The following is a 144,179-nucleotide window of genomic DNA, read 5'->3' as shown; positions in this document are numbered from 1 at the left end:
AACATAACTTTTTTAAACTACAGGCATACCTCGGTTAACGTTACCTCTGATAACGAAGCTTCGATATAACGAAGTCCGCAATTTCAAGCCCCATTTAACATAAAAAAAAATATTCCAGTTTAATCACCTGAAATCTAAACAAACTGAAGAAATTACGGAAACCTTTGGGGCTTCTCGTGGTTGGTTCGAGAAATTTAAAAAACGGGCCAGGATTCATAGTGTAAAATTAACAGGAGAAACTGCAAATAAGTTTCCAGAAAAACTAAAGAAAATAACTGAACGTGAAAATTTTCCACCAAATTCGGTGTTCAGTGTTGACGAAAACGGTTTGTTCTGGAAACGGCTACCAACAAAAAGCTTTATTTCTATTGAAGAAAAATCAGCTGCTTTGTTCAAAGCAGCCAAAGACCGTTTAACGTTACTCTTTTGGATCAAATGCCTCTGGCGATTATAAATTAAAATTGTTATTAGTTTACCATTCAGAAAATCCGAGGGCGTTAAAAGGTAACATAAAAATGAATTTACCTGTAATATGGAAAGCAAATAGAAAAGCTTGGGTTACCAAGAGTTATTTACTGATTGGTTTGTTAACCACTTTTGTCCTGAAGTAAAACGGTATTGTCAAAAAAACAACTTTGAAGAAAAAGCTCTTTTGTTGTTAGACAATGCTCCGGGACATCCTACTGATCTTCACACGTTGGACACATGCATTCCTGTCAAAGTTGTGTTTCTTCCAGCAAACACAACTTCCCTGATTCAGCCATTGGATCAGGGAGTAATAGCATCATTTAAAGCTTATTATCTGCGTCGAACATTAAGCAATTTAACTGAACTAGAGGATAAAGAGGAAATGACAGTTAAAACTTTTTTGGAAAAACTACACCATTAAAAACGCAATTGAAAACATTGATAGTTATTGGAAAGAAGTCACTAAGAAATGCTTACATGGAGTTTAGCGCAAAATATGTCCAGAAGTTGTACTAGAAGAAGAAAATAACATCCAAGAAATTAGAAATGAAGTTATCCAGATGGCTCAATCAATAGGTTTCGAAAATGTCGATGAAGAGGATGTTAGAAATTTATTGAATGCAGAAGATGATGGTTTTTCAGTGGAAGATTTAGAAAATCTTGTTAGCAACGAAGACAAAGATAATGAAGACGAAGTTAAAGAAGTTCCTGCCGAAAAAGTGTTAACAACCAAAGATTTAAAAAGGTGCTTAAATGACATTGAAAACGTTTTAAATTTTTTTAGTGAAAATGATCCTGATTTAGGAAGAAGTTTTATTGTTAAGCGATCAGTGTTAAAAGCAATAACTCCGTATAGGCAATTGTTAAATGAAAAAAAAAAAAAAAAAAAAAAAGGATAAGCAATCAACTTTAGACTCATATTTTAAAATGAGATTTCACTTTGTATGTAAGTTGACTGTTTATTTAATAAAACTTTTCTTTGTTCGAAAAAAAATCTTTTCATTTTCTTTAAGTGGGAACGTATCCCTATTCTGGCCATAGTATTTTTACCTCTGAAAACGAAGTTTCGCTTAACGAAGTAATTTTGTGGAACGCATCCTATTCGTTATTCGAGGTATGCCTGTAATTCCTTAGACATGTGAACTGAGTTTAGTAGGCTAGTAGGAAGGATACTGTTATCAAAATTCCACAGGAATGAAAGGTCTTGGTTAATGCTGCCTAAGTTTGCAGCAGTTTTTGATGTCAGAGTTTGGTAGTAACAAGAGTTCAGGTTTGTAATAGATTCTTGAGTTACTGTTGATTTTGTAGTTGATAAAGTGTGTGATGGTCAGTCCTTTGTAGTTTGTTAAATTCTGTCTTTGCTTGTGAGAAGGATAAATAGTCTGTGTCAGCCAATGATTTCTTATATACGCTATACAATTTCTGTTTATTTTTAAAAGCTAAGGAAAGCTGGGGCCACCACACCTTAGAAATGGAGGAGTCAGGTGAAAGGTTAAATGCTGAAACCTTAATAGTTGATGGAAGCCATGTAGTGAAAAAAAAATATATATGTTATTTCAGTTGGACAGAAGGATGTCCCCACAAGGGCATCCTCCTGTCCAAATTTTGAGTTCTACATCTTCGGTTCAGAAATTTTATGTTAAAGAATCTACTTTTAATTTTTATTTTATCATTACTTTTGCACTGAATACAGAAAAAAAACAGAGAGAGATTTAGTAATGGGATCACGATCAGAATTAAAGGAGACAGATCCAGGTAAATCACAGACATCAATGGCATCAGTAAAAATCTGATTAATATGCAATTCTTTCTGGTCATGAAGAAATAATGGGCTTAAGATCAGCAGTTTCGAACTGGCTTTTAACATATTCATATATAAGATAGTTAGCTGTAGACTCGGGCAAGTTGAAATTGCCACATGTGGTAATTCCATTTTTTTTACATATTTTAGCAAAAGACCATGATGAAATGGAAATCTGTGATATAAATTCAGCACACACACTTCAATTGTTGGATTTGGAAGATTATTATTATTATTATTAGCCATATGGTGCATGGAAGCCTGAGACTTATGCGGCACCAGCCAAAAAAAATTTCAGCGTTAGCCTGAGAGAGAGAGAGAAGTAGAAGGGAATCACCAAGAAAGCAAGAAAGAGAAGAATGACGATATACAGCTCAGAACCCTGGATTTGCCAAGCCCATACTCACCAGATGTGAGGCCCTGGGAAAAAATATACGCATCTCTGATGCATATATTCAATATCAATGAAGTTGGGGATAAAACTTGATCCTAATGTGTAGAAGCTAAGTAAAGAACATTTATTTTCAAGAATTATTTCAAATTTCTTTTTAAAAAAATTGCACTTCCTCTGCTTTTTTTAATGAAGTCTTGAACTGGATGCAGATTTGTATTCAGCTAAAGCTGGGAACCAGGAGTTCATTCTGTTCAGCGGGTCCTTGATTCTATTAGAATCAGCACATCTAGTCTGAGAAAATGTGATGGTTTCAAGACTCTCAAGTTTGTTTCTAGTACTTCTAACATTTTGATGAAGCATGCTGACCTTAATTAGACGGTTAAGGAGGAATAGGCAAAGCCAAAATCTGGATGGATACAGTGCATCAGAATGTGTTGATAGATAACATCTTTGCTGATCTGAGGGGGGGGGGAGGTTCCATGAGCTGGAAGCTTTCAAATTCCTGTAGCTTGTGTTCCATGATATTCTTAGTGGAATCGGAAATGAAACAGCTTTGTCAGAAAATGCTGAATCAACATCATTAGTGTACTGAGGATTTCAACTTAAGCAGCAAATTTGTCTAATGAGTTACACTGTGCAATGATGTTTTCTTTTACTGGCTTTACAACCACAAAGTCACTTGAATAATTAATAGTCTAATTCAATGTGGAGCTGAATTAGACTATTAAATGTGGTGTGCTGAAGTCAGGAATTTGATTTTAGCTGCAAATGGCATTCTTTGCTGCACATAATTAGCAACATCTCTGAACAAGTGAAATCACTGCACCCGTTATAATCAGCACAGTTCAACTGGTCAAGGTAAACTTGGGGGCAAGCAATCCAAACAGTGCTAAAGTGCATGTTTAGAGCCAAGTTAGCAGACATATTCACATGAGAAGGCAAGTGACACAATAAATCAAGAGCATCCCAAGACAAAACTTTGGCATGATATACAGCAAGTTAAGATTAAATCACATACAGTTAAAATTAGGAACAAAAAGCAAAACTTAAATGAGAAAAATAATACCAACTACTTACACTGTATATGATAATAAGATCATTTATTATTCAGAAATATGTTATGCAATTATTGAATGATAAAGAATTTTATCATGATTAAGCAGTGGTTCTTAACCTCTGCAGCAGATGGCACATCCTTTTTGTTCTCAAAATACGTTCTCACATCCCTTACCAAAAATCATTCAATTAGGTAAGTTCTTTAAACCTATGACATAAACAGAAATGTTAAAGATAGATTGGGGGGGGGTTACAAACCAGGTCAGTTCTCTTTAAAGTTTAGAACAAAAAAAAAAAAAAAAACCTGGACTGATAGAGGAATTATATATTTATTTCAATTTGATGTTAAAATTAAATTACAAGCACAATAATTTCTCTGCTACTGTTTCTGTTCAATAATATTTATGAAACAAGACACCTTTTTTTGAAATGGCCATGCACATGTCATCACTCACATTTAAGCAGTTTCTAGCCTTGGTTGTGATATACAGTATATGAATGACGAAAATCCCATCTCACATAAGTAAGTTGTCGCAAAAAGAGCAAGAATCTCCAGTACTATCATAGCCAGTCATGGCAATGGTGTTAGTTGAGCACACCATAAATTTCCTGCTTTATTGTTTCAAATTCGTTCATTGGCTTGTAATTCAATGAGATCATCTTTCATTAAATCCCTATCATCAATGGAATCAATATTAAAAAGAAAGGTATCCAGTATCCAATTCAGTGCTACATCAATATCTCCTGTGCAAAGATATCCTTGGAAAGATTTACTTAAATGTTGCAAATCTCTGTAACTTCAAGTGCAATAGTGATTCCCTCATTTTCCAACACAAAAGTTTCTTCAAACCAAGGAAAGTTAGCAAAATTCCTCTTCTCAACAAGTTTTTCCAAATTGGAAGTTTTGAATAAAAGTACAACTTCTCTCTGGCCATTACCATGTTCATCCCAAATACTTGTACTGATGTATTTAATTTGTTAAGGTGTGAACATAATTGCCTTGTATGCCAAGCAAAGGATAGATATTTTTTTAGTCATCAACTAAAGAAGGCACTGCTTTTGTTTGAAAGAAACAATTATTTCTCTGCACATTTCATAAACATGTTGGCATTTGTGCACAGGAAAACCATTTCATTTCTGTGTGGAAAAGAATCACCGTATACTCAGCACCAATTCTTTCATAAAAAGAACAAAAGAGGTGACGATTTGGCACATATCCTCTGATAAAGTTTACTAGTCACACAGAAGATAAAGTTATCCTTAATTTTGCTAGTACATGTAATGTCTTTGCAGTAAGTGCATATCAGTGCAACAAACTAATGCATAATTATAACATAAGACACTTCTTTTTTTTTTACATACACAACAAAATTCCTGAATTTCTGCCTAATGTGGCAGGGGTGCCATCAGTGCAAACTGATCCTATCACATTGATCTATATCTAATGCTTCAAAAACAAGCCTTTGATATGATTAAATACATTGGTTCATTCTGTAGTTATCTGTAATACTTCACAAAATAAGAATTCTTCTAAAGGTTCATTTTCCTTTACATACCTTAAAAACATCAACAGCTGACTGCAACTATCAACATTGGTGGACTTGTCTAGCTGAATACCCACTTTAAGTGGACTAGTTTATATCTTCTATAACTTTAACTTTCTGTAAGATATCCTGGCATATCTCATGAATCCTAGAATGAACCATGTCATTTGATAGGGGAACCTGTTGAAGCTTCTTTTGTGCTTCTGAAGCCAATACTATTGTTTCCATTTCCAGTGCACAAGATTTCACTAATTATTAAGCAATTGTATGAGGCTTCTTTTTCTTGACATATAAATAAGCAACTTGATAGGATGCTTGTAACAAGGGCTTTTTAAGTGACACAAACCCAAATGTGGTCATGGTTCTGCTAGTATTGAATCATGCCCACCTAGACTATGAGTATCAAGATTATGTCCAGCAGTTTCACCATCATGCTGTTTGTTGAAATGTTCAGACAGCTTTGATGATTTGAGATTCAAATTTGAAAATAATGAGCAGCACAATACACATTGCAGTCTTTCAGTTACATCCTTCTCTGTCGTGCAGGTGAAACCATAACAAACGTAGTCATCATTACACTTGCATTTCTTTGACAGGGCAAAGGTTACTGAAATTAAGAGGTTAAATTACTCATTACCAAAATTCGTAATATTATATACTACAAAATAAATCAAAGTGTCAGACTTTAAATGCATATTAAATATTATTCAACTCAAATAATAGTGCAACAGATGTAAATGAACAAAATACACAAGTAAATACTAGTGTCAGAATTTTCTGTGGAAGAAAACTGTACTAGACACATTCACAACAACTTACATAACACTAATAACTGATTTTAAATTCAAAGATCCAAGACTTGGTGGTGCACTGCTATTACATTATTAATTACTGTAATAACACTGTACTAAATTGGTTATATTTACAGTGCCTCAACTGAAATGCCACATGGTCGCTCCTGTTCTGCAAATTTCTTTTCAAAATAAAGGTTATTTTTAGTGCATACAATATTGCCATTTATATTTTTTTTACGGTATCATTATTTATTATGATTAAAAAAAGGGAAACTGTACCCTATTTATAGTCAGTTGACTATTTTTCTGCTGAATGACCAAATAGAAAAATAAATAATTTTCTGACAATAACAATAACAATGCTTGCTTAATACAGGTCAGATTAGCTTTGGGAGACTAAGTACACTGTTTGCTGTTAACGTTAGACACAGTGCTGCTTAATAGAGGGTATTCAAAGGGGGGGCACATTTAGCAAGGGACCAATAAAAAAATCTATCACTTAACAGAGGGTGATGAAAGTTTCATAGAGGAGCATTTAATGCAGGTTGGTTCCACTGTACAGGTAGGACCGATTTATGCCAGGGTTACGTTCTACCTCCTCAGGGTCGTTAGCTGAAGCAGCATAAATCAAGGAAGAATTATAATGTATTTAAATGAGGTTGGTTCCTTCTCTACAAAAATTAAACCAGAACAGTTAATATAAGTCTCTTTATATTAAATATTTGTGGTTATTTTATAATTATGAGATATAAATAATATTTATAGATAAAATATAAAATATAAGTGTTCAAGGGGTTGTGACGTGCATTCCATAACCTCTCCTACCCAAATGTCAACCTCACCTTCTCAGGGCAAACTGGTCTGTTTCCACAGACAAGGCTCTGGCGACAGAGTCACAGCGGTATAACTGTCCCATCACATACAGAGGAAATGCTATACCTGAAGCCTGTCTAGAGGCTATAAGGTGGCAGCCCCACCACTAGACTTACCCCGCGAAAGGCTGGTAACCTATCCGGGGGACATTCTAAATACTCGAAATAAGCTCAAGGGAAAAAACTGGATGGATCTCAAGGATAACAACCTAGGCAATACATATAGGACTACTATTAAGAAACTTAAAGTAGCAACTTGGAACATTAGGGGAATAAATCACAAATTAGATGAATTGACCATGGAACTAGAAAATAGAAATATTGACATAGCAGTCATTACTGAAACAAAAAAGAAGAACAAAGGATCCAAAGAAATAGGTAACTTCATAATTATATACTCCGGCATACCAAGTGAAATGTGGGCATCATTGGGAGTTGCTGTTATAATAAAGAAAGAATGGGAAAACAAAATATTAGCCTACTCTTGGATATCACCCAGAATATTGAAATTAAGACTAAAAATTCTATTTTATACAATAACAATCATTGGCATGTACGCACCAGTAGAAAGCAACATTGATGAAACCGCAGAATTTTATGATGAATTACAATAGATCATAGACCAAACTAACAAAAACGAGTATCTCATACTAGCAGGAGATTTTAATGCAAGGGTTGATGCTCAATCAGTAGACAAATGTATAGGATCAGAAGGCGAACCCGTGGTCAACAATAATGGAAGATGCCTGATAGACTTCTGCATTTTTAATAAACTTAAAATTACAAATACTTTTTTCAGACACAAGAATATCCATAAATTCACATGGGAAGAAAGAAACACAAAGTCTATAACAGATTATATTATCATTAATGAAAATTTAAATAACAAAATTAGAGACACTAGAGTATTCGGAGGCAGTGAAATTGACAGTGATCACTACTAGTAGAAAGCACTTTTAAAATAAAAAGAAATGATCTTAATAAAAAGAAGAAAATACTAACAAAAAATACTAAGAAATTAAAAATACAGTTATTGGAAGATGAAAGCACTAAATTCCTGTATGAAAGTCAATTGAAAGATAAACTCAAATCAGATGAAAGTGATAATGTTGAGGAAATCTGGTCAAACATGAAAAAATCAATTCCTGGAGCTGCTGAAGAAAGTCTTGGATATAAACCTATAAAAAATAAAAACTGGCTAAGAACCAAAATTAAGAATGAAGAATTAAAACAAACAATCAATGAACCTATAAACTGTTCCTACAAACTAAATACCTACATCTACACATAAAATATAAAAAGCTTAGAGCAGAAGTCAGAAAACTAACCAGAAGAATCCGACGAGATGACTGGGATAAATTTGTTAAATCTTTAGAATGTGTTATCACGGGCCCACAGAGAAGAGGTTTTAAAATTTTTAAGAAATTACAACTAGACACAAATGATCAAATAAAAACCAACTCCATCTCCCAAGCAGAATGGAAGCTATTTTTGTTATTTGGTTTTTTTTAGGAGCATTAGCAACTAAGGCCATATTGCTCCGGGAGATGCGGTGGTCATTTCCTGACCTTTCCGCATCTTCCGTATTTGGTGGTGACGGGCTCGAACCCCGGTCTAATCAAGAAGCGTGTGCTACGCACCGCTGCTCCTTCCCACCTGGCTACGGAGGCGCCCGCAGAATGGAAGCACTATTCCAAACTATGATATAACCCAGGCACTAGAGAATTGGAAGATGAATCTGTGGTAACCAAAAATGAAGAAAATATAACAATGGAAGAGCTAAGTTAATATTACAAAAATCAAAAAACCCCAGGCATAGACAATTTGAATGTAGAACTATTTAAATATGGGGGCACCTTACTAAAAATTGCACTACTAAAATTATTTAATATCATATGGCATAAGCTGTTTGTTTGTTATTTGGTTTTTAGGAGCATTAGCAACTAAGGCCATATTGCTCCGGGGATATGCGGTGGTCATTCTCTGACCTTTCCGCATCCTCCACATTTGGTGGTCACGGGCTCGAACCGCGGTCTAATCAAGAAGCGTGTGCTACGCACTGCTGCTCCTGCCAACCTGGCTATGGAGGCACCATGGCATAAGCAACAGATACCCAAAGATTGGGAAACAGGAATAGTAATCAATTTACAAAAAAAAAAAAAAAAATAGACTCCAGAAATAACTCTTAACAACTATAGAGGGATAACACTGCTGTCAACCGCTACAAAACTATACTTTAATATACTAAAGAATAAACTTAATAAATACAGTGAATAATTCTTAGAAGAACAATGTGGGTTCAGAAAAGGGAGAAGCAGAATAGATGCCATTTTCTCACGACAACAAATTTTGGAGAAAAGAACAGAATTCAATCTACAAATATTTCTGCAGTTTGATTATGAAAAAGCATATGACAATGTAAACCAGGAAACACTTTGGAAGATTCTAGGTGAAGAAAATATCCCAAACCAACTCCGGAAAGTGATCCAAAGCCTATATAAAAACTCAAAAGTTTGTATAAAATATTTTAATGGCCAACTATCAGACCCAATTAACACCAATGAAAGAGTCAAACAAGGATGTGGACTATCACCAAATTTATTCAATATCCACATCAATAAAATTCTTAAAGAATGGAAATAAACAATTAACAACGGAATACAGTTGAACAACAGGAATAAAATCCAAACTATATTATATGCTGATGATCAAGTTACAATTGCAAAATCCGAAGATGAACTACAGATAGCAGCAAATGAACTTAATAAAATAGGCTTCAATATGTTAATAACAGCTCTTTGGATGGAAGATATGCATTCCCAGTCTGGGGTCATTATCTCAGAGTTTCACAGCCCATTTGTATTTGTGCCAAAGCTGATTGAAGTATCTTTGTGGTGAAGGTCCTAATTGGCACAATCACCTACTCTTCCTCCTCAGAATCCTGTTTAGCCAGTTGTGCAGCCAGTTCCTCTAAGTCCTCCTTTGAAAGAGGCTCACCATGGCTTTGCAGCAGTGGTGAGCTGTGAATATTTTAACAATGAGCTCGCAGTTTTGCTGACTTTTTGAGGTGAAACATCCTTGGGGATTCCTGCCAAATAAATCTGATCGGTCACGGAAGTGACATCATTCGCAGCTTCCACCAGAGGCGCTTCCCACGTTCACATTACTAGTCTGCCCGAGCACTTAGTAGTACTTTTTGTGAGCAGTATGATATCTTGAGTCAGCCTGGTCATCATGCTCCCCTCTAAAATGATAACTGGATTCGATAGTATCTAGAGTTCTAGCTTTTTAAAATTTTTGAATAGTATGATGTCACAATCATACTTCCCGAAGTAAGTATGATTGCAACAATACAAAATATTTGTCAACAATTTATTTATTTTTCTCGCATTTTCATAACATTCCATTGTTAGGTGCCCCTAACAGTTGCGTATGTTGTTTCAACTACAAGATCGGTACTTCAATCAATCGAGGCTATTTTCTAGAGACATTCAGATACGCTGCAGTCGCAAGTATACATCTCTTACTTTAGTTATCATAAATCCATTGTATCTTGTCTTCCAGAAATTATGAAAATTTGCAAATATTCAATAAAATATTTACAATACAAAAGCTCTTTTATTTCGTAATCAATATACAAATCAAAATACCTAAAAGAAATACAAAGAATTCACATAAAACCATCTACCGTGCATGCTCGGCACAGGTGCCACTTTTTTTATTCGTCTTTTTTTTTTTATTTTTTTTAACAACTAGTGAAATATAATGGATACATTTTTTTCTGATAAAATTTTAATATTGCGAATAAAAAATAACATGAAATACTTCCCATATCACAAATAACAAAAACAATCATCATAAAACATTCTACAATATAAACACAAATATTACATAAAAAACAAACTCTTCTAGAAAAGGTACACAAAAATCATGAAAAAATCATTATACAAATATTCAAGAAATATTTATTCTAAAAATTGCCATATTAGAATTTACTTCTTTATTAATATTTGTTGTTGATCTACTTTGCTCAATAGCTGAGCGATGACTAGCATTAGCATTAGTAGAGGCATATGATGCAAGAAAGCAAGCTTATTCAGCATCAGCCAAAAAAAAAAAAAAAACACACCACTCCCATTTCACCACTCCGTTCGCTCGAAATACCTGTCCAGTTGAGCCTTAAATTTGTTTAGACTATCAACTTCAACAACAAGTGATGGAAGTAGGTTCCACCAACCAACCACCCGCTGGCCAAAGACAAATTTCCGCACATCTATCCGACATCCGTCCTTCCTCAATTTGAATTTATGCCCTCTGAGGTGATTATTCTGAGCAAGATGAAGAATCCCATTGGCATTGAGCATGCTCAAACCATTCAAAGCCTTATACACCTCTATTAGATCACCTCGCCGGTGTCTAGTCTCCAGACTCTGTAATTTGCAAAACTTAAGCCTTTCTTCGTAAGAGCAACCCTTTGTTCCATTCACTAATCTTGTTGCCCTTCTCTGTACCCGTTCCAGCAGCTCTACATCCTTCTTGAAATGAGGCCTCCAGACCTGTATACAGTACTCAAGATGTGGCCTAACCATTGCCTTATACAAGGGAATAATCACCTCCTTATCCCTGCTAGAAAAATTCCTGTATATCATTGACAAGACACCATGAGCTACTCTTGCAGTTCGTCTGCACTGCTCAGAGAACTTCATATCTGCCTGCACAATTATCCCCAGGTCCTTTTCATTCTCCACCACTGTCAGTGTAGTACTGCAGAGTTGATACATTGCTCTGGGGTTACTGTTTCCCATATGTAGTACTTTACATTTGTCAATGTTAAACTTCATTTGCCACCTCTCAGCCCATCTATTCAACCTTTCCAGATCCTGTTGCAGCAGCATAGCGTCAGTGGCGTCCAAACTTGGACATTAAACTTTATATCCCATCATCAATATCATTCATAAACACCGAAAACAACAACGGACCCAACACTGAACCCTGAGGAACTCCACTAATAACATTAGTCCACGATGAGCAGTGTCCATTGATTACCACTCTTTGTCTTCTGCCACTCAACCATCCCCTTATCCATAGCAGCAATTTGCCTCCAATGCCACACTGCTCCAATTTGTGCAGCAGTCTTCCATGTGCAACAGTATCAAAAGCCTTTCTAAGATCCAAATATATAATATCAAAGTTATTCCCTGCATCCAGTTCTTTTGTGACTACATCATAGTATCCAATCAAATTGGTCAGGCAAGACCTGCCCTTAACAAAACCATGCTGCGTCTGAGCTATAACTGAATTCTTGTCTAGATGATCCTGCAGTGCTTCTTTAACCAGTGCCTCCATTAATTTACCTGGAATAGAAGTTAAACTAACAGATCTATAATTACTTGTGTCAGCCTTTGATCCTCCTTTGTGAATTGGGGTTACATTTGCACATCTCCAGTCTATGGTTACCTCCCCTGAGTCCAAAGAAGCTCTCATAATTATGGCTAGGGATTTGCTTACTTCCTTTGCTGCCTCCTTTAATATAACTGGATAGATCCCATCCACCCCAGGTGCCTTTTTTATGTTTATCCTCAACAATCTCTCCTCCACTTTCCTCTCAGTTATTACAAAGTCATCCAGCTCACTGCCAATGTTTACTTTACCTATATCATTCTCCTTCCTGAATAACTCCTCATGCGTGAATGTAGATGCAAAATACTCGTTTAGATTGTTAGCCACCTGAGCAGGATCCTCAACTGTTGAACCATCAATATCCAGTGGACCAATCTGATTCATCCCTTTCCTTCTTGAGTTTAAATAGGTAAAGAACTCTTTTCTGTTTTTCTTTGCATCCTTTGCCAAGGATTTTTCGCAGTCTGCCTTTGCCTGCCTAATCTCCTTTGTGACTTGGTTACAGACCAACTTATATCTATCATAGGCTTCCATGTCACCCATTAATTTGTATGTATCCCATGCATTTTTCTTCTCTGCCACATGTCTCATTAGTTCATCTGACAACCATTTAGGCCTAAACCTTGAACAATATTTCTTAGTTCCAAGGAAGTGAAGCCAGTCGACATCGATGGACAGGGCAGTGTCGAGTCAGTTTGGTGTGACATAAGCATAGGGGAATCAAAATTGCGAGTAGGAGTGTGCTATAGGCCTAATGACTCTGATGAGTATAATAAGATATTGTACAGGGAAATAGAGTGGGCCAGTAAATCAGAGAGTCTTATAATGGGGGATTTTAATTTCCCAGATATTGACTGGAATTTGTGGGTTGGTCACTCGCACACTAGCAAGGCTTTTGTGGATTTATTGGATGATTGTTTTCTACATCAGCATGTTCGTGAGGCAACAAGAGGGAGCAATACTCTTGATCTGATTATCAGTAGTGATTCTTCATGCATTAAGAATCTGCAGATAAATGAACCACTAGGTGGCAGTGATCACAGTGTGTTGAAGTGGGATTTACTCAAGGAGGTAACTACCGTCAGAGGTAAAGGGAAGGGTTTTTGTTTTCGTAAAGGCGACTATGATGGTCTGAGACAGTATTTAAATTCTATACAGTGGGACCAACTGATGATGTTACCAACAGCAAACTCAAAATGGGAAGCATTCAAGGAACTAATCTTGGAGGCTACCAGGCTTTACATACCAACTAAGAAATATTGTTCAAGGTTTAGGCCTAAATGGTTGTCAGATGAACTAATGAGACATGTGGCAGAGAAGAAAAATGCATGGGATACATACAAATTAATGGGTGACATGGAAGCCTATGATAGATATAAGTTGGTCTGTAACCAAGTCACAAAGGAGATTAGGCAGGCAAAGGCAGACTACGAAAAATCCTTGGCAAAGGATGCAAAGAAAAACAGAAAAGAGTTCTTTACATATTTAAACTCAAGAAGGAAAGGGATGAATCAGATTGGTCCACTGGATATTGATGGTTCAACAGTTGAGGATCCTGCTCAGGTGGCTAACAATCTAAACGAGTATTTTGCGTCTACATTCACGCATGAGGAGTTATTCAGGAAGGAGAATGATGTAGGTAAAGTAAACATTGGCAGTGAGCTGGATGATTTTGTAATAACTGAGAAGAAAGTGGAGGAGAGATTGTTGAGGATAAACATAAAAAAGGCACCTGGGGTGGATGGGATCTATCCAGTTATATTAAAGGAGGCAGCAAAGGAAGTAAGCAAACCCCTAGCCATAATTATGAGAGCTTCTTTGGACTCAGGGGAGGTACCCATAGACTGGAGATGTGCAAATGTAACCCCAATTCACAAAGGAGGATCAAAGGCTGACACAAGTAATTATAGACCTGTTAGTTTAACTTCTGTTCCAGGTAAATTAATGGAGGCACTGGTTAAAGAAGCACTGCAGGATCATCTAGACAAGAATTCAGTTATAGCTCAGACGCAGCATGGTTTTGTTAAGGGCAGGTCTTGCCTGACCAATTTGATTGGATACTATGATGTAGTCACAAAACAACTGGATGCAGGGAATAACTTTGATATTATATATTTGGATCTTAGAAAGGCTTTTGATACTGTTGCACATGGAAGACTGCTGCACAAATTGGAGCAGTGTGGCATTGGAGGCAAATTGCTGCTATGGATAAGGGGATGGTTGAGTGGCAGAAGACAGAGAGTGGTAATCAATGGACACTGCTCAACGTGGACTAATGTTATTAGTGGAGTTCCTCAGGGTTCAGTGTTGGGTCCGTTGTTGTTTTCGGTGTTTATGAATGATATTGATGATGGGATATCAAGTTTAATGTCCAAGTTTGCAGATGATACAAAGGTTGGCAGTTTTGTTAAGGACACTACTGACGCTATGCTGCTGCTGCAACAGGATCTGGAAAGGTTGAACAGATGGGCTGAGAGGTGGCAAATGAAGTTTAACATTGACAAATGTAAAGTACTACATATGGGAAACAGTAACCCCAGAGCAACGTATCAACTCTGCGGTACTACACTGACAGTGGTGGAGAATGAAAAGGACCTGGGGTAATTGTGCAGGCAGATATGAAGTTCTCTGAGCAGTGCAGACGAGCTGCAAGAGTAGCTCATGGTGTCTTGTCAATGATATACAGGAATTTTTCTAGCAGGGATAAGGAGGTGATTATTCCCTTGTATAAGGCAATGGTTAGGCCACATCTTGAGTACTGTATACAGGTCTGGAGGCCTCATTTCAAGAAGGATGTAGAGCTGCTGGAACGAGTACAGAGAAGGGCAACAAGATTAGTGAATGGAACAAAGGGTTGCTCTTACGAAGAAAGGCTTAAGTTTTGCAAATTACAGAGTCTGGAGACTAGGCACCGGCGAGGTGATCTGATAGAGGTGTATAAGGCTTTGAATGGTTTGAGCATGCTCAATGCCAATGGGATTCTTCATCTTGCTCAGAATAATCACCTCAGAGGGCATAAATTCAAATTGAGGAAGGACGGATGTCGGATAGATGTGCCGAAATTTGCCTTTGGCCAGCGGGTGGTTGGTTGGTGGAACCGACTTCCATCACTTGTTGTTGAAGTTGATAGCCTAAACAAATTTAAAGCTCAACTGGACAGGTATTTCGAACGAACGGAGGGGTGAAATGGGAGTGATGTGTGTTTTTTTTTTTTTTTTTTTTTTTTTTTTGTTGGCTGATGCTGAATAAGCTTGCTTTCTTGCATCATATGCCTCTACTAATGCTAATGCTAATGCTAGTTGGTATGTAAAGCCTGATATGTAAAGACTACAGAGGAATGATCTGGCATAACGATCCAGATCAAATTGAAGCAATAGTTTTCCATTTAGATGTATGCTCATCATAATCTGCAGCATGTTTAATCGTCACAATATTATTCATTATACTGAAAGCTGGCTCAGCTTCACCACTGCTAATCTCAACGGTTTAAAAGATATTTCTGACTTTCTTAATTGAAAAGGGAATTTCACTCGATTTTAAAGATAAACTGTCTTCCACAAAATCTCTAAAATCATTAATTCTTATTTCATATTTTATCAGAAAACGTAAATTTCTTATTCGTTTTTCACTGTCTTGCCACGGAGACGAAAGTTCTTTCATATTCCACGATTCTGGGTAGCATATATTTAAAATTTCTTTCAATTTCTCATCATCAAAAAACATCATTATTTTCTTTATTTAATTTAAAATTACTCTGTTGCATTAATAACTTAACCTTAATAATGTGTCACAAGGTAATTTTTTAAATGTGTTCTTACTTTCGATTCTTTCAATTTCAACATGCTCTCAATTTTAGCTTATAATTTCCTTCAGAATTTTTCAAATTAGCCATAGCACTGAATCATTGAATAATTAATATATCTGCTTTTACTATAGTGACTTTGTAAAGCTTCTGAAAGGTAAGAGAGCTCCTGCAGGATGTTGATCATTAGTGCTAACTCGTAACGGAAACTACTGTATTTTAAATGTTTCCATAGAAACCAAGGGAAATTCAAAAAATTCACTATAAAGAAGTTTGTTTAACAGAGGTCGGACTCAGAAATGAAGCAATTTTAAAATACATAATTGGTCGATTATGTCATTAAAATGCTGGGGATGGGGCCCTGCTTGCCCCACCGTAGTTCCAGCTCTGGACACTCAAAAATTAAAGGCACCTCCGTAGCCAGGTGGGAAGGAGCAGCAGTGCATAGCACACGCTTCTTGATTAGACCAGGGTTCGAGCCCGTCACCACCAAATACGGAGGATGCGGAAAAGTCAGGGAATGACCGCCACATATCCCAGAGCAATATGGCCTTAGTTGCTAATGTTCCTAAAAAAAAAAAAAAAAAAACCCAATCAATAATTAAATTCAGGATTTCATTTGTAAAATAAATAATAATTTCAACAATGGGCTTGCAAATTTTCAAAAAAAATAACAATGGGTTCTCGCAAAACCTTGCTGAAATTGGCTGAAACTCAAAAAAAAGTAAGACACTGCATCAAGCCACAATTTCTTTCAAACGCCATTCGTACATGATTGCGAAACTTCTTTCCAGGTGGCAGCAACGTTATTTATGGCTTTAAGGATGCTGTAACACCTCCAGTAGTCCCTCACAGTCACTGAATTAGATGCCTGCACTGACTCGACAATCCCTTTGAAGGTCATATGTAATAATACGCCTTGAAGGTCGCAATAACATCCTGATCCATTGGCTGCAAAAGTGAAGTGGTGTTGGGTGGCAAATAAACGACCTTCACATTCAGAACATCATTAGGAATATCTTCAAGGTTGGCTGGATGTCCTAGAGCAGTGTCAAGGACTAAAATTACATTTTTGGGCAAGTTGTTTGCTGCACAAAACAGGGCCACCTCTGGACAAAAGTAGGAAGTGTATGGGTCTGGATCAGCTATGCCTTCTTATTAGAGTGCGAGAAAACAGGAAGGTTGGTTAGTTAGTTAGTTATTTGGTTTTTAGGAGCATTAGCAACTAAGGCCATATTGCTCCGGGATATGCGGTGGTCATTCCCTGACCTTTCCGCATCCTCCTTATTTAGTGGTGACGGGCTCGAACCCCGGTCTAATCAAGAAGCGTGTGCTACGCACTGCTGCTCCTTCCCACCTGGCTATGGAGGCACCTAAAAAAAAACAAAAAAAAACAGGAAGGCGAGTCTTCACAATGCCTTTCATAAAACGTGGATTCTCTGAATGGTACATTGGCTTTAACTTAAAAGTGCCTGATGCATTACCACTCATAAGTAATGTAAGCTGATTTTTTCCAGCCTTATAACCAAGAGCAGACTTCTCTTTACAGGCTATGTATGTTCTACCAGGCATCTTCTTCCAGTACAGCCCCGTTTCATTAACATTAAAGACCAAGTCTGGGGTGCAGCAGCCTTCATCCATTAACTTTTGGGATATGGGAGGATATTCCTCAGCACCTGCAGTGTCGGCACTAGCCGCCTCACCAGTAATTTTTACATTGCTAGCTAAAAATGATTCAGTCCCTCCAAATTCCTAATCAATTTCATCCAAATAATGTCCATTTTCACTTCAATCGTTAAAGATCTGCGGCTTTTTTTAACATGTGCAAGCACAGATTCACCACTATGCTTAGAAGACAGGGTTGCACAATTTATTTAAAATAATAAGGCACTAATGGACACAGGAAATTATTAAAATTTTAGATAAAGCTCACAACACGTGCACACTGGTGGACAAGGAGAAAGCAACTGACATCAATGCTAGTGCCGCCTAGGTACCTACTTCGCATGCTTTTTCTTTACGCTTGCGCTTTGAAATTTTTTTTTTTTTTTTTTTATTATTATTTTAAAAGGGCATTAATGTGAAATTGAAGCGTCATAAAGCAAGGCCTACCTGTATATATATTTTTTATTGTCTGAAGAAAAATTATTTGCTCATATGTCTCTGTATTTAATTATTGACCTTTAAAAAATCTGACAGTTTATTGCATCCCCAGAAAAGCTGACTCCTACTCCCGGGTGGGGGGGAATGTGTGTACCCCAATTAAGAACCATGGGTATAAAGAGTTAAGTAATTAGTATCAATCTTTATAGCAGAGTCCTTTTCTGGAATTTTCACTTCTTTTTTATCTTTTGGCAGATCAAAAACATTACCCATGGCAAACAGTTCTCTAATTTACCCAACTTTTTTTCTGATCTTTGCAGAGAACAGGAAGCAAGCAGTTTTGAAAACCCATGCTTTCTGTGATTTTTCTATCACCAACAAAGGCATACTCATACCTTATGAAGAATTTGCATCACTCACCCCTTGCTGATTTTGTGATCTCGTGCCAAGCCTTTATTTTTATGAACTATAAAAACTTTACTATAAGCTGTTCTCAACAGTATTGTAAACTTGCTCAGGATTCAAACCCAATTCAATTCTTTTAAATACGTTTCCACTGAAAAGTTCCTATGGTAGCAATATCACTAGAAAGTTTTTTGCTGCTTACCACAAATACTTCCAGAGTGCTTTTTAAATTTGTGAATAAAAAAAATATTTGTACAAAAATTTCCCCTGACATTGGAGTGTTATACCATCACTCTTGCAGGGGCCAGGTATATAAAGCAGTGTCCACTAAATTACATCCATCCAGTTTAAGTGTTTTGTACTCACCTAGTCCTTGGTCAGTAGATGAAACCAACAAAAAAGATTTTTACATTTTTTTTTTATCTCACTAATTCAGTGTATTCAACCACCAATTTTGTTACGAGTCAAGTTTCTTTAAAATGTCACACCTCTCTGAGAGCGATAATGTTTTAATTTCCTCTTAATATACTGCCACAGAATACCATTAACAGTTAAAACCACCAAACACAAATACTGGACTGTATCTCAGTTATGTAACTCACAACAAAACTGAACCAATAACACTGAATCAAAATGCTAATAACACACACTCTTTTCTAAGCAAGGAGTGGGTAATTTGTAACATACCCACAAAAAAGGGGCCCCCCAATGGTGATTGAAAATGATGAGATTGAAAATTACCCGAAATCTCTGTCATCTCTCTCTACCCGAATTTTATGGCTAGTTAGTTAGTTATTTTGGATTTTTAGGAGCATTAGCAACTAAGGCCATATTGCTCCGGGATATGCGGTGGTCATTCCCTGACCTTTCCGCATCCTCCGTATTTGGTGGTGACGGGCTCGAACCTCGGTCTAATCAAAAAGCGTGTGCTACGCACTGCTGCTCCTTCTCACCTGGCTACGGGGGCACCGCCGAATTTTATGATCCCTGTCACAGTTTCAACATATCGAAGACCAGCGACACATCACAGACGGATCAGACCACGTACATCCCTCGCCACGGTAAAGAGAACAGCTTCATTCCAACTCCTATTCTGCCTATTCTCCTATTCTGCCTAGACCGGCAGAATTACTTAACAAGTACAGGTCACAGTTGAACAAAAGCCGAGAATTAGGGTTGAATTTGAAAGTGTCTGCAATTCTGCCCAGACACGATAGGAGGAAGTATATGATGAGAGTCTTGTCGATCAATTCGGCCCTGGAAAGATTGTGCAAGGCTCAAGGGGTAGAATTTTTTTCAGCCTGGACTGTACTTGTTAACAGGAGAGATTGCTTCTACAGGGATGGGATACACTTAAATAGAAAGGGTGCAAGAATATTTGCTGATGCTATCGAGGCAGTGTTAGGCGGGTCGGAAAACTGCTAGCTTGGGGGGAGACAAAGACCGATAGATTGACAGTAGCCACTGGCAGAGGTGAAAGAAATTCTTGCACTGCTTCTATTAGAATGAGCAGAAGCCTGAAAAACAAGATGCATGGTATTTCAGAGACTGCTGGGAGCCATTGCGGTACAAGTAAACACATGGGTTGTGTTAGGGTAGCTAAGAATAGAAACAGGTGCAGGTATACTTGCGTGTACACCAATGCTAGGAGTTTAGTAAATAAATTTGATGAATTTGAGGTATTACTCAAAACATCAAAGGCAGATATTGTTGGGATAGCAGAGACGTGGTGTCACACAGATATAAGGGATGCAGAACTGCAATTTGGGGAGTACAACGTCTACAGAAAGGATAGACAGGATAGGAAGGGGGGAGGGGTTATGCTATTAGTTAAGAAACACATAAAAACCAAGGAAGTGAAGCCAGTCGACATCGCTGGACAGTGCAGTGTTGAGTCAGTTTGGTGTGACATAAGCATTCGGAGATCAAAATTGAGAGTAGGAGTGTGCTATAGGCCTAATGACTCTGATGAGTATAATAAGGAACTGTACAGGGAAATAGAGTGGGCCAGTAAATCAGAGAGTCTTATAATGGGAGATTTTAATTTCCCAGATATTGACTGGAATTTGGGGGCTGGTTACTCACACACTAGCAGGGCTTTTGTGGATTTATTGGATGATTGTTTTCTACATCAGCATGTTCGGGAGGCAACTAGAGGGAGTAATACTCTTGATTTGATTATCAGCAGTGATTCTTCATGCATTAAGAATCTGCAGATAAATGAACCACTAGGTGGTAGTGATCACAGTGTGCTGAAGCGGGATTTACTCAAAGAGGTAACTACCATTAGGGGTAAAGGGAAGGGTTATTGCTTCCGTAAAGGCGACTACGATGGACTGAGACAGTATTTAAATTCTATACAGTGGGACCAACTGATGATGTTACCAACAGCAAATTCAAAATGGGAAGCATTCAAAGAACTTATCTTGGAAGCTACTAGGCTTTACATACCAACTAAGAAATATTGTTCAAGGTTTAGGCCAAAATGGATGTCAGATGAACTAATGAGGCATATGGCAGAGAAGAAAAATGCATGGGATACTTACAAATTAACACATGACACAGAAGCCTATGATAGACACAAGTTGATATGCAACCAAGTTACAAAGGAGGTTAGGCAGGCGAAGGCGGATTACGAGAAATCCTTGGCAAGGGATGCAAAGCAAAACAGCAAAGAGTTCTTTACTTATGTAAACTCTAGAAGGAAGGGGATGAATCAGATTGGTCCACTTGATATTGATGGGTCAACTGTTGATGATCCTGCTCAGGTAGCTAACAAACTAAATGAATATTTTGCATCGAGATTCACACATGAGGAGTTATTCAGCAAGGGGAATGCCAGAGGTGTATTAAACTCTAGCAGTAAGCTACAGAATCTTGAAATAACTGGGAGTAAAGTGGAGGAGAAACTGTTGAAGATAAACACAAGAAAGGCACCCGGGGTGGATGGGATCTATCCAGTTATATTAAAGGAGGCAGCAAGGGAAGTAAGCGGGCCCTTGGCCATGGTTATGAGAGCTTCCTTGGACTCAGGGGAGGTACCCATAGACTGGAAATGTGCAAATGTGACCCCAATTCACAAAGGAGGATCAAAGGCTGACACAAGTAATTATAGACCTGTGAGCTTAACTTCTGTTGAAGGAAAATTAATGGAGGCACTGGTTAAAGAAGCACTGCAGGATCATTTAGACAAGACTTCAGTTATAGCTCAGACACAGCATGGTTTTGTTAAGGGGAAGTCTTGCCTGACCAACTTAATTGGATACTATGATGCAGTCACAAAAGAACTGGATTCAGGGAATAACTTTGATATTATATACTTGGATCTTAGAAAGGCTTTTGATACTGTTGCACATGGAAGACTGCTACACAAATTGGAGCAGTGTGACATTGGAGGCAAATTGCTGCTATGGATAAGGGGGTGGTTGAGGGGGAGAAGACAGAGAGTGGTAATCAATGGACACTGCTCATCGTGGACTAATGTTATTAGTGGAGTCCCTCAGGGCTCAGTGTTGGATCCATTATTGTTTTTTGTATTTAGAAATGATATTGATGATGGTATATCAAGCTTAATGTCTAAGTTTGCAGACGATACAAAGGTTGGCAGGGTTGTCAAGGACACTACTGACACTATGCTGCTGCAACAGGATCTGGAAAGGTTGAGCAGATGGGCTGAGAGGTGGCAAATGAAGTTTAACATTGACAAATGTAAAGTACTACACATGGGAAACAGCAACCCCAGAGCAACGTATCAACTCTGTGGTACTACACTGACAGTGGTAGAGAATGAAAGGGACTTGGGGGTGGTTGTGCAGGCAGATATGAAGTTCTCTGAGCAGTGCAGACGGGCTGCAAGAGTAGCTCATGGAGTATTGTCAATGAGATACAGGAATTTTTCCAGCAGGGATAAGGAGGTGATTATTCCATTGTATAAGGCAATGGTCAGGCCACACCTAGAGTACTGTATACAGGTCTGGAGGCCTCATTTCAAGAAGGATGTAGAGCTGCTGGAACAAGTACAGAGAAGGGCAACAAGATTAGTGAATGGAACAAAGGGGTGCTCTTACGAAGAAAGGCTTAAGTTTTGCAAATTACAGTGTCTGGAGACTAGGCACCAGCGAGGTGATCTGATAGAGGTGTATAAAGCCTTGAATGGTTTGAGCATGCTCAATGCTGATGGGATTCTTCCTCTAGCTCAGAAAAATCACCTGAGAGGGCATAAATTCAAATTGAGGAAAGACAGATGTAGGATAGACGTGCGGAAATTTGCCTTTAGCCAGCGGGTGGTTGGTTGGTTGGTGGAACAGACTTCCATCCCTTGTGGTGGAGGTTGATAGCCTAAATAAGTTTAAGGCTCAGCTGGACAGGTATTTTGAACGAACAGAGCGGTGAAGTGGAAGTGGGTTTTTTTTTTTTTTTTTTTTTGGCTGATACTGCATAAGCTTGCTTTCTTGCATCAAATGCCTCTACTAATGCTAATGCATAATGCTAATGCTATTCCAAAATATGCGATCCATGAGGAATAAACTGAATGAAGTTGAGGAGCTTTTGCTGTCCAGTTCAATGGATGTGGTTTGCTTCGCAGAAACCTGGCTTGACCTCAATGAAGAAGCACTTTCCTCTACTTGGCCTGCAAGGTATCAGATGGTGTGCACGTCTAGAGAAAACAGGAGGGGAGGAGGAGTTGCAATTTTTTTCAATGAGCAGATATTTTCTATCCTCCACTCAGTATCAAGCCAGTCTGACTCTTTCAAGGCAGTTCTAGTTACGCTAAAACCTAAAAACAATAATAGCCAGAACAATTCTCTCGACATTGTCACAGTGTATATCCCACCAGTTCCAGACACACAAGTAGTTGATGAACTCCTCAACTGGCTGCTTAACCATTTCCATTCATCACTAAAACACATTGTGTATGGGGATTTCAATCTCCCGAATACTCAGGGGAACCTCAAGAAGAGACTGAGTCAGCGTCTAGGTATATTAGGTCTCAAACTGGTTAGCACATGACCCACGAGGGGCAAAAGCACATTAGACCTCGCGTTCGTGTCAGCAAATCATGTGGCTAATCAAAACCCTATAAGCAATGTTCAGTCTGATCATAACCCCATCATTCTCTCCGTGCAAACAGAAATGCCCATCATTTCTGGGAGAAGGAAAGTCACAACCAAAACAATTACAGTAACCAAATACCTTAATCCTGAAAAGTGTGTTTATGCGGCTCAAGAAATCCCATGGGATATCGTTGAGGAATGCGACCCTGAACTCGGGATTGACTTGATGACAAGATGGATAGCCACCGTTTCTCTCTCTATGCTGCAACGAAGAAACTAACCAGCACAGAGCATTCAAAGGCCTGGTAGAATCCATAAGTCTCCGAAAGCTTCCACGTTAATCAGAACATGAAGTGGAAAAACTCTGGCTCACCCTCAGACAGAACTGCCTTCTCCCGAGCTAGGGCGCTTTTTATTCGGAACAAGAGGGAGGCAATAAAACTTCACCTAGAGGCTACCCCAAATAAGGGGAAGCCCGTCCATAGAATCCAATCAGAGGACACCATTGACTCACTCAATATGGGCATTTGGCTCGACCATATAACTAGTTTTGCCGCCCAGCCAGAATCCACCACACCAATGGAATTCCCAATCAATCCGATTTCGACAGACCCCTTAAATTCAGTTCAATTCACCAAATACCAGCTGATAGACGCAATTAATAGCTTAGCACCTACGGCCGCATCCGGTGCCGACAGAATTCCTCAGTTTATACTGAAATGCCTCAGTACATTTATTGTTGATCCTATCCTGTCGTTATTTAACAAGATCCTTAATCAAGAATTTTTCCCTCCTATGTGGCATGTCTATCTAGTAGGACCGCTGCTGAAAATATGCTCTGCTTCTCAACCCAGTCACTTCCATCCAATTTCTTCTGCATTAAACCTATTAAAGCTCTTTGAGAAATCTCTTCTGACAACATTACCATCCAAATTATGCCACAACAGCTACCACAGATCCATTATGTTACCCAGTCAAGATCCACCACCACTACCAAGATCCTCGAGGCATTTGAGCACCATTCGGAAATCACTGTTATATATATCGATGTCCAGGAAGCATTTGATTCCATATCCGTTTACGCGTTGGCAAGGCTACTAGGTGAGTATTACCTCATTGGTGGAGATGTGCTCTGGTTTATTCAGACAATGCTTGAGAACAGGACCGTATTGTTTGCAATGGCAATCTGCACTACAACAGGACTATTACAGCTGGAGTCCCACAAGGCAGGGTCCTGTCTGGAATCTTGTTCTCAGCTGTTCTCGTGCCATTCGTGACGGGCCAAACTGATATCATCACCTTTGCCGATGACATAAAACTGTTTACTCCCATCAGCCCTGGAGACACTGCTGAATACATCAATGCCTTAATCCTTTAGAAAATCTGGAACCTTGAGGCCTTCCTCTCTGGTTTCGGACTTCACATCAATCCTGAGAAGTCAAAACAGTTGACTTTCTCTTTCAAACAGACCCCAACAATAGAGTAGCCCATTTTAAGAGGATCCGCAATTTCTGCTGTCCAACAACATACAGTTCTGGGCGTTATTTTTGATCAAAAGCTCTCCTTTCTACCATGCATAGACCACTTGCAAATAAAGTTCTGTCAACTCCGTTGGATGATTAAACAACAACTTATGCACGTCCATGACCAGGCTGTTGGGTGCAGATATATTAAGACGTCTTTATACAGTCATACTCTATGGCACCGAAGTCTGGACTTCAACTGCTACGACCCATCTTAGACGAATTTTTGAGGGGGGGAATTCTGTTTACTGAAGTGGGCCATATGGAAATTTCAGCTTCCTCCTGCACCAAGGACCACACAAATGGTGGCAGATCTCAACATCAGACGTCTTCCTGCCATCATTCACGAGAGAGGACTCATCTTTGCCATCAAAATGACGATCAGCATTATTTCAGTACCAGATTTCTGGGCTAACTGCGGTTGCAGGACTCGGTATCAAGCCTTAGGTCTAATCCAATCCTTCAGGCCATTCCAAACCGGTTAAAGTTATCTGATCGGTTCCTACCCGTGCAAATGGCGACCTACACTCCTTGGATGGCGACCTCTACAAATGCGCAGTCGATAAGAAATATAAGCAAGCTTGTCGACTTCCTTCCCAGGACCACGTCAGAGGACACTAGAACCTGCTCCCAAGGACCTATCCATCACTGCCATGGATCCATCACTCCAGTGTTCAAACCTTTCTGGAGTCATAATGCTGTTTTTTTTTATTTTTTCCATCTTTGTTTATTATGTTATGTAATTTCTTTTATGTAAACCCCTGGCTTGTAGCCGTGAAGGAAGTTGTATACAGCAATGTGCCTTCTGTATATAATAAAGAGTTCTTCTAATTAGTGGTGCTATTAAAAGCCTGCTTATGAAAAAGTTAGCAGTTTTTTTTATACTAATGACTATCCAAAATGTTTTAATTTCTGAAATTTTCATCTTCCATTATGCCAAGAAGGTTTCTAAACATTGGTACTTTTGTATTATAACTCTCTTCTGTTGACTCCTAAAACAACAGTATAAACATCCTGTGATTCATGGGAACCTAATAAAAATTACAAGCCATCTAGTACCATTTTTTTTTAATCCAACATAAAAATTATCCAAAATCTGAATTGTATTAGGGAATATTTACATTACCACTAATATATACAAATATACACAAATACATGCCCATCCTTCTACATACACATTTAAATATATATATACACACACACACACACACACAGGTAACCCTCGTATAAAATGGTAGTTTGGTTCCTACAAAACCTCTTGGGCGCCTCCATAGCCAGGTGGGCAGGAGCAGCAGTGCGTAGCACATGCTTCTTGATTAGATCGGGGTTCAAGCCCGTGAGCCACCAAATACAGAGGATGTGGAAAGGTCAGGGAATGACCACCGCATATCCCGGAGCAATATGGCCTTAGTTGCTAATGCTCCTAAAAACCAAATAACAACAACAACAAAACCTCTTGTAATGCGAAACCATGTTATACGAGACTAAGAACCAGTACAAAAAGGGAGGTGATGTTCCAAAAATCTAACAAAAATACACTTTTTTTTTTTTTTTTATAACATATGGAAACTTAATTTTTATAGTAGCAATAGCTTAATATTTTAACTTTATTTTTATAATAATAGTAACTTAAATAGTAATAAATGAACAAATGTCTTACCTTACAAACTGTGATACTTATATGTTAGATAATGTACGTTCATTTAATTTTCTTCCTCTTCATCACTGCTAAGCACAATCTCTTCTGCAGCATCTAGATTTCGTGTACCTTCTGCTCTCTTTAAAAGTCACGAACTGCACTCTTCGAAGTTAATTATTTTTTATGGTCTCAAACAAGCACAAGTTCAATGGCATAGAACCACCCCAAGGATCTCCCAACAAAATACAGTGGACGCCCGCTTTAAATGATAAGTGAAAATTGGAAGAATATTTTCCAGTTAGCAAAATAAAAATAAATTTATGCTTACATACTAGCTTAATTAATATGTACTGCAATATGTACATATTAATTGAAATTTCTGTAACTTACTTTTTTTTTTGTTGTAAAATTTAAAACAGTAAAAATGATAAGCAATTAATAACAAAGAACATGGCATGCACAAGTTGCAACAAACACAAAACGGAGTAATGAGTTTCTGAAAATTTGTTTTTTATATGATTGAATATTTCATGGAAGGGGAAACACATTTCACCATAATAACATGAAAACCCACAGAATTCCAGCTATCAGTACTATAGCAAATTAGCATTAGTAGAGGCATACGATGCAAGAAAGCAAGCTTATGCAGCATCAGCCAAAAAAAAACCCTCCCATTTCATCCCTCTATTCATTCCAAATGCCTGTCCAGCTCAGCCTTAAATTTATTTAGGCTGAGCTGGACAAAGGCAAATTTCCACAAATCTATTCTACAACTGTCTTTCCTCAATTTGAATCTATGCCCCATCAAGGTTCTTAATCTGAGCAAGAGGAAGAATCTCATCAGCATTCAGCTTACTCAACCCATTCAAGGCCTTATACACCTCAATCAGATCACCTCACAGGTGCATACACTTCAGGCACTGCAATTTGCAGAACTTAAGCCTTTCTTGGTAAGAGCACCCTTTGTTCCCCTCACCAATCTTGTTGCCCTTCTTTGTATTCAGTCTAGCAACTCTACATCTTTCCTAAAATGAGGCCTCCAGACCTGTACACAGTACTCTAGGTGTGAACTGACCATTGCCTTGTACAATGGGATAATCACCTCCCTGTACCTGCTAGCAAAACTTCTATATATCATTGACAAGGCTCCATAACCTGCCCTGGCAGCCCATCTGCACTGCTCAACAAACTTCATATTGTCTAGATGATCTTGCAATGCTTCTTTAACCAGTGACTCCATTATTTTCCTCAGAACACAAGTTAAACTAACAGGTCTATAGTTGCTTGTGTCACCTTTTGAACCCCCTGTGTGAATTGGTGATACATTTGCATGCCTCCAGTCCATAGGGACCTCCCCTGAGTCCAAGGAAGCTCTCATAATTATGGCTAAGGGTTTGCTTACTTCCTTTGCTGCCTCCTTTAATATAACTGGATAGATCCTGTCCACCCCAAGTGCCTTCCTTATGTTTAACTTCAACAATTTCTCCTCCACTTTACTCTTAGTTATTACAAAATCACTTAGTTCCCTGTTAGAGTTTGATAAACTTCTTGCATTCCCTTCATTGAATAACTCCTCATGTGTGAATGTAGATGCAAAATACTCATTTAGTTTATCAGCTACTTGAGCATGATCTTCAATAGTCAACCCAACTATATTAAGTAGTCCAATCTGATTAAATGCAAGAAGATCAAGTTTACTACCCGTTTATAATTGATTACACTAACAGAAAAGACCAATAAACCGGAAACTGCAAATTGTTTTTATTGTTTTATGGTAGTGACCTTCAGAATGTGCTTTATAAAAATATCACGAGGACGGTAACACCTAGCGAGTCAACATCAGGGATTCATAAAAAAAGGAATGGAAACGTTGAGAATTACATCATAATAGCAGGGTTTTCCAGCCCAAAAGCTCAAAAATACCATGTTATGTGTGATTTCCAGCAATGCTCAAACCATTTAGAGTGAAACCTTGTTGCAGAAGTACCATGTTGTGCGAGGATTGCCGCAATTTATCAATCGTGTTAGAGGGAAACTGTGTTGTAGAAGTACAGTGTTATACTGTGGTTGCCTGTGAATACTTTTACACATGCATATAACTAATAACAAGCTGGGAAAAGTACATGATGTGTTACATTTCAGGCACATAAAATTTCTTAAATTATTTTTTTGTGTAATTAATAAAAGTGAGTAGTAAAGAATGGTTGTAGAATCCCAATTAATCACTATTTGAGTATATATAAAAGTAATAACTTTTATTTTCCCGTGCATACCTTACAACCTAATATTCACTCCATATTTTCAAATAATTTATAGTCAACAGCATGTGAAATGCAATAAGCAATTCAATATGTGTGATGTAATTAATTAATCCAGCAGTAGTGGCAGATCACCTGACAGGTGACCCTCAAAGTAACATTCCCACATTACCCATTATTCAATGATTAAAAAAAAATTGAAATTTTTTCTACCTTCCTAAATATAGCCAAACCTTTACTGTAGTAGTGAAGTGATTTGTTTTATGGTTTTTGTACAGAAATTGCATGGGAGAACCTGTGAGTTGACCCACCACTGTCTCTGCAACTTTTTGGCATTTTGCTTGAAGAGTAGTGTGGTATCAAAAAAGTGCTAACACTTCATTTGTTTAAAGTTTCAAGTTGCTTGTTTTTCTTTTCCTACTAATTCAATAAACATTACCAGTCTTACCAAGTTGTTTTTGAAAGATTTATTATTGTTTTCTCAGAGTAAAAATGTGGTAATTACTGACTGCTCAGTCTGACATTGGCAGTAAGGAAAATCATGGCAGCAATGATCAAGAGTATAATACAGGGTCATTTGCTTAGAAATGGAATTCTGAATATGAAACAATGTTGTTTCATAAAGAGAAAATTATGTTTAACTAACCTGGTTAGCTTTTGACAGAGTCACTCATGAGCTAGATGTGGGAAATCATTTGAACATTGTTTTACTGAAACCCAAGTAAACATTTGACTCAGTCCTACATCTGTATAAGCAAGAACACGTTGGAATTGCAGTAAAAATCCTTTGATGGAATGAAGGATGGTGGAAAGGCAGCAGACAGGGATTGTAATTAATGGTTATTCTTCTGACTGGGATAACATAAGAAGTAGGGTTCCCCAAGAATTGACACTGAGCCCATTGTTGTTTTTCATTTTCCTAAATGACATAGACAAATGGATACAAGGTATGATGTCAAAATTTGAAGATGTCAAGATCAATAGAGTAGTTAGTGATCAATGCCAAGCAGAACTTCAGGAAAACTTAAAGGAACTTCAGGGAGAAACAAAAAAGTGGCAGGTGTTTTAATGCAGCAAAATACAAGGTCTTACACGTGGGGAATAGCAACCCCATAATAACTTATGGATGACTTGGTGGGGTTTAACTTAAAACAATAGAAGAAAAGAGGAGATTTGGGCTTACAAGGAGAGTTACAATATAATCAGACATAAGTTCTCCAAACAATGCAGACAGATGGCAAGGAAAGCACATGACACCTTATAGACTGGGAGATCATAATCAAACTGTATAAGGCAATTGTAAGACCATATTTGGAATACCAAGTTCACGAATGGAGACTGCACATAAAAAAAAAAAAAAAAAAAAAAAAAGACACCGAACTTCTTGAAAGGGTCCAAAGGCATGCAACATGTCTGGTGAGATCAGCAAAAGGACATTCACATGAGGAAAGAATCTGAATACATGGGCTACGGAGTTTGGAAACTAGAGATCTTAGAGGAGACTTGATTGAAGCATATGCAGCTCTGAGAGGTGAAAGTAAAATGAATGAGGGTGGAATATTCATTGTTATAAGTGATCAGAAGTCATTAATTCTAATTCCAGAGGAAGGTTTAGACTGGATTGCAGGAGTTTTTTTTTTTTTTTTTAACCAGACTTGTTAATTACTGGAATAATTACCACCTTAGGTAGTTTGAAGCTAACAGTTTAGGGAAATTCAAAGGTCTGCTGTATAGACACCTATGTGAGGAGGGAGTCAAATAGTAGTTTATTTTATTTTATTATTTTTCGCAGCAAAAGCTTAAATATTTTTTTCACCATATGATTAATACTATAATTGCATAAGGAAAATAAATTAGATATAAATTACAGATATTAGTATTGATACCATAAGAGGGGATCTTTAAACAGTCAAAAGATGTTAAGAAAGTATTAGATAAAATACAAAGATTGAAAAATGAAACCCAATATTCTCTCCAAATGGCCATTAAACTGTGGGAAGCAAGATAAGTAGTTTCAAATTTCATGTGCTTCACAATTAATGAAATTCAAAACATATTTTGAAATAAACCTGAAAACAGAAGTAACTAATTGAATCAAATATATACTGTTGGACCTCTATATAACGAAATTGATCATTCCCTTGAAAAAATTCATTATAAATAAATACCCCAGGGGCTCAACATCTGGTGAGTATGGGCTTGGCACACCCAGGGTCCTGAGCTGGATATCATCATTCTTCTCTTATTAGTGATGTCTCTCTCTCTCTCTCTCTCTCTCTCTCTCTCAGGATAACTCAGGAATTTTTTTTGACTGGTGCAGCATAAGCCTCAGGTTTCCTTGCACCATTTTCTAACAATTTATTAGCATTAGTGGAGGCATATGATACAAGAAAGCAAGCTTATGCAGCATCAGCCAGGAAAAAAAAAAAAAAAAAATTCACCTCTCCGTTCGTTCGAAATACCTGTCCAGCTGAGCCTTAAACTTATTTAGGCTATCAACTTCCACAACAAGGGATGGAAGGCTGTTCCACCAAACTAAAGGCAAATTTCCGCACATCTATCCTACATCTGTCTTTCCTCAATTTGAATTTATGCCCTCTCAGGTGATTATTCTGAGCAAGAGGCAGAATCCCATCAGCATTGAGCATGCTCAAACCATTCAAGGCTTTATACACCTCTATCAGATCACCTTGGCGGTGCCTAGTCTCCAAACACTGTAATTTGCAAAACTCAAGCCTTTCTTCGTAAGAGCAACCCTTTGTTCCATTCACTAACTATGTTGCCCTTCTCTGTACTCGTTCCAGCAGCTCTACATCCTTCTTGAAATGAGGCCTCCAGACCTGTATACAGTACTCAAGGTGTAGCCTGACCATTGCCTTATACAAGGGAATAATCACCTCCTTATTCCTGCTAGAAAAATTCCTGTATATCATTGATAAGAGGACATGAGCTACTCTTGCAGCCCGTCTGCACTCCTCAGAAAACTTTACAATTACCCCCAGGTCCTTTTCATTCTCTACCACTGTGAGTGTAATACCACAGAGTTGATACATTGCTCTGGGGTTGCTGTTTCCCATATGTAGTACTTTACATTTGTCAATGTTAAACTTCATTTGCCACCTCTCAGCCCATCTGCTCAACCTTTCCAGATCCTGTTGCAGCAGCATAGTGTCAGTAGTGTCTTTGACAACCCTGCCAACCTTCGTATCATCTGCAAACTTGGACATTAAGCTTGATATACCATGATCAATATCATTTGTAAATACAGAAAACAATAATGGACCCAATACTGAACCCTGAGGGACTCCACTAATAACATTAGTCCATGATGAGCAGTGTCCATTGATTACCACTCTCTGTTTTCTCTCCCTCAACCACCCCTTTATCCATAGCAGCAATTTGCCTTCAATGCCACACTGCTCCAATTTGTGCATCAGTCTTCCATGTGCAACAGTATCAAAAGCCTTTCTAAGATCCAAGTATATAATATCAAAGTTATTCCCTGCATCCAGTTCTTTTGTGACTGCATCATAGTATCCAATCAAATTGGTCAGGCAAGAGTTCCCCTTAACAAAACCATGCTGTGTCCGAGCTATAACTGAAGTCTTGTCTAGATGATCCTGCAGTGCTTCTTTAACCAGTGCCTCCTTTAATTTTCCGGGAACAGAAGTTAAACTCACAGGTCTATAATTACCTGTGTGAGCCTTTGATCCTCCTTTGTGAATTGGGGTCACATTTGCACATCTCCAGTCCATGAGTACCTCCCCTGAATCCAAGGAAGCTCTCATAATTATGGCTAAGGGTTTGCTTACTTCCTTTGCTGCCTCCTTTAATATAACTGGATAGATCCCATCCAACCCAGGTGCCTTTCTTGTGTTTATCTTCAACAATTTCTCCTCCACTTTACTCTCAGAGATTACAAGATTCTCTAGCTTACTGCCAGAGTTGAATACACCTCTGGCATTCCCCTCGCCGAATAACTCCTCATGTGTGAATATCGATGCAAAATATTCATTTAGTTTGTTAGCTACCTGAGCAGGATCATCAACAGTTGACCCATCGATATCCAGTGGACCAATCTGATTCATCCCCTTCCTTCTAGAGGTTACATAAGTAAAGAACTCTTTGCTGTTTTTCTGTGCATTCCTTGCCAAAGATATCTCGTGATCTGCCTTCGCCTGCCTAACCTCCTTTGTAACTTGGTTACAGATCAACTTGTATCTATCATAGGCTTCTGTGTCACATGTTAATTTGTATGTATCCCATGCATTTTTCTTCCCTGCCATAAGTCTCATTAGTTCATCTGACATCCCTTTAGGCCTAAACCTTGAACAATATTTCTTAGTTGGTATGTAAAGCCTAGTTAAGTTCTTTGAATGCTTCCCATTTTGAATTTGCTGTTGGTAACATCATCAGTTGATTCCACTGCATAGAATTTAAATACTGTCTCAGTCCATCATAGTCACCTTTACGAAAGCAATAACCCTTCCCTTTACCCCTAATGGTAGTTACCTCTTTCAGTAAATCCCACTTCAGCACACTGTGATCACTGCTACCTAGTGGTTCATTTATCTGCAGATTCTTAATGCATGAAGCTGATGTAGAAAACAATCATCCAATAAATCCACAAAAGCCTTGCTAGTGTGTGAGTGACCAGCCCCCAAATTCCAGTCAATATCTGGGAAATTAAAATCCCCCCATTATAAGACTCTCTGATTTACTGGCCCACTCCATCTCCCTGTACGGTCTCTTATTATACTCATCAGAGTCATTCGGCCTATAGCACACTCCTACTCTCAATTTTGATCTCCCAATGCTTATGTCACACCAAACTGACTCGACACTGCACTGTCCAGCGATGTCGACTGGCTTCACTTACTTGGATTTTATGTATTTCTTAACTAATAGCATAACCCCTCCTCCGTTCCTATCCTGTCTATCCTTTCTGTAGACATTGTACTCCCCAAATTCCAGTTCTGCATTCCTTATATCTGTGTGACACCACGTCTCTGAAATCCCAACAATATCTGCCTTTGATGTTTTGAGCATGAGCAATACGTCAAATTCATCAAATTTATTTACTAAACTCCTAGCATTGGTGTACATACAAGTATACATGCACCTGTTCTTTTTCTTAGCTACCCTAACACAACCCATGTGTTTACTTGTACCCCAATGATTCCCAGCAGTCTCTAAAATATCCTGCATCTTATTTTCCAGGCTGCTGCTCATTCCAATAGAAGCAGTGCAAGAATCACTTTCACCTCTGCCAGTGGCTACTGTCAATCTATCGGTCTTTGTCTCCCCCCCAAGCTAGCAGTTTTTCGACCCACCTAACACTGCCTCGATAGCATCAGCAAACATTCTTGCCCCCTTTCTATTTAAGTGTTTCCCATCCCTGTAGAAGCAGTCTCTCCTGTTAACAAGTATAGACCAGGCTGAAAAAAATTCTATCCCTTGAGTCCTGCAAAATCTTTCCAGGGCCAAATTGATCCACAGGGCTCTCATCATATACTCCCTCCTATCGTGTCTCGGCAGAATTGAAGACACTTTCAAATTCAACCCTAATTCACGGCTTTTTTTAGATTGGATATTGTGAGTTTTAGATATAGATTGGATATTGTGAGTTGTTCACCCACACAGTAGCCAGACTTTAGTGGATTTATTGCATAAATGTTTTCTCACCAACATGTTGGAAAGGCATCAGGAGAAAACCATACTCTTGATCTGATTATTAGCATTTACCCTTCATACATTAAGAATTGGCAGATAAAAGACCCATCTGACAGCAATGTTCACAATGCACTGATATAATTACAGCACAGCATCGGTTATCCGGAATAATTGATGTCAGACCTCTTCCGAATAGCCAAATTTCCAGATAATCAAACAGGAAAATTTTCCAGATAATTTTTCTCAGTAAAATTAAATAAGATTAAATAAATAAAAAAAATTATAAACCAATCTTGGAAAACATAAACATCCATCCAACATTTTCATGATTTTTATACAAAAACAGGAAAATTGGAAAGATTTTTAAATGCTCTCGATTTTTTCGACACCAATAACGAGCATGGACAATCTGTGCATCCCAGTGGCATTTGCACACATAGTAACTGTAAATCGCTCTTTTCTCATCTTAAAACTTGATGCAGGCATTTCTATTTTAGTGGCTAAGGTTTTTCTCGGTAATGATTTCCATAATAAGCCTGTCTCATCAACATTATAAATGTTTTTTTCTCTTAATTTGCTATAACTGAAGCAAACTTACAAGGACACCACTGCCAAATTCGTCTGCAAAAGTTTCTCACCTTGACTATCTTGTTCACGTATACCATGTCTCAGTTTAAAGTTTTTCAGCCAACCTGTTCTTGCCTTAAAATCTTCATTACCTCTAAATTTTGAAACCTAAAAATGCAATGCCTTTTCACACAATATTGGGTCAAACACTGGTTCACATAAACTTTGCTTCTGAAGAAACCACAAATGAAGTGTTCTCTAAAGTGGCATTTTCAGGTTTCAACACTATCTTTGGAGAGATTTCCTAAATTTTAATCTTTTATAATTCTATTAATAATTTCCGTTTTTCATTGCAATGTTAAAACTATACATTTTCTTTTCATTAGTATTTTACCATTAAAAATTGAGAAAAATAATAAATCACACAGTTTCAGGCCAATATTATTCTTACTGAATCTGGAACTAAAATAAGCTGAAGGTTTCCAAGAAAACCCAGTAGTCTCTGTGATATTTATCTAAAACACATTTCTGAAGGTCACATAGAATTCTAGAGTCCACAACCATAAAACAATAAAAACAATTTGCAGTTTTCAGTTTATTGGGCTTTTTGTTAGTACAATCTGTTATAAACAGGTAGTAAACTCAATCTTTTGCTTATTATAATCACAATTAAATTTGCAAACGTGACCACTATAAGCAGAGCTTACTGTATTACTGTTAATTAAAAAAAAAAAGAAAAAAAAAAGACCAGCATTCCGGATAACTGATGTTCTTACTGTACTGTCAAAGGCAACAGGAAGGGCTTTTGCTTTTGTTCATGGCAGAGAAGAAAAATGCATATAAATTATCAGGTAATACAAAAGCCTACATTAGATATAAACTATAAGGAGAATCATTTACTTGGAAGCATAGGGAAGTATGTCAATTCAAAAGGTATGTTCCACATGGCCATCATTTCCTTGGATACAATTTCATAAACATTTGACCCAAAGTAGCCTCACTTTCAATTGCATGTCTTTGTCACATCCATGCAGGCTTCTGGGTTCTGGAGTTTCAGGTCTCATATCTTCTCTGAATGTACCTTGCTTTTCAAATTGTCTCACAGAATAAGGTCCAAGGGAAACAAGTCTGATCTTGGTGGCCATTCCTATGATCCCTCTTCGACCTAACCATACACGAACAGTCACAGTGTATAGTGTTATTTGTAATGCTCTGAGGATTTCCTCCAACTCCGCATCAAGAAATATGATGAATCCAAAACTTTGTAAAAGTCAGATTTACGTAGGTTAGTCGGTGTTCGTTTGAGTTATGTTGGTTGTGTTGTTCATCCAGCCTCTTAGCCTAGGAGCTTGTGTTTTCACAGAGCAACCGCAACCATCCAGTGCATGAGGCAGTATGGAAATATGAAAGCACTAGCGGGACAAACCCTATGGTAGCAAAAGCTACAGACAGGAAGAGCCCAGCAAAAAAAAAACAAACTAATAAATAAATGAAAGTTAGGTGTTTATTAGTAGAGAGATAGAAATGGGGCAGGAGGGGTGAAAGCGGTAGGAAAATGGAGAAGGCAGTAGTGAGGGTGCCAGCCTGAGTAAAAGGGAAAGGGGGCAGAAGGAGATCCTACAGGTCAGGATACCCATCCTGCTCTGGGATGGGAGTCACCTAGGTTGGGAGAAGGGTTGCTTCCTCCTTCCTCCAACCTGGAGTGCCTGTTTGCTGCTCATTCCACACTGGTCACTGGTTAAGTCTAACTGACTGGTGTCTGCATCCCACACGACATTGGCTAAATAGCTACAGTGCAGTGTCTGCTAGGGTAGGCAGGGGACCATACTGGTCCTTCTGCCCACCAGTCAGCATAAAGTGTAAAGTGTTTTGAGGCCAAACGGCACCAGAGATTTCCCCCATCTCCACGCAGTATACATTGTCATATGATACAGTACACCATAAGATTTAAAAGTGTATGGATATCGTGATGTATAATGTTTTGTACCATTGTTCATCTGGCCCTTTAGCCATTGTGCCCCTAATGGAACCCACCATTGCTTGCACTTTCCCCGTGGAGGCAGACCAGGTACACCCAGTATAGTTATATTTACTCTGGCAGGTTCTGTCACCTAATTTCCTGAGATTTCAGTGGCTAGGGCCTATGTTAAAAAAAACAGGCCCTAGCCATATGTTTTTTTTAACATAAGGCCGAGATAGGTTTTAAATGAAGATTAGGTTAATTTTTTGACATTGGAGTTTAGTAGCTTGCAGTTGGGACATTCAAGGCTGGTAAATGTAGAGTGGGGGAGGGAGACTGAAGATTGGGGGAACAGGTAGAAGTATGAGGATGAAAGAGAAGGTGATCCCATTAGTGTCAGTGGAGTATGGTGCCAACAAGTCATTGTCTTGTTTGGGAAATACAAAGTAAAACAAAGAATTAGCCACAAGTAGACTCTTGCTGTGAAAAAAAAACAAAATGAAGGGAACCTGAAAACCTTAAATCTGAACTGCCGAAGAATGAAATAGTGGCTGCAGTAGACTCCTCTCTCTCTCTCTCTGCCCAGATATTGTTTAGCCCTCCTCCCTGAAAGCCGCAGGACACTAATTACACTAGCAATCATGACCGAGGAAGCAATTCAGGCGAACCTATTCACGGCCTGAGATCGGCCGTTTATCTTGTTTACGATATACAAACAACGAATTAGTCGCAAGTAGGCCGTTTGTGTGAAAATAGAGGGAACTTGAAAACCATAAAATGAAAATGCCAACACTCGAAATAGTGACTTTTCACTGCTTTAGTTGATGTGTTTTTTGTATTGTTTATTTGACATAAATTTATTGAATTCATATTTTATAATTTCAACACTGTGTAAAGAGATAAAATGGCTCCTAAAGAGCGCAGTAACAAAATTTCAATGTTCCCCAGTCTTGGAACAAATATTAAAATAAATATTACTGTTTTTCGCTGGGGAAATTTTATTCCACAAGGGGCGAAACTCACCCCCCCCATGGATTCAACACTGGTTGATCAGATGAAAGTTTTCTCGATAGATTAAGAATTAGCGATTAATTGATTACTCCGTTAATTTAGAAAGAGTAGAATTAAGTGCACTGGACCAATAACTGGATGGAAGGGATTGTCACCCTTTTTTAGGAACTGGCTGGATATAAGCAAATTTCCAAACAGAAGGGAGAACACTGGTGGTATAATAAAATAGTGAAAAAAAGGTGACACAGAACAGAACTTGAGAATAAGTGGAGAAATGCCATCAGTACCTGGAACTTTCTTATCATCAAGACTGTACAAAATCCTTCTGAATATCCTTTTGATGGAGGAACACAGGAGTCATTGAATGGAGTGTACTGGGAATGGTAAGAGGTAGTTTACTAAGATTATCAATACACGAGTCAGAAGTAAAGTAGGATGCTAGCAGACCATCTTTATCTTTGGCTGAAGAGGCATTAGAACAATCTGATTTTGACAGAGGAGGAAATAGAGATGGGCAAAAGTTGTGGCCAATATCTTTGGTAAGAGACTAGAATGTTTAACTACCATTTGGACAAGAAGCAAGTTTTCTACTCTTAGCCTGTTTGAAATTTAGTTTGGACTAATTAATAACTGCTTTACAATTGTTGCAAGCTTTGGAGTAGGCAGAAAATGAACCTGGAGATTTGGATACATGACAATTGTGATACACAGCATTCTTATCTTGAACAGCCTTAGCACATTTACAGGAAAACCAAGTTTTAGATAAAGGATGAGATTTTAAGGTTCAGTGTGGAGTAAAGTATTTCATTTCTACAAGAATAATTTCACTGACACAATCTATGAAAATATGACCTCAGCAAGATTTGAAACAGTAATCCGGCCAAGAAAAATAAGAAAAGAAATCTCCCAGATCATCCCATTATGCATTATTGAAATGCCAAACAACACATGGTTAGGAATGGCCACAATGGAAACACTCCATTGGAAAAGAGACCATAACCAAGTTGTGATCTGATTGGCCTAGAGGACCACCCACCTCGACCGTGGACTTGGAAGAGTTGTTTGTGAGAAAAGATCAAGCATGTTGGTTGTGTGGTTAGGATTGTCTGGTATTCAGGTAGGTAAATGAACAATCTGTACAAGATCATTAATAATTGCAAAACCTTAGCATCTCGACCCAGCCAGGTTGGTGTGACCAGAAAATGTAAGCTAGCTGGAGTTGTGAACATTAAAATCACCAAGGAAAATTATCTCACTGTCAGGAAAGTTGGACTGAAGGAAATCAAGTTTCAAAGAGAGGAAATCAAAGGGTTCCAAGTGATTAAAGGAGTTAGGAGAATGTTAGAGGCAGCAGATGAATGTAACAGAATGTGGTAGAGATTTTAAGCCAAAGAAGATCAAAAAGACGAGATTCCAAATTACTAAATTTCTCACAGGAATATCAGAGCAGCATATTTACAAGTACCATATGCTGCTCTGAAATGAAAGGACGAATCAAACAGCGAATAATTCCAGCACTCAAGATGAGCAATGGCTTTCTGAGAGAATCTGGGATTCTCTCAGAAAAAGTACATGAGGTTTTGCAGACACTAAGCGGAAATGGACGTTATTGAGATTGGAACTAAGACCATGAATATTTGTGAGGTTTAGATCGTTTAGCAGATAAGCTTTTTTTGTATTAGTTTGACACTTCATGAAGTATTCAGTAGTAAAAAAAGGTGGGGAGGACATGCTGTATGAAGAAATGAAATTTTTGGATAAGGCATACACATGTCAAGAATATACCTAGCTCCTTGACATAACATAGCCTCAACAATGCCCCCACATACACACACCTCAGACTCCCTCCAGTCATTATCTGGCAGAGTAGAGGTAATGAGATTACACACTATCTGATCTGGAAGCCTCCTAGAGAGCTACCAATAGGTTAAGTCTGGTGTACTACCTAGCGGCTGACCTGCGAACAATGCTTTAGAGCTGTACTCTCGAAATGTAAGGAAGACTGGATCTCACCAAGAAGTCCATCATATGTTCAGAAGAAATCAATCATACTGCACGACGGAAGAGAATCATTTGCCAAACAAATATCAATATAAATTTTCATGAAAATCCTTGTGGACGTTTCATGAAAATCAGTGTGGACACACGTTTTCCGTACTCCTGGATTTTGTTCATGAATTTGTGGTAACAGTGCCTACCAGTTTATGAAACGTGTACTCTTCATATGAAAATGTGTGTGGTATGGGAGTTTATTGGCGCACAAGCTGCTATGGCTACAATGCGTCTACAATATATAGATTGTCTATATCAGGCGTCCCCAAACTATGACCCACGAGCCAGGATCGCCAGAATGGCCACCATCCAGTGTGGACGCACGTTTTCTGCACTCCTGGATTTTGTTCATGAATTTGTGGTAACAGTGATTACCAGTTTATGAAAAGTGTACTCTTTAGTAGAACTACTACAGTGGATCTCAGGGTGAGAAACTTTTGCTTATTTACTGGGAACTTTACAGGTTATTTATGTTTTTTTTTAATCTATACCCTTTGTTGCCATACCGTACTAGTCACCATGCGGCTGATAGCAGGCTATAGAGAGGCACCAATTATACTGTGGTTGCCACGCAAATACCCTGCACTTGACTTGGGAAGCTTGTGTGACAACGGAAGGTGTAGCATTTCCCTCGGCCGCAGGGATTAGTGAGTTGACATCTACTCCTTCAGTTCTGACTTTGACTGCTGCATTTCACTAATGTTCATCTGAAGGCACTATACAGAGTTATTTGGCATTCCCCCCCCACCTACCAGTGGGGGAGAGCCCAAAACTTCGCCTGTTGATTATAGGGCAACAAATATACCCACAGACTTATGGTTTGAATTCTTCAACTGCTCTTGGAGCCCCTAACAAAGCAATACGGCTAGGAACCACTAATTTGAACAACCTCGTTAATCCAGAAACTTTACAAAATGGAAAATAAAATTGTGGAAATAACCCCAAATGACTCACAAAGCCAATCTGAGGAAGTCATGATGGAACAAACTCCAATTGAAAGAGTTGATGACCCTGAATGACAAAAACGGGAGACCACAAAATGGAAGAATAGAAGAATGGGCCCAAAATTGGACCATGAAATGCACAGCAGTAGTGAAGCCAAGGAACTGCCAGAGCAGCACAAAGGCAGGGGGGACAACCCCCCATTGAACTCTGCCCTGCCCCAATGGACAGTCCTGGAGCAGGCCTTAATCTTACGAACAGAGTTAGAGACCATTATGAAAGGCAACAGCAGTAGAATAACCTCCATGCTAAAAGCAGAGATTGTCCTATGATGGACAAAACTGGAAACAATACTGCTTAAAACAAATGAGGAGCACCAGAAAGCAATTGCAGTTCTGGAGGTCCTCCGAGCAGATGGTGGAAGCCAAATGCCACAGCACGCCCCATCCTATGCACAAGTGCTGAGGACAACAGCCACAGTTACAGCTACAAATGAAGCTGACCAGGCACAGCCAAAGAGGAAAACCCTCTTAAAAACTCCAAACCTAGTAATCGTACGACCAAAGAACGGGGAGCAAGAAACAAAAAGCGAGGTTATCAAAGCTAAAATCATGAAAGAAGATCTTAAAAGAATCCATGAAAGAAGACCTTAAAAGAACACGGATAAAGATAATCAGAAAGATGAGGAGCACTGGAATCGCCATTGAGACGTAGACTAATGGAGAAATACAAGTAATCATGGAAATCCCTAAGCTGGCAACTCTGCTCTGGGACTGCAGGTGGAACCCCCTAGAAGGAGGGGCCCAACGGTGATCATATTTGGCCTACCCAAGGACATTGGCCCGCAGGACCTAGTAGAGGAAATCTATGAGAGGAACCTACAGGAGATCATGCCAGACCGTGAGTCTAAGGAACTTATAACCCCGACTATGTCCAGAGATAATAATGCTCGAAATTGGGTTGTGGAATTCACACCAGATGCATGGCGGGCTGTGAGGGACCTGACCCGACTTTATGTGCAATGGAGCTCACAAAGATTCAAGGAACATGTGGTGGTGCCGAAGACTTCGAGCTGCGGACACTGGACGGAAAAGGGGCACGAGTTCAGAAACTGCCCAAATAAGAGCAACAACCCTACATGTGCGAACTTCAAAACACAAAAAATGGATGCCAACCACTCAATAAGAGATTCAAAGTGCCCATGTTATATTAAAGCTAAAGAAATATACCAAAACAGAACTGATTATGGAGACGCGCACTAAAAAAAAAAAATATAACTGTACAGAAGTTAAGATTTTCCAGCACAATGCACAGAGGGCTAAAGCGGTTGCCGACCAGCTGAGACTGAAGGCCGATGAGGAGGGGGCTGATATCATACACTCATGGTAAAAAAGTAAGAGGATACCCTTTAGCCTACAAGCTCATCCAAAAAGGATGGTGACACCCCGTGGGCAGCAATAATAGTGCAAAACTGTAAAATAACGGTGACAAAGGTTGGACAGCTCTGTTTGTTGTGGGCAGTCTGTGCCCATGTGATCTCGCCAATTGGGGACTTCTTTGTAGTCTCCTTATACTGCCAACCAGGACAGGATATCACTCCAGTTACGAACTACCTGCAGCACCTTCTAGACATATTACCAGACCCAAAAATAATCATTGGATCAGACGTCAACTGCCAATCACTTACATGGCACAGCACCACAGAGGATAGAAGAGGGACCCACAACAGGGAGTTCCTGGAAGACTTCCTCTCTGGATCACGGCTGACTGTCCTAAACAAACTGAACCAGCTCCCGACCTTTTGCAACCTACAGTAGGAGGCGATGATTGATATCTCTCTCGTCACAACCAATTTGGCCTCACATGTCGCAGACTGGAAGGTGGAGAACTTCTGGACCACATGGGACCACCAGATAATCACCTTCCAGATCAAAAGAAACCTTTCCAGAATTACAGCAACTACGCATCAGCTCAATAGGTTCGCCATCAACAAAGCTGATTGGAACCTCTTTGAAAAAATGCTCACTGAAGCAATCCACTCTAGATATCAAAACATCCAAGCTGAGACTGAGCCGGATGCCCGGCAACAAAAGACTATGGATCTCATAACAAATGTCACCCAAATCGCAATAAGAAGAAAAAATCCTATGCCCGGAGCAGTCCCATGGTGGTCCCTGGAGCTACAGGAACTGGGGAAGGAAGTAGCAAGAAGAAAGGACTTCCAGCGAGCCCGCAGAACGTGGCCGGCACACGAGGAGGAGGCACTAAAACAACTATACAGGTCAGCAAGAAACCAGTATACAGACAAGATTCAGAGAAGTAAAAGAAATGCATGGGAACAACTAGTCAAAACAACGGGAAACAATGACCCCTGGGGAGTGGTGTACAAGGTCACAACAAACAAACAAACTCCCTAGAGGCGAGGTACTCACGACAACAGGAACTCCCCAAGGCCAGCTAACCACTACATGGAAACAATCGATAAACAACATCCTGAATACTATCTACAGGCAGCAAGTGGCGCCGAGAGCTGAACAACATAGTGTGCATAGTGTTAGGGTGGGGCGGCACCTGTGGTTTCCCACATCTACGCCATATGTACACTGTGAAGAAATACAGAACACTGTAAATGCCAGAAAAAAGTGTAGTGTGTTGAATGTGTAGTATTGTGTTGGGTTCTGTTGTGTGTCCTAGCATTTGGCCGCAGGACCCCAGATGGGACCCCACGTTGCCCGCACACACCACTAGGAGGTAGCCAGACTGCTCATTATTCTCTGGCAGGTCTCCGTCATGGTCGCCTGAGCTTCCTGAACAGAGACCAATTAAAAAAAATAATAAAAATTAAAAAAACCCGATAATAAAAAAAAAACCGAAAATAATAATAATAAAAAAAATAAATAAAATAAAATAAGTAAATAAATAATAAAAATAAATAAAAAATAAGGTAGAGTGCGACAGTACAGGGTGTATGGAAGAAGATGGGGGATGAAAGTAAGAGTAAGGTGAGGGCATCCCCTAAATTGACAGTGGAGCATATGCCCCACCAGGAGAAAATGGGGGGGGATAACTCCAGAAGGGTAGAAAAGCCACTCAGCGAGAGTGCTGAGTGTGACATATTTTGCGGTGGAATGGTCAAGACCACTGGAGCCTACCCAACCATATGGAAAGTTAGCAGGTAATCCTACTCTGGATGTTCCAGGGTTAGCAAGTCGATGCTGTTAAAACGGTCAAGTACAGATTTTTTATTTCAAGTTTGAGTAAGTCCCTTACAGGTTTCTATCCCTGGCTTGAATTGGTTGCAGAGTCCTGCACCTAGAAAAGAGGTTCTGTGCGTACTCCGTTAATGATTTGTAATATTGTTCTTCAGAAATTAACAGGTGCTCCTGTCCTTGAGGCATGTGTTGGAGTCTGGTGTACAGTGTTCCTGAACAACAGCGAGAACTCTGCCACCAGAATGATAACTATGATCCAGAAGCACAGGAACCCCCCCCCCCTTCACCTTGGAAGAGCTGTAGCAGGTGGCAGCAAGGATTAGAAATAGAAAGTGCCCCGGCACAGACCAGATGGAACCTGAGATCGTCAAGCGAGTGGTGGAATTGGCACCCAACCTACTTCTGCAACTATATAACTGCTGTCTGAAAGCAGAATACTTCCCAAAACAATGGAGGACAGCTAGTCTAAAATTAATCCACAAAAATCCTGGAAAGAACCCTGAGCAACCAGAATCATACAGGCCAACAGCGCTCCTAACCGTGGCAAGCAAACTCTATGAAAGACTCCTACACAAGCGACTACAGAAACACTACACAGCAGCAGCAGACTTAAATGCACCAAACCAATACGGCTTCAAGTCTGGATCCTCCACAACAGACGTCACGAGGAATCTCCTCATTGCAGTGGAAGAATGCCAAAGCAAATACTTCCAGGCCATTTCAATGGACTTTGCTGGGACACTCGACTCCCTCTGGTGGCCGAGCATCCTTGGCAGACTCCGACAGCACAAACTCCAACAAACCTCTTTCGTGTCACCAGCTCCTACCTCTCACAGCGAAAGATAGAAGTCATAACCCCTTACCAAAGATTAGTCAGAGAAGTACACAAAGGATGCCCACAAGGGTCAGTTTTGGGCCCACTGTTGTAGAATTTCGTCTTCAATGAGTTCCTGCATATCGATCTGGGAGACATCAAGTCACAGGCATTCGTCGACGACCTCATATTGACAGTGGTGGCTAACTCCAGAGCCCAGCTGGAAATAGCAACAAACAGAGCCCTAATCACTCTACAGGAATGAGCAGAAACGAACTACCTGGTAATATCACCCACCAAAACAACATCTATACTCCTCAGGGGAACCCTTGATCCAAGGAGACCACCACAGATAAAAATAAATGGAGCCACAATCAGGTTCGCCACCCAAATGAGATATCTTGGCATAATCCTCAACACAAAGCTCACGTTCAGGCCACACCTCATACAACTCAGAAAGAAAATTAGAAACTATGCTGCCATGGTAGCTCGAATCACACGATGAGACTGGGGACTAAACAAAAGAACACTGGCTCTTTATTACAAAGCCACTTTTATCCCCATAATCACATACGCAGCTGCCACATTCTACCACAAAATGACGACTGTAACCAACAAAAGGATCCTTAACTCAATACAACGGTCAATATTATTGAAAATAACACGTGCTTGTAATACAGTCAGCACAGAGGCACTCCAGGTTTTGGATCTGGAAATCTTTAGATGTGGCCTGACATACTACATAATGAAAAGGATTACCATTACCTTCTTGGGGCATACAACAGAACTGGAAAACAGAGAAAAATCAAGAGAAAGCACGATTGCAGGTACACTTGAAACAAATGTGGCAGACCAGACCCCCCCCACCTTGCACAAGGGCGAGGTAACGAGGAAATTCACCCCCCTTGTAGAAAAAACCTACCCGAAGTCGCCTGCACGGCTCCATCTGGGCCTCTACACAATCTTCATGCTGACTGGCCACGGGCCCTTTAATGACAAACTCGCCATGCTGGGTATACTCCAAGATCCAAATTGTCCGTGTGGAGAAAGAGAAAGCTGGGAGCATCTGATGAACCAGTGCCCTATATATGAGGACCTGCGGGGAATCTTCATAACGAGACTGAGATTCATACCCCAATGGCAAGAACATCACCTATAGGATTCAAGGGACGAAAACCAAATCCTGTCCAGATTTGCCTGGGACCTCTTCACAAGAAGAACTCGAAATGCGATCAGGAACTGACGAAAAGATCCACCGAAGAGAATTTCATAAGCAAAACCACACAAGGACAAGACATCCCAACAGACATCGAGTATGACTCTCAACTACAATGATCAATCCTCCTGAGCACTCAAAGACAAATTGAGATAACCTGACCAAGCCAAACAATGATGGTGGACACAGCACCTGGCTTACAGTGATTTGCCACCAGCTGAGACAAATAAGGAACCAATCTCCTGAAAGAAAACACCCAAAGCAGGAAAAGAAAATACAAGGACGGGGCTAGCCCTATAAAAGATGCAACTAGAAATGACAAAACAAAGTGCAGCTTAGTTGCCAAATGCCATATGGCAATCTGAAGAGGGCACCCTAACCCCCTTCATCTTTGAATTACATTTCCCTAGGGAGAAGGGAGGGGACAGGTTTTTTTCCCGTCTCCTCTCCTCCTCGCCATCCCCCACTTTTCCTCTTTAGTGGTGGATGGGCCTGACCCACTGAAACCTGGGGCCACCTTCTTTATTGGCCCCATACTTCTGCCTTCCCCCCAGTCTTCAGTCTCCCTCCCCTCTCCATCTATATGCTAGCAAAAACCCCACACACCTAAATTTAAGCATGTCAAATCACCTTTCGCCCATATTTTGGCCTTTTCAAATCCAAGTGACACTGCCCTCATGCAATCGATTAGTTAAAAAATAATAAATAAATAAATAAATATATATTTTTTTTAAGTCCTAGCCACCAAAATCTCAGGAAATTATGTGGCAGGACCTGCCATAGTAACTGAGTCTACTGGGTTCCTGGTCTGCCTCCACAGGGCAAAAGGGGGGCAACGTCCCACTTTTGCCCTGTGCATCCAGCAGCTAAACGACCAGATGAACAACAGTACACAATATCACACAAATACAAAGCCCACACACTTTTAAATCTCTGGCATTCCCAGTAAACTGGTACACCCACCATGAAAGCAACGCAGAGAGGGAGGAAGCCCCTGGTGCCGTTAGACATCAATACACTTTCACTTTACTATGATATGCAAGCCAGATCCGGCCCACAAAAGAATTTTATCCAGTCCACAGATATTTCAATTAGATTGCAAAAATTAATGCTTATATTAGACCACAATAAAATTTATGAAAAACACATTTTACATATTATTTTAACATTCATTGGTTGATTAATAGTGTTGATGCCTCTGCGTCATGAGCTTAGTCTTGTTAGATATTAATTCTGTTATTTCCACTTAAAGCTATTCTTAGAAACATCATTAAAATAATCCATTAATCTTGATCCTGTCATTAAATAGCAATAGGCATTAGGGACGGTAATTAGGGATTTCCTAATCCCTTGCCAGCCTGCACACCAACCCTGATGTGCAGAGTATGGGAGCAAAGGTCACCCTAGGCTTCTAACTACACAAGATCCAGATATCCCAGATCCAGGATAAAACCTTGCACCAGCAGCATGATCTGGTGATTGGTATCGGTAAGATCCTGAACCAGCCTGCACATGAACCCTTATATTCAGAGTATGGGAGCAAAGGTCACCCCTGGCTTCTATACTATACAAAAACCCCAAATCCAGGATAAAAACATGACACTATCCTATTGGTTAATGGAGTTAATCCCTGTGCTATAAATTAACTGCTGGCAGCCAGTATGCATATAAAGTTTCTGGTAACACTGTCGGCAGTTATGAATTTAATCTCTTTGTATTACCTTAGAGTTCTTGTTTTCTATTGTAACAGCAATTCAAAACTTAATACTTTATAATCGTAATTTGCAAATTGTAATAATGGTAATTTCGATTGTATTATTGGTAACTGTAATATTCTAAAATATTCAAATTTATAGCCCTTTCTGTTCTCACAACAGCATGGTCTGATGATGGGTATGGGTAAGATACCCGAAATGTTACCTTATTAAACTATATTATAATTAATAATATAGTTTTATATTATAATATAAAACTATAAGTTTTATAATATAACAATGTAGTTTATTAGGCAAACAGCCGAATAAACTATATTATTTTCACGTGATATAAGAATGATATGAATATAATAATAACCTTTATGTTAAAATATTTCATAAAATTTTAAGACACGTTCAGTGCTTACTTATTTCAATATTCACGAGTATTTTTTTTTATTCCAGTGACCCCATAAAAATCATGTCAAAAAAAAGAGAAGTTGATGCTGAGTGTCACGTTTTAAATGAGCGGTGGCCAATTAATTACTTTTTTGCACTGCTCAATGATACTTGCGCATGTCTTATTTGCAATGAAGCCTTGTCAGTGTTCAAGGAATATAATGTGAAACGTCACTACACCATAAAACATGCCTCAAATTACGATAAATTGCAAGAAGCTTTGCAGCAGAAAAAGCACCAAGAACTAACACAAACTTTTTAAAGTCAACAACAGAAGATTTGAACTTTTACTCATCAAAATTTATGCACAGTTAGATCTAGTTTTCAAGCATCCCAAATCATTGCTGAAGAAGAAAGGGCCTTTACGGATGGAGAATTTGTAAAATGAATTTGTTTGGCAATCGCAGAAGTATGTCCTGAGAAAGTAAAGAATTTTGCATCTGTAAGCTTATCTTCATCAACTGTAATGAGAAGAATTGAAAATTTAGGAGCCGATGTTCAAAATCAACTCGTAGAAAAAGTTCATGAAGTCACACATTTTTCAATAGCAATTGATGAGACTGAAGATACAAGTCATACAGTTCAATTACTAATTTATATCCGACGTGTAAATCAAACTTTTGCAGTAACTGAAGAGCTAGATGCATTAAAAAAGCTTGAAAGATACAATAACAGGTGAAAATATATTTTTGAGTGTGTCAGAAGCAATCGACAGCCTCAAATTGAATTGGCATTTGCTCTCAGCGTTGCGACGGATGGTGCTAAAAATATAGTCAGTACTAAAATTGAGTTCACGGGTCAGCTTCATAAATATCTTGAGAGTAAAAATATTAAAAAACCAATGCAATTTCATTGTATAATTCACTAGCAGTCTTTGTGCAGAAAATTTTTGGGCATAGATGCAGTCATGTCAACAGTAAATTTTATTTGCAAGACTGGTCTAAATCATTGGCAGTTCAAAAATTTTCTGAAACTATTGAGGCTGAATACAGTGATTTGTTATACTACAATGACGTATGATGGTTCAGTCGTGGTAACGTGTTGAATCGATTTTTTGAACTTAGGATCAAAATAAATCTATTTATAAATGAAAAAAATAAACCTGTTCCAGAATTGTCAGATCTCAAACGGTTGTGGAACCTTGCATTTTTAACAGATATATGTGACCACCTGAATTTTCTTAATATGAAACTACAAGGATGAGACAAACTTGTCAATGAATTGTATTATAATGTCAAAGCATTTGAAACAAAACTGGAGTCATTTAAAAGTCAACTACTTCAGAATAATTTTTCATATTTTCCATGTTACAATAATTTATCTAAAAATATACCTAGTTATAATTTTTCCACTGAAAATTTTGTTCAAAACGTTAGTTTGTTGCAGGAAAAGTTTGCTGCAAGATTTACTGATTTTAAAATTAATTAAAAGGTGTTTGAACTTTTTCAAAATCCGTTTGACACTGTTCATGAGAATTTAAAATTAGAGTTAGTAGATCTTCAATCAAATGATGCACGGAATACAATATTTAAAAATGAAATTCTAATTCAATTTTATTCAACATTATCTAAGTAAGATTATCCAAAGCAAGAAGGGTTATGTTGATTATTGGAAGTACATATATATGTATGTGAGCAGACCTTTTCAAAAATGAAATATGTAAAATCAAAAATACAATCATGTCTAACTGACCCGCATTTACATGACTTTTAAGAATTGGAACTAGTACTTTAAAACCTGATATTATGAAAATTATTTGCACTCTACAACTACATTCATCGCATTAATTATAATTTTGCTGTATTAATAACTGTATTTTTGTTATTAGTACAATAAATATGTAATAATTAAAATTTGATATAAACAAACTGGTATATTTTATATTACATATACATCAATTTATTTTTGAATCTATAGATATAGATTGTCTGCATAACATTAAAATTTATGCAGAGAATGTAGTTTTCAGAAATTAGAAATTCATATGTGGCCTGCTTCTCTAAAAGTTTGGGGACCCCTGGTCTATATGATAGTATGGGAAAAAAAAAAAAAAAAAGATAGAAATAATAATTACTGGATTTCTGTTTGTTTACAATTTCAATGAACTTTGGGATGACTTAACAAATCTTTCCAAAATACCCAAATATAAAATTTCATGAAAATCAATTCACTGGGATTCACATTATTATATGCAAACAACACACGGCCATGGTGAATAAAATAGGCACTTATTAGCATTAGTAGAGGCATATGATGCAAGAAAACAAGCTTATATAGCATCAGCCAAAAATAACCATTTCACCCATTCATTCACTCCAAATGTTTGTCTAATCCTGCCTAGAACTTATTTAAGTTGTTCCACCAACACAACACATGGAAAAAAAAAAAAAAAAAAGTAAAGTGCAGCCATTATCAACCCACTGCAGGATGGAAGCCTCCTCAACAATTCATGCTGAGGGAAATGGACCATAATCTGCCACGCTGGTCCAGTGTGGGTTGGCAGATCGACCGTATTCAGCAGTCAGGGGCTTGAACCCCGGTCTACTCAAAGAGCGTGTGCTACTGCACTCCCGCTCCTGCCCACTCGGCTACGGAGGCCTCATGGAAGTTTGTTCCAACTATCAACCACCCGCTGGCTAAAGTCAAATTTGCACACATCTATTCTACAATTGTCTTTCCTTAATTTAAAATATGTCCCCTCACGTCAGTAATCTGAGCAAGAAGAATTCCATCAGCATTGAGCTTGGTCACACCATTCATGGCCTTATACACCTCAATTAGATCACCTCGTAGGTGCCTAGTCTCCAGAAGCTGCAATTTGCAGAACTTAAGCCTTTCTTGGTAACAGCAACCCTTTGTCCCACTCACCAATCTTGATGCCCTTCTCTGTGCTCGTTGCAGAAGCTCTACATCCTTCCTAAAATGAAGCCTCTAGACCTGTGTGCAGTACAGGGATCCCTCGATTAGTGCAGGTTCAATTAGCACAAGACTCGAATTAACGTGGTTTATATTTAGCTACCAATTTTCGATTAGCATGAATAAAAATTTCAATTAGCGCAGTATTTTGGCTTGGCCCAAAGAAATTGAAGCTGGTGATGCTACGAAAGTCAGTACTAAGCTACGAATGTAAATACACTGCTAAAGTATGCATAACATTAGAGAACATTATAGAAACACCTTGCTTATTTTCTTAGTGAGCGCATGGCTCTGTTCACAAAGGGGAGTCACTGTTTATTTCGCGTTGTGTCATACCTTCTCCATCGAGAAGCGTTATCGAGAAATAAACAAAAACAAATGCAAGGTACAGTATGAGAAGCTAGTTTGTTTTTCTACCATAAGAAAATAAAAAGGAAATGGATTATTTCAAACATGTATTATTACAGCAATTGAAATATTTTCAAACATTATGCACTCTGAAGGACAACACCGGCTGCACCGCATTTATTACGTGCAGACTCCCGTGTATCTCCCACCATTAATTACTGTACGTACTAATTAATTTCATTAATTTGCATTAAATTTTTTATATATTACATAATTATTAACTATGGATAAAAGGAAAAGTGTATCTGATAGTGAATTTTGGGAAAAAAAGAAAAGTGATAACCTTAGATGAAAAAAATTGAAGTCATAAAAAGATTTGAAGATGGTGATAGTAAAATACAAATTTCTCAACATCTTGAAATGCCTGAATCAACGGTTCAGATGATTTTAAGTAAAGCCAGTGCATATAAGGAAAAAGGTAATATTGCTTCATCGTCAGCACGCACACCAACCACAAGAAATAGAAGTGTTACGATGATTGAGATGGAACATCTTTTAGCTATTTGGATAGAAGACTGATCAAAAAAGAATTCCAATCTGCACAATGACCCAAATTCCAATCTGCACAGTATGTGCCTTCAATAGTGCATTTTCAAATTCTTGATAATGCCTTGGTCCACTGGCTGCAGTTAAGATGAATTTTTCAGAAGGAAGAAAAAAAGCTTCACAATCGCAAGTTTCAAAATTACCGAGTGAACATGGGCAGGGCAGTTGTCGACAATCAATGCGATTTTTCTGTTTTCTTTAGAAATTTAAAATCCATTGCTCAAAAATTTCACTTGTCATTCAAGTTTTTTGTTGTAGTCCAACTCTAACGACTTTACTCCTTTGAAACATTGGGACTGTTTGCTTTTGCCTATTACCAAGAGCTTCAAAACTGTTTCTTTCCAATGGGTATAGTCTTCTTCGATTGCAACTCCACTTTTATAGGAAATAACTTTTTTCGAATAAGCCCTGACGCTCTGTAAATTTGTCCAGCCAACCAGAACTTGGAACATTTTATGACCCAGAAAAGATGCATACTCCATAGCCTTTTCTTTTATTAATAGCCCTAATATTTGCATGTTTTGGTCTCGAATCAACTTCATCTACCTCTTCCTAAAGGCATAATTTTGCACGCTTCCAACTGGGTCACGTTTCCTCAAACAGTTTGAGAAACAAAACAGGGTTTTTCAGAATCGTTGACACACTACTGGTAAGGACATCAAATTTTGAAGCGTTTCCTTTTTTTTTTAACACCACAATCTACAGTATTAAGCACTTCTACTTTTTCACACTACACTCAAGGATTTCCTCTTAGACACTGTAAGGTTTCTTGCACAGCAGTTAAAACAAATCTGAAATTAGGGACCACTTGTAGCTACCATGTAAACAGAGACAGATGAAATTTAGTGAAAGTGTGGTAACTCATTTCTTCGAAACAACAGATGAATTTCCGAGATAAAGGAAAATCACTCTCTCCTAATTCTCTAATAGGATGCTTACGGTAAAAAATAGGTTGACCAGAGCCAATACCCATGTCAGGAATATGCCTTAATCTTTGCCAATGGTGTGGACAGCTGACCAGCAGGACTTCTCAGCATGGTAGTATATAACTTGTATAGGTTTTACTTATTTTTAGCCATTGCTGGCCCACTGCTAGGCAAAGACCTCTCCCTAACTTACATCTTTTTCTATCCAGTGCCATGGTTGGCCAGTTTCCTCCTGCAGGGTTTTACAGGCACCATTAAATTGTAAAATGTTGTAGCTCTTAATTTGTGGAAGTAAAGCCTTTAGCTATTAAAAGCTAAAGGGATTAATGCTTAATCCTTTTAGCTATTAATTTGTGCTTTCTACAGCATCAGCTTTTTGCCTAAAGGCCAGAGGTGCGAACAATGCGTACCCAGGTCTCTTGAAATCAGTTCATTACATGGAAATTTTCTTCATTTTGAATTCCCCTTGGTCATTACATTTTCAATGTATTGAAATATATCCACATGGACTATGCACTGGACATTAGCTCATATTAGGGAATGACAGTTGATGGCCATCAAGAGTATTCACTCTGATTGAGAGATACATATAACTGTGCCTTGCACAGACACATCAATGCCAACACTGGATCACTGATGTGGAAATCTCTGGCCTGGTCTGACAAATCCCATTTTCAACTCTGGTATGCTGATGGGTGGATCTGTATTTAGCAGGTGGTGGTGGTGTTATAGTTTTGGTACTGTTTTAATGGCATGCCCTGGGTCCTCTGATCACTGTTAATCAATGGCTAGACTAGAATGCCTACCATTTCATCTTTGCTGACCAAGTACACATCCAGACAACTTTGGCATCTATCAACATTTGCTATGCCACAAAGCTCAAGGTTGCTAACTGGTTTCTGGAACATGATAATGGATTCTGCATCCTCCCAACTCATCTGATCTCAACCCAATTAAGCATGTTTGGGACATTCAATGTTACAGCCATCTATCCTACAGCCTACTGTACAAGCTAGATACATTGTGTAACAATGTGAATAGATAATGCTACCACAGAACACCCTGCAACACCTTGTGGAGTTCTGCCAAGACAGACTGTATTACAAGCAAAAGATGGCCTCCTGTGGGGCCATCTTTTGCTTGTAATAGATGGCCTCCTGTGCTGCTAATAAAAAGCCAATGGCCAAAAGACGGACATGCTTAAAAAGTGTACATCTGTGCTAACTTCAACTGATTAACAATCTGAGTTCACAGTGCTCTAATATATTAGTTATATGCATGTGTATATAAAAAGATGTACTTTTTTTTTAATTAACTTTATTTATTAACAAGTGAATAATGGGCACAAATAACTGTCAAAAAAATCAGTTATTAAACATGAAAGAAACCTTATTTTTTTCAAACTCTTTCATGACACTCACTTTAAAATAAGTTAGTGTTGTGAAAGAATAAGCTTTATTTATTATAAATATTTCATGTTTATTTCTTTATTATTTATAAATTTTTACTCTTAAAAAAAAAGGTGAAAAAAAGGTGAAAAAAAAAAAAAAATACTAAGTTCTTTTCTTCAACCAGCATTTGGTCCCTCACCTCATTTTCACACACCATAAGCTGGGATCAACTTGGGAAGATAAAACTACAGTTATGTAATTCGGCTTCCATCTTATTATTGGAATCTTTTGCAATACTCCCGATGTATAGTAAAATAAAATTCAAGTGATTTCATTTTTAGTGTTGTTCATATTTCATATTAATTCTTTATGACCAATCACATAATGTCCTTTTCTGAACACATTAATATCAAAGAACTTAAACTCACCAACCTATTACACATCTCTTCCTCCTATCTAGGTCTTCCTCATATCCTGCTCTACACTGGCAAATTAAATTGCGATGAAAGGTATCAAAAAATGTACATACACTATTGGCATCACTTTTCCTACACTGTTCAGACACTTCACAAACTTCTCCCAAACCTGAAACTGTACACAAAACCGTTTAATACAAATAAATGCTACTAAGAGGGGCATTTGAAAAGTTCATAGCCTGAATATGAAAGGTTTATTTGAGGAGTCTGGTACTGTGTTATTTTTCAACATAGTCCAATTTGAAGTCAATATACTTTTGCCACCGATGCTGCAATGAGTTGATTCAGACTGTGAATAAAGTTTTCTCTTGGGCCTCCAGAAATGCATCCACTGCAGCAAAGACATCATTGCCAGTGGGAAAATGGATGATAGCAAGATATTTTTTTCAAATTAGGAAATAAGTGAAACTCCGATAGTGATAGAGCTGCTGAATATGTGGGAAGGTCCAAGATTTCAAAGCTGCACTCATGCAGTGAAGTCATGGCAGTGACAGACTTAGGAGTGGGCATCTTGGTGGACCAAGATTCCTTTGCAGAGTTTTCCTTGGTGTTTGATGTTTTCACTTAACCTCACAAGGTCTGTAATATGCTTTGTTACTGATGGAGTGTTACTGTCTAGCCTTTCTGAAAGACAGCCAGTAACATTCCATCAGCATCCCAGAAAAAACAATGCCAGCATTGGCTTTTCTGGTCTTGTCAGCAGAAGGAAATGACTTGGTTTTCTTTAGGCGAGAGGAAGAGCTTTGTTTCCACTGTTTGGACTACTCCTTTGTCTCTAGCTAAAAGTGATGAACGTCTCATCCACAATCACAAACCTTGCAAGGAAATTTGCTGGATCTGCATGAAAATGATGCATATGTTTACTTGACTTAATAACTCTTGCACATTTTTGATCTGCTGTCAATAACCCATTATGTTGATACCTTTTTTGTAGCAAGAACCTATGTTATGTGGTACATACATTCATATGAGCTACCTAAGATGCTGACAATGTACTGAACTGTCGGTTATCGATAACTCATCACCAGATCATGCAAACTGTCAACAAGTTCTACAGCAATGGGTGTTGCAGGTCTTCCACAGCATGGGTTATCTCCCAGGCTCTCCCTCCCTCATTTAAATTCTGCTACCCACTTTTTAACCATAGAAAAGGAAGGAGAATGCTTCCCCAATGTTGGAACCATACCCTCATGAATTGCCTTTAAAGGCATTAGACCCCTTTTTATTTCCAAATATTGGATGACTGCACAGTGACTGATTTTGTCCATCTTTCCTCATTCACACAACTTTATGGACTTCTGGAACTGTAATTAAAAAAATATGTTATTTAAACTGAGTGAAACTTGGTGCGTTATTATTTGAAGTGTTGTACATTAAGTACAGAAATTTTTAACACTGTACCACTACACCATACTCAGGGCATAAACTTTTCAAGCTCCTCCTATTAATTTATAAATAGAAATCTTTCAACATCATTGAAGTAAGTATCACATTTACAACAAGAAAGGAAAAAAAAAGATGAACATCCAATAACACAACAATAACACTTATATTAAAAAGACTAAGTAAAGAAAGTCAATCATTAATGAAGGAATGCAGCAATTTTGTCATATGGCAGCAAATAATCACTACAAAGAATAAAATTATTAATTTTTAGTAGTGCGATAAGAATATCATAAAATTTTAATGTTTCAAAATGATAAACTGCATTAACCTTCATACTATAGATAACAATAATACAGAAACTATAAAGTGGGGGGCCTTGGGTAACATGCACACATTAGAATGAACATTACAAGATCAAACAAACAAGATGGCCCAAAAAATATATATAACCCATTGTTAACTGTTCTAATTTATCTGTTGCAATAAAACAATTACGGCGCCTCTGTAGACAGGTGGGAAGGAGCAGCAGTGCGTAGCACACTCTTCTTGATTAGACCGGGGTTCGAGCCCGTCACCACCAAATATGAAGGATGCGGAAAAGTCAGGGAATGACCACCGCATATCCCGGAGTAATATGGCCTTAGTTGCTAATGCTCCTAAAAAAATTAAAAAATAAAAAAATAACAAATAAAACAATTACAGCAAAGAAAAATCGATGCCACCCAAAGTGGCCACACAGAGTACAAATAAAAAATTATTTATTTAAAAATTAATTTATCGTCTACAAATGCTCATCATCCAGGAGTTATATTGCAGATATCAAACAATACTCCAATTCCTGTCGCACTTTAAATGCTTTGGCAGCAAAGGATAACATTACTTTATCAGGATTTGATTTGAGGGTTTATCAGGATTTCTGGGCACAGATGGACTAAAAGCATGTTTGCTGACTCAGCACCAATAAAGCAAGCTTGGAGATGTGGTCATGGCTTTATACCTCACCAGCGAAATCATCTAATAAGTATTATCACTCAATAATCTCTGAACTGCAATATGAAAGTATGCTACAGGATCCATTTTTCTGAAAAACTATTTTTATGGGACATCGTTCTTAAACTGTGTCAATCAGTTTTCCAATGTTTTTATGTTAACACTGATACTTTATTAGCACAGAAATGTGGAATGTTGAGCTTCAACAATGAAATTACAAAAAAACTTTGCATCCTGTCATTACTGATTTTGTATTACTAAGAGGGTGTTTGTAGACTGAACACATTTTTGAAAATATATAGATCACTGGAACAATTTTACATGCCAAAGAATTATAACAACAGCCAAATAAATGAAAGAATTAATAACAAATTAAACCTGTACAACACGTGCTCGTGGTTTCAAAATTATAGGCAACAAGAACGTTGTCAAACAGAAGTACATGTATACTGAATAACAAATAATCAACAATGTTGAACACAACAATAACACAGATAAGAAAATTTCAGGATTTTTTTTTTTTTTTTTTTTTTTTATGTAAACCCCAAACACAAGAGGTATTAGAACCTATTCTACTTAGTACCGGGCGTCTCCGTAGCCAGGTGGGAAGGAGCAGCAGTGCGTAGCACACGCTTCTTGATTAGACCGGGGTTCGAGCCCGTCACCACCAAATACGGAGGATGCGGAAAGGTCAACGGAATGACCACCGCATATTCCCGGAGCAATATGGCTTTAGTTGCTAATGCTCCTAAAAACCAAACAAACAAACAAACAAACTTAGTACCGTGCTTGGGTTGGAGGTTGAGAAGATGAGAAAAGATATTTGTTGACATTAGACTTGAACTTCTGTAGACTGTAATTTTCAGGAAAGACATAAGAAGGAAGATTGTTCCAGAAAACAGCAGCTGAATGAATAAACAAGGAAGATGAGAAGTTGGTTGTGTGAGTTTGAAGTTGGACAGTAAATGGATGTTGGCTGGTGGCGGCACATGTTCAGACTGTTTTGAAAGAGAGAGCAGGAATTATACAAGCCAATTCAGAAGAACAGTGCCCATGGAAGTATCTGTAGAAAAGGCATGCAACAGAAACAGTACATCTATGAGACAGCGAGTGGAGAAACTCTGTTAAAAAAGAGGAGTCATTAATTAACCTAACCGCCCTCTTCTGAATGGAATCTAGAAGCCTGAGAGAGGTTTTGGGGGCACCACCCTAGATGTGGGAACAATATTCCATGGTACGGTGGATTTGCAATTTTTAAAGAGTGAACAGCTGTTTGGAAGAAAAGTAACGACGAGAGAGAAAACCAAGTTTTTTAGATGCAGAGGAAGCGATATTTGTAATGTGCTTGTGCCAAGAGAGATTAGAAGTCTGGGTAATCCCCAAAAGAGAGATATCATCTAACCTAGAAATCGAAGTATCACCAAAGATAAACATAAGAGCAGAAGAATCCTTTTTGCGAGATATAAGACAAGACTGAGTTTTAGAAGGATTGAAATCAATTAAGTTGTCTTTGCCCCACTGAAGAATTACCCGAAGATCGGCATACAAGGAATTGGTAGCAGATTGCCGAGAAGTTGAAGCTGATTGAGCAGGACAAGGTTTCTCAAAATGGAAAGTGGAATGCAATGTGCTATCATCGGCAAAACAATGGATAGGATTTCCAGTCAATGGAAGAAGGTCATTAATATACAAGAGGAAAAGAGTGGGGGAAAGAACTGAATCTCTATCACCCTCAGTGAGCAATCAGAGAGAAAACTGGATAACCAATAAAAAAAAAAACAGTTAGCAAACCATAAGATGGAAGCTTGTTTAGAAGACCTTTATGCCAAACACGATCGAAAGCCTTTGAGATGTCAAGAGCAACTCCTTTTTTTTCACCGAACTTTTCCACTGAATTAGTCCATAAATAGGTAACATAAGCCAGAATATCACCAGTGGATCCACACTGACGGAATCCATATTGGCGTTGATTAGACGGAAGGTTTCTAGGTAGTTTGAGAGTTGGTGGTTAATTGATTTCTTCATTACTTTAGAAAGAGTTTAAATAATTGCAATGGGATGATAATTGGACGGGAGGGATTGTCACCCATTTTAGGAACTGGCTGGATATGACCAAATTTCCAAGCAGAAGGAAAAACACCTTTGGAATATGAAAGTGAAAAAAGGCGGCAAAGAACAGGAGTAAGTTCAGGAGCACAGGTTTTGAGAACAAGTGGAGAAATACCATCAGGACCTGGAGCTTTCTTAGCATCAAGATTCGTCAAAATCCTTCTGACATCCTTTTGACAGAAGACTACAGGAGGCATTGAATGGAGCGCATTGGGAATGGTGGGAGGTGTTTTACCAAGATCATTAATACATGAGCTCGAAGAAAAATGGGATGCTAGCAGGTCAGCTTTATCCTTGGCTGAAGTGACAACAGAACCATCTGGTTTGGACAGAGGTGGGAGCAGAGATGGGTAAAAGTTGCAGCCAATAACTTTGACAAGAGACTAGAATGCTCGGCTACCATTAAGGCAAGAAGCAGCGTTTCTACTCTTCGCCTGTTCAAACTCTAGTTTGGACTGATTAATAACTGCTTTACAATTGTTGCGAGCTTTGGTGTAGGCAGAAAATGAAACTGAAGAATTAGAAACAATCCAATTAAAATATGCAATGTTCTTCTCTTGAACAGCTTTACCACATTTATTGGAAAACCAAGGTTTAAATAAGGACGAGATTTTAAAATGGAGTGTGGGATAAAGGATTCCATTCCTGCAAGAATAATTTCACTGACAAGATCTGAGCAAACGTTGACATCAGAAATTTTGAAACAGTAATCTGACCAAGGAAAAGAAATCTCGCAGGTCATCCCATTTTGCATTCTTGTAATGCCAAACAATAAAAGGTTGGGAATAGCCGTGAGATAAAGGCTCCATTGGAGAAGACACAATCACCAAGTTGTGATCTGAGGTGCCTAAAGCCCTCTCACTTTGACCATATACTTAGGATTGTTTGTGAGAAAAATATCAAGCGTGTTGGCTGTATGGTTAGGATTATCCAGTATTCCTGTAGGTAAATGATCAATCTGTGCAAGGTCATTAGTAACTGGAAAAGCCTCAGCATTTCAACCAGCTGGGTTTGTGCGACTAGAAAACGGAAGCCAGCTGGAGTTGTGAACACTAAAATCACCAAGGAAAATTACCTCACTGTTATGAAAGTTGGACTGGAGAAAGTTAAGTTGCAAAGAGAGGAAGTCAAAGAGCTCCAAGTGATTAGTGGAGTTGAGAGAATGGTAGAGACAACAGATGAATCTGACACAATGGGGTAGAGAGATTGTAAGCCACAGAAGATTGAAAAGAGGAGATTCTAAATTACTAAGTCTCTGACAGGGAATATCGGAACGGACATATGCACAAGTATCACGTTTGAGGCAAAAGGAATCATACAGTGAATAATTTGGGAAACTGAGATGAGCAGTAGTTGAATCAATCGATAACTGAGATTCTGTCAGAAAAAGTACATGGGGTTTGGCAGACTGTAAGTGGAAATGGACATCGCTGAGATTAGAACTGAGACCACGTATATTTGTGAAATGAATTAGGAAGTTCTTGGGAGGTTTAGATTCTTTCGCAGATAAGCTTACTCTATTAGTTTGACATTTCATGGTGTATTCAACAGTAAGAAAAAGTGGGTGGGACATGCTGTATGAAGTAATGAAATTTTTGGATATGGCATACACATGGTAAGAATATACCCAGATCCTTGACATAACATGGCCTCGACAATGCCCCCCCCCCCGCATACACACTAATCGGACTCCCTCCAGTCACTATCTGGTAAAGTAGAGGTAGCAAGATTATACACCAGCTGATCCGGAAGTCTCCTAGAGAGTTACCAATAGGTTCGGTCCGGTGTACTAACTAGCGGCCGGCCTGCGAACACCGTTTTAGAGCTGTACCCTCAAAATGTAAGGAAGATTGGATCTCGCCACGATGTTCATCATAACCTCAAAAAGTCATCAATCATACTGCACGATCGAAGAGATGGGGAAGGGTTGACCGGAACTTAGCTCTGGAAACTAAACATGGATTCCACCACTGCAAGCCTCCAATAAGCAAAGTGGTGGCATTGCACCAGTTGATGAGAGTTATCTACCACCTAGTACTGCCTGGTAACACTTAGAAGAATCAGTAATGACATTTGTCGTCATAGAAATTGGCACCTTACTTGATAATTCAAGATGTTCTTGTTTAGCCTTAGGAACGGTTGCACTTGTAGTTTCCCATACCTTACTTTGTTCCTGTGAAAAAACTAGAGGTGGAAACTCATCAGTGTTTACCGAAAAATTAGTGGCGCCTGTATTTTCTTCCATGTTGGAGGTTTGTTCTTGGGAGAATCCAGTATGGAGAAGTCTGCTTTATCATGGGGCAAGTTAATAGTTTCACTAATAGCCTCTGTCATCCTGAAACTTTGCAATTTTTAGTGACAAAAGGCAATTCTGTGGGATCAAGGGTTTTAACTCTTGAGGTTATTTACCTCAAATGGTGAAATAGGCATAAGGGAAGGATGGCAGGGAGGAAGCAATAAAATTATTGCTCTAATATGTGTGCTAACTTGACCATGAAGCTAAATTGGCCCTTCTTGTATGAGTTGAACTACCGGAGTTTGAAAATCTTTTGTCAGTAAGGTTGCTTCTGCAGATCTAAAACTAATAAAATAACTTTACCTGATAACTTCTTTCAGAAGCTAATACACTCATTTTGGAGACTAAATTTTCCTCTTCCTGATGATACCAAATTTCACTGTTATTAACTGTTCAGGCAATTAATTTAAGACCAAAAAAGTAGAGCACTTTTTCTCTCGACTGACGTGAGCATGCGCATATGCGGATAATGCACACTTGATATCACATTTTTGTCGTTTGCGTGAAATTCAATAGAAATTTTTGAAAATTGAAGTGGGAAAATCAAAGGAAACAGTTCTGGCTTCAACTGTGTCCATAAAGTAAAAATTATAGAATTTATTTGTTGAACTTTGAACTGGGTCCACTGGACCCAAGAGGATAGGAATACAGTTCCCAATAGGAAAATGACTTCTACCGCAACTACCGATAACACACACTGCCTGTAGAAGTAATTTTCTTATCAGGTTAAAACAGCGGGAAAGGGGGATAAACCCTTAAGACTGAGGCAGTCTGGAGAGTATACCATAAGTAAATTTCAGCCCACTCATTAACTCCAATAATCTGCTTTAAATAATAAGAAAAAACTAATCAATGCATCATTATCAACTTCTACTGCCACTACTGATAACACATATCTGTTTACCAAAAATGCAGGGAGAAACTGCAGTACCGGGAAACACTTTTGACCGGTAAGAGTTTCCCGAAGTTTCCCGTGGTTCTCGTGTTGGCTTTCTTTATCTTAGCCCTTTTAGTTTGTCACTGTATGGCCAAGATAATGTGACCTTATCTTTTAAATTTTTGCTTTTGCATACTGCAGTGCTTCAATTGTATTCAAACAACTTTTCTGAAGGAATTTACAGAGATGCCAGATCTGTGACAACACAATGTTTTTCAGACAGAAGCTTCATTTCTCGTTGAAGAATTGCTGCCACCCATTATTATTTTCAAGCATAACATCTGCTCCATTTGACGTAAACATCATCTTTTGAAGATCAAGATTGTTCTTGATATAAAATGTTCTTATTGCTTCAACAATAGTTATACTGTCACATGCAGTTAGTTTCAAAATACCTGCAAACACAGTCCTATAGGAAGTTTCATTTTCTGGTCGAACACATAGTTCTTGCTGCACCAACTCTCTAGTAAATTTGCATATTTGGACATGTGCATGAATTTCTTGCATGGAAGGCATTGAAGCATTAATTTTAATTGCTAAGATAATGTTATCAATCAGCAACTTGACCATATTAGAGTCAGACTTCTTTCGCTTCACGCTCTTTCAGACTTCACGCTCTTTTGGAGTTTCAGTTAACATTCGCAAAATTCCACCTTTCTTCTGGTTGCATAATTTGGTAACTGCATATACATGAATTCTCTGGTTGAGATGCTGTTTTAAGTAATCTAACTTCCATTCTTCTCACTACTGAACTCACCCCAACTTTCTCTTCCACACAAATGGTACATACATTACCAGTATCTCAATATTTAAAAATACTGCCAATTGTTATTTTGTGTTTTTGATGCGAAGGTGGTAGTTCAGTTTCTAAGAGCTGCAAAAGCCATTCCTTCTTAAATCTTGCACAAGCTTTGTTCTTCAAAACATTTAACTCTCCTTCAGCCTTTCTTTTCGACATCATAAGGATACTAAAAACAATAATTATTATTATAATTACTATTTGGCAATACCAAACAAATTAATCATTAAGTGAATAAACTTATAATTTTAGCAAAACAACTGTTATACAAACAAATTTATAGAAACTAATTTTTACCTTGTTATAACAATTTTTAATAAAAATTAGAATTTTTGGTGCAGGGTGCACCTTCCATAGCTTATACTTTATTATCATCCAGTTTTGTATGCCTTCCTTGTGACTATTGATGGTGCTTCCGGCAGCATTTTTAAAAGATAATTTCAGTTGAGGTGGCAACAATTTATCAGTGCTTGGCAGCATTTCAGTTGCTGTGCACCCGCACAGCTTAGAGGGAACATCACAGGTCTTGTGGGGGAAGGCAGCAAATGGATTCAAGCCATTCCAGGTCATTAATACACTGCCTGGTAATATTTCATAGTAACCGCACCAGTGATCTTTTCTCAACGTGATCTTTCTCCTTATGAATTAGCAAACAACAATCCCTTGATTTTAGTTTAATCAATTCAATTTATTTTGTATAAACACTCATGCACAGCATATATTATAAATCTGTCAGAAATTTTAAATTAGAACAAACATGGGCAGAGAAAACAGAAAGAAGCTAACTTAGCAGCAACTGAATGTGCTTTATGAAACAGAAGTCAATGCAAAGGGGTATCCAGAGAAATGATTAACTATCTTTAATTTAGAAATGAGTAAAACTGTGATTCGAAGACAAAAGACTGGGGGAAAAACAAAAACTTAAAACAGACTAAGAATTAGAAAAAAATATGTTGGAGTGGTGCCAGAAAATGAGATATAATAGTGAACTTATATGAGAAAGCCACTGAAACTGCACACTAAGACTGTAATTGGTGCAGGTGAACCAATTACAGTCATAACATATTCATAATATGTTATAGAGGCCATTAAATGTAAATAAAAAACTATCAGGCAGAAAATTTTAATGATACTGATTTTACTATTCCTCAATTATAGAGTTTCCTTTCAATCTGTATCATGAACTGTTTTGTAACGAAGAAGTCTGCACATTTAACAAATAAAATAACATATTTTATTTGTTTCTCATCTAAGATAATTTCACTATTATTAGCATTAGTAGAGCCATATGATGCAAGAAAACAAGCTTATATAGCATCAGCCAAAAAAAAAATAAAAACACCCTTCCCATTTCACCAATCCATTCACACCAAAAGTTTATCTAGTTCACCCTTGAATTTATTTAAGTTGTCAACTTCCACAATGACAGATGGAAGTTTGTTCCAGCAATCAACCACCTGCTGGCTAAAAGCAAATTTTCACACATCTATTCTAAAACTGTCTTTCCTCAATTTGAATTAATGGCCCCTCAGGTGCAGAATCTAGGCAAGGAAGAATTCCATCAGCATTGGGCTTGCTCAAACCATTCAAGGACTTATACTCCTCAATCAGATCACCTCGCAGGTGCCTAGTCTCCATATGAAACAATTTGCAAAACTTAAGCCTTTCTTTGTAAGAGCAATCCTTTGTTCCATTGACTAAGCTTGTTGCCCTCTCTACTCGTTCCAGCAGCTCTACAGTTTTTCCTAAAATGAGACCTCCAGACCTTATGCAGCACTCAAGGTGTGGCCTGACCATTTTCAAAGGGATAATTCACCTCACCTGCTATATATTATTGACAAAACTCCATGACCAGCTCTGGCAGCCTGTCTGCACTGCTCAGAGAACTTCATATCCAACTGCACAATTATCCCCAGGTCTTTTTCATTCTTCACCTCCTTAAGTGTAGTACAGTTGGTACGTTTCTCTTCGATTACTGCTACTGATATGCAGTACTTTACATTTGCCAATGTTAAACTTCAATTGCCACCTCTCAGCCCATCTGCTCAACTTTTCCAGATCCCATTGCAGTAGTGTACTATCATTACTATCATTAACAACCATGCCAACCTACTTATCATCTGCAAACTTAGACATTAACACTGATATACCTTCGTCAATATCATTGATAAATACAGAAAACAACAATGGGCCCAACACAGACCCCTGGGGAACTCCACTAATAACATCAGTCAATGAAGAACGGTGTCCACTGATTACCACTCTCTGCCCTTCTCCAACTCAACCATCCTTTTATCCATTGTAGCAATTTAGCCTTAATGCCATACTGCTCCAACTTGTACAGTAATCTTCCATTTGCAACAGTAACCAAACTTTCCTAAAATCCAAGTATACGATGTCAAATTTATTTTTTGCATCCAATTCCTTTGTGACCACATCATAGTATCCAATCAAATTGGTCAGACAAGACTTCTCCTTAACCCATGCTGTGTCTGAACTATAACTGCAGTCTTGTCTAGATGATCCTGTAGTGCATCTTTAACAAGTGACCCCATTATTTTCCCTGGAACAGAAGTTAAACTAATAGGTCTGTAATTACTCATGTCACCTTTCGATCACTCTTTGTGAATTGGGGATACATTTGCACATCTCCAGTATGTTGGGACCTTCCCTAAATCCAAGGATGCCCTCAATCACAGCAAAGTGCCTGCTTACTTCCTTTGTTGCCTCCTTTAATATAACTGGATAGATCCCATCTGCCACAGATACCTTCCTTATGTTTAAATTCAGAAATTTCTCCTCCACTTTGCTGCCAGTTATCACAATCATTTAACTCCCTGTTAGAATTTCATAAGCTTCTGGTTTCCACTTCCCTACAGACTTCTCATGTGTGAATGTACATGCAAAATACTCATTCAGTTTGTCAGCTACCTGAGCAGAATCCTCAATAATCAAACCTTCAATATTAAGTGGACTAATTTGATTCATCCTCTTCCTTGAGCTTACATAAGTAAAGAAGTCTTTACTGATTTTCTTTGCATCCTTTTGCAAAGATTTCTTGTAACCTGCCTTTATTTGCCTTTGTAAATTGATTACAAACTTTGTAACTTGATTACAGACTATCTTATACCTACCATAAGCATCTGTGTCACCAGATAATTTGTGTGTCCCATGCATTTTTCGTCTCTGCCACAAGTCGCATTAGTTCCCATTTGGGCCTAAACCTTGAACAGTATTTCTTAGTTGGTATGAAAAGCCTAGTAGCTTACATGATTAATTCCTTGAATGCCTCCCATTTTGAATTTGCTGTTGGTTAAATCATCAGCTGGTCCTATAGAATTTAAAAAATCTCTGAGACCACTGTAGTCACCTTTATGAAAGCAAAAACCCTTCCCTTTACCTCTGATAGTGGTTACATCTTTGATGTAAATCCTACATCAGTGCACTGTGATCACTGCCACCTAGTAGTTCCTTTATCTGCAGATTGTAATGCATGAATAATCACTGCTGATAACAGATCAAGAGCATTACTCTCTAGTTGCCTCTCAAACATGCTGCTGTAGAAATATCATCCAATAAATCCGCAAAAGTCTTGATAGTGTGTGAGTGACCAATCCACAAATTCCAGTCTATATCTGGGAAGTTAAAAATCCCCCATTATAAGATAATCTGTGATTTACTGGCCCACTATTTCTCTGTACAGTTGTTCATTGTACTCTGAGTCATTAAATCTAAAACACACTCCTACACTTAATTTGGTTTTCCCAGTGCTTATGTCACACCAAACTGATTCAACATTACACTGTCCACCTATGTCAACTGGATGCACTTCCTTAGATTTTGTGTTTCTTAACTAACAGCATCACTCCTCCTTCCCTTCTATTCTGTCTGTTCTTTCTGCATACATTGTACTCGCAATATTCAAATTCTACATTCCATACATCTAAGTGACACCACTTTTCTGAAATCCCAACAATGTCTGCATTATGCCTTGACCAGTACTTCAAATTCATCAAATTTATTTACTATATTCATAGAATTGGTGGACATGCAAGTATACATGCACCTGCACTACCTCTTAGCTACCCTAACACAACTCATGTATTTACTTGTTCCCTGATGATGCCCAGTTGTTCTTGAAATACCCAGTACCACACTTTCCAGGCTTCTCCTCATTCCAATAGAAGCAGTGCAAAACAATTTTACATTGCTTTTACATCTGCCTGTGGCTACTGTTAATCTATTAGTCTGTGAAACCCCCCCAAGCTAGCAGTTTTCTGACTCACCTAACACTGCCTTGATAGCATCAGCAGACATTCTTGTACCCTTTCTATTTAAGTGTATCCCATCCCTGTAGAAACAATCTCTCCTGTTAACAAACACAGACTATGCTGAGAAAAACTCTACCCCACGAGCCTTGCACAATCTCTCCAGGGCCAAATTGATTGGTAAGGCTCTCATCATATTCTCCCTTCTATCGTGTTTGGGCAAGATTGAAGACACTTTCAAATTTAACCCTAACTAGCGACTTTTTCTCAATGTTGCCCTGTACTTGTTAAGTAAATCTGCAGATCTCCTACTCTTAATATCATTGGAGCCAATGTGTACAACAATATTACCCTTTTTGCCCTTAAAGATGATAACTTTTAATATGAATTAATAACTTTTAATTCATATAGAGTATTTTAGGGAAAGAGCCTCGTGCTACCTGGTAGAATGACTAGCTTATAGGTTAGTGCAATTGCATCAGTTTAATTCGTAGCCATCTGTTAAAGTAGTTAAGTTGGCATCGTTTTAATTATATCTCATATTATGACTATCTTCACAACTAGTTGTCATGGTATTGCACTACCTCAAATAAGTGATGCTTCACCAGTGGAGAAGACTAATGTTACTTATTCTCAGCGAATACCACAACCACAATACCAGATGGCACTGTTTTGAAGCTTATTGGCTCCTCGTAGGGGGTTGGACAGGTACCCTGGTTGTTGCAATAGTAACAACCCAGTTATGAAGTATAACTCCACAATATGAGAGTTGCCTGATGGTGTGCAGTAGTATAGACTGGTGGTATCTGCCGAGATTAAGTATCATTAGTCTCTCCACTGGAGAAGTGTTACTTATTGTAGGTAGTGCAATACTATGGCAACTCGTTGTGAACATATTCAATATGAGATAAAATTAAAATGATGCCAACTTAACTACTTTAACAGATGGCTACGAATTAAACTGATGCAATTGCACTAACCTATACACTAGTAATTCTACCATGTAGCATGAGGCTTTTGCCCTAAAATACTCTATAGTCTATACTACTGCACACCATCAGGCATCTCTAATATTGTGGAGTTATACTTCATAACTGAGTTTTCACTATTGCAACAACCAGGGTACCTGCCCACCCACCGATGATGAAGCCAACAAGCTTTGAAACAGTGCCTTCAGGGGGTGCTTTATGCTGCCCAGAGTTTCCGAGAATAGGTATAAAAAGTGTCTTCAGTCTTCCCCAATGGGACAGCGTTGCCTATTCGAGAAGTATATGAGTTTTTGAGTGGTATGAATTGAAGGAATTAGTCCCTTTCATTCTTCTACACCGTTTCTTTTCTTCTTCCTCTCCTACTATAACTTTCCTTCTACTTTTTTGCTTTTCTAAGTCTAATAGGGACAAGTGGATAGTAGAGTTATTATCCCACACATATACAATAAGCTTCGAAATGGTGCTGTCTTAGTGGTGGTATCCGCCAAGAATAAGTAATATTAGTCTTCTCCACTGGTGAAGCATTACCTATTCGAGGTAGTGCAATACCATTGCAACTCGTGAAGGTATTCACAATATGAGACGTTGCCATCTACTTTGGTAGATGGCAACGAATTAAACTGATGCAATTGCACTAACCTATACAATTTTAATTCATATTAAAGTTGTATAGGTTATTAATTCTTGTATACAAAATGGGCTAGCAGTTGCGCCAAATTTAGGTATAATATTCCTATTTATAATAATGTACAAATTATATATCTGTTAGTGTTAAGTCCCCAGAAAGATATTTAAATTTATAATAAATGTAAGTACATACCTGGAATACATTTCGGCTTTTTATTTAGTTCCACATGTCCTTCTACACAAACACAGTGATTATGCTCTAAATTGCATTGAACATTACCAGATATAGCAGCTGTGCAGTCTTCTGTTCTTGTACATGTGTACCCTAAATATATTAAAAGTAAATAAATAAAAATAGAAGACCTAAATCAAAATTATATTAATTTTGCAACACGAAAAAATTTCCTGAACACACTTCAAGCTTTCCATGTCTCCCATTCACTCCCTGTGTCACATTCTGTGACAGGGAATGAATGAAGCAACCATTTTTTTCCAAGTGTGTGAATCTGCAAAAAATTAGTGTGTTAGAGATATATGAAACAGCAGCTACATTAGTATTGGTAGAGGCATATGATGCAAGAAAGCAAGCTTACAAAACATCAGCCAAAAAAAAAAAAAAAAAAAGCCCTTCCCATTTCACCCATCCATTCATTCTAAACCTTTGTTTAGTTCTGGCTTGTATCTATTTAAGCTATCAACTTCCACAAAGACAGCACACACCTATTCGACAACTGTCTTTCCTCAATTTCAGTTTATGCCCCCTCAGGTTTGCAATCTGAGCAAGAGGAAGAATCCCATCAGCATTGAGCCTCCTCAATCCATTCAAGGCCTTATACACCTCAATCAGATTGCCTCGCAGGTGCCTAGTCTCCACAATTTGCAGAACTTAAGCCTTTCTTTGTAAGAGCATCCCTTTGTCCCCCTCACCAGTCTTGCTGCCCTTCTCTGTACTCGTTCTAGCAACTCTACATCCTTCCTAAAATTAGGCTTCCAGACCTGTACACAGTACTCAAGGTGTGGCCTTGCTTTATACAAGGGGATAATCACCTCCTCATCCCTGCTTGCAAAATTCCTGTATATCATTGACAAGACCCCACTGAACCTACTTTTGCAGCCTGTCTACACCACTCAGAAAACTTCATATCTGGCTGTACAATTACCCAGTCTCTTTCATTCTCCACTTACCCTGAGTGTAACGCCACCCAGTTGGTACATTTCTCTGGGATTACTACTACCCATATGCAGTACTTTGCATTTGTCAATGTTAAACTTCAGTTGCCACTTCTCAGCCCATCTGCCCAACTTTTCCAAATCCTGTTGCAGCAGCATACTGTCATTACTGATATTAACAATACTCCCAACCTATGTATCGTCTGCAAACTTTGCATTAAGCTTGATATACCTTCATCAATATCACTGATAAATATACAAAACAACAATGGGCCCAACATCGAACCCTGGGGGACACCACTAATAACATTAGTCCACGAAGAGCAATATCCATTGATTACCACTCTTGTCTTCTCCCACTCAGCATCCTTTTATCCATTTTAGCAACTTGCTTACAATACTGTTGTTGACTACAAGTTTGTGAAACAATAAAAATTTCCATGCTTTTAAGTTGTGGCTGTAGAAAAGGTTAAAACCAAGAAGCATTTATCTGTTGCTAAATTAGGGATTCTTCCGAATATGCTTTCAAATTATTTAACAAAAAAGGATGTAATTTGAAAGTAGGTAGAACATACCCAATTTAGTGCCAAGAATATTCCTTTAAACAGAGCACTTATATATGAAAAGAATAAACAATTTGGTAAAGAACTTCCAACTCTTCCATCACTCACAATCTCTATTTTAACAGAGACACTTGTGTGGCATCTGTTTTTTTTTTTTTTTTTTGCGTTTTTTTTGCGTTTTTCCTGTTTTAATTATAAAAAATTAATTTTTACCTTTTTTAGTGAATTGCAAATGAATTGCAAATGCTATTGATTATGAGTTGCTAAATCCAATTAAAAAACATCAAGCGAAAATAAACAAGAGAATCCAATAATAAAGAAATCTTTTCTCATATTTTTTAGAATTCAGGGTCACTTGATCCTCAGATTAAAAACCAACAGACATCATGTGGTGTCTGGCTTAGGTTTCATTTTGGTTTTGATTTTACTGGCACAAAATGGTGTCTGGCAGCTGCAACATTAGCATCCATATTTTTGTTAGCTGTTTGCATTTAGCAGGTGAAATCAAAGCTCTAATGTAAGATTAGACACCTGTTTCTGGTGTCTCACAGATGCCACATGGGAATGGGAGTTACCAAGCAGAAAGGTACATACTTTTGCATACCTGACATCTGTTAAATGCCAATCAAAAATTTAATGTCTCATAATTCATAGTATATCGAAATGACAACAGAAAATACTGTATAAATAGAGTATACTGATGAGCAAAGATACAAGGAAGGATCTCATTTCTTTTACAAATTTAAAAAATTAATAGAAAAATTTTAGGTGGTTCTGTCAGGTGCTATATTAGCAATGGATGACAGTTAATCACAAAGGATTTAAGACAAATAGTGAATGAACAGAATATTTCCAAAAAAAAAAAAAAAAAGTTTAATATTTTTCAAAGCTCAAATGCTAGCGACGAAGTCCATAATGAAAGTCACAAAAAAAATTTATTGGAAATCAATGTAATGCAGACATTGCAGTTTTGTTTTAAGTGTTTGCCTGATAAAACAATAACTCTGAAAACAGAAACAGCACTGTTGTTTAAAGGAGACAATTTTTTAAGATATTTCCAGTGGAGCTTTTATGTTCATGTTCACAAGGAATGCTAGATGGATTAAAGAGTCAACCTTAAATTTTTTGGCAGTTTTTTGGGTGGATGAAAGGTAAACTTATATGCCTGAATATATAATATTAACATTAGTAGAGGAATATGATGCAAGAAAGCAAGCTTATACAGCAACAGCCAAAAAAAACCCCTTCCCATTTCACCCATCCATTCACTCCAAATTTTTCCTTGAATTTATTTAAGCTGTCTACTTCTACAATGACAGATGGAAGTTTGTTCCAGCAATCAACCTCCAGCTGGCTAAAGGCAAATTTCCACACATCTATTCTACAATTGTCTTTCCACAATTTGAAATTATGTCCCCTCAGGCGATTAATCTGAGTAAGAGGGAGAATCCCATCACCACAGAGCTTGCTCAAACCATTCAAGGAATTATACAACTCAATCAGATCACCTTACAGGTGTCTAGTCTCCAGACACTAATTTGCATAACTTAAGCCTTTCTTCATAGGAGTAAACCTTTGTTCCATTAACTAATCTTTTTGCCCTTCTCTGTACACATTCCAGCAGCTCTACATCCTTCCTAAAATGAGCCCTCAAGACCTGTATACAGTATTCAAGGTGTGGCCTGGCCATTGCCTTATACAAGGGAATAATCACCTCCTTATCCCTGCTATAAAAAATTCCTGTATATCACTGACAAGGCAGCATGAGCTACTCTTGCAGACTCTGCACTGCTCAGAAAACTTCATATCTGACGGCACAATTATCCCCAGGTCCTTTTCATTATCTACCACCCTGAGTGTAGTACCACACAGTTGATACATTTAACACTCTGGGGTTACTGCTACCCATATGCAGTACTTTACATTTGTCAATGTTAAACTTCAGTTGCTACCTCTCAGCCCATCTGCTCAATTTTTCTAGATCCTGTTGCAGTAGCGTACTGTCATTATGGTCAATAACAACCCTGCCAACCTTCGTATTGCCTGCGAACTTATACATTATGCCTGATATACCTTCATCAATATCATTAATAAATACAAAAAACAATGGACCCAGCACTGAACCCTGGGGACTCTACTAATAATATTAGTCCATGAAGAGCAGTGTCCACTGATTACCACTCTCTGTCGTCCCCCACTCAATCATCCCTTTATTCATAGAAGCAATTTGCCTTTAATGCCATCTGCTCCAATTTGTACAGCAGTCTTCGATGTGCAACAGTATCAAAAGTCTTCCTAAGATCCGTGTATATAATATCAAAATTATTCTTTGCATCCAGTTTTCCTTTATAACCACATCATAGTAACCAATAAAATTGGTCAGACAAGACTGCCCCTTAACAAACCCATGCTGTGTCTGAACTATAACTGAAGTCTTGTCTAGATAATCCTGCAGTGCTTCTTTGACCAGTGTCTCCATTAATTTCCCCAGAAGTTAAACTAACTGGTCTGTAATTACTTGTATCACTCTTTGATCCTCCTTTGTGAATTGGGTCACATTTGCACCTCTCCAAAACATGGGTACTTCCCAAGTCCAAGGAAGCTCTCATAATTATGGCTAAGGGTTTGCTTACTTCATTTGCTGCCTCCTTTAATATAACTGGATAGATCCCATCCCCTCCAGGTGTCTTTCTTATGCTTATCTTCAACAGTTTCTGCTCCACTTTGCTCTCAGTTATTATAAAATCATTTAGCTCACTGCCAGAGTTTAATACAACCATGGCATTCCCCTCCCTGAATAATTCCTTGCGTGTAAAGAGATATGCAAAATACTAGCTACCTGAGCAGGCAGGATCACCAACAGTTCAACCATCGATATCAGGGGGATCAATCTGATTATAATCTGCCTTTGCTTGCCTAATGTCCCTTGTGACTCGATTACAAACCAGTTTATATGCTTATATCTACCATAGACTTCTGTGTCACCTGTTAATTTATATGTATCTCATGCATTTTTCTTCTCTGCCACATGTCTTATTAGTTTATCTGACATCCATTTAGGCCTAAACTTTGAACAATATTTCTTAGTTTGTATGAAAAGCCTAGTAGCTTCCAAGATTAATTCTTTGAATGCCTCCCATTTAAAATTTGCTATTTGGTAACATCACGAGTTGGTCCCAGAAATATCTTATTTAAATATGTATGAATTTGAGGCCTAAGTTTTATTCCCCAGAATAAAAGCTGACCAGTGATATTAGAGGTAATTTTTGAACCTTTAAAATTCAACTTATAAGCCAAAATATATAGTATTATTATTATTTTTTTAATTTTGGTAAAAATTTGAGTAGTAAAATGATTTCTTCATAAGGCCAGAACAGAAGTTTGTGCAGTTTTTTTCATATAGTATCATATTTCATTTTATATTTAAAAGCAAATTTTGATAATTCAAATTTTTAGTAACTTACTGTGCTTTCCATTTCTCACTGACTTTGAGTTAAAGGGTGTGCTTACTACGAATGTTAACTGAACCCAATAAAGACATGCCACAAATTTAACAATACATATATACATTTAACAAAACATAAAACAAATGAAATCTACCAATGCACAGATGGAAATGCCATTACAGAAATAAAGAGTAATTTGTCTATAAAAACTGTGGACAGCATAACATCTTTTTTTAATTTTATTTATGTATTTTTTGTTGTTGTGGCAGCTGAAGTTTACGATTGTAAACACTATAAATACAGGTAGTTCTCGACTTCATGAGTTAATTCATTCCTAGAGCACGCTCGTAAAGCGGGAATTTATTTCCCATAGACCTAATGTTAAAAATAGGGGTTACGTTATCAACAATGAAATTAGTTAGTTAATTAGTTTATGTTTAAACAATGATCGGTTTATCCAAAGAAATGAAAACATAGCCTGTAAAATCAAGCAAATTATAATAATAAAGAAATTATTTATGACTTACAAATGTTAAAGAATGTTTATTCTTCATCATCATCATTGACTAAATGCACATTCGTTATTCACTCATTATTGGCTTGGCACTCGTTGGTTTGTTGCACAAGGAGTCATCTTCTTCAAAAATGCTTCAAGAGGCGTTTATTTCTAAGATAATCTTTACTTTTCTTTATAAATTTCAATAGCATGTATAAGCATTTTTTTAACAGAATGCACAAATTGCAACTAACACGATTTGCGCAGAGTAACAAGTTTACGAAGCTTAAAAAAAAGGAATGAAGAGAAGATCCTGAAAATTTATTTATTTTTTATATGATTGAAGATTTCAGTAAAGGGCAAACACAATTCCCCATAATAACATAAAAACCCACACAATTCCAGCTATCGGTATTTTCACAAATGCAATAACATCGAGTTTACTAACCATTTATAATTGCTTGCAGTAACAGAAAAGCCCAATAAACCGGAAAGTGCAAATTGTGTTTATTGTTCTGGTCGTGACTTCCAGAAATGTGCTTTAGAAAAATATTACAAAGCCGTTCAAAATTGATTCTTATAACATATGATAATGATGAAAGTGTAGTGTGTTTAATGATTTGAATTGGTAACTAATACAATTTACACTATAAAAATGACCTTTTAGGGAGTTATATAGCAAAAACTAAATGAATATTTTGCATCGACATTCACACATGAGGAGTTATTCAGCGAGGGGAATGCCAGAGGTGTATTCAACTCTAGCAGTAAGCTAGAGAATCTTGTAATAACTGAGAGCAAAGTGGAGGAGAAATTGTTGAAGATAAACATAAGAAAGGCACCTGGGGTGGATGGGATCTATCCAGTTATATTAAAGGAGGCAGCAAAGGAGGTAAGCAAACCCTTAGCCATAATTATGAGAGCTTCCTTGGACTCAGGGGAGGTACCCATTGACTGGAGATGTGCAAATGTGACCCCAATTCACAAAGGGGGATCAAAGGCTGACACAAGTAATTATAGACCTGTGAGTTTAACTTCTGTTCCCGGAAAATTAATGGAGGCACTGGTGAAAGAAGCACTGCAGGATCATCTAGACAAGACTTCAGTTATAGCTAGGACACAGCATGGTTTTGTTAAGGGGAAGTCTTGCCTGACCAATTTGATTGGATACTATGATGCAGTCACAAAAGAACTGGATGCAGGGAATAACTTTGATATTATATACTTGGATCTTAGAAAGGCTTTTGATACTGTTGCACATGGAAGACTGCTGCACAAATTGGAGCAGTGTGGCATTGGAGGCAAGTTGCTGCTATGGATAAAGGGGTGGTTGAGGGGGAGAAGACAGAGAGTGGTAATCAATGGACACTGCTCATCGTGGACTAATGTTATTAGTGGAGTCCCTCAGGGTTCAGTATTGGGGCCTTTATTGTTTTCTGTATTTATAAATGATATTGATGATGGTATATCAGGCTTAATGTCCAAGTTTGCAGACGATACAAAGGTTGGCAGGGTTGTCAAGGACACTACTGACACTATGCTGCTGCAACAGGATTTGGAAAGGTTGAGCAGATGGGCTTCGAGGTGGCAAATGAAGTTTAATATTGACAAATGTAAAGTACTACATATGGGAAACAGCAACCCCAGAGCAACGTATCAACTCTGTGGTACTACACTGACAGTGGTAGAGAATGAAAGGGACCTGGGGGTGGTGGTGCAGGCAGATATGAAGTTCTCTGAGCAGTGCAGACGAGCTGCAAGAGTAGCTCATGGTGTATTGTCAATGATATATAGAAATTTTTCTAGCAGGGATAAGGAGGTGATTATTCCCTTGTATAAGGCAATGGTCAGGCCACACCTAGAGTACTGTATACAGGCCTGGAGGCCTCATTTCAGGAAGGATGTAGAGCTGCTGGAACGAGTACAGAGAAGGGCAACTAGATTGGTGAATGGGACAAAGGGGTTCTCTTACGAAGAAAGGCTTAAGTTTTGCAAATTACAGTGTCTGGAAACTAGGCACCAGCGGGGTGATCTGATAGAGGTGTACAAAGCCTTGAATGGTTTGAGCATGCTCAATGCTGATGGGATTCTTCCTCTAGCTCAGAAAAATCACCTGAGAGGGCATAAATTCAAATTGAGGAAAGACAGATGTAGGATAGATGTGCGGAAATTTGCCTTTAGCCAGCGGGTGGTTGGTGGGTGGAACAGACTTCCATCCCTTGTCGTGGAAGTTGATAGCCTAAATAAGTTTAAGGCTCAGCTGGACAGGTATTTCGAACGAACAGAGGGGTGAAGTGGAAGTGGTTATTTTTATTTATTTATGTTACTTTTTTTTTTTTTTTTTTTTTTTTTGGCTGATGCTGCATAAGCTTGCTTTCTTGCATCAAATGCCTCTACTAATGCTAATGCTAATGCTAAAATTTGAACTTCCTTGATCATGGAATGAATTACCAAAAAACAGTGGATTCACATTACGATATTTTTGCGATACGATGGTAACAGATCAATATCATAAAGCGGGGTACACTGTATTGTATAGCTATGCACGTGGTTTGAAATGCGGTATTTACGAATGTTTAACATTCATTTTTTGCAAATAATGTTCATATTTTTGATTTGTTGATACTTGGGAAAAAAAAAAAAAAAAACTGGTACACCCGAAAACTCGTAAAGCCTTGAATGGCTTGAGCATGCTCAATGTGGATGGGATTCTTCCTATTGCTCAGAATAATCGCCAGAGAGGGCATAAATTCAAATTGAGAAAAGACAGTTGTAGGATAGATGTGTAGAAGTTTGCCTTTAGCCAGCAGGTGGTTGATTGATGGAACAAACCTCCATCTGCCGTTGTAGCAGTTGATAGCTTAAATAGATTCAAAGCAGAACTTGACAAACATTTGGAGCAAGTGGATGGGTAAAATAAGGGGGAGGGGGGTTTGGCTGATGCCATATAAGCTTGCTTTCTTGCATCACGTGCCTTTGCTAATGCTAAGTGAAAACTTGTAAAGCGAGAACTGCCTGTATATCAATATTTAAGATTAAAAAAAAAGCATTTCTTTATAATTATGTAATATTGATTCGTATTCTTAATATTAGGCAAAACACAGCCACTCCGAAAGTTCACTGGGCCCAGGTGCAAGAATTAGTGTTGGAGAAAAAGGCATAGTGTAAAAGGAGAACTGTGCTGGTCAACACCGTTCTCCAGTGGAGAACGGTGTTGACCAGCAGTGCTGTACCTAGATTTCTGTAGGCCCAGGGGAAAGTATTCATCTGGGGCCCCCACTCGCAAAAATTTAAGGTTGAATTCGTAAAATTGAAAAAAAAAAAGAAAACACCCAAAAATTATTAAAATCATAATTATTTATTTAAACTTTAAAGACTACTACATTATGTCTATAAACTTAAAAGTTTTTACATCATGCAAAAAAAGTTTTTTGCATATTTTAGTATACCTTGTTCTAAAAGATATACTAAATATATTTTATCCCATCTCATCCTTGTTTATTACATTGTGTTAGCCTTTACTGTAAACTCCTGGCTTGCAGCCATGAAGGGTATTGTGTACGGCATGTACCTTTTGTATGCAATAGAGAGTTCTACTTCTAATAGCCAATCCATTCTTTCTTGGCCAATTGTTGCTCGTGAACTTGTTTTAATAATTTTAAGTCTTAAACTCCTCTCTCTCTAGATGCAACCGTAATTGCCAATGTTAATAATTCCGAAGAGAAATGGTGATGTTGGGATATAACTGAACTAGTTTTTTTTCTTGAATAATGTCAATAATTCTAATCAACCAATTTTTTTTTTTCCCTTTTAAAACATGCTGCAAAAGTTGGATTTCTTCATAGGTAAACTCGCACTTTTGGTAACAGTGACAGTACTTCCAACTCGGTTGCAATGTCTATAGCTTTATCCATACACAATTTAAATCCTGATGTTTTCAATTCATTTAGTTGACTAAGAGCACTTTCTATCAATATAATTGCTAATCCAGGCTTTATTACTTTACTTTGCTTATAATGCTAATGTTTCATACCAAACAACTACATTATAATAAATTTAAAAGAAGTAATTTCTGTTAACAACCCTTGTATTTTCAGACTGCAATTTTGCATCTTTTCCTTTGACCAATCCCTTGATTTCATTTAATGGAGTTGTAATATTCTGCAACTGATAACGTACTGCTTTTATCTTTCCTTCCCATCTTGTTTCTGGTGGAGATTTTGCAGTCATTTTTACATACCTTTTTAAAATATCCCACCTACTTGGCAAAGCAGCGCAAATCGTGCATAATCTTTGTAATGTTCCAAAAAATAATTCTGCTGTTGAAGAATGTGCCGCATCAGATACAAATAAATTTAAATTATGAGTGATACATGGAACATAAAAAGCTCTTCTATTTTCTTGTAAAATTCTTGCTTGTACTCTGTCTGTCTCAAAATATTTTCCAATATTTTGTTCAAATAATTTTTCATTGCTTCCTCTCAGTGCCAATTTCATGAAGCTAAAAATTTAATTATCTCAATTACTCGTTCCAAAATCATTCTCCTGCATTTTTTTTTTTTTTTTTGATTTACATCCATAATTTTAGTGGATTTTAACTGGAGCTCTAATTCCTTCCACTGTTGCATGCATATTTTATGATTTTGAAAGTTCTCATTAAACCATCTTGTGAATGATCCCAAGAACAGAACCCAGTAAAATAAATAAATAAATGTTCTGTTTATACTCCAGGACGGCCACATGGTCAGAGGAGTTCACAAGGTAGAGATAATACAAGAAACGGCACCGTATAGTTTTCAAGAGAATATATAACAAAATAATTTACAACAAAAGCAGAAAATGGCATCCTTTTTTTCCGAGTATATTAACCAAGTCCTTTCAAGCTTTTCACCATTTTTTAAGGTCCTGAAACGATGCTCAGTTGAAAACCATCAGTGATAAGCATCAATGGGATAGCGTTTGGATGAAAGCAAACAGTTTTAAATGTGTATTGGCATTATTGTGGGTTTTTGTTGCATTAAAACTGGGTTAAATAATAAAAATAGGCAAAAATTAATTTCTTTTAACATCTGATTATAAAATAAATAAATTTACTGTGATATAAATAATCCAATATTGAATTTTTTTCGTACAACGAACGTATATATTATTATTTACTGTTGCCCCCCACTGTTGACCAGCAACACTGGGGGGGGGCATGCCCGGCCAGTGAAGCACCAGCCATAGGCGCTGCTAGATGCGCGACTACATATATGAATACCAATCTGAACACGCATATACTGGGTGTCTCAAGAATATTGGTACAAACATTTAGGGGAGATAGGTAACATCTAAAGGAATGTGAATCGCATAGGAACCCATAAACAAAAACGTCACGGGAAAGTAGTACAGAGGCACAAGAATCAGAAATGACACAAGACAGTAATTAGTGGCAAACATTTATTTGACATAATATTAACAATGGAATACGAGATGGATGCATTTCATGATGTTACAACAGATGCTCGAAAGTTCCACCACGAGACGGGATGCATGTGTGACACCGACGCAGCATGGATAGGCGGACATGGTCGAACACACCTGGAGTTTCTCTGACAGTAGCAGCAACGCAGACAAGATCCATTTCCGTCTCCACAGGCAATTCATACACGATAGATTTGAAAGAAATCAAGGCTCAATAAATCAGGTGAGCGTGGGGGCCAGGCAACGGGTCCACCACAGCCAATCCATCGACGCCCAAAACGCCTGTTCAAATGGTCACGAACACACCTTCCATAATGGGCAGGCGCCCTGTCACGTTGAAACGAAATGTTGCCTCTCACATTTGCTGGAACATTGTCAAGTAACCCTGGTAGAACTTGTTCAAGAAAGATCCGATATTAAGCGGAGTTCATGCGGGATGGTAATAGGTATGGGACGACTAAGCAGTCACCGACCATACCTTCCCACACACTTATTGCAAAACGATGTTGTGCCGCATGGGGTGCACACAGTGTGGCCCTATGCTAATCCATACACTAGGTGCATGTCTGCCAGCTCACAGTTTGTATATCGATGCATGCTCTTCGTGTGGCGACTACTGCTTATATGAGCAAACCAGAAATTTTCCCCTCTTGCAAACTGATGAACAGTGTCATGTACCAACTTACGGTGACATTTACGGTTATGGGTTCCTATGCAATTCACATTCCGTTAGATGTTACTTACCTCCCCTAAACGTTTGTACCAATATTTTTGGGACACCCTGTATATGCGTGTTCAGATTGGACATGAATGAGTCACTGTTACAGGGTATTTCCTCAGGTGCCACAAACGCTAGCACCAGTTCTGCAGGGAAGAATTCGTTTGGATTCCAGCCCCCCCCTCACCTATATGAATGGGGAATACGAGCACTGATGTGCTACATCCTCCACCAAGAAATAACCGTAAGGTACAGCGAGAAGCTTCTCTTAAATCGTGCGGTAAAGTCTCATTCCTCAAACGACCCCATTCACTCAATGTCAAAGATATGTTAGAATGCCAAGTTTATATAAGTATTTTTTTTTTAAGGTGCTTGAAAATTAACTAGTCTTTTATTTTTGGCATTAAAAGCAACATCCAAAGTTTTACAGGTTGTTGCTAAGAATCTCTAATCAAATTTCACGTTAAGGTGAATAAAGTTATTGCTCTTCTTATTCTGTTCATCAAAATAAAGCGCTTACCACTGACGTTTTGTTCGATTGTCGAAACTCTAACTGGCAAAACAAAAAAAAGTACCTCGGCAAAAAAACAGTCCAACACGAATAATTCCATTTTTAAATAATTTTCATACACGTTAATACTTTAACGAAACAGCCTTTAACCATCACTCTTTGAGCAATCACTTCGTAAGTTCATCTTTCACTTCATCACAGCATCCACACAACCAGAGCATGCGATAGCTGTACCCTCTCTCGGAATACATTCCGATAAAGCGTAGTATTCCGAAAACAATAATGGATTACGAAATTTTACAATTATCAGTTTAAGATATTTTTTAAAAGGGCGTAATCAGTAAGTGTGACCAGTGTTGCCAATCTCCAAATTCTAAAAGTTAATTTAACGGTTCCTATGGAAGAAAAAAATATATATAAATATAAATACATTTTTAATTAATATCAAACAGACAAACATTACCCAAGGGACTCACATCTGGTGAGTATGGGAGTAGTAGTAGTAGTAGTAGTAGTGGCACTTGATGCAAGAAAGCAAGTGTAGGAGCTTATGCAGCATCAGCCAAAAAAAAAAAAAAAATCACACCATACCCTCCAATTGCCTGTCCAGTTCCTCCTTAAATTTATTTAACCTATCAACTTCCACAACGACAGATGGAAGTTTGTTCCAGCAATTAACCACCCGCTGGCTAAAGGCAAATTTCCGCACATCTATTCTACATCTATCCTTTCTTAATTTGAACTTATGTCCCCGTAGGTTCGTATTCTGAACAAGTGGGAGGATCCCATCAGAATTCAGCGTGCTCAACCCATTCAAGGCCTTATAGACCTCAATCAGATCACCGCGCAGGTGCCTAGTCTCCAGCCACTGCAATTTGCAGAACTTAAGCCTCTCTTGGTAAGAGGATCCCTTCATTCCCCTCACCAATCGTGTTGCTCTTCTCTGTACACGCTCAAGCAAATCTACATCCTTCCTAAAATGAGGCCTCCAGACCTGTACGCAGTACTCAAGGCGTGGCCTGACCATTGCCTTATACAGAGGGACAATCACCTCCTTTTCCCTGCTAGCAAAATTCCTATATATCATTGACAAAACCCCATGACCTGCCCTAGCAGCCTGTCTACATTGCTCAGAAAACTTCATATCTGACTGCACAATTACTCCCAGGTCTTTTTCATTTTCTACCACCTTAAGTGTAGTACCACACAGTTGGTACGTTTCTCTGGGGTTACTTCTACCCATATGCAGTACTTTGCATTTGTCAAGGTTAAACTTCAGTTGCCACTTCTTAGCCCATCTGTCCAAATTATCTAGATCCTGTTGCAGTAGCACACTGCCATTACTGTCATTAACAACCCTGCCAACCTTCGTGTCATCTGCAAACTTCGACATTAAGCCTGATATACCTTCATCAATATCATTGATAAATATACAAAACAACAGTGGACCCAACACCGAACCCTGTGGGACTCCACTAATAACATTAGTCCACGAAGAGCAGCACCCATTGATTACCACCCTCTGTCTTCTCCCACTTAACCATCCTTTTATCCATTGTAGCAACTTACCCTTAATACCATTCTGCTCCAATTTGTACAGTAGTCTTCCATGCGCAACAGTGTCAAAAGCTTTCCTGAAATCCAAGTATATGATATCAAAATTATTTTTTGCATCCAGTTCCTTTGTGACTCACATCTGGTGAGTATGGGAGTATGGGCTTAGCACACCCAGGATCCTGAGCTGGATAACACCATTCTTCTCTCTCTCTCTCTCTCTCTCTCTCTCTCTCTCTCTCTCTCTCTCTCTCTCTCTCCCTCTCCCTCTCTCTCTCTCTCACAGGGTAAATCAGAATTTTTTTTTTTTTGCTTTGTGCAGCATAAGCCTCAGGTTTCCTTACACCTTACGACAAATAATAATAATAATAATCTAGACAAATGCAAGACCCACGGATTGCACTAGGGAAAATTAGTCAGCCTAAACTACCAGCTGCAGACTGGTAAACAGATCGAAGCCATGGCAAAGGGAGAGCCCTACAAATACTTGGGGATGATTCAGGCTCAGCAGTTACAGCAAAAGGAAATTATGGCATATCTGACAGAAAAATACCATCAGAGACTCAGAAGCCGAACATTCCATTTAATCAAACTACACCTAAGGGCCCCCTGAGCCGCAGCTCATCTGCCACTTACATCATAATTGTTACATTTATTACAACCTTGATTTTGTCGATTTTAATCAACAATTACAATAGTCTAATTTCACTAAACAGATCTAAAACAAGATAGAACAACCTTTAGCCTCGTAGTGGGGACGGCGTCTCCGCCCCCACCACAAGTTACCGTCCTCACCACGAGGAGGTAGGTTGCCCTATCCAGGAAACCACGTTTGACAATCCGCCAAACAAATAATAATAAAATTGATCTAATACTTTATATTAAACATACAACTCCACCATTCTTATTTACAACATAACTTGAGCCCGATCCCTGTGTAACACAACCTCAGCGTCAACTATAACCGACGACCTCCGGTCACCACCGGGAGAAGCCACATATCCGTCTTTAGGAAAACATCTCACACTGCTTGCTTCACATTTCAGTTCGACGTTTTAAAATGTCGACAGCACGCAGATAATCAGAACATGCCCGATCATTTGCGGCATGTGTAGAGGGCAATTTCCTTTTCAGACAGTTAACGCATTGCGGAGTGTCCGCATGCTTACTGCAAGACTTAAATGTATGGCCTCTCCCAGCACAGTGACCGCAGAACTCGTCTGCTTTACAGTGCCGGGCCACATGGCCATACGCCATACATTTAAAAAATTGCGTTGGATTCCACAGTTCACGGACTCGATGCGAACTCCACTTCAAGAACACTCTAGAACAATTTACCAATTGTCTTCTTATACGTGGGGAAACCTCCACCACAAAATTGTACCCTATAGGGTTTCTTGCTTTGTTCCTTGCCACAACCTTTATTTCTGAGAGTACTTGATCTTTGCTGACACACTCATCAGCCAAGTTCTTTCCCCAAAGTTCATTCTTTAAAATATCTTGACTTATTTCTGGGTCTACATCAAAAATCACAAATCTCGGCAGTCGTCAAAGGGTCTTCTCAACCTCCAATTTGAGATTTTGAACTTCTAGACAGTTTTTAATCTTGTCAACATCAGATTCTGATGCAGCCTCAATAATCACTCGCTTATCTCTTATCGGACGAACCGACACGATCTTCACATCCGTTAAAACAGGGGCAACTGGGCCTATTAATTCAGTCTTAACTTCATCACTTGTCAGGTATTCATCCGATTTAGCCATCAATATAATAGAATTATTCTTGGATTACACCTTCTGCTTCTGCAACGGCTTCATCATTCGTTTTTTGACTAGATACTTTTTCATGTCTAAAAGTTTCTAACTTTGCCTTTAGTATCTGATTCTCAAACACCAAGGACTGTACCACATCAGCCATCTTATCCCAGTACCCCATGACTATATCAACATCTTGGCCAGTTGCTTCCGGAATAACTGCAATAAGGAGCCTCAATTTACTTCTCAGGCAACTCAATTCTTCCAATACAATCAGTTCAGAAGAAAAGTCTATATCCTGATCAGTCTGGGACTCCTTCTCTCGCAACTTCCGTCTGGGACTCGCCTTGACCGAAGTTCTTCGAGGTGATTCCTTCGGAATCTCTACCTCAATATCGTCTTCCGAAATTGCCTCAAGTTCTTCAACAGGAGGCACCAGAACTTTCTTTTTAGCTTATGGCATTGTTATCAGCCAATAATATAATCTAGACAAAAGAATTTAGCACACGAAATTTCAAAACCAAAAGCCTAAATAAGCTCGATCTGCCAGCTGGGGGATAATCACCCCAGATGCCCAGCCCAGACCACTTGGAGGAAGAGCTTCTTCAAGTAGTTTGCTAGACACGGATCCAAAAGAACCGCACTTATCACTAGACCAAATCAGCATAATGATAATCAAATCTGACCAACTATCTGACAAAAACACTTGGCACCTGGGCCTCACAAGCCGAACAGAGGGAACACTGTTAAAGCCATAAACACCTACGCAGTCCCAGTGCTAACATACTCCTTCAGGGACATTGAAGATTGGACTAACACCGAGCTGGAGGATATCATGAGAAAAACAAGGACAACGAGCGCCAAGAGCCGCCAACACCATCCAAAATCAGTCGTGGAGAGACTGACAATTGCCCGGAAAAAAGGAGGAAGAAGCCTGATAGACCTCATTGAACAACAGAAGACAGCGATTGCTAACCTGAAAGGTTACTTCCAGGAATGCACAGCAGCACTCCACCAGGCCATAACGAAGATAGACAAGCGACATACCCCACTCAACCTAAGCGAAAAGTCCCCTCCCGCCCAGGAGGCACAAAGGAAGCTATAAAAATGGGCAGAAAAGACACACACCATGGTAGACACTATAATGATCTCCATCAAGATCACATAGATAAAATTGCTTCCAATGCATGACTCACGAGCAGCGGGACGCTCTTACCCGAGACTGAAGGATTCATACTCGCTATGCAAGACCAGGTAATCAACAACAGAAACTATAGAAAATACATCACCAAGGACCATGGAGTGTCCGATGACACATGTCGACGATGCCACCAGGCCTCAGAAACGATCCAACACATCACCAAGGGATGCAAGGTGATCACCAACACTTATCGACACGACCAAGTATCCAGGATAATACATCAGCAGCTAGCAAGGAGCTACCATTTGATCGAAGAAAGTGTACCGTACTATAAATACGAACCCCCAGCCAGCACTAGAGGCCCCAAACCACAAGCTGTACTGGGACCACGCAATAATAACGGATAAGACAATCCCGCACAACACACTGGACATAACCCTTGTGGATAAGCAGGAAAAGTCTACCTATCTGATCGACATAGCGGTTCCCAACAGTAACAATGTCGAGAAAACCCCTGAAAAAATTAGGAAGTACACGAATCTCAGACATGAGGTCAAGGAGATGTGGCATACGCAAGAAGTAAGGACCATCCCGATCAGAGCGCCAGGTATGATCGGGATCACAGGTATGGTGCCAATGACCCTACATAGCAGCCTAGCAGCAATAGGACTCCCAGAGAACACCTACAAGGAACTCCAGGAGGTCGCAATTCTGAACAACTGTAGGACAGTTAGAGAGTTCCTCGTGGGTAGCACAGCTGGTAGAATCGCCGTCACCACACCGGGCGGACAAAACCTGTTTTCGAATCGTGTCGATGACGGGAGGAATTTTTATTGGCCTTTTCACAACGTGGCTGAGTTAGTCGATCTCAGGCGATAGTAGCATCGCTTTTCCTCCCGGAAAGTTGGATTTTTTTGTCCAACAAACAGAAAATCTATCACACAGCATACTCAATTTACACACACTATACCTGGAGCAATATAGCCTTAGTCGCTAATGCTCCTAAAACCCGACATACACTTATAATACACTTATATAGAAAGGGTGTAAGAATATTTACTGATGCTATCGAGACCGTGTTAGGTGGGTCGAAAAACTGCCAGTTTTGGGGTATACAATCATTAATAGATTAACAGCAGTCGCAGGCAGAGGTGAAAGTGATTCTTGCACTGCTTATATTGGAATGAACAGCAGCGAGGAAAACAAGATGTAGGGTATTTCAGAGACTGCTGGGAGTCATTTCGGTAGAAGTAAACACATGGGTTGTGTTAGGGTAGCTAAGAAAAAGAACAGGTGCATGTATACTTGCGTGTACACCAATGCTAGGAGTTTGGTAAATAAATTTGATGAATTTGAGGTATTGCTCAAACATCAAAGGCAGATATTGTTGGAATATCGGAGATGTGGTGTCATACAGATAAAAAGGAATGCAGAACTGAAATTTGGGAAGTACAATGTGTACAGGAAACTATATCACTATATTAGGATTACTCTTAAATGATTACATTAACCCGTATTCGTGTCTGTAAATTGCGTGTGTTCTCTGGTCGATTTGCCTGTTTTGCTGGACGAAAAAAACCTCAGTTTCTGAGGGAAAAAAACCTTGCTATCTACACCTGAGACCGACTAACTCAGCCGCGGGGTGAAAAAAGCCCACTAAAGTTCCTCGCGTCATCGACGGAATTCGAAACCAGGCCTTTTCCACCCGGTGTGGGGAGGACGGTGACGATACCACTGTGTTACCCACGCAGACAATGTGTACAGGAAAGATAGACAGGATAGGTAGGGAGGAGGGGTTATTCTATTAGTTAAGAAACACATAAAATCCAAGGAAGTGAAGCCAGTCGACATCGCTGGACTGTGCAGTGTCGATGTCGAGCAGTTTAGTATGACATAAGCATTGGGAGATCAAAATTGAGAGTAGGAGTGTGTTATAGGCTTAATGACTCTGATGAGTATAATAAGAAACTATTCAGGAAAATAAAGTGGGCCAGTAAATCAGAGCGTATTATAATGGGGGATTTTAATTTCCCAGATATTGCCTGGAATTTGTGGTTTGGTCACTCACACCATAGCAACGCTTTAATGGATTTCTTGGAATATTGTTTTCTACATCAGCATGTTCGGGCGGAAACTACAGGGAGTAATACTCTTGATTTAATTATCAGTAGTGATTCTTCATGCATTAAGAATCTTCAGATAAAGGAATCACTAGGTGGCAGTGATTACAATGTGCTGAAGTGAGATTTACTCAAAGAGGTAACAACCATCACGGGTAAAGGGAATGGTTTTTGCTTTCGTAAAGGCGACAATGGTGGTCTGACAGTATTTAAATTCTATACAGTGGGACCAACTGATTATGTTACCAACAGCAAATTCAAAACAAGAAGCATTCAAAGAATTAATCTTGGAAGCTACTAGGTTTTACATACTAACTAAGAAATATTGTTCAAGGTTCAAGCCTAAATGGATGTCAGATGAATTAAGGAGACATATGGCAGAGAAGAAAAATGCATGGGATACATATAAATTAATGGGTGACATGGAAACTTATGATAAATATAAGCTGGTCTGTAACCTAGTCACAAAGGAGATTAAGCAGACAAAGGCAGATTATGAGAAATCTTTAGGAAAGGATGTAAAGAAAAACAGCAAAGAGTTCTTCAGCTATGTAAACTATAGAAGGAAAGGGATGAATCAGATTGGTCCACTGGATATTGTTGGTTCAACTGTTGAGGATCCTGCTCAGGTGGCTAACAAACTAAACGAGTATTTTGGATCTATGTTTACACAAGAGGAGTTATTCAGGAAGGGGAATGCCAGAGGTGACGTAAACTCTGGCAGTGAGCTAGATGATTTTTTTTTTGTATTTCAACGACAGAAAGTACAAAAAATATATATAAACTGAATTTAACAGTCTCGTTCAGAGTTGGTCTAGACTTACCAACTGTCCTTATTTCGGCGGTACAGTCCCAATCTAGAAATGAAATTCCGCATCTTTATTCACATTGAGCGAAAAAAGGAAATGGCAATCTGCATTTTCCTCCCCTCCCCGTAGCTGTTATAGCTGTTAATCTGCTGCTTTCAAGGGGCGTATTTGCGGGTATAAGGGATCCAAGAAACTTTTTGTGAGGGGAACCTTCCCTCAACTTCTTTTTAAATATAAGAAAGGGCAAATATAGCTGAAGAAATCATATTTAACTAAAGTATTTTAATAGATAAATTATATCTGTACTACTGCAATTCATCTTGATGTATTTCAGAAAATAATGCTGAATTATGAAATTAGTATTTCGCGCTCAGAAATATCATTAGATAGGCAAGGATTTTTTTTTCTTTTTTACATAAATGTTTAAAAAGATAATTATTCTTGATTTAAAATACTGAGTGTTAGAAAAATTGTCCCATCGTGAAAGACAATACACCGCTAAATAGAACTGTCTGATCATCTGCCCTCAAAGAGGAATGGGCACATGCAGAGCATGCAACCTCAAAAACTCAGGTAAGAAAGTTTAAAAGATTACGTTTTTTTTTTTTTTACAAAAATATGCTTAATGAAACAGAGGACAAATTAATTTTGTAAACGTGGATGGGTTTAGAGTATTATTAACGTGACGTTTCGTTAATACTCAAGGAAACTAAACAGTGAATTAGCAACCAAATGGGAAATTACGAAGGAGAGAAGTAAATTTGATGATGATTTGGAACTCAAAGATAGGGAGATAATGAATAAGCTGAAGTTGAAAATCAGCAGGAGACAGAGCCGTTAGAATAGCAATTAGACATACAACTATTAGTTGCATGTCTCATTAATATGTGTAATCATTATGCTAGTTACAAGCAAGAAAGGTACAAAACTGTTGAGTTTTGTTGAAGTACTGACACGTGCAACAGTTACTTGAAAAAGAAGAAAACTGAATGTTGGCGATTTAGTTTTTCGGAAAGACTTTTAAGATATTCAAACATATTTAAGAGCATAATTTATTACAGAAAAAGTTTGAAATGGCCAACACAGTCAGACTACAAAAGGCTGGAGGAGCAGCAGCTTTTTAAATTGCTGTTCATGTTAGGCGAGATCCCAGGAGAATTCATGGATGCTGTCACAAGTGGGCATCCTCAGCCTCAGAACACACACACACACACACATACACACACACACACACAGCCATTATGAAAGTTCTGCCGTTTCCACACAAACATTGCAGAAAATAACAGAAAATTATAGTTCAAGGATCGGCCAACTCACTAGAAGACTGCAGTTGACAGATTTATTCTCTGAGGAAAATAATCTCAATTCATCTTTGAGGTACCCATTTTCCATGATCAAGATTAATACAGTAGACTGTCGAAATAACGGCGGAACAGTCGAGCTAATGGCACATTGAAATCGGGTATTTACCTACAGCGCAGATGTCTTGCAGTGGCGATAAAAGAAAAACGAAAGTCAAGTGATTACTGCATTCGGCATTAGCATTAGCATCAGTAGAGGCATATGATGCAATAAAGCAAGCTTATGCAGCATCAGCCAAAAAAAAAACTCTTCCCATTTCACCCATCCGTTCGCTCCAAAAGACTGTCCACTTCTTCCATGAATTTATTTAAGTTATCAACTTTCACAACAACAGATGGAAGTTTATTCCAACAATCAACTATCCGCTGGCTAAAGGCAAATTTCCGCACAGCTATTCGACAACTAACTTTCCTCAGTTCCAATTTATGCCCCCTCAGGTTTGTAATCTGAATAAGAGGAAGAATCCAATCAGCATTGAGTTTACGTTCGCCACTGAAAGTGAAAGTGAAGTCTGTATTGATATCACGGATTATACCGCTATTTTATATTTATTTTAAATTAACAACCCCTCACTATGGCTGCGCTCCTAAAGGTAATAAACCACGCACAGAGAAGAAAAAAGAGCAACATTAAAGCTTAGTGACGAACTTGACATAATAATAGAAAATAGAACAGGGGTAAGTAGAAGTGTATTAATGGCAGAATACAACATTGGATCGTCAACATGTTTATGTTTTTTATGTGCGGTTAATAAAATTGCATCCTTAATCTCTCTCTAGTTCTTATTTAGCTTCATTATGTCTGCATTAAATATATTAAAAATAAAACTTTCCAGATAACGGAAAAATTGAAATAACGGCATCTTGAATCCCCGAAGGTGCCATTATTCTGAAAGTCTGCTATAGATGACTGGCAGGATTTTTGGAGGCCCTAAATTATGAGGTGGCAGATTTAAGAAGAAAAATTTCAGTAACTCATTGTGAATAAGCAGCAAGAGAAATCGCTGAACCTACGTGTTTGTAGCCCTACAAACGCGTAGGATCTAATCTCTTTAAAAATTGACTCCTTGCCACTCTGTTTACAGTGGCGGCTCGTGATTCTGATGTCCGGGGGGTACTGCTTCTTATAGTTACAGTAAATTGCCTTGGTCATAAGACATGTAGACATAGATAGTAATAATAATACTAAGCAAGTTAAAAATACTACAAAACATTAACGGGACACTTATGGTTGATGTGGTTACAAAGGAACTAGATGCAAAAAATAATTTTGATATCATATATTTGAATTTCAGAAAAGCTTTTGACACTGTTGCGCAAGGAAGACTATTGTACAAATTGGAGCAGAATGGTATTAAGGGTAAGTTGCTACAATGGATAAAAGGATAGTTGAGTGAGAGAAGACAGAGGGTGGTAATTAATGGGTGCTGCTCTTCGTGGACTAATGTTATTAGTACAGTCCCGCAGGATTCGGTGTTGGGTCCTCTGTTGTTTTATATATTTATCAATGATATTGATGAAGGTATATCAGGCTTAGTGTCGAAGTTGGCAGATGATACAAAGGTTGGCGGGGTTGTTAATGACAGCAATGGCAGTGTGTTACTGCAACAGGATCTAGATAATTTGGGCAGATGGGCTAAGAAGTGGCAACTGAAGTTTAACCTTGACAAATGCAAAGTACTGCATATGGGTAGAAGAAACCCCAGAGAAACGTACCAACTGTGTGGTACTACACTTAAGGTGGTAGAAAATGAAAAAGACCTGGGAGTAATTGTGCAGTCAGATATGAAGTTTTCTAAGCAATGCAGACAGGCTGCCAGGACAGGTCATGGGGTTTTGTCAATGATATATAGGAATTTTGCTAGCAGGGAAAAGGAGACGATTGTCCCTCTGTATAAGGCAATGGTCAGGCCACGCCTTGAGTACAGCGTACAGGTATGGAGGCCTCATTTTAGAAAGGATGTAGATTTGCTTGAGCGTGTACAGAGAAGAGCAACAAGATTGGTGAGGGGAATGAAGGGATCCTCTTACCAAGAGAGGCTTAAGTTCTGCAAATTGCAGTGGCTGGAGACTAGGCACCTGCGCGGTGATCTGATTGATGTGTATAAGGCCTTGAATGGATTGCACACGCTGAATTCTGATGGGATCCTTCCACTTGTTCAGATTACGAACCTAAGGGGGCATAAATTCAAATTAAGAAAAGACAGATTTAGAATAGATGTGTGGAAATTTGCCTTTAGCCAGCGGGTGGTTAATTGCTGGAACAAACTTCCATCTGTCGTTGTGGAAGTTGATAGGTTAAATAAATTTAAGGAGGAACTGGACAGGCATTTGGAGGGAATGGTGTGATTTTTTTTTTTTTTTGGCTGATGCTGCATAAGCTCATGCACTTGCTTTCTTGCATCACATGCTACTACTAATACTACTACTTACCATTAACAGACTTCGGTTATCTCGAAATTGTATTTAAAAATGAAATCCATTTTTCGGTTTTTATTTATTGAAAATAGATTAATAATTTTTCATTCAAGCGTGGTGCACTGTTGAAATCGGCGCTTCTCGATCCGCAGTTCCTTTGACTCGTTTTATCACGTCTAAAAAAACGCGTATTGGCATCTTGCCAACTAGGCAGGTTGCCATTACACATTTTTGACTCAACCGCTGCGGCCATTTTTGACACACCTACTGCGCCAAAATGTGGAACTCTGTTGCGCACAGTTCTACCTACGGTTAGTTAAACTTCAAAGTTGAAAATTATTTTGTGTTTTTATTCGTTTATTATTGAAATGATTATTGGAAAGAGAGGATGAGTATACTACGTGAGGGACCTGTTAATAAAAATCTTCATTCCGTTGCATTGTTGCCGTTGGCTGTTGTAGCCCATTCGCGACAAAGTGTGACTAGTGGTCCGTTGCGTTATTTTGTTCTGCGCACCAAGGCTGTATTCTGACGTGATGTGGGGCATTGTGACCCGTCTGTTTGCTTGCATAATTCTAGCCATCCTCCTCTGACCTCTCTCATCAACAAGCGATTTTCTTCCACAGGAGTGCCGTTGAGAGGATGTTTTCTGCTCGTTGCACCATTCTCGATACACCCTTGAAACTGTGGTGCGTGAAAAGTTCAGGAGAACTGCCGTTTCAGAGATGCTTTGTCCAGCACGTCTTGTACCTACTGCCATGCCACGTTCAAAGCCCGTTAGATCATTCCTTTTCCCCATTCTTGCTATGTTTTGTGCGCTTAACTGATACTAGAAAGGTTGTTCTGCTGCATTTATATCCACAACTGTAGTCACGTGACTTGCAACGTTGTGGGACAAACTATTTGTGTGCACAGCAGGGGTGTACATAATAAAGTGGCAGCACAGTGTATACCCGTATATGTAAGAAATTATTGTCTGTAAATTGCGTGTGTTCTCTGGTCAATTTTCATGTTTGGCTGGACGAGAAAACCTCCAGTTTCTTGGGAAAAAAAAGCTTTGCTATCTATGCTTGAGACCGACTAATTCAGGCACTGAGTGAAATAAACCCATTAAAGTTCCTCGCGTTATCGACGAGATTCGAACCTGTGCCTTTTCTACCCTTTTCTTCCACAGGAATGCCGTTGAGGGGATGTTTTCTGTTCGTTGCACCATTCTCGATACACCCTTGAAACTGTGGCTCGTGAAAAGTTCAGGAGAACTGCCGTTTCTCCTGAACTTTTCACGCACCACTGTGCTACACGCGCAGACCAAAATCCAACGTCACTAGGCTTTTTCGAGAAACCAGAGTGGTTATAATCACCATTCTCTCCCAACGAGTGGGAAAGGCTTGAATCTGAATCTCGCCAATGACGCGAGTAATTGTTATGAGCGTTTTTTATTGACTGAGTTAGTCGGTCTCTGATAAAGGACCGGCGGTTTTTTCGTTCAGTTAACTGATCAAAAAAAAAAAAAAAAAAACTATTATATTAGGGTCGCCTAATAATTTCTTACATATACCCACGTATTGTACCTGTAAATTGCGTGTGTTCTTTGGTCGATTTGCCTGTTTTGCTGGACGAAAATACCACAGTTTCTGGGAGAAAAAAACAATGCTATCTACTCCCGAGATCGACTAACCCAGACACGGAGTGAAAAAGCCATTAAAGTTCCTCGCATCATCGACGGGATTTGAACCCGGGCGTTTTCCTCTCGGTGCGGGTAGGACGGTGACGATACCACTGTGCTATCGTACAGACTCAGCAAACTGACCGAAGAATAATAGCAATTATAGGCACAATATATTAAAATATAATGTACACGCCCACGCCTTACAACCTTAGTTGCTTTAGCGCTTAACACACGCCTTACGACCTACGAGATCTGCCCATGTGGTCTACATGGGTGGGTATAGTGGACTGGTAAAAATCCTTCAACATGTTTTGTACTAGCGTGCAAAACTAGGGAAATTTTTAAATTTAATGAATAATATGCACTGGAAAAATTCCTCCCGTGAGGCATTTGCTATTTAAATTGAGAAGCATTTATGGCTATTTTAAAACTAGAAACGATCTTGACCATCTCATATGGCGGTTTTCCGCTTTTCGTAACTGTGACATTGTTAAGGGTTTAACTTGACTGCGAAGTAGGGACAGGCTGCTGATTCTCCTTGCAATGTCTACTCAAGTTTTAAAGCATTGGGCAGTGGAAGATCTAGACTGATTTTCTTGCGAAGGCGAAACATATAACGATAATGATAACGGTATATGTGACTGACAATAACTGAAAATTAAGCTGGAATGTAACTTGAACTCATCTCTAATTAACCCGAATAGTTACCACAAAATAAATTAATACCACAAAACTCAGTACATTTCCTCCAAATAATTTTGATATCATATATTGGATTTCAGGAAATATTTTGATACTGTTGCACATGGAAGACTGCTGCACAAATTGGAGCAGTGTGGCATTGGAGGCAAATTGCTGCTATGGATAAAGGGATGGTTGAGTGGGAGAAGACAGAGAGTGGTAATCAATGGACACTGCTCTTCGTGGATTAATGTTATTAGTGGAGTCACCCAAGGTTCAGTGTTGGGTCCAAGTGGTGGGAATCAAAAAATTTAAAAACCGTTTCTCTATCGCCATACTCCCCTTTTCAAGGTAAAAAAGAAAAACCAAACATAGACCAACCCGATTTCAACTCATAACACGTAACATCACAGGGGCTCATATCTGGTGAGTATGGGCTATGGCACACCCAGGGTCCAGAGCTGGATATCATCATTCTTCTCTTTCTTGGTGATTCCCTTCTACTTCTCTCTCTCTCTCTCTCTCTCTCTCTCTCTCTCTCTCTCTCTCTCTCTCTCTCTCAGGGTAACTTGGGAATTTGTTTTTTCTTTTTTTTTTTTTTCTTTTTTGGCTGGTGCAGCATAAGCCTCAGGCTTCCTTGCACTCTATAGCTAATAATAATAATAATAATAATAAAATCACATGCCACTATTAAAAAACATAAAAAAAAAGTAAAGTGCAGCCATTATCAATCCACTGCAGGAAAGATTGCCTCCTCAACGGTTTGTATTGAGGGAAATGGACCATAATCTGCCACGCTGGGCCAGTGCGGGTTGGAAGATCGACCGTATTTAGCAGTGAGGGGCTTGAACCCCGGTCTACTCAAATAGCGTGTACCTGGCCACGGAGGCCTCTATTACCATTACTATTACCTTCCAAAGGCACTTTCAGAACAGGAGATCAAAAGCGTTTGCTGCCATATGGGCTGTAAGACAGGAGATAAACTGAGATTAGAAACCAGCAACTAGTGACCCAATATATCCAAGGATATATCGTTCCTGTATCCCTATACGTTTCGACAATTTGGTCCTCTGTCCCAAATACTTATATTAGGAAGTTTCTCAGCCTGGAATACTGGGTGCTCCGGTGACTCAATAGGATTGCCGGGAAACCCTTTACAATTTCAAAATACTTACTATATACAAACTTAAACGTAGCTCTATGGGTTTAGATGGTCACCCTACGTAACATCTGCACTCTATCACAACTTCTGACTAGGAGTTTATATGCCCCTCAAATTGAAAATCTTGTGGTCAGGCCCCTCCCCAGAGCCCAGCTCACTATCCTCATTGTCTCCATAGCGCTCTCCATCACACGGGGATTAAGGCGGCTGTTTCTTGCCAGTACTCTGGAGCTCTTTAGAGACTTCAAAATCTACCAGAACAAAATCTACTGCTATGACAGAATCTACAGGAAGCTCATTGCACCGAATCTGTACACTAAATTACATATATAACGAAGAATGCATTTCAAGAAAGAAGAGTTTTAATAGCAAAAGACTTCAAGCGCTCATGAACTCATAAAAACCTGTAATGAAATCTTTGTAGTCTCTTCAAAAGACTCTTATAGGACTGAGAATATTCCATTCAACAGAATGACTATGACATTCAGTTCATGTGTAAAATGACTGTTTTATTCCTCTTTATTTATTTATTTATTTATATATTTTCTGATATTTTATTCTATGTAATTATATATGTTTATAAGTTATGTTCGATGTATGTATGAGCCACCCTCCTAGATAACTTCTGTACAGCGGTGTTTGTTGAATAAACTAATAATAATAATACATAAAAACAGAAAGTAATCGAATAATGTAAAATAAATTAAATGAAAGCCACTCATTTAAAGAACTACAATAGAGTCAGCACTTAATCGAGGGAGAAATCAAGTTACGGAGTTTTACAGATATTTTGTGTAATGTGTGGTCACATATTTGTGTTTTGCTTAAAAAAAATAAGGATCGAAAATTTATTATTGGGGTAAGTTTGATCCTAAACTTAATCACGCCCAAGCTCTTACAAATGCAAATTGGGTAACCAGATAAAAACAGCCTGTTTCAGAAAGTCTAATTTATTTCACCTTTATTGCTCACACTGTAGATTTCGAAATATCCATCATTAAAAGTGCCACAATGACGTCGTTTGCATAACTATTTGAGGTAGAGAGTAACGTGGAGAATAGAGGCAGGACAATGCCAAATTGATGTGGTCCAAATGGCTGGATGTCACTCGCAGCGCTGCTGTAAGCAGATTGCTGAAGCATGTACAAAACACGCAGTCTCTCAATACAATACAGTCACCTCGATACAATTCTGTATAAATTTAGCAATATTACATTACAGATACTTTACAGTACAACTTGTTTCAGAGCTGCTGGAAATAAAGGAGTGCTGCATACCATCTAGAGAACGCTTCAAGGGAGGGATGAGTCTTTATGCACGATGACCAATATCTGTGTTCTCCTGACCACTTCCACAAATAAGAAATCTCCTTTGAACTGGGTACCAACATCATATCGACTGGTCCAAGGAGCAACGAGCCATCGTGCTGTTCACTAATGAGCCGAGGTACAATCTACAGTCGGATTCCCGACACACTCTCATCTGCAAAGAATGAAGAATAAGTCTGCATGTCATTAATGCTCAGGAAAATAGCACTTTTAGCAAGTGCTGCTTTAACCACTGGGCTAAAATTACTTTAGCCTAAGGATACCAGCGTTTTTTTGAGGTGCCTTCCCATATTGTGTGTGTGTTTTGATCTTCTATTTTGTTGTTTTTGTAAGAATTTCTATTTTTGTCATTTACGCACAGTAATATCTAAGTGGCAGTTACTATTAAAATAAAAGTTTAGTGTTATTCACTAAAAATATACCAACTGTAACAGGTCTCATCATTTAATTATGATGAGCCCTCTTATAGTCGGTATATTTTTAGTTATTAGCACAAGGCATCCAAATTTCTTACGACTACTCTGCGTCTGGCTGCGGTGGTTTAATTGTGTGGGATGGAATCACTATTAGTATGTATTACCGTGAGGGAAAATTCAACGATGAGGGTATCGGGATGAGATCCTTCTTTCTCGAGTTAGCCAATCTGAATCTGCTTTTTCATTATGAAGGAAGAAAGGATCCAGATTTATTTTCTTAACGGACAATAATGAGTGTCTTCACAGTTCTTCAATCAATAACCTCGGAGACAAAGTATTATAGGTCACTAAAAAATCCAGGAGCATTAAATCGGATTTCTACTACAATGAAATTATCAAAATATGTATATGACGGTACCGCATGCAAGAACATTATTTGTTAATTTGAAGAGAAATGAGCTGAGCAGGAATGATAAATGACTTGCTGCATTTGATAAGCTTTACGTGTAGTTTTTCCATATGATAAAACACTGTTTTCTTTATCATATGGGAAAACAATTTAGCTGATAAATAAAGAATAACGTAATTTTTGTAGATACAATTCTGAAAGAATTTAACAACACCAAGTTTGAAAAATTAATTCATCTGAATAATGTAACGTCTTTGTAGCAGGAGATATTTAAACGGCTTTCCAACAAATATTTCTCTATGAAATCAATATAACCTATTTTCAGATAATTCAGATGTTTTATTTATTTAAATTATTGGTTAACATTGACAATATTTCCTAAAAGCAACGTGTTGACACAAGTATTTCACAAACACTGAGTGACCACTTCATTAGGTACAACTATCCAATAATGAATAGGGGGCCTGAGAACAGCCTAGATTCATTGTGATATTGGCTCAATCAGGTATAAAACAGAGTTGCTGGTCTATGATGACTGAATTGCTTTTTTCGTTGATGCAAATTAGAAGGCTGTGGATCTCAACCCCAAAGAGATCATTCCACCTTATTCCACATATGCTCAACTGGATCTTGATTTGCTGACTGGGAAGATCACTGCAATAAGACAACTTCACTCTCATGTTGGTGGAACCAGTTCTTTACAGTTCTGGCCTAGTAAAATGGCACATTATACTGTTGCAAGACCCCCTCCCCCTTCTTTGCAAATGGATATACCGTAACCACCACGTGATGCGCCTTGTCGGAAACAATTTCCAGATAACCTATTGCAACCAAATATTTCTTTATATCAAGCAGCCGAATGTTCACCACAAAAATACCCCAGAGCATTACACCGTACCAGCATCTTGTATTGTCGACGCCCGATAGGATGGGTACATGGACTCATGCTTTTTCCAACGTTCTTCTCTTCCCATTATTATGACGCAGCAGGAATCGAGATTCACTAAACTAAGCCATTTTCCAATATTTACTATCAAGTGTTGATGTTTCTCGCCTGCTGTAACCGTCTTTCTTGTTTTTTTGCTAACAGGAGTATACTTCTGTCCTGTTTGTCCGTTACGATACCTCATTTGTGACAAAACACGAGTTGTAAGTTCTAAAATGATCCTGTGTTTTTGATGGGTTGCCATTTGCCTAACTGTTTAGGTGAACTGATCCTGTGTTTTTGATGGGTTGCCATTTGTCTAACTGTTTAGGTGAACAGAGTTTCAGTCTTTTTGCTATCCTTCAGAAATTCAGCCTCCCTTGGCCTTTTGCACCAACACGTTGTTTCCGATGACAGGATCGCTGTTGGACGTTATTTGGTTACTGGACCAACCTTGATACCTCCAAAAATATATCCACAAGTGAAAATCTCAGCAGGGTTGAATCATTAATATGATTCTTTAAGGAAGAATTGATTAATGATTAATTATTGATTAATATGATTAATTCTTCCTTAAATTCATTAAACTACCCACTTCATCACAACAGATGAACGTTTGTTCCAACAATCAATTACTATCTGACTGAAAGGAATTTTTTTCGCATTTATCCGACAATCAACTTTTTTTCTAATTAAATTTATTTCACTCTTATGTATATCATCCAAAAAAGAATAAAGAATTTTTTTTTTTTTATGTAAACCCCAAACACGAGAGGTATTAGAACCTATAGTACTTAGTACCGTGCTTGGGTTGGAGTTGAAAAGACGAAAGAAGATATTTGTTGACATTGGACTTGAACTTCTGTAGACTGTAATTTTCAGGAAAGACATAAGAAGGAAGGTTGTTCCAGAAAACGGCAGTTGAATGAATAAACGAGGAAGATGAAAAGTTGGTTCTGTGAGTTTGAAGTTGGACAGTAAATGGATGTTGGCTGGTGGCTGCACGTGTTCGGACTGTTTTCAAAGAGAGAGCGGGAATTATAGAAGCCAAATCAGAAGAATAGTGCCCATGGAAGTATCTGTAGAAAAGGCATGCAGCAGAAACAGTACGTCTATGAGACAGCGAGTGGAGAGGCTCTGTTAGAGAGGAGTCATTACTTAACCTAACTGCTCTCTTCTGAATGGAGTCTAGAAGCCTCAGAGAGGTTTTGGGGGCACTGCCCCAGATGTGTGGAACAATATTCCATAGTAGGGTGGATTTGTGATTTGTCCATTTGTTCAGAGTGAACAGCTGTTTGGAAGAAAAGTAATGCCGAGAACGAAAGATAAAGCCCAGTTCATTAGATGCAGAGGAAGCAATATTTGTAATGAGCTTTATGCCAAGAGAGAGATTAGAAGTCAGGCTAATCCCCAAGATCTTGCCTAAAAATTGGAGCTTCATCGAAGATAAATATAAGTGCAGATGAATTCTTTTTGCGAGATATAAGACAAGACTGAGTTTTCGAAGGGTTGAAATCAACTAAGTTGTCTTTGTCCCACTGGACATCTCAAAAGCCTTTGAGATGTCAAGAGCAACTACTTGTGTTTCACCGAACCTTTCCATTGTATTAGTCCATAAATGGGTAACATAAGCTAGAATATCACCAGTGGATCGACACTGACGGAATCCATACTGGCGATCGTTGATGAGACGGAAGGTTTCTAGGTAGTTTAAGAGTTGGCAGTTAATTGATTTCTCCATTACTTTAGAAAGAGTAGAAGTAATTGCAATGGGACGATAATTGGATGGGAGGGATTTGTCACCGTTTTTAGGAACTGGCTGGATATGAGCAAATTTCCAAGCAGAAGAAAAAACACCTTTGGAATAAGAAAGTGCAAAAAGGCGGCAAAGAAAAGGAGTAAGTTCAGGAGCACAGGTTTTGAGAACAAGTGGAGAAATACCATTGGGACCTGGAGCTTTCTTAGCATCAAGATTCATCAAAATCCTTCTGATATCCTTTTGAGGGAAGACCACAGGAGGCATTGAATGGAGCGTGTTAGGAATGGTGGGAGGTGTTTTACCAAGATCATTAATACATGAGTTGGAAAAAAAATGAGATGCTAGCAGGTTAGCTTTATCCTTGGCTGAAGTGACAACTGAACCATCTGGTTTGGATAGAGGTGGGAGCAGGGATGGGCAAACGTTGCGGCCAATAGCTTTGGCAAGAGACCAGAATGCTCGGCTACCATTAGGGCAAGAAGCAAGTTCTCTACTCTTAGCCTGTTCAAACTCTAGTTTGAACTGATTAATAACTGCTTTACAATTGTTGCGAGCTTTGGTGTAGGCAGAAAATGAAACTGAAGAATTAGAAACAAGCCAATTACGATATGCAACATTCTTCTCTTGAACAGCCTTAGCACATTTTTTCGGAAAACCAAGGTTTAGATAAAGGACGAGATTTTAAAGTGGAAAGTGGGATAAAGTATTCCATTCCTGCAAGAATAATTTCACTGACACGATCTGAGAAAACGTTGACATCAGAAGTTTTGAAACAGTAATCCGACCAAGGAAAAGAAGAAAAGAAATCTCGCAGGTCATCCCATTTTGCATTCTTGTAGTGCCAAACAACTCGAGGTTGGGAATAGCCATGAGATAAAGGCTCCATTGGAGAAGAGGCAATCACCAAGTTGTGATCTGAAGTGCCTAAAAGACCTTTCACTTCAACAATGTACTTGGAAGGGTTGTTTGTGAGAAAAAGATCAAGCGTGTTGGCTTTATGATTAGGATTATCCGGTATTCTTGTAAGTAAATGAACAATCTGTGCAAGGTCATTAGTAATTGCAAAAGCCTCAGCATCTCGACCAGTTGGGTCGGTGTGACTAGAAAATGGAAGCCAGCTGCAGTTGTGAACATTAAAATCACCAAGTAAAATTACCTCACTGTTAGGAAAGTTGGACTGGAGAAACTCAAGTTGCAAAGAGAGGAAGTCAAAGAGCTCTAAGTGATTAGTGGAGTTGGGAGAACGGTAGAGACAACAGATGAATTTGACACAATGCAGTAGAAAGATTTTAAGCCAGAGAAGATCAAAGAGAGGAGATTCCAAATTGCCAAGTCTCTGACAGGGAATATCAGAATGGACATATGCACAAGTACCACCTTTGAGGCGAAAGGAATCATACAGCGAATAATTTGGGCATCTGAGATGAGCAGTAGATGAATCAACCAATAACTGAGATTCTGTCAGAAAAAATACATGGGGTTTGGCAGACTGCAAGTGAAAATGGGCATCGTTGAGATTAGAATTGAGACCACGTATATTTGTGAAATGAATTAGGAATTGCTTGGGAGGTTTAGATCTTTTCGCAGATAAGCTTGCTCTATTAGTTTGACAATTCATGATGTATTGAATAGAAAGAAAAAGTGGGTGGGACATGCTGTATGAAGTAATAAAATTTTTGGATATGGGGTACACATGGTAAGAATATACTCAGATGCTTGACATAACGTGGCCTCGACAATGCTCCCCGCATACACACTACTTGGACTCCATCCAATCACTATCTCGCAGAGTAGAGGTGGCAAGATTATACACTAGCTGATCCGCAAGCCTCCTAGAGAGTTACCAATAGGTTCGGTCCGGTGTACCGGCCTGCGAACACCGTTTTAGACCTGTACCCTCGAAATTTAAGGAATATTGGATCTCGCCACGATGTTCATCATAACCTCAAAAGTCATCAATCATACTGCATGATGGAAGAGATAGGAAAGGGTTCACCAGAACTTAGCTCTAGAGACTAAACATGGGTTCCACCACTTCAAGCCTCCAATAAGCAAAGTGGTGGGACTGCACGGTTGATGAGAGTACCTAGTACTGTCTGGTAACATAGAGGGGCGGCATTCCTCCCTGTGGTGTGGGCGCCACACCCCGACCCCTGCTTACGTTGGTTCACACCTGGGTGGTCACCCACCATGTGCTTGTGCATGGAGGTTATACCCAGAATTACTGACAGTCCCACCATCGTGAAGGTGCAAGCAGAGGATTTGGCTGCCACAGACCGTCCGGTCTTCGCCGAAATTGGGTCCACTTGACTTGAGTGTCACCCGAATATCAGTTCCATCAGCGTTTTAGACTCCCAGGTAGCAAGTACAGCTTGTCTGACATATCTGAGAGAATGTCTATGACAACCTACTGAGACCAGCACTTAGTTTAATCAATGAATTAAAGCCCTACTTCAATCAGATCATTTTCTCCATAACTGAAATCTTTTCTCGGAAAGAGTATTCCTTTTTAGCTCATTACAAATCTTATTGCTCTTATCTGCACCCCTTCCAACAGATCTACATGATACATCCTTCCTAAAATGAAGTTTCCAGGCCTGTATGTAGTATTCAAAATGTGGCCTAACCGGTCCCTTATATAACGGAACAATTGCCTCCGTATCCCTACAAGCAAAATTCCTATATATAGCTGATAGGATTTTGTTAGCTATCCTACCAGTCTGTCTGTACTCTCAGAGAACTTCATTTTGGATTGTACAAATTCGCCTAGGTATTTTTCGTTCTCTTCTACTCTGAATGTGGTATCACACAGTTGGTATGTCATTCTGGGATTACTGCTGCCCACATGCAGTAACTTGCATTTGTCAATGTTAAACTTCAATTGCAACGTCTCAACCCATCTGCCTAATTTTTCTAGATATTGTTGCTGCAGCATATGATTACTGCCATTAATCACCCTGCCAACCTTTGTACTTGTATCACAACAAATTTAGAGATTAAGTTTGATATGCCTTCATCAACAGAGTTAATAAATATTAACATAAGGAGCCTAGAACTGAACCATAAGTAGTGTTAACCACTTTGCCTTCTTCTACTCAGCATCCATTTATTCACAGTAGTAACTTTCTCCAAATGCAGCACTGCTACAATCTGTTCAGCAATCTTTCATGTAGAACAGTATCAAAAGCTTTATTGAAATCTATTACTATTACTTATCTAAGGCCTGACGTAGCCGAGTGTTCAAGAGCAAAAGCGCAATAACACGCGATCTTTGAGTGGACTCGGGTTCAGTTCGGTAACTATTAAATACGATTAGGATTTGTATTGATAATTTATTGTAAACTTCACTGACGTGGTGGTGTCGTGGAAATAAAAAAAAAAACTTTTATTTTAAAGTGTATGATGTCAAATTATTTTTACGTATAACTGCTACTAGCTCTAGCTCATCTTACTTTTTTCTCTGCCACTAGTTCATCTGACATTCATTAACTCTAAATCCTGAACAATATCTCTTAGCTGGTATAAAATTCCTCTACGATTACCTCCCTGAACGGTTTCGATTGACAATTTGCTGTTTATGAAGGAACGGTCTAAAAAAAGTGGCCACTTAGTGTATAATAGCTAAATAAAACAGCATAAACGTCGTCGGAAATCCATTGCATTGGATGGTTTCGCATTACTATGCAGACCTTTCAGAAATAAATGTTTTCTCTTCATACCTTTATCTAGATTAGGATTACCAGGTTAAAGTAAGGGAAGATCTTTACACCAGTCTAAGTCCGAATGACTTAGAACCCAGTCAATGATATGAATAACACCATTTTTTGTTGGAATATCAGCATGATCAAGAGGTGAATGGTTGGCTTCTTTAAGTCTTCCTAAAAATAAATAAGTACAGTTCATTAATACGTTATTATCACAAATATGATTATTTCTTTGATATTTTCTAGTACATTATTTTAAGAACTCATATTCTTAAAATTCATCATTTTAAAGATATGAGTTGGGTTGGGCTGTTTAGATTAAACTTTAAGGTAGCCAAATTTATGCGACTTCCGTGTATTATGTTTCATTGGGCGAAAAACAGATAAAGAATAGGATAAGCAAGGTATTTATTACACAAAGAGGTCATTTACACACGTGTCTTGTATATTGTATACTTGTAACGAACTAAACTGCAATAAAGGTAAGTGAAACAGGATATAACTTTCTATACATCTTACTAGTTACGAGTATATCGAAAGTGATATTAAAAATATTGCGACGTAAACCACTGCAGATTAAGCCATAGAATAGCATTGGTTAGTGGAAGCAAAGTACGTATTTTGATGGCCAAACATTCAGTGGATATGCGGAATAATAATTCTTTATTTTCTAATTGATTAATTAGCCTTAGCAGCTCGACTAATACGCTCCATATCACTTAATAATAATTAATGAATTGAGTGGTCGTTTGTGAAAGAAAGAGAAAAATAACGTTACTATAAGCCACCACGTGCAAGAAATAAGCAGATAAAGATCAATAGACATGCTAAATCATATGCTAGTGAGTTAAGAGCGGCCTCTGACATTTTATTTTAGCCCAGAGCAAGAAATTTGGATGAAAAATGGTCATATATATATATATAACATGATCCATTTTCATCAAAAAGTAATACAGCAAAGAAAAATAATTTTAAAATTTAAATTTTAAACAAGAAATGTAGAAAAGACAGGGTTGGGGAATAAAAAAATAAAATGTTTTACGCTTCCCTCTGTTTTATCCACATTTCTCGTTTTAAGTTCACTGTATTATTATTTTATTATTTTATTTTTTGCGTGTCCTTGGTCTCCTGCACTTTCTCGTTCAGTCAGGTTACGGTTAGATTTTTAAGTTATTCAACAAAGTTTATATGATATTTCACTTTAGTCATTCTCTTCCGTGGCTAAGGTGAACAGATTCTCAGGGATGAATATGGGGATAGAAAAATCAGGATAAAACGCAGTTTGAATAAAAAAAATCGGGACATTTCCCGAACTCATCTATAAAAGCCCGAGTGATGTAATTTTTACTACTTTGGCTTTCCTAGCTCACTCTAATATTAGCAACACTGATATTATTACATTATAGAGGGCACAAAAAGCAACACTGATATTATTTCATAAAACATTTCGCAAAACAGGTCTGTAATTTTATTTTATGTTCAAGTATCAATCAGCTAACTGTAGAACACAAAAATCCGAATACACGTACAATTGTCATGTTTTATATAAGAAAACATGAAATATAGGAACCCAAAACTAAAAAACACATTTTACATTAAAAATATCAGATTATATCAGTATTCATAACTATTAGTCTTGTTCTTCACTAGATCATATTTTGTTCAGAAAATGTTCTGTTTTGTAACGAGGTTAAAATTCCAAAGAAGTCGATTTGTAATCAGTTGCTACTTGCACAATCGCTTTCAGTGTAGAGATTTCTAGTCGATTTTGCGCTTTTGCCAGGTTGAAAGAAAATAAAGTGCACTTAATCACGGGACTTCATCATAAAATAAATGATGAAGTCCCGATCAAACGTATACATAGAAAAATGACATTTATTCAGTGGCGGATTCAGCACTTGAGAGGCCCCAGGCGCAATTCAATTTTGAGCCCCCCCCCCTAAATATTTCTGCACAAGCGCGCGCCTGTGCGGAAATCCGCCACTGCATTTATTGTAATCAGCGCTTCGGTTTAACTTAACACTACCCCCCCCCCCCCCTCCCTTATTGTGGTTTACGCAGGTACCGTGGAAGTGATTACGTAAACTCTGACACATTGCGTGGCTACTGTTGCGCTTCTGTACGTACAGTTCACATGCTTGCTGGAGTCGTTACACTGTGAAAGAAAATACTGTATCTGTACTCCTACTAATCTGACTGTTTCAGTGTAGAGCATTAACCCTTTTCTATTTTTTTTTCTTGATTGTAATGTCTTCTATAATTTTTTAATGGTTTGTATGAACCGGATCGGCTTTAGGGGTAAGGTCAAATGGGAACTGGACTATAGAGGTGCCAAGGTTTAGAGGGAGCCTTAGTTCATGAAATAAGACACCATGTTCTTATCCTTATGAAGAAATATCACCGACGAAAATTCTTGAATGTCTTTGTGAAAAAATGTTTACGTCTTCACTACCAAACTTGTTCTTACGTATTTTGCTGACATTACTTCTGTGGCACACTGCGGTAAGGAATTTTCAAAGTTAAAATTAATAAAAACGCATTTAAGGACAACAATGGCTCAGAAAAGATTGGATGGATTATCAATGCTATCAAAATTGAACGAGTTTTGTTGAAAGAGCTTGATTTGGTAAGATATGATAATAAATTTTGCAGCATTTAAAAGCTCGAAAAGGTTTGCTTTTTTTGTCTAATTGTCAAAAGTTTAAATAAATTTTGTGAAATTTTGTTAACTGTCGAAAAGTTCTGCTTTAAAACATTGACATTATTTGTTTTGTATACTGTGTGCTTGAGAGTTTGATGATTTTTCTTCTTTCGTTTGAATTAAAATTTTTTATGAACAGTTTTATACACGGTGTCTTAAAAATATTGGTACAAACGTTTAGGGGAGGTAGGTAACATCTAAAGGAATGTGAATCGCATAGGAACCCATAACCGGAAACATCACGGGAAAGTAGGAGCAGAGGCACAAGAAGCAGAAATGACACAAGACAGTAATTAGTGGCAAACATTTATTTCACGTAATATTAACAATGGAGTACGAGATGGATGCATTTCATGATGTTACAACAGATGCTCGAAGATTCCACCATGAGACGCGATGCATGCGTGACACCGACGCAGCATGGATTGGCGGACACGGTCGAACACACCTGGAGTTTCTTTGACAGTAGCAGCAGCGCAGACGAGTCTCGCCACGAGATCCATTTCCGTTTCCACGGGCGATTCATACACAATAGATTTGAGGGCCCCACAGAAAGAAATCAAGGCTGGATAAATCAGGTGAGCGTGGGGGCCAGGCAACGGGTCCACCACGGCCAATCCATCGACGCCGAAAAGGCCTGTTCAAATGGTCACGAACACACCTTCCATAATGGGCAGGCGCCCCGTCATGTTGAAACCAAATGTTGCGTCTCACATTTGCTGGAACATCGTCAAGTAGCCCTGGTAGAACTTGTTCAAGAAAGATCCGATATTTAGCGGAGTTCATGCGGGATGGTAACAGGTATAGGCCGACTAAGCAGTCACCGACCATACCTGCCCACACATTTATTGAAAAGCGATGTTGTGCCGCATGGGGCGCACACCGTGTGGGCCCTCTGCTAATCCATACACTAAGTGCATGTCTGCCAGCTCACAGTTGGTATATCGATGCATGCTCTTCGTGCGGCGACTACTGCTTGAATGAGTAAACCAGAAATTTTCCCTCTCGCGAACTGATGAACAGCGCCGTGTACCGACTTACGGTGACGTTTCCGGTTATGGATTCCTATGCGATTCACATTCCTTTAGATGTTACCTAACTCCCCTATACGTTTATACCAATATTTTTGAGACACCCTCTATATATTTTTTTTTTCAAATTTAGTGTCATATTGTGTATAATTTACTTTTTGTATTATTATTACTATTATTTATTAATTAAAGCGGTCCCAGCCCAACAATGGCAACCCCAATACTTTCTGTAAGTAAATAAAACGTAAAATTAATCATTCTAAAAAATGAAAATCTTCGCATCGCCGGGAGGAGGCGCCATCAGTCAATGTAACTTGGAGCGCCATATACCCTTGAGTTGGCCCTGTGTATGAATCCGGAAACATGAGAGTTTCATTTTTATTGATGACCCACTCGAAGAAATAGTGCAGAATCAACTTAAAGTACAGCAAACCCTCGCTAATCCGGATGGAAATATGAAAAATTCTGTTCACAGTTGAGTACTTTGAAAGATACACGGGATTTAGGAAGGCAGATGCGTCAGTCTGACTGGGCAGAGAGAGAGACGGAACACTTTACATTGCACTGCGTGTTGTTCAGTATCATTGTGACTGAGTCGGACGGAAGTTACTGCTTAGATTGCTTCATTTGCGTACTTCTTTATACGTATATATGTACATCAATTAACATAGTTTATGTTATTATGGGTTCTGAAGAATTTAAAAGTGGAATAAAAAGAAAACACGTCACTTTAACGTGTTTTCATTAACAAGTTCAAAGCGATAGAACAACTTTAAAATGGCGCTCCTTGAGGGGAAAAATGCTGAAGAATTTGGTATTGGTCAGCAGACTGTGTCAGATATTAAAAAAAAAAAAACAGAAAGAATCTACAAAAGTATTTGTTTTAAAATTCAATGTGGGGAGTGTTCAGAACAACGGTCAACGCCACCTGATAAATGTATAAAAAGATACATTTATCCATCTATCAATGGATAAATGTATTGTCTTTTTATAGTTTTTAAATAAAGGCTCTACAGTGATAATTTTTTTATTTATTTTTATCAGCATTACGTATATCATTAAATTTTCAATTTATTTGTGTTCTAGTTTTTTTGTCTTTTAAGGCTATCTTTTACTTCACTAATCCGGATTATTGCTTAATCCGGATTACCTCCTCCCGCCAATTAATCCGGACTAGCGAGGCTTTACTGGATTTTATATTGCTTGATTTTAATGTTTTCGTTTTGTCCACTTCTTCCTTTTTATGTACACATTTTCTCTCTGCATAAATAAACAGCGCTGAACAGCTACATTCTTCTTTCATCGGTTACCAATCAGTTATTATTATCAATTAAGCTGAATTCTGAAGTGATCGCTATAAGTATTGTCTACTCTATTTCTAGATTAGCTTAATGTTAACGAATTGAGAATGATCAGAATGAAATCGTGAATGATGTTACCGTCCTGAACAAGGTAAATGTTGGAAGTGATCACAGATTGGTAAGGTGCACACATGATATTGATGTAAGAAAAGAAAGGAAAAAACTGACTCGAGTAAATAATACGAAGGTCTTTGAGATAACAGAAGAAAAGAAAAAGCAGTATGTACTGGAACTTAAGAAAAAGTTTGAGCTTCTGCAGACTGCTCAGGACCAAGATATCGACGAGGAATATTACAATTTTCTGAAAGTGATAAAGCCCAAGGAACTTATGGGTAAAAAGAAATTCAGAAGAAAAAAATAGCCAAGAAACACTTGTCATGATGAACCGATGACGACAAATGAAGAGCAAGATAAACACTGAAAAGGATAAAATTGAGTATACTGAGTTATGCAAAGCCATTAGAAAGAGACTCAGAGAGGACATAAGAAGATTTAACACAAGAAAAGTAGAAGAAAAATTAAGAGAAAACAAAGGATTTAAATCAGCAACCATGAGCAGTAATACAGAAAGTCAAATGATACTGAAACTAAAGAATAGCGACGGTGTACTTATAAACAGCAGAGAAGGCATAATTCAAATAGAAGAAGACTACTATAGAGAATTATACAAGGAGTGAGGGAATGATGCCAGCAGTGGGGAAGATGGATCACATATTAGTAACACATACGACATACCCGATATTCTTCCTGATGAGGTAGAACATGCGTTGAATAAAATGAAGAATCAGAAAGCTCCGGGGGAAGATGAAGTTACTGTAGAATTGTTAAAATTGGGAAGAATAGATATGACGCTGAAACTGGCTAGACTCTTCACAAAATGCATTAGAAAAGGTTTCAAAATGCAAGAGCAATGAAGCTCAGTTTTTCCTACTTTAAGTACTCTTGTTTAAATATAAGATATATTTAAACAAGAGTACTCAAGATATCATACCTTTATTGTAGTAAATCTTGACCCGACGCTCACATCAAACTAATCCAATTAATGTAATATAAAATCTTTAAGTATTAAAATCTTTAAAACCGCGAACATATCCCTATTGAACGATTGTTGAATTATATGATATTACAGTATATAAAAAAAACTAAACTTGTCTTCAATTCACATAGTCTGCCAGCTGCCACCAAGGAAGAGCCAAGCGCAGCCTATGCACATCAACTTACCCCGAACTAAACCCATTAGCACTGATAGACCAGAAAGAGAAGACAATTGTCAAACTGTGTTAAAACTATATTAAATTAAAACCGTATTAAAATATTCTAAGGTTGAACTTCTTAATACATGACCAGGTATTTCGGTCGTAAACCGTGCTCACAAGAAGTAACGAATTAAAAACAATATCCACTCTTATATTTTAAAATAGGCGCATCGCGACAAGATTATTACCGTTAACCAATGTGAATCATGTTATTCACACATGCGCGTGAAGGTCCACGAGTCCGAAATAGTATATGGTCTCCGTACATTTATAGAACAACAATTTAATTTAATTTCAAGTGTTTCTGCTATTAACCGTTTTATGTATTCTTTCTGTGAATTAATTACTTTAGCTTCGTTAAACAGAAAAATGTGGTTCTCCTGAATGGCGTGAAAGGAAAGTTCAGATGCACCTGTCCTTTTTGCCCTCATAGATGCCTTGTGTTGTTGTAAACGTATCGAAAGATAATTTTGGGTAGAACGATGTAAAAGGAGCTGCACTCCCCCACAAGCAATGTTATAGACAATATTGGTTTGCATTCAAGAAGTATAGTCACGTACTGCACTGAGGAGAAATATCCCAATTTGTCAGAAACGTAAAATAATGAACCAATGTATAATCCCCACAATGACTTATGGAAGTGAAACTTGGGCACTCACCAAAAGAATAGAAAAGAAGCTGAGAACCACACAACTTAGAATGGAACGAATTATGGGAATCAGACTGTTAGATAAAAAGAGAAACACATGGATTAGGCAGAAAACTCAAGTAAAGGACATTCTTATCAAAACTAAAAAATTAAAATGGTCTTGGGCAGGACACATAGCTCAAAGACATGATGACAGATGGACTAAGAAAATAACAGAATGGTACCCAAGAGGAGCCAGAAGAAAACCTGGAAGATAACGACAGAGATGGACAAATGAAATTCAAGAGTTTGTGGGTATTAAATGGATGGCCATTGCACAAAACAGAAGGAACTGGAAAGTTGTTGGAGAGGTCTTCATCCTGCAGTGGACTGAAAATGGCTGATGATGATGATGAACGAATTGAGAGAGGGAAATATATATATATTGGCACAGCTTAGGTATTATGAGTATGAAAACGGCTTGGGTTCGAATTCAGTCGCGACAATAGGGCCTTTTTAACCTTTTTTTTTTTTTTTTTTCAAAATGTGGCCAAATTATTCGGTCTTGGGCAAGGGTTACTGGATGCAGGGAATAACTTTGATATTATATATTTGGATCTTAGAAAGGCTTTTGATACTGTTGCACATGGAAGACTGCTGCACAAATTGGAGCAGTGTGGCATTGGAGGCAAATTGCTGCTATGGATAAGGGGATGGTTGAGTGGCAGAAGACAGAGAGTGGTAATCAATGGACACTGCTCAACGTGGACTAATGTTATTAGTGGAGTTCCTCAGGGTTCAGTGTTGGGTCCGTTGTTGTGTTCGGTGTTTATGAATGATATTGATGATGGGATATCAAGTTTAATGTCCAAGTTTGCAGATGATACAAAGGTTGGCAGGGTTGTTAAGGACACCACTGACGCTATGCTGCTGCAACAGGATCTGGAAAGGTTGAACAGATGGGCTGAGAGGTGGCAAATGAAGTTTAACATTGACAAATGTAAAGTACTACATATGGGGAAACAGTAACCCCAGAGCAACGTATCAACTCTGCGGTACTACACTGACAGTGGTGGAGAATGAAAAGGACCTGGGGGTAATTGTGCAGGCAGATATGAAGTTCTCTGAGCAGTGCAGACGAGCTGCAAGAGTAGCTCATGGTGTCTTGTCAATGATATACAGGAATTTTTCTAGCAGGGATAAGGAGGTGATTATTCCCTTGTATAAGGCAAAGGTTAGGCCACATCTTGAGTACTGTATACAGGTCTGGAGGCCTCATTTCATGAAGGATGTACAGCTGCTGGAACGGGTACAGAGAAGGGCAACAAGATTAGTGAATGGAACAAAGGGTTGTTCTTACGAAGAAAGGCTTAAGTTTTGCAAATTACAGAGTCTGGAGACTAGGCACCGGCGAGGTGATCTGATAGAGGTGTATAAGGCTTTGAATGGTTTGAGCATGCTCAATGCCAATGGGATTCTTCATCTTTCTCAGAATAATCACCTCAGAGGGCATAAATTCAAATTGAGGAAGGACGGATGTCGGATAGATGTGCGGAAATTTGCCTTTAGCCAGCGGGTGGTTGGTTGGTGGAACAGACTGCCATCCCTTGTGGTGGAGGTTGATAGTCTAAATAAGTTTAAGGCTCAGCTGGACAGGTATTTCGAGCGAACGGAGGGGTGAAATGGGAGTACTGGTTGTGTTTTTTTTTTTTTTTTTGGCTGATGCTGAATAAGATTGCTTTCTTGCATCATATGCCTCTACTAATGCTAATGCTAATACTACATGACTTTATCTCCCGGACACCCGGGATTTTCGTCCAACAGCAAACCGAGCGAAGACTGCACTCTCTTACAGATGCAGCATATACAATATATGACGTTTCATTGGTTTAGTTGTTTTGGTGCTTTAAATACGCCACCACATTTGTGTGATGAGTTAGTTGATCATTTTTTTTTTTTTTTTTTTTTTTTAGGAACAGTAATTCTTTCTTCTGTTATTGTTGTGGGGTTTTGGGAGCATCAACGAATAAGGCCATGTTGATCTGTTTATATTATCTGCAAATTGCATGTGTGTTCTGATGTCGATTTTCTGTTTGCTGGACGAAAAAACCCGAGCTTCAGGGAGAAAAAAAATCCAGCTGCCATAGCTTGAGCTCGACTAACTCAGTCACGTTGTGAAAAAGCCATCAAAATTCCTCCCATCATCGACGGGACTCGAACTCAAATCTTTTCCATCCAGTGTTGGGAGGACAGCGATCCTACCAATTGTGCTACTCACGAGGATGCCTATTTTCAGCAACGCTAAGAAAATGTATGAGAAAAGCTCGACAGCTTTATTTTAATTCTTCATAGAAAGACTGTTCGGTAAAATAACAAAAATAATCGATTGGTTTTGAAGAATCTGAAATCAGGGTCGTGGTTACATGGCCCATGGAGGACATACAGCAAGGCGTCAGTTCTCAAGGATGAAAAATAAATTCTACTTGCATCCAGGCTTTGCGACGGCTTGACACCTCACTTCAGTGGCAATTTTGCAGGCGGTTAAACTACAATACCACGAGGTCCGTCACAGTACGGTGCCCAAAAATTCAGAGTAATCGACGGTTGGTTCGGCGAGATTGTTAAAGAACACAATGTGGGCCCGTTTGAGTAACTCGTGGAGGGGTCAAAAATTTGTAGCTTCGACTCTTCAAGTTTTGTTTGTTTTTCTTTAAGTACTTTTTTATATCAGCATGACCACCATGTCTAAAACTTAAAAGCACCATGCATATTGCTCATTCAACTTCGTCATCAAGGCAATTTTTCTTTCGTTATACATCCCTTCGTATAAACGCATAGGCATTTTACTGAATGGAGCGAAATTAAAATATTTGATGCTCTGTTTTATCAATATTATTAAAGGCTTCTTCTGCTTGCTAGATTATTTACGGAAATAAAACATTAAAAAACGATGTCAATAAGTTGCGTAGAGCAAGTTGGAACATCATCATTCTTCTCTTTCTTGGTGATTCCCTTCTTCTTCTTCTTCTGGTTCTCTCTCTCTCTCGGGGTAATTCAGAAATTTTTTTTGGCTGGTGCAGCATAAGCCTCAGGCTTCCTTGCACTGTATAGCTAATAATAATAATAATATTACTACTAGTGATGGGTATAATCGAGAGGTAATAATCGATTAAAGCAAATTATTCGAATGATTCATTCGATTTTGATTATACTCACATCATTCAATTGTTTTATTCGATTCATTCAATTTCGTTTTTCTCATATTATTCGAATTATTCATTCAATTTCGTTTTTTTTATATTATTCGAATTATTCATTCGATTATAAAAAGGTAAAAAGGTAAATTGCAGCCATTAATCAACCCACTGCAGGACGGAAGCCTCCTCAACAATTCATGTTGAGGGAAATTCGATTATGCACATTTCTAATTACAATTCTAATTTCGGCAACGTTAAATAAAAATGCGCAACTGTTGCTATACTTTATGATAATGGTAATCGCTATGCTACTTCTATAAATAATAATTTGTAGAAGTAGGTAGTTTGAATATCATTTAAGAATTAAACAAACTGTTGTGGGGGGGGGGGGTTGGACCGGTAATATGGGAAGTTTTTTTTTTTTTTAAGGTGATGCTGTATAAGCAGCTTTCTTGCATCATCATTTCATCCCCCCCCCCCATTAATACTAATACAGTACTATTAATTTTAACATGACATATTTAGTTCAGAAAAAATAGCTTTGCATGAAAATTTGGTCGTTTGGTGGCAAACGTCCAAAATCGGGTCGTCTGGTCACTCTATCTATGGCTTTATATTATTTTATTTTACTATTTGACATTTAGATATTTAACCATACTGAGCCTCTAATACTTTTAAAAAATTTACTGTTACAGTTTTTTTTTTTCCTTCGGGTTCTGTGCTGCCCTGTTCTCAATCCATATTGAGTTTTGCTGTTAAATACTGGTTTTCATCTTTTATTCATTTATTTCTAATTATATATTCTAGCGATGTTTGCCTCTGCTGCTTCGAGTGAGGCAGCGTCATCGTAGAACGTTTTTAATATTATATTGAAGTTTAATATATTTATAAGTAAATTTAATTATAAGTTAACGGCAAAATTTAGGGAACAGTATAAAAAAAATACTGATAGAGATATGTTTTCAGTACTGTTGCCGAATGCTGCCATTTCGTTTATTCAATTATTATGTTTAAGTTGCATATTAAGTCAGGGAAATCGAAAGCTAACGAGTGACCCCGTTTACGACAGGCCACCCTCTTTGTTTCTGTATGTTTTTTTTTTTTTTTTTTTTTGTGCATTTGTATCTTTACATCTACATGTAGATGTAAAGGTTGAAAAGCAATAAGTGAGTTCTAACATATAACAAACCAATAAGCTAAAAAAATTAAAAAAACAAAAACTTTTTTTTATTATTTTCAGTTTAGAATTTTTTTGCATGTTATTAAAAATAACCGGGATCCTTGATGAATTGCCGGGCCCAGTGGCCCTGTGGATCTCTAATCTTAACCCCCCTCCTCTCGTCTGCTGACTTTATCATTAAATATTTAAGTTATATTTTACAATAATATTTGATTAAGCCGCTTTGCGCTTCCGTCTTCTTAATTTTTGACAGAATTATTATTATTATTATTATTATTATTATTATAAGCTATATGGTGCAAGGAAGCCTGAGGCTTATGATACACCAGCCAAAAAAAAAAAAAAAATTCCCCAGTTACCCTAAAAGAGAGAGAGAGAGAGAGAAGTAAAAGGGAATCACTAAGAAAAAGAAGAATGATGATATCCAGCTCAGGACCCTGGGTGTGCCAAACCCATACTCACAAGATGTGAGCCCCTGGGGTTAGATGTGAGCCCCTGGGGTTGATTATTTTATGATTTTGCTGATATCAGCATTGTATCCCTACGCAGTTGACCTTGGGGGTATAAATATCAGTCATTCACACTGCACGTTCCTGTACGTTCAAGTTTCGAAGAGTTCTTGGTCTGAATTTTTATGCGATGTCTTTTCTTTATGTGCTTGGTATAATGCTGCTGCTGCTACTAATTTGTGAAAATTTAACAGGTGAGTTGAGAATCCAATGATCTGTATGTAATTCAACTCTGTATGCTCGACAATTGTAAATTGATCGAGTCCATTTGGATCTGACAAGGATATGACAAATTTGAATTTCACTGCCATTAGGGTGACCCAAATCCATTTCTTTCCTTTATCAGCTTTCAAGTCCAGTTTCTTCCTTTAATTTTCCATTTATTAGATCAAGTGATTCACAGAAGTCCATTAGGCGTAAACTATTATAGCTTGCATTTACTCACTTTGTTCTGTGCTTCTGAACACCTTTCCTGATTCTTGCATTGATGCCAACTCCGATAAACAAAAGGATTCGCGGGGGGCATCTTCTGAAGCGCATCTGAGAGATCATTATAATATCTTGCCTTTTCTTCAGGCGGGGCATCTCCAGTTGGATGGTGACTCGAGGGTTAGCATCCAGTGATTCTTATCGTATTCGATCAGATGGTCTTTACTCATTAACCAGCTGGGCCAATTTTTTGGAAAAAAAAATATATATATATTATTTTAGGGTTGCCCGTAATTAAATACATTAACCCGTATTTGTGTTTGTAAATTGCGTATGTTCCATGGTTGATTTGCCTGTTTTGCTGGACGAAAAAACCCCAGTTACTGGGGAGAAAAACCTTGCTATCTACGCCTGAGACCAACTAACTCAGCCACGGAGTGAAAAAAGTCCATTAAAGTTCCTCGCGTCATCGACGGGATTCGAACCTAGGCTTTTTCCACCCGGTGTGGGGAGGACGGTGACGATACCACTGTGCTACCGCGCAGACCAATTTTTTTGGAAAGGAGAATTCTAACACCATCTAAGCCAAATGAAGTCCTAATGCCAAAAAGATTTCCATTTTTTTACAGGTGACGTATGTTAAGCGCCAAAGCTACTAAGGCTATGTGGCATTAGTTGTATTGTGTCTCCGACTGCGTGTACTCTTGCGTCAAGGGTACACGCAATCACACGTCACACTTAGCCACAAGGAGACAGGTCAGACCCCCCAGTAGATTTTTAAGTACTCTTGCAGGCCATCCCACCTAGTTTCCGAAGATTTTAGTGGCAAAGACCTATATATATATAAAGTGGAGCATTGCGGTGAATTTACAGCCGCATTGGGTATAGGTTTAAGTGAGAGGGGTTAAATTTTGCGCTAGTTCAATTAGGTTCCTTTATGGGCATACTCAGTAAGTTAAGTTTGAGTAGGTGGAGAGACTGAAGGATAGGGGGAACAGATAGAAATAAGGGGTCAATAGGGAAGGCGTCCCAGTGACGATCAGTGGGGACAGGCCCCACCAGAAGAAGAGAGGAAGGCAGGGGAGGAGACGGGAACCCGTCTATACCTATAAGGCATTAACCACCTACGCGCAGGAAACATTTGCTCTTAGGCGAGCTAAGATTGCAGAACTCAGAGCCCAAGAACTAAACCGGACCGGCGTGGGATAACTCTCTATTCCCCCGGAAAACGCAGACATAATCATGCAAATCCTAATAGGGTAGGATCTATTGCAGGCACCATCCAAGGTGCGGGATGCTGGCACTCCTTGGAGTGCGGGATTTAAGTCATCGCAAACCCGAAATGGGTAGGATATACTGCTGGCACCGATCTAGGTGCGGGATTGCTGGCACTGACCTCAGTGCGGGATCTACAGGCACTATGCCATTGACAATTACACAGGGGCACCTGTCCCCTGTGACTTTTTAAACCCACACTCTTTCCTATACTTCGCCCAGTTAGGGTGGATTTATTCTCCACTGTCAACCCACCCAAATTCATTCCCCCTCAAATTCTCTATTCTTCTATGCCCCTCTCTCTCTCTCTCTCTCTCTCCTTTTTTTTTTTTTTTTTAATTAATTTATTTTTATTATATATATATTTTTTTTTATTTTATTATTATATATATATATATATTTTTTTTTTTTTTTGGTCTCCGTCAGGAAGCCCAGGCAACCCTGGCGGAGGCCAGCCAGAGTATAATGGGCAGCCTGGCTCACCTCCCAGTGGTGGTGGCGGGCAACGTGGGGTTCCCTTAGGGGCCTTGCGGCTAAGCAGCCAGAGACAGAACAACAGACCACAGCACAACTCTGTTACAAACCAGACACCACACTTTTTCTGGCTTTTACAGAGATTCTGTAAATTCTTCACAGAGTACTATGGTGCAGATGTGGGAAACCACCTGTGGCGCCTTCCACAAAACACTATGCCACTATGCCTGGGGATGGGGATTTAAAGAAACCAGGTTAGGGCACTCGGTTTAGATCGCCAAATGGCGGAAGGTCAGTTTCAGGTTGCGGTTCCTAACACTGAGGGACTAGAAGGTCATTCCATATGTTGGTGTTTGCATCCTTCAGTTGTATTTCTAGTTCTTCTATTTGCTAGTTTCGGTTATGGTGTGGAATCTTGTAATACTACTCAGCGCATTGTGGGTAGTCAGTTCCGGTTCACCAACCATGAGGCTGATTTGGGACATATCCGTCATCAGTGTCGGGCCGTCATAGGCATCCTCTTCTTTGTTCATTGCCTTCTCTATTTAAGTTTAGGTGTCATTTCTGGGTGTTCATTCAGTAAGGATTTGTTGATAGGAGCACCATTCCCTTACTTAGGTTCCTTGTTGTTTTTTCTTGTTCGTTTGGTGCTGGTCTATGGTCTGTTTTGTTAATCTCCTGCGTTGTTATGCAGCGCAATATATCCTGCGCGAACGTACTGAACGCTTTGTATTCTTCTTCTTCCGTGTCCAGTAAAAGGTGTTCCCGTTTACGGGGGAGGTATGCAGTCTTGGTTATAAGGATGCTTCACAGATCCTTATAGTATTCACATTCATACATTATGTGTTGCCAAGTCTAACTCTCCGCATCCACAGTTTAGGTCGTCTACAGTTTTCGTATTATTTAGCTTGGCATTTATGGAACCATGTTCCGTTAGTAGGTATGTAGTGTGTAATCTTGGGAAGAACCAATGTGGGGTCCTGGGGTAGACTCTGCTGACTTGGGGTATGATGTGGGAAGATGGCGATTATAACCACTGTGTAACCACGATTTCATTTTTTAGTGGAAGACGTCTCCTGTCATTCTTCTTTTGCTCGTCACATGTATTCTTGTATACAGATGATATGAGTGTTGAGTGAATCTGCCCCATCTTAAATTCTCGGACTACAGTATTCCAAATTTTAATAGCTGGAGAAGGTGCGATATTAAAAAAAAAAAAAAAAAACCTTAATCTTGAATATCGCATGTTCTCTTGCGATATTCAAGTTTTTTTGTTTTTTTTTAATATCGCACCTTCTCCAGCTATTAAAATTTGGAATAGTCCGAGAATTTGAGATGGGGCAGATTCACTCAACACTCATATCATCTGTATACAAGAATACATGTGACGAGCAAAAGAAGAATGACAGGAGACTTCCACTAAAAAATGAAATCGTGGTTACACAGTGGTTATAATCACCATCTTCCCACATCATACCCCAAGTCAGCAGAATCTACCCCAGGACCCCACATTGGTTCTTCCCAAGATTACACACTACATACCTACTAACGGGACATGGTTCCATAAATGCCAAGCTAAATAATACGAAAATTGTAGACGACCTAAACTGGAATCTGCCCCATCTCAAATTCTTGGACTATCCCAAATTTTAATAGCTTGAGAAGGTGCGATAGTGGTTGAAAAAGATAGGCGAGTTCCGTCAGGATCATATAGCACTACTTGTTTCACTTTAAAAATCATAAAATTGGCTTCCAAGCGCCATATTAGTTGCATATGTTTTCAACACAAGCAGATTCACTATAGATATGTGAAGTTCATTTGACTCTCCTACCGTAATCAGAGAAAAAAACATTTTGCTTGCTTGACCCTAATATGTGTACCCACCATGTTAGCCTACTGAGTAAATTATCCAGCATTTACCAGGAGACACACAGAGGGAAGGTATGGATTTCATCCGCGGAAAAAAAAAATAAAAATAAAACATTAAAAAGAACGTTTTAATAGTAATACGCACTTTTAGGGACAAAATATAAAACGACAAGAAGAGATGGCATTGCAGTTGCCTTGCCTTCGTTGAACCTCTGGGAATGATACTTTACTAGCTCATCCGAATTGTGTTAACAACAACATTTCTTTTACTTTGAATGTAATTCCTAGCCATCGAAACCAAGAAACGCTAATACTCTCTATATATAAATAAATCATTAATTAGAACTAAAAAGTACTATTTAATAATACTACAGTATGGGGGAAAATATCAACGCTATTAATTAAGCAATTTTTATGAATTTATTATTATTTATTAATACATTTCATGCATTTTTAATTAATAACAAATATTATTAATTAACTAATTTTTATGCATTTAGGTCTACTTTTCGGATTAATCATCTTTATTTAGATGAACGAATAGGGAAGAGGACCAAAAATGGCAAAGAGGGCCAAAGCCCAGAGGACCATAAATCTACCTCTTTTCCTAAGGTTTGTATGACTGTAAGTAAATTTAAGAAATCGCCATTGACTTATTACAACAAATTGCCATCGATTTGTTGGAAAACATTGTTGAATCCATTGTTGTATGTGTTCTGTAAATCTTTGAAACAATCAATTTGCCTAAAATCAGTTACTAAACTATGTTCTTCGTTATCTTCTTTTTGTTCACGACGTTTGTTATCTTCTGGCTGAAGATTTCTCCAAGACTCAAACGTTGAACTTGAAAATTTGTTCCATGCTAGTGCTATATTTTAAGCACATCTTTCATGGTGATGACTCTAACGATTGTGTAAGTTCTATATTCGTGTTTTCTATCTTTTCCAAATTTAAATTCGAACACTTTCGCATGTCGTCTCTCTAAACATTCTAGAACACCCTCGCCCAAACGCTGGATCAAGGTTGTTATATTCGGTGGTAAAAACAGGACCTTAATGTCCCTTTCGTAGTGCCGTAGCCATCAGACAGTATGAGGGGAACATTGATTAATCTGGTGAGTTGGCTAAGAGGAGGTCGGATAATTGAGCGTCTACTGGCATGTTGTTTGTTACGAATAAGCAGTGGGAAATGTTGTTTACTTTCGGTTTGGATTCCGTACCCAACTATGTATTCTCCTGCCACTACAAAGGAAAGCCTCTAAAATTCCAATGTGTTCGTGCCGACTGTCATATTGCATAAGTGCTTCTCTAAGAAGTCAAACACTAATAGCTTTATCATTGCAAGTGCCACTTACTAAACAGCAGGTATTCACTGTCGTCAACAACATAGCATGACTGGAAGTGGCACTAAGTTTGCCTTGACTGCAAATGGTTCGAATTTTGCCTTAACCGCAAATGGCACAACTAATTCCAAACAACCCACTCCTTCTTGTACAAACATTACATGATATTTGGCCGAAAGTCCAAACGTCCGACATCCCATAATTCACCTGTCACCCAGCATTAAAAGATCAGATGTCGGGCAATTAACCTTTGCCCAATATAACACAGAGATCATAGGCGCCGACAGGATATTTTGCAAGGTGGTGCATGTGGGAATAATTTTTTTGTTCACCAAATTTTCTAGTACATGCAGTATCTTATTTTTCAATAAATTAATGAATATATTAAAAATTGTGTATTATTTCGAAATCCAAAGGTGGTGCACTTGCATGGGCGCTGGCAGCATGGTGGTGCATTTGCACCGGCGCGCATGATATATTGGTTTTATTGATTGTATTGTAACAAATAACCCTAAGTCTACAAACCACAAAAAAATAATTTTCTAATACATTGAAGAATAAATATTACAATGAGCCTATACATATAGCAACATCAAATCTTTATCAAATAAATATAATTTTTTGTTCTGTAGGTAGCGATATTAATATATACTTATTTACATAATAATACATTATAGTTAAATTAATCAACATCTGCAATATTTGCAATATTAAGCTTATTGGAAATGTTGATTAATTTAAATCAGTCGTAAACAAAATAAAAGCGAATAAAGAAATTACTAAATAAAATTCTTAGATATAAGATTACTATAATATAGTAATCACATATTATATGCAATACTTATATGTACTTTGCTATCCATTCAATTCTAAATACTGTATTTAATGTTTTCGATATTCACCGTTATGTGACACCACAATCTTAATTATATATTAGTACATGATTTTTGTTGTTTACAAGTGAAATAATCTGTTGTAGTAGAGCAGACGATACTGAAACTAAAGTGCAGAAAGAATTTGGTGAAGTACAGACGCATTGGTTAGAGTTAATCTATGACTTTTTTAGTTTTCTGAGCTCCAGTGAAATGTGTAAGTAGTTTTAAAGCTGTGGAGATAAGTTATTTCACCCTGTCGGTAATCATGACTTATTCTGCACAAATTAGTTCAAAGAAAGCTGTATTACTCTGTGTTTGAGCCACACAGAAATCTCTAGTCGGTTGTTGACACTGACTGCTTTGCGGTATTTTAGTATTACTCCTCAGTTAAAACGTGGCGAGGATTTCTTCACTAATAACAAACGAATATATATATATATATATATATATATATATATTAATAGATTCGTGTGCATGAAGGTATTGGTATTTGATTTTATCTCAGTTATTTGTGATTTTAATGAATAGTGATTAGCTTAAGCAAGCATAAGTGAATGAGTGCTCACAGTATCGCCCAAAACTCTCATATACAGTAGTCTGCTGTTTCCTACTTTGTGCATTCTCCTGTCATACAAGATACGGAAGAGGCTACTTTTTTGCGAGACGCTACAGAGGAAGGTAGGAGAAAACTTTCTCTTCTTATAAACTGATAATTTAGTGAAACTCTCTTTGAAATGTTCAAAATTGTTTGGTCGGTAATATCAAGTAATTTATTAAGGATATTATCATTCTGTATATTTAGTCCGCCCAATGAAAATTTAAGTTTCTATAATCAGAATGTTTAAGCTTCTAAAGATTATTTCTTATATTATTTCTGGCATAGTCAAGATACTGCATGCCGTCATGGTGAAAAGCAAAAACAGGAATGTTGAATAAAATTTGGCCTTGTAATTGGAAGATAGAAGTTTAATTATTTATATATCTTTTATATGAAATCTGCGTATACCTATAGGGGGTTGCGACCCTTTTAGTGTTGTGATAATTCTCATCACTTTCCTTGAAAATCTCTAATGTATGCTTATCTCTAGTGAGAAAGCATAATCTTTGCAAAATCTTTGAGAAAGACCTTCACTGCTTAAAAATTTACCACGTCGAAAGTCAGCGAAAATATATAGCATATACGGTATGCAGTAACTTAACTACGATTTTTTAAAGACTGGCGAAATATCAGTTTTGAAATATCAAATTAAAGTATTAAGTTATTATAATAATTACTTGGCTAATTAATATAATTAAACTACAAAATAAAATAACAATTATAAAATTATTATTTAAAAACCTACAGCTATCAACTACTGCTTTTATGGAAAACATACAGCTTTATTAACTATTATAAAAGCTATAAGCTTTTATAATAATTAATTTGCGTAATAATAATAATTGTAGTCATAATTTTAAAATATCCATTATAAATTTGGTTAGAGCGCTTTTGTTCAACCACATTAGGAGCTCATGGCCGTATTCACTTACTCCAGTTGTGCCACTGCCTCTGTATATATATATTTATTACTTATATAAAATGTGTCATTAGACCTGTTTAATGTAGACTTAATAAACTTAATGGGTTTTCTCTTTAAAATTATTCATATATAATTATTTTTGGAAAGGTATATCCAGTGTCATCAGTAAATGTACAATTCGCCCCTCAAATAATCAACTATTGTTTATTAAAGAAAGTTGTATCACAATGGAACACAACTAATTTCATTGTTCCTTACCTTGTCAGGTGAATTTTGATATAATGACACTGGATATACCTTTCCAAAAATTGTCTTTGCTATTTACCAGACTATGGACTATTTACAATGAACCAATTATTATGAATTATTCAGCTTTGGTGTATATAGAAGTCCAGGATTAACCTGCTAAAGTTAACAGATATGTTCAAATCCTTTGGGAGCTTATCATGGGGGAGAGAAATAAAAACAAGATTTCTTTTTTGTTTTTTTAAACAGCAAAGACAGTTGTAATGTCAGGCCTTTATAATCTACCCCAAGGTTTTAAATAAGCACAAGTAATAAACTTTCCTTCAATTGATAATGTAGCAATAATTATTGGCAAAGAGACTGCAGTTAAAGTTATTGAAATTTAGATTCAAGTTGGTAACAGTCACCCCACCATCAAGTGAACCTAAAACTACCTTGACATCTGATGGCTAAATGTTCTGCATTACATTAAAGTTTTCACACAAAAATAGAAATAGTCTGTCAGAAAATGGACTGGAGGTAAGTGAATGTTGAAGTGAATCGCTTTAAAATATTTTGCTGACATGGTCAGGAGTAAAAATAAAATGAAGGTTGAAAATAATGGCAAAAATAATCTGAAAAATAAACATGGTGGCTTTAATCTGAATAATCAAAATTGCAAAGGGAAATAGGAAGGATATAAAAGTAAGTAAATTGGTATTTAACCAGTTCTATTTCCAGAAAAGGTATTTCTAAGTCAAGAACATTTACTTAATTTGTAAACAGTACTCAGAAATGTTTGCAGACTGTTTAAAAAGTAGTGATGTTGTTCACTATTTTAATCTCTTATTCGAATAGGATTGAAATGTTTAGTTGAATTTTTGGTACTCTCAGCTTTTAAAATATCTTTTAGGGCTATTTATCTATTAATATTTGAATTGTTTAACTTTACAGATATAGCATTGGTGATTGCATTCATATTTAACAGACATACATTATCATTAAAAAAAGAGGTTTGGAAATTAAATAGATTTTAAGAAAGATACAATTAGAAGTGAACTTATGGAAATAAAAGGATAAATTATATGAATAAACATAATGATGGATTTGTAGCAAAACATAATATGGCCCTGTAGCCTGTATCATGATTTGAATTTTTTTATTAAAATTATGTAACGGTACTAAAGAATAAACATTGAATCAATATATTTTATTACAGGTGTAGTTTTTTCCTGCCATCATGGTCTCAACTACTTTGCATTTCATTTCATTTGATGATATGGAAGGTTTTTTGGTCAAACTTAATTTAAAAAAAAATCAAATGTTGGTATTCAGTAGTGATTATCTTCCTCATCCTATAATCAGATTCTCATTAAAATTACTTGAGCAACATTCAGAATCATCACCGAGCACCTTATCAGTTCAGCACAAATATAATTCTGCATTTTAATCTGCCTTTTTGAATAAGGCTTTGTAGCATAAAGGAGTTGATATGAACAGTTATGATTTTTAAAATTTTATAATCAGTGCTTATGATATTCAACAGTGTAAAATTCCAGTGTATTTAAATCAAGTGTTAAAACTTGCTTCTTCAGAATTTAGTCAAACCATACTTTATACCAATTCAGTTTTGGCATATAACCATGTAGAAATAAAATTTGATATAACTTTGAATGCAGTTAAATTTTGAGTCACTGGTGAAAAAAAAGTTATATAATATAATTTGAATATAATAATTAATTATATTCATAGTGGCAGATGATGCAAGAAAGCAAGTTTATAGAGCATCAGCCAAAAAAAAATCCTACCAACCTCACCCATCCATTACTCTCAAGAATTTGTCTAGTTCTGCCTTAAATTTATTCAAACAATCAACCACCTGCACACTGTAGGCAAGCTTTACCACATTTATCCTGCAACCATCCTTCCTCAATTTGAATTTATACTCCTCATGTGTGTAGTCTCAGCAAGAGGAGGAATCCCATCAGCATTGAGACTGCTCAATCCATTCAAGGCATTATACACCTCAATCAGATCACTTTGCAGGTGCCTAGTTTCCAGATACCACAATTTGCAGAATTTAAGAGCACTCCTTTGTTCCCGTCATCAAGCTTGTTGCCCTTCTCTGTACTCATTCCAGAAGCTCTACATCCTTCCTAAAATTAAGCTCCAGACCTGTATTCAGTACTCAAGGAGTGGACTGACCATTGCCTAACACAAAGGGATAATCTCCTTACCCCTGCTATCGAAGTTTCTGTATATCATTTAAAAAGCACATGAACTTTCCTGGCAGCCTGTCTACACTTCTCAGAAAATTTCATGTCCGACTGCACAATTACCCCCAGTTCATTTTCATTTTCCACTGTGCTGAGTGTAGTAGCACACAGTTAATCTGGGATTACTGTTACCTTGCCTTTGTCATTATTAAACTTCAGTTGCCATTTCTCAGCCTAGCAGCCTAATTTTTCTAGATCTTGTTTCTGTAGCTTACCTTAATTACTGTTATTAACTATTTTTTCATCCTTTTTATCATCTTCAGCATCAATAACTGCATCATTAAGCAGTTTTTGATTGGAAAGATGACTTAAATTTGAACAGTACAGTTTGATATTTGTGTTGGCAATATGATACAAAGAAAGCAAAGTGGTACAGCACCAGCCAAAGAAAATTATCCATTTCATTTGACCATTCCTGCTGTTATTTTTGTTCAAACCTACTTTAAATTTATTGAAAGTTTCCACATCACTAGGTAGAAGTTTATTCCAAAATATGATACAAATGCTGACTAAGAATATTAAATTGGTTCTTGATGCCATTCTGTTGGTATAAAATCAGCACAATAGTAATGGCAGTTATTGTTTGGTTTGATTTCCAAATTATAAGCTAAATTTAATCGGCATCGCTTATTATTAAAACAAAACAAAAAAAAATGGAATTTTTTATAGCAGGGATAGGGAGGTGATTATTCCCTTGTATAAGGCAATGGTCAGGCCACACCTTGAGTACTGTATACGGGTGTGGAGGCCTCATTTCAAGAAGGATGTAGAGCTGCTGGAACGAGTACAGAGAAGGGCAACAACCTTAGTGAATGGAACAAAGGGTTGCTCTTATGAAGAAAGGCTTAAGTTCTGCAAATTACAGTGTCTGGAGACTAGGCACCAGGGAGGTGATCTGATAGAGGTGTATAAAGCCTTGAATGGTTTGAGCATGCTCAATGCTAATGGTATTCTTTCTCTATCTCAGAATAATCACCTGAGAGGGCATAAATTTGAATTGACGAAAGACAGATGTAGGATAGTTGTGCGGAAATTTGCCTTTAGCCAGCGGGTAGTTGGTTGGTGGAACAGACTTCCATCCCTTGTCAAATAATACAGTAACCATATTACTGTATTGTTTGACTACCATAGTTACATACGTTTTTATGGGTGTGTTTTCTATGTCTCGATTCAAAGTAAATAAATGAGCTAGGGGTGGTTGTTTTTTTTTTTTTTTTATAAGGTTTCTGATAAAGTTCCTCATGGGAGATTATCATGGAAGTTAATAGCCTAAATAAATTTAAGGCTCAGCTGGACATGTATTTCGAACAAACGGAGGGGTGAAATGGGAGTGGTTTTTTTTTTTTTTTTTTTTTTGGCTGATGCTGCATAAGCTTGCTTTCTTGCATCATGTGCCTCTGCTAATGCTGATATTGCTATATTAAGACTCTGGCAAGAGGTCGCTGCCAGACAACGACCCAGCAGACCTATCTGTCTTCCACTACCCGAGGTACTTCCACCTAGAACCGATTTAGCCTAACCCACGTGGATAGTTAAATAAAATTTCAGTCTTTCGGTAAAGGTGCGATGTGTGTTCAAACTCTCTGGGGTTACCCCGATGGTACTGTAGAGTGTGATTGTGGTGTCATCCAAATAATCGAACATTTGTTGGACTGTCCTTTGCTCGGTCCACTATGCTCCACAGAGGATCTTGCTTCATGTTCTGACATGCACTGCACTGGACAAATGTTTAACACATGAACCTTTTAGACTGACCTGTTGTACCTCTTTATACAGGGTGTCTCAAAAATATTGGTACAAACGTTTTGGGGAGGTAGGTAACATCTAAAGGAATGTGAATCGCATAGGAACCCATAACCTGAAACGTCACTGTAAGTCGGTACACGGCACTGTTCATCAGTTCGCGAGAGGGAAAATTTCTGGTTTACTCATTCAAGCAATAGTCGCCGCACGAAGAGCATCCATCGGTATACGAACTGTGAGCTGGCAGACGTGCACCTAGTGTATGGATTAGCAGAGGGCCCACAAGGTGTGCGCCCCATGCGGCACAACATGGCATCGCAATAAATGTGTGGGCAGGTATGGTCGGTGACTGCTTAGTCGGCCCATACCTGTTACCATCCCGCATGAACTCCGCTAAATATCGGATCTTTCTTGAACAAGTTCTACCAGGGTTACTTGACGATGTTCCAGCAAATGTGAGACGCAACTTTTGGTTTCAACATGACGGGGCGCCTGCCCATTATGGAAGGTGTGTTCGTGACCATTTGAACAGGCGTTTTGGGCGTCGATGGATTGGCCGTGGTGGACCCGTTGCCTGGCCCCCACGCTTACCTGATTTATCGAGCCTTGATTTCTTTCTGTGGGGGGGGGGGGCCTCAAATATATCGTGTATGAATCGCCTGTGGAGACGGAAATAGATCTCGTGGCGAGACTCGTCTGCGCTGCTGCTACTGTCAAAGAAACTCCAGGTGTGTTCGACCATGTCCGCCAACCCGTGCTGTGTCGGTGTCACGCATACATCGCGTCTCATGGTGGAACCTTCGAGCATCTGTTGTAACATCATGAAATGCATCCATCTCATACTCCATTGTTAATATTATGTCAAATGAATGTTTGCCACTAATTACTGTCTTGTGCCTCTGCTACTACTTTCCCGTGACGTTTCCGGTTATGGGTTCCTATGCGATTCACATTTCTTTAGATGTTACCTACCTTCCCTAAACGTTTGTACCAATATTTTTGAGACACCCTGTATATGGGTCTGTTATATCACTAGCCTGCGATATTTGAATTTGTTCAACTTTTTAAAAATGTTTTCTCTATAATTAACCATATTACTGTATTGTTTGACTACCATAGTTACATACGTTTTTATGGGTGTGTTTTCTATGTGTCAATTCAAAGTAAATAACTGAGCTAGCGGGTCGTCGCTTTTTTTTTTTTTTTTTTTGTAAGGTTTCTGATAAAGTTCCTCATGGGAGATTATTATATATAAAATGAGGGAATACAGAGGAAGCTGTCAAATTTGCCGATGATTTAAAAGTTTGGAGGGTGATTAGCGATCAGAACGAGGGTATGCTGCTTCAAAAGGATTTGACCACTATAGTTGTGGGCTGAAAAATGGCAGCCAAAGTTTAATGCTGTGAAATGTAAAGCAATATCCTGAAAGAGGCCTCTGAGGTCGGGAAAACTCATATCTAGTAAATAAACTCATACACCGACCACTGAACAAAATTTACTGTAACTAAAATTTTTACAAATAGTATAAAAATATAATATAAAACAAATTATTTACAATAAACTAATGACTGTACATTACGGAATACTAAAAACTGTAATAAAAGATCGTTTACAATAAAATAAGCTAAAATATAAAATTAAAAGCGCTAAAAACCTGGAGCTTTCGAGAGCGTCAGCTCTCTTCTTCAACAGTAATATAACTTTCTGCAACATCTCCTTAAATAGCAGGTTCACGGTACTTCCACACGTGGTATTTCTCCACGTGGTTCAATCGGCACATGGTCAGAACCGGAAGCGGAAATGTCTCGGGTACGTGGCAAAGAAAATCGTTCATCCGAATTTAATACAATTGTTTCAGAAATAGGATGAATACGCATGCCTCTATCTCTATTCATGGTATTCTTACTGGATGAACCAATCCGTAAACTCTCGAGCCATTTACGCTCCCAGTATCCGTGTGCATGATCCAAAATAATAGCGTCCTCCCGGGAGATTTGATGCTGCTTCTCCCAAAAATGTTCGGCCACGGCAGACTTACTGTAATCAGCGGTTCTTATGGCATTTAAATGTTCCCCCAGGCGATCCCTAAGCCGTCGTTTTGTTTCCCCCACATAACACTCCCCACAATCCGGGCATTCTATTCTATAAATAACTCCATTACTGAGATCTTTTGGTATACGGTCTTTGACCTGAGACACAGCTGTGCACAGCCTCCGCCCAGGAAGCTGTACACAGCGCTATAACCCCGTAAAATTCTTGCCAGATGCTCAGTAAGGCCCGGATAGTAGGGGATGTATGCAGTGGCTACCGGGACAAACGACTCCCTACGCTCGGACACCCCTCTACTATATCTATCCAGGATCCTCTGGGGGTATCCGCACTTTCTAAGTTCTGCCGTGACACGATTAATTTCTTTCTCTTTATCCTCAGAAGTGGTACAGTGTGATCTTACTCTGTCAAATAAAGCTTTTGCTACACTATTCTTGTATTGTCCAGCTTGTGCTGAATTATAGTGGGTGTATTGACCTCTACACATGGGTTTTTTAAAAAACTGACGTCTTAAGCCTAGAACCCACCCTAGAGACCAATACATCCAAAAACGACAGAGTACCGCCCGTTTCCACCTCTGAGGTGAATTGTATAAATTGGGAGAAGCTATTAAGCCAGCAAACTGCATCATCCTCCCTCCCCTTCTGGACCAGGGCAAACGTATCGTCAACGTATCTTCTCCAATTCCTGATAGGAAACGAACACCCACTAAAAACCCTACTTTCCAACTCCTCCATGGCCAAGTTGGCCACGGTGGCACTAATGGGTGAACCCATGGCCGTACCGTGAACCTGCTTATACATAGTTCCTTGAAATAACATGGTAGTGCTAGCTAGACATAATTCTACTCCGGTACAAATATCTTCCACACAGAGCAGTGATCTATTACCAAGTGAGGCATCCCTGGTCAATGCCATTTTTACACAATATACTGCATGATTAATAGGAATACATGTAAATAAAGATACAACATCAAAAGAGATCATGCTCTCATCATCATTTATAGTCAAATTCCCCACAAAATTCACAAACTCTCTACTGTCCTTAACAACATACTCGGACTGCCCCACTATGGGTGCAATTAATTTGGCCAAGTGCCCTGATAGCGCATAGGTAGGACTCCCTATAAATGAAACTATAGGTCTCAAGGGTACTTCTGCCTTATGAATCTTTGGCAGTCCATAGAATCGCGGGAGTTGACTACCTGTAGTGTGTAATGACCAGTAACTCTCCTTGGAAATCTCCGTGTTCAACCAGAACTGTACTAATTTATTGACTCGCCGTTCCAGACCTACCAATGGGTTCCTCTGGATCACCTTATAAGTGTTATTATCTTGCAGAAGTTCCAATGCCTTCTTATTATAATCTTCTGTATTTAGGACCACCGTTGATCTCCCTTTGTCTGCTAGTAAAACAACTATTCCTTTGTCTCTTCTCAATTCTTCTAGTGCTCTCTTTTGACTAAGGCTAAGATTCGGGGATGCCTTCCTCACCTGACTCAACGCTGCAGCAGACTTCACACGGATTTCATTAGCTAAAGGCTCAGGAAACTTATTAATGGCCCGTTCAATACCCATTGCTATCTCCGCAATGGGAGGTTTCGAAGGAACCAGCGTGAACTTAGGGCCTAAACTAAGGACTGCCTCCTGCTCTTTTGTGAGCTGTCTATTACTCAAATTATGTATAAAATGGGTGCTCCTATCATATCGCTGTACCACATTTTCACTCACCAGCCTATTGAACTTCATAATTTGTCTTTGTCTATATGACTCTGCTACCCTAGCAACTTTATCCGAGACTAACCTTCTGAGAAGAACCAGGTGTCTAGAAGAAACATTACTACCAATATTACCTAAATACATGCCAATTTGAAGTCTGCTGCAGCGTTGAGTCAGGTGAGGAAGGCATTCCCGAATCTTAGCCTTAGTCAAAAGAGAGCACTAGAAGAATTGAGAAGAGACAAAGGAATAGTTGTTTTACCAGCAAACAAAGGGAGATCAACGGTGGTCCTAAATACAGAAGATTATAATAAGAAGGCATTGGAACTTCTGCAAGATAATAACACTTATAAGGTGATCCAGAGGAACCCATTGGTGGGTCTGGAACGGCGAGCTTGAGACCTATAGTTTCATTTATAGGGAGTCCTACCTATGCGCTATCAGGGCACTTGGCCAAATTAATTGCACCCATAGTGGGGCAGTCCGAGTATGTTGTTAAGGACAGTAGAGAGTTTGTGAATTTTGTGGGGAATTTGACTATAAATGATGATGAGAGCATGATCTCTTTTGATGTTGTATCTTTATTTACATGTATTCCTATTAATCATGCAGTATATTGTGTAAAAATGGCATTGACCAGGGATGCCTCACTTGGTAATAGATCACTGCTCTGTGTGGAAGATATTTGTACCGGGATAGAATTATGTCTAGCTAGCACTACCATGTTATTTCAAGGAACTATGTATAAGCAGGTTCGCGGTACGGCCATGGGTTCACCCATTAGTGCCACCGTGGCCAACTTGGCCATGGAGGAGTTGGAAAGTAGGGTTTTTAGTGGGTGTTCGTTTCCTATCAGGAATTGGAGAAGATACGTTGACGATACGTTTGCCCTGGTCCAGAAGGGGAGGGAGGATGATGCAGTTTGCTGGCTTAATAGCTTCTCCCAATTTATACAATTCACCTCAGAGGTGGAAACGGGCGGTACTCTGTCGTTTTTGGATGTATTGGTCTCTAGGGTGGGTTCTAGGCTTAAGACGTCAGTTTTTAAAAACCCCATGTGTGGAGGTCAATACACCCACTATAATTCAGCACAAGCTGGACAATACAAGAATAGTGTAGCAAAAGCTTTATTTGACAGAGTAAGATCACACTGTACCACTTCTGAGGATAAAGAGAAAGAAATTAATCGTGTCACGGCAGAACTTAGAAAGTGCGGATACCCCCAGAGGATCCTGGATAGATATAGTAGAGGGGTGTCCGAGCGTAGGGAGTCGTTCGTCCCGGTAGCCACTGCATACATCCCCTACTATCCGGGCCTTACTGAGCATCTGGCAAGAATTTTACGGGGTTATAGCGCTGTGTACAGCTTCCTGGGCGGAGGCTGTGCACAGCTGTGTCTCAGGTCAAAGACCGTATACCAAAAGATCTCAGTAATGGAGTTATTTATAGAATAGAATGCCCGGATTGTGGGGAGTGTTATGTGGGGGAAACAAAACGACGGCTTAGGGATCGCCTGGGGGAACATTTAAATGCCATAAGAACCGCTGATTACAGTAAGTCTGCCGTGGCCGAACATTTTTGGGAGAAGCAGCATCAAATCTCCCGGGAGGACGCTATTATTTTGGATCATGCACACGGATACTGGGAGCGTAAATGGCTCGAGAGTTTACGGATGGGTTCATCCAGTAAGAATACCATGAATAGAGATAGAGGCATGCGTATTCATCCTATTTCTGAAACAATTGTATTAAATTCGGATGAACGATTTTCTTTGCCACGTACCCGAGACATTTCCGCTTCCGGTTCTGACCATGTGCCGATTGAACCACGTGGAGAAATACCACGTGTGGAAGTACCGTGAACCTGCTATTTAAGGAGATGTTGCAGAAAGTTATATTACTGTTGAAGAAGAGAGCTGACGCTCTCGAAAGCTCCAGGTTTTTAGCGCTTTTAATTTTATATTTTAGCTTATTTTATTGTAAACGATCTTTTATTACAGTTTTTAGTATTCCGTAATGTACAGTCATTAGTTTATTGTAAATAATTTGTTTTATATTATATTTTTATACTATTTGTAAAAATTTTAGTTACAGTAAATTTTGTTCAGTGGTCGGTGTATGAGTTTATTTCCTAGATAGAAATGTAAAGCATTGAACTGGATACAGAACGTTTAATTAATTCCTTTAATTCTTCATGAATGTTATGGATGAGAAAGACTTGAAGTTTGGGATCCAGAAAGACATGAAGTCCAACATGCTGTGTAACACACACACACACACACACACACACACACACACACACACACACACACACACACACACACACTCAATCAGACTGTGTTGCGACCACACGTGGAATATTGTATCTGGCTGCTGCATCAGGGACGATATCGAACTTCTAGAAAAGGTGTAAAGAAATGAGACCTGATTGTTGAAGAGCGCTATAAGCATCTTAGAAGATGTGGTCTGTAAAGCTTGTCACCTGACATCTTTAGGGAAGGGTTTGATTGAAATAGAGGCCTCCGTAGCCGAGTGGTCAACAGCTGGAGTGCAGCAGCACATGGTCTTTGGGTAGATCGGGATTCAAGCCCCTGACTGCTAAATACGGTTGATCTGCCAACCTGCATTGGACGAGCATGGCAGATTATGGTCCATTTCCCTCAACATGAATCGTTGAGGAGGCTTCCATCCTGCAGTGGACTGAAATGGCTGCTGCTTACTTTACCTTACCTTTTGTCTGCGCGCGTAGCACAGTGGTATTGTCACCTTTCCCCACACCGGGTGAAAAAGGCCCGGGTTCGAATCCCGTCGATGACGTGAGGAACTTTTATGGGCATTTTTCACTCCGTTTCTAAGTTAGTCGGTCTCAGGCGTAGACAGCAAAGTGTACGCAAAGTGTTTTCCCTACGGAACGTGTGGTTTTTCATCCAGCAAAGTAGACAAATCGACCAGAGAATACACGCAATTTACTGACACAATACATATAGGTAGATTAAATAATTTTCCGGGTGATCCTAATAAATAGTTTTTTGCCTTACCTTTTGATTGAAGTGTATAAGGCTGCGTTCATACCTGCGGCAATCAAGCAGATACTCTAGTGTTAATTGTCACAAGAAACCAATAAAACTAAAGAGATGTGAATGATGCTATCTTTAGTTTTATTGGTTGGTTGAGAAATTAATCATGGCCTCAGTGCTGCATGTGTAAACACACCCTAAGGGGAGAGATTAGTGAAATAAATAAGGGAATAATATTCTCATTGGTGAGTGAAACAAGAGCCAGACGGCACAACTATAAAATCTTAGGGAGGGACGTTTGTTTGTTTGTTTGTTATTTGGTTTTTAGGAGCATTAGCAACTAAGGCCATATTGCTCCGGGATATGCGGTGATCATTCCCTGACCTTTCCACATCCTCCGTATTTGGTGGTGACGGGCTCGAACCCCGGTCTAATCAAGAAGCGTGTGCTATGCACTGCTGCTCTTTCCCACCTGGCTGCGGAGGCGCCGGGGAGGGACAATAGGCTATATATTTTGAAGTTGATCATTGGGCAGCTTGTTGGAACGTTGGGAATAAGTTGCCTACACGAGTGGTCTAGGAGGAGAGTTTGGAAAAATTTACCAAAATTTTGGCAAACTGTCCCCTTTTTGCCAACCCCTGACCAATTTGTCTCGGTCGAGAGTTGAATGATGTCGCTTCCTTGGAAACTTGGGTTTTTCGTCTAGGAAACAGCAAACTGACCGAAAAATACACTTATTTACAGTCACAATGTAGCCTTAGATAACGTACAGGTATGTGCAAAAGCAGCATATTAGTACGCAGTAATTCTAAAAAAAAAAAGCTAAAAACGGCATCGTTTTGGTTATATCTCATATTGTGAATACCTTCAAAACGAGTTGCCATGATATTGCATTACTTTGAATAAGTAACGCTTCCCCAACGGAGAAGACTATTGTTACTTATTCTCGGTGGATACCATCACCCAGACGGCACCGTTTTGAAATATGGTATGGGATAAAGTTCTCGGTTATCCTCATACTATCCCTATTAGACTTAGAAAAGAGATAAAGATGTAGGAAGGTGATAGTAGGACAGGTAGAGGAAGGAAATGCCGTAGAAGGACGAAAGGGACAGTTGCTTCTTCAACTCACACTCAAAGCTCATATATTCCTCGAATAGGCAACGCTTCCCTAGTAGAGAAGATTGTTGTTACCTATTCGAGGAAACTCAGTGGCCATCAGACCCCCCAGACGGCACCGTTTTAGGGCTATTTGGTCCTTTTTCGGTGGGTAGGTAGGTACCCGAGTGATGCAATGATGACAAAACAGTTATGAAGTATAACTCCACAATATGAGAAATGCTTGATGGTGTATAAAGTGAAATAGATTGAAACGCTTTAAGGGCTTAAGCTCCAGAATGTGTCCTGAGGCTTAAGCCCTTAGAGCGCTTCAATATAAGTTGTTTTGGCGCTTAACGAGCGTCTAACATAACATAACCTAACCTAAGCCTTACTTCTACCACACTTTTAAAACCATTACTTGAAGGAAATTACGATTCTTTAAATGGTTTGAGGCATCTTCTTTTTCTCCTACATGGCTTCTCACCTCCCTGTAACCTACCTGCATAATAATGGTAATGTTTCGAAAACGTTATATAACAGATTATTTGTTACTTACTGCGACATCCATCCACCAAAACTGTAACTTTCAAAGGTTTATCTTCATAAAATGTCGCAAGATACTGGCCATCTCTTAGATCGTTGCTGTAATAGGTCCCCGGAACTATGTGATACAGAAGGAAATCTACAGTGGGTACAACAGAAAATAAATAATTACTTCAAATTCGATATGCATCGAGGTTGCCTGAATTGGACTGGCACAAAAACCGAATTCAAGTGTTTCAACCAAGAAGCCACGGTTGATTCAGCATCCGAGACGTCTTGGACAACCAAGAAATTTAATATAATTTAAAATTTTGTTTGAAAAGTAACATATTTTCGTTACCATTTGTTAATGAGAATGTTGCTTTTGACCGTCAAAGGTCTAGTTAGTTTCGATTTTTCCGAAGAGGAAGAAACTTTGCTACATGAAAAAGTAAGTTTTAACAGACTCGATGTAATTTTAATGTCATTTAAAATTACAACAAGATTTATCCCTCACGGATTGGTAAATGCTTATTTTAGGCTGTTGTTATTTTATTTTCCATATAAATTGTGATATAATTTCTAAAATTATAATAATATAAAAAAGCAGTGATTTTCCTAGAATTGACCAATTTTCCTAGATTGGTCATTTCATTGGTGAAAGGTAAATTTTAAACTTAAGAACTCAGTTATTGCGAAATATAATCACAATTATATTTATTTTAAAGAAATTTAGTTAATACTATCAACAAAAAATAACTCATTACTGTAAATATAATTGTACACATAGGGCCTCAGTTTTTACGTAAGATTCAGAAAATTAGGTGTTTTACTAAGTTCATATTGTAAAGGTACTTCATATGTATTGCACTAAGCAATGCAAATGACTGCTCCAGTGGAAAGGTAAAATGTTTGCTATTTCCCATACGCAGGTTTCTGGTTTTTTTTCTTCTTTTTTTTCATAATCAAGATCTCAGTTCACTGTACGTGGCTCCCAAAGAGAAGAAGATCAGGTTTGGATTGGTTTTGGTTTTTATAGCGCATGAGCTACTAAGGCCATGATGCGTCAAGTCTGGAGAAGAGCAAAAAAGAAACAGGTGAAAAGAAGAATGAAAGTGTAACGCTAAAGTTGATCGAGGAAACTGAAAAGGGAGCAATATTTGAAACTCACTCAACCGTTAACGTCGTGAACTCTGTTTCTAGCTCATTATATGCAGCGACAAAAAGTAAATGGAGCCGCAGAGCACAGCGGCTATAATCACCCTCCTTCCACACTAGATGGAAAAGGCCTGTTAGAATCCCGTCAATGATGGAAAAAAATTTATAGGCTTATTCGCATCGTGTCTAAGTTAGTAGGCTAGGGTTGCATGGTTTTTCTCTCCGAAACGTTGTTAAATTTTTAATCCAGCAAACAGACAAACGGACCGAACACGCAGTTACAGACACAATATATCGAGACCTTATAGCCTCAGTTGCTTTGGCTCAACACTCACACACTGCCTAACCGAAGTGTTGTTATTGGGTTTGTTGGTGCATCAGCAACTGTGGCTATAATGCACAAACCGATTTTTTTTTTCCGGGAAAATATCCCAAATAACTTATAAATTCAACAGGTAAGACTAATTCTTTTTAGGAGTATTTCAATTTTAAACAGACTTTAAAAGAAAAAAATTTAGGTAATGTACGCAGTGAGCTATTTTCTGTGACATTTGATTTTTATTTCTTAAATTAAATCAATTTTTTTTTCTTTTTCATGATTTATAGAAGTGAAAAAGTAACAAATTACTTAACTAATAATATTTAAAAGCAATTATTTTCACTTCATTGCACGCAGCTCTCAATGTAATATTCTCTTAACGTTCTGTAATGCTGTACTTATTCCCTTCTGTGTTTTTCTAAAAAAATATATTTTTAATATAAATGCATGTTTTTCACGGATCTTTTGTGATGCACGTACTTCAGATTGTAGTCGGCAGTCAGTATCTATGCGTAAAACGCCTGTTGTCGTTGCTATGTCCGTCCGGCATGAACTAACTTCACTCTCAAAGGAGGGAGTTTCATGAAATTTTATATTTGGCTCTTTTAGAAAACTTTGTCGAACCATCCCGAGAAATACGGGATGGTTCGACAAAGTTGTTATTCCTTTTCTCTTTTTTTTTTGTTTTTTCTCCCTTCATACATATCATATAGGCTGCCCGTGTATCGTATGTCACACCTGAAGCCCTGATTATATGTTTATTGCCGAACTCTGATTGAGGAAAGAGTGAGCAGTATGGGGGATACATAGAAACGATATTCTCTGATCTCTCAATAAAGGCGTTGCTTTTTTTTGTTCGTTCTTTTTTTTGTTATAAATAATGAATTAAAATGTAATGCACTGCGTATGGTAACTAAATCGTAATGTAAACCAAAAGAGCCCTTTGTGAGGTCGTCTGCACGTATGTCTTGTTGTAATGCATTTAATTATTTTCTCCTATATATTAATAACAATTGAATTATAATGGGTATTCACCTATTTCACATATTTCATGATTTATATACTTAGTAAGTGATAACAAAAAAAAAAAAAAAGGTTCGCATATACACTGATGTTCAAAGAAAGCGCATCATCCCATAAAATTGTAATTGTCGTCGAATAACGTAAGTATACGGTAATATTTCTTACATATTGCATCATATAAGATTGACACGCGTAGGTGATGACGTAATATTGCATCAGCTGTTACTTTCAGCTATATAAGAAGGCGCCTCCATAGCTAGGTGGGCAGGAGCAGCAGTGCGTAGCACACACTTCTTGATTAGACCGGGGTTCGAGCCTGTCACCACCAAATACGGAGGATGCGGAAAGGCCAGGGAATGACCACCGCGTATCCCGGAGCAATATGGCCATAGTTGCTAATGCTCCTAAAAACCAAATAACAATAACTATATAAGAACGCTCTGCAAGAGTTGCAGTTATTCCTTGCTTGTGTCTGGATGGCGAGTTACGTGCAGTTGACGCTACGAAGAAAGAGGGCTATTGTTGCTTTATGTGATGAAGGATGTTCTTCCCGTCATATTGCTTATAGAGTGTCTTGTAATCAGTCGACAGTGAGTAGATTTCTTTCCAAACTCAAGAATACTGGTTATGTTGATAGTAAAAAAGGAACTGGACGCTGGAAACGAGTCTCTACACCAAAACAGGACCACGTTTTGAAGCGCTTATGCCTTAAAAACCGTAAAGCTTTCGTCTGAGCTGAAAAGAGAATGGAAAGAACATACGGGAGTGGTAGCAAGTGCAGTAACAGTCAGAAGACGCTCCTTCAAAAATGGACTTGTAGCCCGTCGTGCTAAGACGCCCCTTCTCACACAAAAAATGAAAAAGGCCCGATTAATTTGGTGTAAGGAGCATGTCAGTTGGATCCCCGAGCAGTGGAATTTTCTGGGATGAGAAGAAATTCAACCCGCATGTCTGTGATGGGAAACAAACGATTCTCCGCAGACTTGGTGAAGAATACCATCCAGACTGTATGGTGTCTACAGTGAAATTCCCTACCAGCCAAATGATATGGGGGTGCATTTCGTATCACCTGCAGTTTATAAAAGGTTCCGTAAATGCCACTGGATACCCGGCTATATTGGTAGGCAAATTTCTGCCAACATTAGAGGCCATTTCAACCTGCCAAGTAAACTGCATCTTTCAGGACGACTCTGCTCCTTATCATCGGGTTTTTGCGCCAGTAAAATCCAAATCAGTCAGTCAGTCAGCCTTGTCATCGGGCGAAAAGTGTAATAGGCACTTCTGTAGTTACTTTAGCTTCATTGCTGCATTAGAGGTTCGACAGTAATGTGTTTACATTTGTTACAAGTGAAAAAATGGTTGGAAGAACGGTCCATTACAACTGTTAGCGGGCCAAGAAACAGCTCCTACCTGAATTCTACAGAGAACTTTTTTGCATCGTGTGGAATTTGCAGTTGCCAAAAAGAAACCAGAGAGAGAGAGAGAGAGAGAGAGAGAGAGAGAGAGAGAGAGAGACTATATTTAGTAGCCACTTGCGTCTAGTCCTAAAAAAAAAAAAAAAAACAACATTGAAAGTAACCAATCCCAGGGTAACGGGAGAACGGCGTCTGTATTCACTGTACATCAGTTTCTTTTATTATTAACACAAGATGCATTTTTATTTAATGTATAGAAAATAATTATTAGCAGAAAACATTGTACATGTACTATATGACCAAAAGTATTCGACCACCCATCCATAAATACTGTACACTGTAACAAAAGCGCCTATTCCATGGAAATATAAAATTCGTGGGTCGATCCGTACAGAAAAATTTACGTTAGGGGTTGGTATGTCTAGTTTCGAAGCTGTTTTATTTGTTTGTTTGTTGGGAAAAAAACATCACAAAGCAGGTCCAAAAGGCCACGCTCTTTGAGTAGACCGGGGTTCAAGCCCCTGACGGCTAAATACGGTCGATCTGCCAACCCGCACTGGACTAGCGTGGCAGATTATGGTCAATTTCCCTTACCATGAATCGTTGAGGAGACTTCCATCCTGCAGTGGATTGATAATGGCTGCGGTTGACCTTTTACCTTTACTATCAGTCATCGAAAAAAGAAATAATTTCTGGATTTTTTATTGGAATGTGGATCTTTTGTGATTCATAGACGTTAGAACGGTGGCAAACATTCATATTCCTGACATTTGCGAACTTCAAAACAGTGGCAGAAGGTGCTACGGAATGAATGAATGAATCTTTTCACACAGTATTTCATTCTGATAGATGTGTTTTGGTGTACAGATTTCTGGGGAGTATTTCCTGTGAGAGTGTATTTTATCGACAGTGGAGTTTGTGGTGGAGGCAATTAGATGGAAATGGGGCTTGTTCTGACTTGATCTGTTGGTATTAGTAGTAGTGCTTGAATTTATGAAGTCTATGATAATTATGCACTATCTACAATGTGGCCCTACACGAAAACGGGTCTGTCATTATCAGCATGGCTATGCCTTCGTGTCACACAGGGTCACGTGGGACTAATTTGTGGACAGCGATATCGAAGAGGTTATTTGGCTGGCCCAGGGGCTCAGACCTCAACTCCGTAAACACCTGTGGGACGAATTAGGGTGCTTGATTATGTGTAGCCCAAATGCCCTCCATCCAACCTGTTCTGGCAGCTGCTCTGCAGGAGAAATGGAATTACATTCTCGCCAACACCTATCGAAAGTTGGTGGGAAGTATGCTCAGGAGGGCTCATGCTGTCATACCTAATACACAATAGGGCCAAAGGAGGCCCTATTATGCATCGGATTTTTGAATAAGACGTCCTTTTTATAACAACTTGTGAGTTCAAATACTTTTTGGCCGTTTAATGTACATATGTATATATATATACTGACCTCTTAACCTGGAGATATTTTGTTTCAAAGAAGACAGCTCACTCTCAGGAATTTTTCTCAAAGCTTCATTAGTTGGGACAAAAACAGTGTAATCATCATCTATAACGAAGAATACAGAAACATTAGTATAGCTCAAAATCTTTCAGAACTTAAGACTGCCACATTTTAGCATTATATACATTAATGGTGCTCAATTTTTTCCTTATATCTTTCCAAAAATTAGGACTCCAGGCCACTAGGTTTATTATCGTATTTAAATATTTTATAAATTAATAATGCTAATAATATTAATTTAAAATTAAAAGAAATATCATGGAAACAGGTAGATCACAGAATTCCAGAAATTTCTCCTGGAGATTGGCTGCAAGCAGCATACTTAAATAACAGAAACTTTCTTAGGTTTCGACCATGAATCAAAAGTTAAGGAAGTTACAATTCAGTTCTCTAAAACATGGGGGGGGATATGTTTTTTTTTTTTTTTTTTTTTTTTTCGTTGTTATAACGAAAAAAAAAAGTTCTTATAACGAAATGTGTGCCATTTGCTAATTTTAATATGCTTTTTTCGGAAATGTATATAAAATTCACATAAACAAATTGTGCCAGTCAAATTTTACACTGACTCTAGAAATAGCCTTAAATAGTATTTATATTTGCTTGCAGGAGAATGTATACCCACAAATTTCATTTTATACGACTGTAAAACATGAAAAGAGATAACGTCAGGGGGATTGTCCACTGTGGAGGGCTGTTGAAAGGATGGGGATGATTAACCATGTTGTGAAAACAGTTCCAGTAGGTGGGAACATGTAGCTGCAGGAAAGATGAAGGTAGCCTATGGGCATCGAAATTGAAAGATTACTAGTTCCAGTCTTAACTGCCTAACACAATCAAAAAATATCTACATGTCATCTTGAATTGGAGTTCTCATCAACCACAGGTCATTATGCAGTATCTTCAATCAAATAAAAAAGAAACTGTATGCTAGGAAACCGTTCTTTCTTTCTTTAACCCAATCGCATGGCAGAAAACTTATTAATCCTAAAATAAGGAGTAGTACATTTGGAACACTGAACAGTGGCGTTCAGTCCTCTGATGAGCCAAGATTCAACCTGAATAATGAATTATTATGGCGTTATATATATGGAGAG

The sequence above is a fragment of the Mastigoproctus giganteus genome, chromosome 11 (assembly GCF_048544385.1).
Source record: "Mastigoproctus giganteus isolate SK-2022 chromosome 11, ASM4854438v1, whole genome shotgun sequence".
Classification (NCBI taxonomy): Eukaryota; Metazoa; Arthropoda; class Arachnida; order Uropygi; family Thelyphonidae; genus Mastigoproctus; species Mastigoproctus giganteus.
Note: the sequence above shows the minus strand (reverse complement) of the source record.